The 133,878-nt window shown below is 46.3% G+C and overlaps 19 non-coding genes across 19 annotated transcripts; all 19 read right to left on the bottom strand.

Moving 5' to 3' along the window:
• Positions 1–31,205: 31,205 nt before the first annotated feature.
• Positions 31,206–31,277, bottom strand: TRNAH-GUG (transfer RNA histidin (anticodon GUG)). Its single transcript has one exon. It is a non-coding gene; the product is annotated as a tRNA-His (tRNA).
• Positions 31,278–41,320: 10,043 nt separating this feature from the next.
• TRNAH-GUG (transfer RNA histidin (anticodon GUG)) lies at positions 41,321–41,392 on the bottom strand. Its single transcript has one exon. It is a non-coding gene; the product is annotated as a tRNA-His (tRNA).
• Positions 41,393–48,712: 7,320 nt separating this feature from the next.
• On the bottom strand, positions 48,713–48,784 carry TRNAH-GUG (transfer RNA histidin (anticodon GUG)). Its single transcript has one exon. It is a non-coding gene; the product is annotated as a tRNA-His (tRNA).
• Positions 48,785–51,182: 2,398 nt separating this feature from the next.
• Positions 51,183–51,254, bottom strand: TRNAH-GUG (transfer RNA histidin (anticodon GUG)). Its single transcript has one exon. It is a non-coding gene; the product is annotated as a tRNA-His (tRNA).
• A 2,398-nt stretch (positions 51,255–53,652) lies between these two features.
• Positions 53,653–53,724, bottom strand: TRNAH-GUG (transfer RNA histidin (anticodon GUG)). Its single transcript has one exon. It is a non-coding gene; the product is annotated as a tRNA-His (tRNA).
• Positions 53,725–56,122: 2,398 nt separating this feature from the next.
• On the bottom strand, positions 56,123–56,194 carry TRNAH-GUG (transfer RNA histidin (anticodon GUG)). Its single transcript has one exon. It is a non-coding gene; the product is annotated as a tRNA-His (tRNA).
• Positions 56,195–61,062: 4,868 nt separating this feature from the next.
• TRNAH-GUG (transfer RNA histidin (anticodon GUG)) lies at positions 61,063–61,134 on the bottom strand. Its single transcript has one exon. It is a non-coding gene; the product is annotated as a tRNA-His (tRNA).
• A 2,398-nt stretch (positions 61,135–63,532) lies between these two features.
• TRNAH-GUG (transfer RNA histidin (anticodon GUG)) lies at positions 63,533–63,604 on the bottom strand. Its single transcript has one exon. It is a non-coding gene; the product is annotated as a tRNA-His (tRNA).
• A 2,398-nt stretch (positions 63,605–66,002) lies between these two features.
• TRNAH-GUG (transfer RNA histidin (anticodon GUG)) lies at positions 66,003–66,074 on the bottom strand. Its single transcript has one exon. It is a non-coding gene; the product is annotated as a tRNA-His (tRNA).
• Positions 66,075–68,472: 2,398 nt separating this feature from the next.
• On the bottom strand, positions 68,473–68,544 carry TRNAH-GUG (transfer RNA histidin (anticodon GUG)). The gene has a single exon. It is a non-coding gene; the product is annotated as a tRNA-His (tRNA).
• A 17,169-nt stretch (positions 68,545–85,713) lies between these two features.
• Positions 85,714–85,785, bottom strand: TRNAH-GUG (transfer RNA histidin (anticodon GUG)). Its single transcript has one exon. It is a non-coding gene; the product is annotated as a tRNA-His (tRNA).
• A 2,398-nt stretch (positions 85,786–88,183) lies between these two features.
• TRNAH-GUG (transfer RNA histidin (anticodon GUG)) lies at positions 88,184–88,255 on the bottom strand. The gene has a single exon. It is a non-coding gene; the product is annotated as a tRNA-His (tRNA).
• Positions 88,256–90,653: 2,398 nt separating this feature from the next.
• Positions 90,654–90,725, bottom strand: TRNAH-GUG (transfer RNA histidin (anticodon GUG)). Its single transcript has one exon. It is a non-coding gene; the product is annotated as a tRNA-His (tRNA).
• A 2,398-nt stretch (positions 90,726–93,123) lies between these two features.
• On the bottom strand, positions 93,124–93,195 carry TRNAH-GUG (transfer RNA histidin (anticodon GUG)). The gene has a single exon. It is a non-coding gene; the product is annotated as a tRNA-His (tRNA).
• Positions 93,196–103,273: 10,078 nt separating this feature from the next.
• Positions 103,274–103,345, bottom strand: TRNAH-GUG (transfer RNA histidin (anticodon GUG)). The gene has a single exon. It is a non-coding gene; the product is annotated as a tRNA-His (tRNA).
• Positions 103,346–105,623: 2,278 nt separating this feature from the next.
• Positions 105,624–105,695, bottom strand: TRNAH-GUG (transfer RNA histidin (anticodon GUG)). The gene has a single exon. It is a non-coding gene; the product is annotated as a tRNA-His (tRNA).
• A 2,279-nt stretch (positions 105,696–107,974) lies between these two features.
• Positions 107,975–108,046, bottom strand: TRNAH-GUG (transfer RNA histidin (anticodon GUG)). Its single transcript has one exon. It is a non-coding gene; the product is annotated as a tRNA-His (tRNA).
• A 2,279-nt stretch (positions 108,047–110,325) lies between these two features.
• On the bottom strand, positions 110,326–110,397 carry TRNAH-GUG (transfer RNA histidin (anticodon GUG)). The gene has a single exon. It is a non-coding gene; the product is annotated as a tRNA-His (tRNA).
• Positions 110,398–124,716: 14,319 nt separating this feature from the next.
• On the bottom strand, positions 124,717–124,788 carry TRNAH-GUG (transfer RNA histidin (anticodon GUG)). Its single transcript has one exon. It is a non-coding gene; the product is annotated as a tRNA-His (tRNA).
• Between the last annotated feature and the right edge of the window lie 9,090 nt (positions 124,789–133,878).

Here is a 133,878-nt window from a genome sequence, read left to right as displayed (position 1 = left end):
TGTCTCACCCTCATGCAAGGATGCATGACCAACGCTCCTTCCTGTCTCGCCCGCATACATGGATGCACGTTCACGCCTCCTCCTTCTCTCGGCTTCATACGGGGATCATATCTCCTCCCTGTCTCACCCTCATGCAGGGATGCATGACCAATGCTCCTTCCCTTCTCGCCTGCATACATGGATGCACGTTCACGCCTCCTCCTTCTCTCGGCTTCATACGGGGATCATATCTCCTCAATGTCTCACCCTCACTTCCAACATGTGTAACTTCTTGTTCTCTTTGACGTCTGGGGCATCGGTGGCTACTGCACAGCTCTAGATGTCGCCCACATGCAAGGTGCTATGGAAAGCACTTTTCCACATTGGACGTGCTATATTAACCCCCTCTCCCCAAATACAATAAAAATAAAGAAATATATGTGCTTCCATAATGTCTACCTTCTAATGTTTCATATGTGTAAGCACATTGTCCTCCTCCTGACCACATTCTAAAACTATGTGCAAATTGTTCCTTCCATAAACTGTCACTTCCTTGGCCCTTTATTTATAATGACTGTTATACTCTCTCTCTTTCCGCCACAGTATAAAAAGCCTAGCACACCTCATGATTGGACTAAGAAATTCCTGTCATTTAGTTGGAAATGATTTTCCCATTATCCCCAAAAACTCCTCACTGTGTCTAAGAACGCTTTTTTTCACAGGACAATACAGATCAGATTGACTTGAAAGGTCCTTTCACGCGACTACAGAATGCCTCTCATTCCACTAAAAGATACGCCAGTGCCTACAATAGCCTAGGACTAGACTATGAGTCCCAATGTAGAAAGACCAAAAGTCCACAGATATGCCTGTTTATTTAAACATCTGTATTATCATCAGCGTGTGACTGTAAAGGCGGGACCTCGCGCTCTCTGTAACGCGCTCCATTGGCAACATCAGTTAAATGTCGTTGGTTCAATCCCTCGCGTATGTTGTTTTTATTCCCATTTGTAACTGGGAAATACTGTCGCTGCAATACATATGTCTTAATCAAGCTAGTGGTTATTGACGTAAATGGCAGTGTTACAATGTTTCATGTACTGCAAATGTCACCACATAATGCGCTCTTAATTAGATTTGGTTGAAATACATTACAGTCACCCGATGAAAAAGTGTGCAAAGAGCATTAAAGAAACAAAAGGTTCATAACAGTAACAGGACATATCGAATTGTTTCAGTCCTCCACAGAGATTGCCAATGTATTAATGGAAATTCTAAAATATTTGCCCAACTGCCGTGACATTGCCTCACCACAATGCCGTGCGAACCGAGGTTGCTGCGGCCACAACGCAGAGTACTAACCACTATACGATCACGGCGAGCTACTTGGGCTGCTACAATGTGACGTTCCACCTCTATCATAAGCTGTACTCCATCTGTGATGTCATGACTCATGTTTGAATTAAAGGTTGGTTGTGATGTTATCCATGAGAATAAGTGGACACCTGATCCCCAGTCACTTATTTAAGATCTCAATAATCAAGTCAGAATCCAAATGAAAGTCATCAAAGTGGAGCCAATTAGAAATAATATAGTTACACAAACCTGGCAATGGTGCGGCAGCCATGGCCGATAATGGCCCGCCAGCCTGAGAGCAGGAAAGTGTGAGAGCAGTGATGGTCTTGTGAGAGTTTACAGCTGTTATTGACCCTGTCCCCTTCCATTGCAGAGTTTTCTCCCTATAAGAAGTGCAGAGGCTCCCTCCGGGGTGCTAATAGTACATTTATTTTTTTGCGCAGGAGAAGTGCTCTTCACCAATTGCACGTGCCAAATCACCCGAAGGCCACCACCATAAAATTCAGGCATTCATGTTCATGCGTCCTCCATGTTATGTCCTTATAAAGGGATGCATGTTCATGATGACTCCATGTCACACCTGCATACAAGGATGCATGTTCATGCCGCCTCGTTCTCTTGGCTTCATACAGGGATTTTATCTCCTCCCTGTCTCACCCTCATGCAGGGATGCATGACCAATGCTCCTTCCCTTCTCGCCCGCATACATGGATGCACGTTCATGTCTCCTCGTTCTCTCGGCTTCATACAGGGATTTTATCTCCTCCCTGTCTCACCCTCAGGAAGGGATGCATGACCAATGCTCCTTCCCGTCTCGCCGCATACATGGATGCACATTCACGCCTCCTCCTTCTCTCGGCTTCATACGGGGATCATATCTCCTCCCTGTCTCACCCTCATACAGGGATGCATGACCAATGCTCCTTCCTGTCTCGCCCGCATACATGGATGCACGTTCACGCCTCCTCCTTCTCTCGGCTTCATACGGGGCTCATATCTCCTCCCTGTCTCACCCTCATGCAGGGATGCATGACCAATGCTCCTTCCCTTCTCGCCTGCATACATGGATGCACGTTCACCCCTCCTCCTTCTCTCGGCTTCATACGGGGATCATATCTCCTCCCTGTCTCACCCTCATGCAGGGATGCATGACCAACGCTCCTTCCTGTCTCGCCCGCATACATGGCTGCACGTTCACGCCTCCTCCTTCTCTCGGCTTCATACGGGGATCATATCTCCTCCCTGTCTCACCCTCATGCAGGGATGCATGACCAATGCTCCTTCCCTTCTCGCCTGCATACATGGATGCACGTTCACGCCTCCTCCTTCTCTCGGCTTCATACGGGGATCATATCTCCTCAATGTCTCACCCTCACTTCCAACATGTGTAACTTCTTGTTCTCTTTGACGTCTGGGGCATGGGTGGCTACTGCACAGCTCTAGATGTCGCCCACCTGCAAGGTGCTATTGAAAGCACTTTTCCACATTGGACGTGCTATATTAACCCCCTCTCCCCAAATACAATAAAAATAAAGAAATATATGTGCTTCCATAATGTCTACCTTCTAATGTTTCATATGTGTAAGCACATTGTCCTCCTCCTGACCACATTCTAAAACTATGTGCAAATTGTTCCTTCCATAAACTGTCACTTCCTTGGCCCTTTATTTATAATGACTGTTATACTCTCTCTCTTTCCGCCACAGTATAAAAAAGCCTAGCACACCTCATGATTGGACTAAGAAATTCCTGTCATTTAGTTGGAAATGATTTTCCCATTATCCCCAAAAACTCCTCACTGTGTCTAAGAACGCTTTTTTTCACAGGGCAATACAGATCAGATTGACTTGAAAGGTCCTTTCACGCGACTACAGAATGTCTCTCATTCCACTAAAAGATACGCCAGTGCCTACAATAGCCTAGGACTAGACTATGAGTCCCAATGTAGAAAGACCACAAGTCCACAGATATGCCTGTTTATTTAAACATCTGTATTATCATCAGCGTGTGACTGTAAAGGCGGGACCTTGCGCTCTCTGCAACACGCTCCATTGGCAACATCAGTTAAATGTCGTTGGTTCAATCCCTCGCGGATGTTGTTTTTATTCCCATTTGTAACTGGGAAATACTGTCGCTGCAATACATATGTCTTAATCAAGCTAGTGGTTATTGACGTAAATGGCAGTGTTATAATGTTTCATGTACTGCAAATGTCACCACATAATGCGCTCTTAATTAGATTTGGTTGAAATACATTACAGTCACCCATGAAAAAGTGTGCAAAGAGCATTAAAGAAACAAAAGGTTCATAACAGTAACAGGACATATCGAATTGTTTCAGTCCTCCACAGAGATTGCCAATGTATTAATGGAAATTCTAAAATATCTGCCCAACTGCCGTGACATTGCCTCACCGCAATGCGGTGACTCGGATTCGAACCGAGGTTGCTGCGGCCACAACACAGAGTACTAACCACTATACGATCACGGCGAGCTACTTGGGCTGCTACAATGTGACGTTCCACCTCTATCATAAGCTGTACTCCATCTGTGATGTCATGACTCATGTTTGAATTAAAGGTTGGTTGTGATGTTATCCATGAGAATAAGTGGACACCTGATCCCCAGTCACTTATTTAAGATCTCAATAATCAAGTCAGAATCCAAATGAAAGTCATCAAAGTGGAGCCAATTAGAAATAATATAGTTACACAAACCTGGCAATGGTGCGGCAGCCAGGGCCGATAATGGCCCGCCAGCCTGAGAGCAGGAAAGTGTGAGAGCAGTGATGGTCTTGTGAGAGTTTACAGCTGTTATTGACCCTGTCCCCTTCCATTGCAGAGTTTTCTCCCTATAAGAAGTGCAGAGGCTCCCTCCGGGGTGCTAATAGTACATTTATTTTTTTGCGCAGGAGAAGTGCTCTTCACCAATTGCACGTGCCAAATCACCCGAAGGCCACCACCATAAAATTCAGGCATTCATGTTCATGCGTCCTCCATGTTATGTCCTTATAAAGGGATGCATGTTCATGATGACTCCATGTCACACCTGCATACAAGGATGCATGTTCATGCCGCCTCGTTCTCTTGGCTTCATAGAGGGATTTTATCTCCTCCCTGTCTCACCCTCATGCAGGGATGCATGACCAATGCTCCTTCCCTTCTCGCCAGCATACATGGATGCACGTTCATGTCTCCTCGTTCTCTCGGCTTCATACGGGGATTTTATCTCCTCCTTGTCTCACCCTCAGGAAGGGATGCATGACCAATGCTCCTTCCCGTCTCGCCCGCATACATGGATGCACGTTCACGCCTCCTCCTTCTCTCGGCTTCATACGGGGTTCATATCTCCTCCCAGTCTCACCCTCATGCAGGGATGCATGACCAATGCTCCTTCCTGTCTCGCCCGCATACATGGATGCACGTTCACGCCTCCTCCTTCTCTCGGCTTCATACGGGGATCATATCTCCTCAATGTCTCACCCTCACTTCCAACATGTGTAACTTCTTGTTCTCTTTGACGTCTGGGGCATGGGTGGCTACTGCACAGCTCTAGATGTCGCCCAACTGCAAGGTGCTATGGAAAACACTTTTCCACATTGGACGTGCTATATTAACCCCCTCTCCCCAAATACAATAAAAATAAAGAAATATATGTGCTTCCATAATGTCTACCTTCTAATGTTTCATATGTGTAAGCACATTGTCCTCCTCCTGACCACATTCTAAAACTATGTGCAAATTGTTCCTTCCATAAACTGTCACTTCCTTGGCCCTTTATTTATAATGACTGTTATACTCCCTCTCTTTCCGCCACAGTATAAAAAAGCCTAGCACACTTCATGATTGGACTAAGAAATTCCTGTCATTTAGTTGGAAATTATTTTCCCATTATCCCCAAAAACTCCTCACTGTGTCTAAGAACGCTTTTTTTCACAGGACAAAACAGATCAGATTGACTTGAAAGGTCCTTTCACGCGACTACAGAACGCCTCTCATTCCACTCAAAGATACGCCAGTGCCTACAATAGCCTAGGACTAGACTATGAGTCCCAATGTAGAAAGACCACAAGTCCACAGATATGCCTGTTTATTTAAACATCTGTATTATCATCAGCGTGTGACTGTAAAGGCGGGACCTTGCGCTCTCTGTAACGCGCTCCATTGGCAACATCAGTTAAATGTCGTTGGTTCAATCCCTCGCGGATGTTGTTTTTATTCCCATTTGTAACTGGGAAATACTGTAGCTGCAATACATATGTCTTAATCAAGCTAGTGGTTATTGACGTAAATGGCAGTGTTATAATGTTTCATGTACTGCAAATGTCACCACATAATGCGCTCTTAATTAGATTTGGTTGAAATACATTACAGTCACCCATGAAAAAGTGTGCAAAGAGCATTAAAGAAACAAAAGGTTCATAACTGTAACAGGACATATCGAATTGTTTCAGTCCTCCACAGAGATTGTAAATGTATTAATGGAAATTTTAAAATATCTGCCCAACTGCCGTGACATTGCCTCACCGCAGTCCCGTGACTCGGATTCGAATCGAGGTTGCTGTGGCCACAACGCAGAGTACTAACTACTATATGATCACGGCGAGCTACTTGGGCTGCTACAATGTGACGTTCCACCTCTATCATAAGCTGTACTCCATCTGTGATGTCATGACTCATGTTTGAATTAAAGGTTGGTTGTGATGTTATCCATGAGAATAAGTGGACACCTGATCCCCAGTCACTTATTTAAGATCTCAATAATCAAGTCAGAATCCAAATGAAAGTCATCAAAGTGGAGCCAATTAGAAATAATATAGTTACACAAACCTGGCAATGGTGTGGCAGCCAGGGCCGATAATGGCCCGCCAGCCTGAGAGCAGGAAAGTGTGAGAGCAGTGATGGTCTTGTGAGAGTTTACAGCTGTTATTGACCCTGTCCCCTTCCATTGCAGAGTTTTCTCCCTATAAGAAGTGCAGAGGCTCCCTCCGGGGTGCTAATAGTACATTTATTTTTTTGCACAGGAGAAGTGCTCTTCGCCAATTGCACGTGCCAAATCACCCGAAGGCCACCACCATAAAATTCAGGCATTCATGTTCATGCGTCCTCCATGTTATGTCCTCATAAAGGGATGCATGTTCATGATGACTCCATGTCACACCTGCATACAAGGATGCATGTTCATGCCGCCTCGTTCTCTTGGCTTCATACAGGGATTTTATCTCCTCCCTGTCTCACCCTCATGCAGGGATGCATGACCAATGCTCCTTCCCTTCTCGCCCGCATACAATGATGCACGTTCATGTCTTCTCGTTCTCTCGGCTTCATACGGGGATTTTATCTCCTCCCTGTCTCACCCTCAGGAAGGGATGCATGACCAATGCTCCTTCCCGTCTCGCCCGCATACATGAATGCACGTTCACGCCTCCTCCTTCTCTCGGCTTCATATGGGGATCATATCTCCTCCCTGTCTCACCCTCATGCAGGGATGCATGACCAATGCTCCTTCCTGTCTCGCCCGCATACATGGATGCACGTTCACGCCTCCTCCTTCTCTCGGCTTCATACGGGATCATATCTCCTCCCTGTCTCACCCTCATGCAGGGATGCATGACCAATGCTCCTTCCCTTCTCGCCTGCATACATGGATGCACATTCACGCCTCCTCCTTCTCTCGGCTTCATACGGGGATCATATCTCCTCCCTGTCTCACCCTCATGCAGGGATGCATGACCAACGCTCCTTCCTGTCTCGCCCGCATACATGGATGCACGCTCACGCCTCCTCCTTCTCTCGGCTTCATACGGGGATCATATCTCCTCCCTGTCTCACCCTCATGCAGGGATGCATGACCAATGCTCCTTCCCTTCTCGCCTGCATACATGGATGCACGTTCACGCCTCCTCCTTCTCTCGGCTTCATACGGGGATCATATCTCCTCAATGTCTCACCCTCACTTCCAACATGTGTAACTTCTTGTTCTCTTTGACGTCTGGGGCATGGGTGGCTACTGCACAGCTCTAGATGTCGCCCACCTGCAAGGTGCTATGGAAAGCACTTTTCCACATTGGACGTGCTATATTAACCCCCTCTCCCGAAATACAATAAAAATAAAGAAATATATGTGCTTCCATAATGTCTACCTTCTAATGTTTCATATGTGTAAGCACATTGTCCTCCTCCTGACCACATTCTAAAACTATGTGCAAATTGTTCCTTCCATAAACTGTCACTTCCTTGGCCCTTTATTTATAATGACTGTTATACTCTCTCTCTTTCCGCCAAAGTATAAAAAAGCCTAGCACACCTCATGATTGGACTAAGAAATTCCTGTCATTTAGTTGGAAATGATTTTCCCATTATCCCCAAAAACTCCTCACTGTGTCTAAGAACGCTTTTTTTCACAGGACAATACAGATCAGATTGACTTGAAAGGTCCTTTCACGCGACTACAGAACGCCTCTCATTCCACTCAAAGATACGCCAGTGCCTACAATAGCCTAGGACTAGACTATGAGTCCCAATGTAGAAAGACCACAAGTCCACAGATATGCCTGTTTATTTAAACATCTGTATTATCATCAGCGTGTGACTGTAAAGGAGGGACCTTGCGCTCTCTGTAACGCGCACCATTGGCAACATCAGTTAAATGTCGTTGGTTCAATCCCTCGCGGATGTTGTTTTTATTCCCATTTGTAACTGGGAAATACTGTCGCTGCAATACATATGTCTTAATCAAGCTAGTGGTTATTGACGTAAATGGCAGTGTTATAATGTTTCATGTACTGCAAATGTCACCACATAATGCGCTCTTAATTAGATTTGGTTGAAATACATTACAGTCACCCATGAAAAAGTGTGCAGAGAGCATTAAAGAAACAAAAGGTTCATAACAGTAACAGGACATATCGAATTGTTTCAGTCCTCCACAGAGATTGCCAATGTATTAATGGAAATTCTAAAATATCTGCCCAACTGCCGTGACATTGCCTCACCGCAATCCAGTGACTCGGATTCGAACCGAGGTTGCTGCGGCCACAACGCAGAGTACTAACCACTATACGATCACGGCGAGTTACTTGGGCTGCTACAATGTGACGTTCCACCTCTATCATAAGCTGTACTCCATCTGTGATGTCATGACTCATGTTTGAATTAAAGGTTGGTTGTGATGTTATCCATGAGAATAAGTGGACACCTGATCCCCAGTCACTTATTTAAGATCTCAATAATCAAGTCAGAATCCAAATGAAAGTCATCAAAGTGGAGCCAATTAGAAATAATATAGTTACACAAACCTGGCAATGGTGCGGCAGCCAGGGCCGATAATGGCCCGCCAGCCTGAGAGCAGGAAAGTGTGAGAGCAGTGATGGTCTTGTGAGAGTTTACAGCTGTTATTGACCCTGTCCCCTTCCATTGCAGAGTTTTCTCCCTATAAGAAGTGCAGAGGCTCCCTCCGGGGTGCTAATAGTACATTTATTTTTTTGCGCAGGAGAAGTGCTCTTCACCAATTGCATGTGCCAAATCACCCGAAGGCCACCACCATAAAATTCAGGCATTCATGTTCATGCGTCCTCCATGTTATGTCCTTATAAAGGGATGCATGTTCATGATGACTCCATGTCACACCTGCATAGAAGGATGCATGTTCATGCCGCCTCGTTCTCTTGGCTTCATACAGGGATTTTATCTCCTCCCTGTCTCACCCTCACGCAGGGATGCATGACCAATGCTCCTTCCCTTCTCGCCCGCATACAATGATGCACGTTCATGTCTTCTCGTTCTCTCGGCTTCATACAGGGATTTTATCTCCTCCCTGTCTCACCCTCAGGAAGGGATGCATGACCAATGCTCCTTCCCGTCTCGCCCGCAGACATGGATGCACGTTCACGCCTCCTCCTTCTCTCGGCTTCATACGGGGATCATATCTCCTCCCTGTCTCACCCTCATGCAGGGATGCATGACCAATGCTCCTTCCTGTCTCGCCCGCATACATGGATGCACGTTCACGCCTCCTCCTTCTCTCGGCTTCATACGGGGATCATATCTCCTCCCTGTCTCACCCTCATGCAGGGATGCATGACCAATGCTCCTTCCCTTCTCACCTGCATACATGGATGCACATTCACGCCTCCTCCTTCTCTCGGCTTCATACGCGATCATATCTCCTCCCTGTCTCACCCTCATGCAGGGATGCATGACCAACGCTCCTTCCTGTCTCGCCCGCATACATGGATGCACGTTCACGCCTCCTCCTTCTCTCGGCTTCATACGGGGATCATATCTCCTCCCTGTCTCACCCTCATGCAGGGATGCATGACCAATGCTCCTTCCCTTCTCGCCTGCATACATGGATGCACATTCACGCCTCCTCCTTCTCTCGGCTTCATACGGGGATCATATCTCCTCAATGTCTCACCCTCACTTCCAACATGTGTAACTTCTTGTTCTCTTTGACGTCTGGGGCATGGGTGGCTACTGCACAGCTCTAGATGTCGCCCACCTGCAAGGTGCTATGGAAAGCACTTTTCCACATTGGACGTGCTATATTAACCCCCTCTCCCCAAATACAATAAAAATAAAGAAATATATGTGCTTCCATAATGTCTACCTTCTAATGTTTCATATGTGTAAGCACATTGTCCTCCTCCTGACCACATTCTAAAACTATGTGCAAATTGTTCCTTCCATAAACTGTCACTTCCTTGGCCCTTTATTTATAATGACTGTTATACTCTCTCTCTTTCCGCCAAAGTATAAAAAAGCCTAGCACACCTCATGATTGGACTAAGAAATTCCTGTCATTTAGTTGGAAATGATTTTCCCATTATCCCCAAAAACTCCTCACTGTGTCTAAGAACGCTTTTTTTCACAGGACAATACAGATCAGATTGACTTGAAAGGTCCTTTCACGCGACTACAGAATGCCTCTCATTCCACTCAAAGATACGGCGGTGCCTACAATAGCCTAGGACTAGACTATGAGTCCCAATGTAGAAAGACCACAAGTCCACAGATATGCCTGTTTATTTAAACATCTGTATTATCATCAGCGTGTGACTGTAAAGGCGGGACCTTGCGCTCTCTGTAACGCGCTCCATTGGCAACATCAGTTAAATGTCGTTGGTTCAATCCCTCGCGGATGTTGTTTTTATTCCCATTTGTAACTGGGAAATACTGTCGCTGCAATACATATGTTTTAATCAAGCTAGTGGTTATTGACGTAAATGGAAGTGTTATAATGTTTCATGTACTGCAAATGTCACCACATAATGCGCTCTTAATTAGATTTGGTTGAAATACATTACAGTCACCCCATGAAAAAGTGTGCAAAGAGCATTAAAGAAACAAAAGGTTCATAACAGTAACAGGACATATCGAATTGTTTCAGTCCTCCACAGAGATTGCCAATGTATTAATGGAAATTCTAAAATATCTGCCCAACTGCCGTGACATTGCCTCACCGCAATCCTGTGACTCGGATTCGAACCGAGGTTGCTGTGGCCACAACGCAGAGTACTAACCACTATACGATCACGGCGAGCTACTTGGGCTGCTACAATGTGACGTTCCACCTCTATCATAAGCTGTACTCCATCTGTGATGTCATGACTCATGTTTGAATTAAAGGTTGGTTGTGATGTTATCCATGAGAATAAGTGGACACCTGATCCCCAGTCACTTATTTAAGATCTCAATAATCAAGTCAGAATCCAAATGAAAGTCATCAAAGTGGAGCCAATTAGAAATAATATAGTTACACAAACCTGGCAATGGTGCGGCAGCCAGGGCCGATAATGGCCCGCCAGCCTGAGAGCAGGAAAGTGTGAGAGCAGTGATGGTCTTGTGAGAGTTTACAGCTGTTATTGACCCTGTCCCCTTCCATTGCAGAGTTTTCTCCCTATAAGAAGTGCAGAGGCTCCCTCCGGGGTGCTAATAGTACATTTATTTTTTTGCACAGGAGAAGTGCTCTTCGCCAATTGCACGTGCCAAATCACCCGAAGGCCACCACCATAAAATTCAGGCATTCATGTTCATGCGTCCTCCATGTTATGTCCTTATAAAGGGATGCATGTTCATGATGACTCCATGTCACACCTGCATACAAGGATGCATGTTCATGCCGCCTCGTTCTCTTGGCTTCATACAGGGATTTTATCTCCTCCCTGTCTCACCCTCATGCAGGGATGCAAGACCAATGCTCCTTCCCTTCTCGCCCGCATACAATGATGCACGTTCATGTCTTCTCGTTCTCTCGGCTTCATACGGGGATTTTATCTCCTCCCTGTCTCACCCTCAGGAAGGGATGCATGACCAATGCTCCTTCCCGTCTCGCCCGCATACATGGATGCACGTTCACGCCTCCTCCTTCTCTCGGCTTCACACGGGGATCATATCTCCTCCCTGTCTCACCCTCATGCAGGGATGCATGACCAATAATCCTTCCTGTCTCGCCCGCATACATGGATGCACGTTCACGCCTCCTCCTTCTCTCGGCTTCATACGGGGATCATATCTCCTCCCTGTCTCACCCTCATGCAGGGATGCATGACCAATGCTCCTTCCCTTCTCGCCTGCATACATGGATGCACGTTCACGCCTCCTCCTTCTCTCGGCTTCATACGGGGATCATATCTCCTCCCTGTCTCACCCTCATGCAGGGATGCATGACCAACGCTCCTTCCTGTCTCGCCCGCATACATGGATGCACGTTCACGCCTCCTCCTTCTCTCGGCTTCATACAGGGATCATATCTCCTCCCTGTCTCACCCTCATGCAGGGATGCATGACCAATGCTCCTTCCCTTCTCGCCTGCATACATGGATGCACGTTCACGCCTCCTCCTTCTCTCGGCTTCATACGGGGATCATATCTCCTCAATGTCTCACCCTCACTTCCAACATGTGTAACTTCTTGTTCTCTTTGACGTCTGGGGCATGGGTGGCTACTGCACAGCTCTAGATGTCGCCCACCTGCAAGGTGCTATGGAAAGCACTTTTCCACATTGGACGTGCTATATTAACCCCCTCTCCCCAAATACAATAAAAATAAAGAAATATATGTGCTTCCATAATGTCTACCTTCTAATGTTTCATATGTGTAAGCACATTGTCCTCCTCCTGACCACATTCTAAAACTATGTGCAAATTGTTCCTTCCATAAACTGTCACTTCCTTGGCCCTTTATTTATAATGACTGTTATACTCTCTCTCTTTCCGCCAAAGTATAAAAAAGCCTAGCACACCTCATGATTGGACTAAGAAATTCCTGTCATTTAGTTGGAAATGATTTTCCCATTATCCCCAAAAACTCCTCACTGTGTCTAAGAACGCTTTTTTTCACAGGACAATACAGATCAGATTGACTTGAAAGGTCCTTTCACGCGACTACAGAATGCCTCTCATTCCACTCAAAGATACGGCGGTTCCTACAATAGCCTAGGACTAGACTATGAGTCCCAATGTAGAAAGACCACAAGTCCACAGATATGCCTGTTTATTTAAACATCTGTATTATCATCAGCGTGTGACTGTAAAGGCGGGACCTTGCGCTCTCTGTAACGCGCTCCATTGGCAACATCAGTTAAATGTCGTTGGTTCAATCCCTCGCGGATGTTGTTTTTATTCCCATTTGTAACTGGGAAATACTGTCGCTGCAATACATATGTTTTAATCAAGCTAGTGGTTATTGACGTAAATGGAAGTGTTATAATGTTTCATGTACTGCAAATGTCACCACATAATGCGCTCTTAATTAGATTTGGTTGAAATACATTACAGTCACCCATGAAAAAGTGTGCAGAGAGCATTAAAGAAACAAAAGGTTCATAACTGTAACAGGACATATCGAATTGTTTCAGTCCTCCACAGAGATTGCCAATGTATTAATGGAAATTCTAAAATATCTGCCCAACTGCCGTGACATTGCCTCACCGCAATCCTGTGACTCGGATTCGAACCGAGGTTGCTGCGGCCACAACGCAGAGTACTAACCACTATGCGATCACGGCGAGCTACTTGGGCTGCTACAATGTGACGTTCCACCTCTATCATAAGCTGTACTCCATCTGTGATGTCATGACTCATGTTTGAATTAAAGGTTGGTTGTGATGTTATCCATGAGAATAAGTGGACACCTGATCCCCAGTCACTTATTTAAGATCTCAATAATCAAGTCAGAATCCAAATGAAAGTCATCAAAGTGGAGCCAATTAGAAATAATATAGTTATACAAACCTGGCAATGGTGCGGCAGCCAGGGCCGATAATGGCCCGCCAGCCTGAGAGCAGGAAAGTGTGAGAGCAGTGATGGTCTTGTGAGAGTTTACAGCTGTTATTGACCCTGTCCCCTTCCATTGCAGAGTTTTCTCCCTATAAGAAGTGCAGAGGCTCCCTCCGGGGTGCTAATAGTACATTTATTTTTTTGCGCAGGAGAAGTGCTCTTCACCAATTGCATGTGCCAAATCACCCGAAGGCCACCACCATAAAATTCAGGCATTCATGTTCATGCGTCCTCCATGTTATGTCCTTATAAAGGGATGCATGTTCATGATGACTCCATGTCACACCTGCATAGAAGGATGCATATTCATGCCGCCTCGTTCTCTTGGCTTCATACAGGGATTTTATCTCCTCCCTGTCTCACCCTCACGCAGGGATGCATGACCAATGCTCCTTCCCTTCTCGCCCGCATACAATGATGCACGTTCATGTCTTCTCGTTCTCTCGGCTTCATACAGGGATTTTATCTCCTCCCTGTCTCACCCTCAGGAAGGGATGCATGACCAATGCTCCTTCCCGTCTCGCCCGCATACATGGATGCACGTTCACGCCTCCTCCTTCTCTCGGCTTCATACGGGGATCATATCTCCTCCCTGTCTCACCCTCATGCAGGGATGCATGACCAATGCTCCTTCCTGTCTCGCCCGCATACATGGATGCACGTTCACGCCTCCTCCTTCTCTCGGCTTCATACGGGGATCATATCTCCTCCCTGTCTCACCCTCATGCAGGGATGCATGACCAATGCTCCTTCCCTTCTCACCTGCATACATGGATGCACATTCACGCCTCCTCCTTCTCTCGGCTTCATACGCGATCATATCTTCTCCCTGTCTCACCCTCATGCAGGGATGCATGACCAACGCTCCTTCCTGTCTCGCCCGCATACATGGATGCACGTTCACGCCTCCTCCTTCTCTCGGCTTCATACGGGGATCATATCTCCTCCCTGTCTCACCCTCATGCAGGGATGCATGACCAATGCTCCTTCCCTTCTCGCCTGCATACATGGATGCACATTCACGCCTCCTCCTTCTCTCGGCTTCATACGGGGATCATATCTCCTCAATGTCTCACCCTCACTTCCAACATGTGTAACTTCTTGTTCTCTTTGACGTCTGGGGCATGGGTGGCTACTGCACAGCTCTAGATGTCGCCCACCTGCAAGGTGCTATGGAAAGCACTTTTCCACATTGGACGTGCTATATTAACCCCCTCTCCCCAAATACAATAAAAATAAAGAAATATATGTGCTTCCATAATGTCTACCTTCTAATGTTTCATATGTGTAAGCACATTGTCCTCCTCCTGACCACATTCTAAAACTATGTGCAAATTGTTCCTTCCATAAACTGTCACTTCCTTGGCCCTTTATTTATAATGACTGTTATACTCTCTCTCTTTCCGCCAAAGTATAAAAAAGCCTAGCACACCTCATGATTGGACTAAGAAATTCCTGTCATTTAGTTGGAAATGATTTTCCCATTATCCCCAAAAACTCCTCACTGTGTCTAAGAACGCTTTTTTTCACAGGACAATACAGATCAGATTGACTTGAAAGGTCCTTTCACGCGACTACAGAATGCCTCTCATTCCACTCAAAGATACGGCGGTGCCTACAATAGCCTAGGACTAGACTATGAGTCCCAATGTAGAAAGACCACAAGTCCACAGATATGCCTGTTTATTTAAACATCTGTATTATCATCAGCGTGTGACTGTAAAGGCGGGACCTTGCGCTCTCTGTAACGCGCTCCATTGGCAACATCAGTTAAATGTCGTTGGTTCAATCCCTCGCGGATGTTGTTTTTATTCCCATTTGTAACTGGGAAATACTGTCGCTGCAATACATATGTTTTAATCAAGCTAGTGGTTATTGACGTAAATGGAAGTGTTATAATGTTTCATGTACTGCAAATGTCACCACATAATGCGATCTTAATTAGATTTGGTTGAAATACATTACAGTCACCCCATGAAAAAGTGTGCAAAGAGCATTAAAGAAACAAAAGGTTCATAACAGTAACAGGACATATCGAATTGTTTCAGTCCTCCACAGAGATTGCCAATGTATTAATGGAAATTCTAAAATATCTGCCCAACTGCCGTGACATTGCCTCACCGCAATCCTGTGACTCGGATTCGAACCGAGGTTGCTGTGGCCACAACGCAGAGTACTAACCACTATACGATCACGGCGAGCTACTTGGGCTGCTACAATGTGACGTTCCACCTCTATCATAAGCTGTACTCCATCTGTGATGTCATGACTCATGTTTGAATTAAAGGTTGGTTGTGATGTTATCCATGAGAATAAGTGGACACCTGATCCCCAGTCACTTATTTAAGATCTCAATAATCAAGTCAGAATCCAAATGAAAGTCATCAAAGTGGAGCCAATTAGAAATAATATAGTTACACAAACCTGGCAATGGTGCGGCAGCCAGGGCCGATAATGGCCCGCCAGCCTGAGAGCAGGAAAGTGTGAGAGCAGTGATGGTCTTGTGAGAGTTTACAGCTGTTATTGACCCTGTCCCCTTCCATTGCAGAGTTTTCTCCCTATAAGAAGTGCAGAGGCTCCCTCCGGGGTGCTAATAGTACATTTATTTTTTTGCACAGGAGAAGTGCTCTTCGCCAATTGCACGTGCCAAATCACCCGAAGGCCACCACCATAAAATTCAGGCATTCATGTTCATGCGTCCTCCATGTTATGTCCTTATAAAGGGATGCATGTTCATGATGACTCCATGTCACACCTGCATACAAGGATGCATGTTCATGCCGCCTCGTTCTCTTGGCTTCATACAGGGATTTTATCTCCTCCCTGTCTCACCCTCATGCAGGGATGCAAGACCAATGCTCCTTCCCTTCTCGCCCGCATACAATGATGCACGTTCATGTCTTCTCGTTCTCTCGGCTTCATACGGGGATTTTATCTCCTCCCTGTCTCACCCTCAGGAAGGGATGCATGACCAATGCTCCTTCCCGTCTCGCCCGCATACATGGATGCACGTTCACGCCTCCTCCTTCTCTCGGCTTCACACGGGGATCATATCTCCTCCCTGTCTCACCCTCATGCAGGGATGCATGACCAATAATCCTTCCTGTCTCGCCCGCATACATGGATATACGTTCACGCCTCCTCCTTCTCTCGGCTTCATACGGGGATCATATCTCCTCCCTGTCTCACCCTCATGCAGGGATGCATGACCAATGCTCCTTCCCTTCTCGCCTGCATACATGGATGCACGTTCACACCTCCTCCTTCTCTCGGCTTCATACGGGGATCATATCTCCTCCCTGTCTCACCCTCATGCAGGGATGCATGACCAACGCTCCTTCCTGTCTCGCCCGCATACATGGATGCACGTTCACGCCTCCTCCTTCTCTCGGCTTCATACAGGGATCATATCTCCTCCCTGTCTCACCCTCATGCAGGGATGCATGACCAATGCTCCTTCCCTTCTCGCCTGCATACATGGATGCACGTTCACGCCTCCTCCTTCTCTCGGCTTCATACGGGGATCATATCTCCTCAATGTCTCACCCTCACTTCCAACATGTGTAACTTCTTGTTCTCTTTGACGTCTGGGGCATGGGTGGCTACTGCACAGCTCTAGATGTCGCCCACCTGCAAGGTGCTATGGAAAGCACTTTTCCACATTGGACGTGCTATATTAACCCCCTCTCCCCAAATACAATAAAAATAAAGAAATATATGTGCTTCCATAATGTCTACCTTCTAATGTTTCATATGTGTAAGCACATTGTCCTCCTCCTGACCACATTCTAAAACTATGTGCAAATTGTTCCTTCCATAAACTGTCACTTCCTTGGCCCTTTATTTATAATGACTGTTATACTCTCTCTCTTTCCGCCAAAGTATAAAAAAGCCTAGCACACCTCATGATTGGACTAAGAAATTCCTGTCATTTAGTTGGAAATGATTTTCCCATTATCCCCAAAAACTCCTCACTGTGTCTAAGAACGCTTTTTTTCACAGGACAATACAGATCAGATTTACTTGAAAGGTCCTTTCACGCGACTACAGAATGCCTCTCATTCCACTAAAAGATACGGCGGTGCCTACAATAGCCTAGGACTAGACTATGAGTCCCAATGTAGAAAGACCACAAGTCCACAGATATGCCTGTTTATTTAAACATCTGTATTATCATCAGCGTGTGACTGTAAAGGCGGGACCTTGCGCTCTCTGTAACGCGCTCCATTGGCAACATCAGTTAAATGTCGTTGGTTCAATCCCTCGCGGATGTTGTTTTTATTCCCATTTGTAACTGGGAAATACTGTCGCTGCAATACATATGTTTTAATCAAGCTAGTGGTTATTGACGTAAATGGAAGTGTTATAATGTTTCATGTACTGCAAATGTCACCACATAATGCGCTCTTAATTAGATTTGGTTGAAATACATTACAGTCACCCATGAAAAAGTGTGCAGAGAGCATTAAAGAAACAAAAGGTTCATAACAGTAACAGGACATATCGAATTGTTTCAGTCCTCCACAGAGATTGCCAATGTATTAATGGAAATTCTAAAATATCTGCCCAACTGCCGTGACATTGCCTCACCGCAATCCTGTGACTCGAACCAAGGTTGCTGCGGCCACAACGCAGAGTACTAACCACTATACGATCACGGCGAGCTACTTGGGCTGCTACAATGTGACGTTCCACCTCTATCATAAGCTGTACTCCATCTGTGATGTCATGACTCATGTTTGAATTAAAGGTTGGTTGTGATGTTATCCATGAGAATAAGTGGACACCTGATCCCCAGTCACTTATTTAAGATCTCAATAATCAAGTCAGAATCCAAATGAAAGTCATCAAAGTGGAGCCAATTAGAAATAATATAGTTACACAAACCTGGCAATGGTGCGGCAGCCAGGGCCGATAATGGCCCGCCAGCCTGAGAGCAGGAAAGTGTGAGAGCAGTGATGGTCTTGTGAGAGTTTACAGCTGTTATTGACCCTGTCCCCTTCCATTGCAGAGTTTTCTCCCTATAAGAAGTGCAGAGGCTCCCTCCGGGGTGCTAATAGTACATTTATTTTTTTGCACAGGAGAAGTGCTCTTCGCCAATTGCACGTGCCAAATCACCCGAAGGCCACCACCATAAAATTCAGGCATTCATGTTCATGCGTCCTCCATGTTATGTCCTTATAAAGGGATGCATGTTCATGATGACTCCATGTCACACCTGCATACAAGGATGCATGTTCATGCCGCCTCGTTCTCTTGGCTTCATACAGGGATTTTATCTCCTCCCTGTCTCACCCTCATGCAGGGATGCAAGACCAATGCTCCTTCCCTTCTCGCCCGCATACAATGATGCACGTTCATGTCTTCTCGTTCTCTCGGCTTCATACGGGGATTTTATCTCCTCCCTGTCTCACCCTCAGGAAGGGATGCATGACCAATGCTCCTTCCCGTCCTTCCCGTCTCGCCCGCATACATGGATGCACGTTCACGCCTCCTCCTTCTCTCGGCTTCATACGGGGATCATATCTCCTCCCTGTCTCACCCTCATGCAGGGATGCATGACCAATAATCCTTCCTGTCTCGCCCGCATACATGGATGCACGTTCACGCCTCCTCCTTCTCTCGGCTTCATACGGGGATCATATCTCCTCCCTGTCTCACCCTCATGCAGGGATGCATGACCAATGCTCCTTCCCTTCTCGCCTGCATACATGGATGCACGTTCACGCCTCCTCCTTCTCTCGGCTTCATACGGGGATCATATCTCCTCCCTGTCTCACCCTCACTTGCAACATGTGTAACTTCTTGTTCTCTTTGACGTCTGGGGCATGGGTGGCTACTGCACAGCTCTAGATGTCGCCCACCTGCAAGGTGCTATGGAAAGCACTTTTCCACATTGAACGTGCTCCTTCCCTTCTCGCCCGCATACAATGATGCACGTTCATGTCTTCTCGTTCTCTCGGCTTCATACGGGGATTTTATCTCCTCCCTGTCTCACCCTCAGGAAGGGATGCATGACCAATGCTCCTTCCCGTCTCGCCCGCATACATGGATGCACGTTCACGCCTCCTCCTTCTCTCGGCTTCACACGGGGATCATATCTCCTCCCTGTCTCACCCTCATGCAGGGATGCATGACCAATAATCCTTCCTGTCTCGCCCGCATACATGGATGCACGTTCACGCCTCCTCCTTCTCTCGGCTTCATACGGGGATCATATCTCCTCCCTGTCTCACCCTCATGCAGGGATGCATGACCAATGCTCCTTCCCTTCTCGCCTGCATACATGGATGCACGTTCACGCCTCCTCCTTCTCTCGGCTTCATACGGGGATCATATCTCCTCCCTGTCTCACCCTCATGCAGGGATGCATGACCAACGCTCCTTCCTGTCTCGCCCGCATACATGGATGCACGTTCACGCCTCCTCCTTCTCTCGGCTTCATACAGGGATCATATCTCCTCCCTGTCTCACCCTCATGCAGGGATGCATGACCAATGCTCCTTCCCTTCTCGCCTGCATACATGGATGCACGTTCACGCCTCCTCCTTCTCTCGGCTTCATACGGGGATCATATCTCCTCAATGTCTCACCCTCACTTCCAACATGTGTAACTTCTTGTTCTCTCTAGATGTCGCCCACCTGCAAGGTGCTATGGAAAGCACTTTTCCACATTGGACGTGCTATATTAACCCCCTCTCCCCAAATACAATAAAAATAAAGAAATATATGTGCTTCCATAATGCCTACCTTCTAACGTTTCATATGTGTAAGCACATTGTCCTCCTCCTGACCACATTCTAAAACTATGTGCAAATTGTTCCTTTCATAAACTGTCACTTCCTTGGCCCTTTATTTATAATGACTGTTATACTCTCTCTCTTTCCGCCACAGTATAAAAAAGCCTAGCACACCTCATGATTGGACTAAGAAATTCCTGTCATTTAGTTGGAAATGATTTTCCCATTATCCCCAAAAACTCCTCACTGTGTCTAAGAACGTTTTTTTTCACAGGACAATACAGATCAGATTGACTTGAAAGGTCCTTTTACGCGACTACAGAATGCCTCTCATTCCACTAAAAGATACGCCAGTGCCTACAATAGCCTAGGACTAGACTATGAGTCCCAATGTAGAAAGACCACAAGTCCACAGATATGCCTGTTTATTTAAACATCTGTATTATCATCAGCGTGTGACTGTAAAGGCGGGACCTCGCGCTCTCTGTAACGCGCTCCATTGGCAACATCAGTTAAATGTTGTTGGTTCAATCCCTCGCAGATGTTGTTTTTATTCCCATTTGTAACTGGGAAATACTGTCACTGCAATACATATGTCTTAATCAAGCTAGTGGTTATTGACGTAAATGGCAGTGTTATAATGTTTCATGTACTGCAAATGTCACCACATAATGCGCTCTTAATTAGATTTGGTTGAAATACATTACAGTCACCCATGAAAAAGTGTGCAGAGAGCATTAAAGAAACAAAAGGTTCATAACTGTAACAGGACATATCGAATTGTTTCAGTCCTCCACAGAGATTGCCAATGTATTAATGGAAATTCTAAAATATCTGCCCAACTGCCGTGACATTGCCTCACCGCAATGCCGAGACTCGGATTCGAACCGAGGTTGCTGCGGCCACAACGCAGAGTACTAACCACTATACGATCACAGCGAGCTACTTGGACTGCTACAATGTGACGTTCCACCTCTATCATAAGCTGTACTCCATCTGTGATGTCATGACTCATGTTTGAATTAAAGGTTGGTTGTGATGTTATCCATGAGAATAAGTGGACACCTGATCCCCAGTCACTTATTTAAGATCTCAATAATCAAGTCAGAATCCAAATGAAAGTCATCAAAGTGGAGCCAATTAGAAATAATATAGTTACACAAACCTGGCAATGTTGCGGCAGCCAGGGCCGATAATGGCCCGCCAGCCTGAGAGCAGGAAAGTGTGAGAGCAGTGATGGTCTTGTGAGAGTTTACAGCTGTTATTGACCCTGTCCCCTTCCATTGCAGAGTTTTCTCCCTATAAGAAGTGCAGAGGCTCCCTCCGGGGTGCTAATAGTAAATTTATTTTTTTGCGCAGGAGAAGTGCTCTTCACCAATTGCACGTGCCAAATCACCCGAAGGCCACCACCATAAAATTCAGGCATTCATGTTCATGCGTCCTCCATGTTATGTCCTTATAAAGGGATGCATGTTCATGATGACTCCATGTCACAACTGCATACAAGGATGCATGTTCATGCCGCCTCGTTCTCTCGGCTTCATACGGGGATCATATCTCCTCCCTGTCTCACCCTCATGCAGGGATGCATGACCAATGCTCCTTGCCTTCTCGCCTGCATACATGGATGCACGTTCACGCCTCCTCCTTCTCTCGGCTTCATACGGGGATCATATCTCCTCAATGTCTCACCCTCACTTCCAACATGTGTAACTTCTTGTTCTCTTTGACGTCTGGGGCATGGGTGGCTACTGCACGCTCTAGATGTCGCCCACCTGCAAGGTGCTATGGAAAGCACTTTTCCACATTGGACGTGCTATATTAACCCCCTCTCCCCAAATACAATAAAAATAAAGAAATATATGTGCTTCCATAATGTCTACCTTCTAATGTTTCATATGTGTAAGCACATTGTCCTCCTCCTGACCACATTCTAAAACTATGTGCAAATTGTTCCTTCCATAAACTGTCACTTCCTTGGCCCTTTATTTATAATGACTGTTATACTCTCTCTCTTTCCGCCACAGTATAAAAAAGCCTAGCACACCTCATGATTGGACTAAGAAATTCCTGTCATTTAGTTGGAAATGATTTTCCCATTATCCCCAAAAACTCCTCACTGTGTCTAAGAACGCTTTTTTTCACAGGACAATACAGATCAGATTGACTTGAAAGGTCCTTTCACGCGACTACAGAATGCCTCTCATTCCACTAAAAGATACGCCAGTGCCTACAATAGCCTAGGACTAGACTATGAGTCCCAATGTAGAAAGACCACAAGTCCACAGATATGCCTGTTTATTTAAACATCTGTATTATCATCAGCGTGTGACTGTAAAGGCGGGACCTCACGCTCTCTGTAACGCGCTCCATTGGCAACATCAGTTAAATGTCATTGGTTCAATCCCTCGTGGATGTTGTTTTTATTCCCATTTGTAACTGGGAAATACTGTCGCTGCAATACATATGTCTTAATCAAGCTAGTGGTTATTGACGTAAATGGCAGTGTTATAATGTTTCATGTACTGCAAATGTCACCACATAATGCGCTCTTAGTTAGATTTGGTTGAAATACATTACAGTCACCCGATGAAAAAGTGTGCAAAGAACATTAAAGAAACAAAAGGTTCATAATAGTAACAGGACATATCGAATTGTTTCAGTCCTCCACAGAGATTGCCAATGTATTAATGGAAATTCTAAAAAATCTGCCCAACTGCCGTGGCATTGCCTCACCACAATGCCGTGACTCGAACCAAGGTTGCTGCGGCCACAACGCAGAGTACTAACCACTATACGATCACGGCGAGCTACTTGGGCTGCTACAATGTGACGTTCCACCTCTATCATAAGCTGTACTCCATCTGTGATGTCATGACTCATGTTTGAATTAAAGGTTGGTTGTGATGTTATCCATGAGAATAAGTGGACACCTGATCCCCAGTCACTTATTTAAGATCTCAATAATCAAGTCAGAATCCAAATGAAACTCATCAAAGTGGAGCCAATTAGAAATAATATAGTTACACAAACCTGGCAATGGTGCGGCAGCCAGGGCCGATAATGGCCCGCCAGCCTGAGAGCAGGAAAGTGTGAGAGCAGTGATGGTCTTGTGTGAGTTTACAGCTGTTATTGACCCTGTCCCCTTCCATTGCAGAGTTTTCTCCCTATAAGAAGTGCAGAGGCTCCCTCCGGGGTGCTAATAGTACATTTATTTTTTTGCGCAGGAGAAGTGCTCTTCACCAATTGCACGTGCCAAATCACCCGAAGGCCACCACCATAAAATTCAGGCATTCATGTTCATGCGTCCTCCATGTTATGTCCTTATAAAGGGATGCATGTTCATGATGACTCCATGTCACACCTGCATACAAGGATGCATGTTCATGTCGCCTCGTTCTCTTGGCTTCATACAGGGATTTTATCTCCTCCCTGTCTCACCCTCATGCAGGGATGCATGACCAATGCTCCTTCCCTTCTCGCCCGCATACATGGATGCACGTTCATGTCTCCTCGTTCTCTCGGCTTCATACAGGGATTTTATCTCCTCCCTGTCTCACCCTCAGGAAGGGATGCATGACCAATGCTCCTTCCCGTCTCGCCCGCATACATGGATGCACGTTCACGCCTCCTCCTTCTGTCGGCTTCATACGGGGATCATATCTCCTCCCTGTCTCACCCTCATGCAGGGATGCATGACCAATGCTCCTTCCTGTCTCGCCCGCATACATGGATGCACGTTCACGCCTCCTCCTTCTCTCGGCTTCATACGGGGATCATATCTCCTCCCTGTCTCACCCTCATGCAGGGATGCATGACCAATGCTCCTTCCCTTCTCGCCTGCATACATGGATGCACGTTCACGCCTCCTCCTTCTCTCGGCTTCATACGGGGATCATATCTCCTCCCTGTCTCACCCTCATGCAGGGATGCATGACCAATGCTCCTTCCTGTCTCGCCCGCATACATGGATGCACGTTCACGCCTCCTCCTTCTCTCGGCTTCATACGGGGATCATATCTCCTCCATGTCTCACCCTCATGCAGGGATGCATGACCAATGCTCCTTCCCTTCTCGCCTGCATACATGGATGCACGTTCACGCCTCCTCCTTCTCTCGGCTTCATACGGGGATCATATCTCCTCAATGTCTCACCCTCACTTCCAACATGTGTAACTTCTTGTTCTCTTTGACGTCTGGGGCATGGGTGGCTACTGCACAGCTCTAGATGTCGCCCACCTGCAAGGTGCTATGGAAAGCACTTTTCCACATTGGACGTGCTATATTAACCCCCTCTCCCCAAATACAATAAAAATAAAGAAATATATGTGCTTCCATAATGTCTACCTTCTAATGTTTCATATGTGTAAGCACATTGTCCTCCTCCTGACCACATTCTAAAACTATGTGCAAATTGTTCCTTCCATAAAATTTCACTTCCTTGGCCCTTTATTTATAATGACTGTTATACTCTCTCTCTTTCCGCCACAGTATAAAAAAGCCTAGCACACCTCATGATTGGACTAAGAAATTCCTGTCATTTAGTTGGAAATGATTTTCCCATTATCCCCAAAAACTCCTCACTGTGTCTAAGAACGCTTTTTTTCACAGGACAATACAGATCAGATTGACTTGAAAGGTCCTTTTACGCGACTACAGAATGCCTCTCATTCCACTAAAAGATACGCCAGTGCCTACAATAGCCTAGGACTAGACTATGAGTCCCAATGTAGAAAGACCACAAGTCCACAGATATGCCTGTTTATTTAAACATCTGTATTATCATCAGCGTGTGACTGTAAAGGCGGGACCTCGCGCTCTCTGTAACGCGCTCCATTGGCAACATCAGTTAAATGTTGTTGGTTCAATCCCTCGCAGATGTTGTTTTTATTCCCATTTGTAACTGGGAAATACTGTCACTGCAATACATATGTCTTAATCAAGCTAGTGGTTATTGACGTAAATGGCAGTGTTATAATGTTTCATGTACTGCAAATGTCACCACATAATGCGCTCTTAATTAGATTTGGTTGAAATACATTACAGTCACCCGATGAAAAAGTGTGCAAAGAGCATTAAAGAAACAAAAGGTTCATAACAGTAACAGGACATATCGAATTGTTTCAGTCCTCCACAGAGATTGCCAATGTATTAATGGAAATTCTAAAATATCTGCCCAACTGCCGTGACATTGCCTCACTGCAATGCCGTGACTCGGATTGTTGCTGCGGCCACAACGCAGAGTACTAACCACTATACAATCACGGCGAGCTACTTGGGCTGCTACAATGTGACGTTCCACCTCTATCATAAGCTGTACTCCATCTGTGATGTCATGACTCATGTTTGAATTAAAGGTTGGTTGTGATGTTATCCATGAGAATAAGTGGACACCTGATCCCCAGTCACTTATTTAAGATCTCAATAATCAAGTCAGAATCCAAATGAAAGTCATCAAAGTGGAGCCAATTAGAAATAATATAGTTACACAAACCTGGCAATGGTGCGGCAGCCTGGGCCGATAATGGCCCGCCAGCCTGAGAGCAGGAAAGTGTGAGAGCAGTGATGGTCTTGTGAGAGTTTACAGCTGTTATTGACCCTGTCCCCTTCCATTGCAGAGTTTTCTACCTATAAGAAGTGCAGAGGCTCCCTCCGGGGTGCTAATAGTACATTTATTTTTTTGCACAGGAGAAGTGCTCTTCGCCAATTGCACGTGCCAAATCACCCGAAGGCCACCACCATATAATTCAGGCATTCATGTTCATGCGTCCTCCATGTTATGTCCTTATAAAGGGATGCATGTTCATGATGACTCCATGTCATACCTGCATACAAGGATGCATGTTCATGCCGCCTCGTTCTCTTGGCTTCATACAGGGATTTTATCTCCTCCCTGTCTCACCCTCATGCAGGGATGCATGACCAATGCTCCTTCCCTTCTCGACCGCATACATGGATGCACGTTCATATCTTCTCGTTCTCTCGGCTTCATACGGGGATTTTATCTCCTCCCTGTCTCACCCTCAGGAAGGGATGCATGACCAATGCTCCTTCCCGTCTCGCCCGCATACATGGATGCACGTTCACGCCTCCTCCTTCTCTCGGCTTCATACGGGGATCATATCTCCTCCCTGTCTCACCCTCATGCAGGGATGCATGACCAATGCTCCTTCCCTTCTCGCCCGCATACATGGATGCACGTTCATGTCTCCTCGTTTTCTCGGCTTCATACGGGGATTTTATCTCCTCCCTGTCTCACCCTCAGGAAGGGATGCATGACCAATGCTCCTTCCCGTCTCGCCCGCATACATGGATGCACGTTCACGCCTCCTCCTTCTCTCGGCTTCATACGGGGATCATATCTCCTCCCTGTCTCACCCTCATGCAGGGATGCATGACCAATGCTCCTTCCTGTCTCGCCCACATACATGGATGCACGTTCACGCCTCCTCCTTCTCTCGGCTTCATACGGGGATCATATCTCCTCCCTGTCTCACCCTCATGCAGGGATGCATGACCAATGCTCCTTCCCTTCTCGCCTGCATACATGGATGCACGTTCACGCCTCCTCCTTCTCTCGGCTTCATACGGGGATCATATCTCCTCCCTGTCTCACCCTCATGCAGGGATGCATGACCAATGCTCCTTCCTGTCTCGCCCGCATACATGGATGCACGTTCACGCCTCCTCCTTCTCTCGGCTTCATACGGGGATCATATCTCCTCCCTGTCTCACCCTCATGCAGGGATGCATGACCAATGCTCCTTCCCTTCTCGCCTGCATACATGGATGCACGTTCACGCCTCCTCCTTCTCTCGGCTTCATACGGGGATCATATCTCCTCAATGTCTCACCCTCACTTCCAACATGTGTAACTTCTTGTTCTCTTTGACGTCTGGGGCATGGGTGGCAACTGCACAGCTCTAGATGTCGCCCACCTGCAAGGTGCTATGGAAAGCACTTTTCCACATTGGACGTGCTATATTAACCCCCTCTCCCCAAATACAATAAAAATAAAGAAATATATGTGCTTCCATAATGTCTACCTTCTAATGTTTCATATGTGTAAGCACATTGTCCTCCTCCTGACCACACTCTAAAACTATGTGAAAATTGTTCCTTCCATAAACTGTCACTTCCTTGGCCCTTTATTTATAATGACTGTTATACTCTCTCTCTTTCCGCCACAGTATAAAAAAGCCTAGCACACCTCATGATTGGACTAAGAAATTCCTGTCATTTAGTTGGAAATGATTTTCCCATTATCCCCAAAAACTCCTCACTGTGTCTAAGAACGCTTTTTTTCACAGGACAATACAGATCAGATTGACTTGAAAGGTCCTTTCACGTGACTACAGAATGCCTCTCATTCCACTAAAAGATACGCCAGTGTCTACAATAGCCTAGGACTAGACTATGAGTCCCAATGTAGAAAGACCACAAGTCCACAGATATGCCTGTTTATTTAAACATCTGTATTATCATCAGCGTGTGACTGTAAATGCGGGACCTCGCGCTCTCTGTAACGCGCTCCATTGGCAACATCAGTTAAATGTCGTTGGTTCAATCCCTCGCGGATGTTGTTTTTATTCCCATTTGTAACTGGGAAATACTGTCGCTGCAATACATATGTCTTAATCAAGCTAGTGGTTATTGACGTAAATGGCAGTGTTATAATGTTTCATGTACTGCAAAGGTCACCACATAATGCGCTCTTAATTAGATTTGGTTGAAATACATTACAGTCACCCGATGAAAAAGTGTGCAAAGAGCATTAAAGAAACAAAAGGTTCATAACAGTAACAGGACATATCGAATTGTTTCAGTCCTCCACAGAGATTGCCAATGTATTAATGGAAATTCTAAAATATCTGCCCAACTGCCGTGACATTGCCTCACCGCAATGCCGTGACTCGGATTCGAACCGAGGTTGCTGCGGCCACAACGCAGAGTACTAACCACTATACGATCACAGAGAGTTACTTGGGCTGCTACAATGTGACGTTCCACCTCTATCATAAGCTGTACTCCATCTGTGATGTCATGACTCATGTTTGAATTAAAGGTTGGTTGTGATGTTATCCATGAGAATAAGTGGACACCTGATCCCCAGTCACTTATTTAAGATCTCAATAATCAAGTCAGAATCCAAATGAAAGTCATCAAAGTGGAGCCAATTAGAAATAATATAGTTACACAAACCTGGCAATGGTGCGGCAGCCAGGGCCGATAATGGCCCGCCAGCCTGAGAGCAGGAAAGTGTGAGAGCAGTGATGGTCTTGTGAGAGTTTACAGCTGTTATTGACCCTGTCCCCTTCCATTGCAGAGTTTTCTCCCTATAAGAAGTGCAGAGGCTCCCTCCGGGGTGCTAATAGTACATTTATTTTTTTGCGCAGGAGAAATGCTCTTCACCAATTGCACGTGCCAAATCACCCGAAGGCCACCACCATAAAATTCAGGCATTCATGTTCATGCGTCCTCCATGTTATGTCCTTATAAAGGGATGCATGTTCATGATGACTCCATGTCACACCTGCATACAAGGATGCATGTTCATGCCGCCTCGTTCTCTTGGCTTCATACAGGTATTTTATCTCCTCCCTGTCTCACCCTCATGCAGGGATGCATGACCAATGCTCCTTCCCTTCTCGCCCGCATACATGGATGCACGTTCATGTCTCCTCGTTCTCTCGGCTTCATACAGGGATTTTATCTCCTCCCTGTCTCACCCTCAGGAAGGGATGCATGACCAATGCTCCTTCCCGTCTCGCCCGCATACATGGATGCACGTTCACGCCTCCTCCTTCTCTCGGCTTCATACGAGGATCATATCTCCTCCCTGTCTCACCCTCATGCAGGGATGCATGACCAATGCTCCTTCCTGTCTCGCCCGCATACATGGATGCACGTTCACGCCTCCTCCTTCTCTCGGCTTCATACGGGGATCATATCTCCTCCCTGTCTCACCCTCATGCAGGGATGCATGACCAATGCTCCTTCCCTTCTCGCCTGCATACATGGATGCACGTTCACGCCTCCTCCTTCTCTCGGCTTCATACGGGGATCATATCTCCTCCCTGTCTCACCCTCATGCAGGGATGCATGACCAATGCTCCTTCCTGTCTCGCCCGCATACATGGATGCACGTTCACGCCTCCTCCTTCTCTCGGCTTCATACGAGGATCATATCTCCTCCCTGTCTCACCCTCATGCAGGGATGCATGACCAATGCTCCTTCCTGTCTCGCCCGCATACATGGATGCACGTTCACGCCTCCTCCTTCTCTCGGCTTCATACGGGGATCATACATCCTCCCTGTCTCACCCTCATGCAGGGATGCATGACCAATGCTCCTTCCTGTCTCGCCCGCATACATGGATGCACGTTCACGCCTCCTCCTTCTCTCGGCTTCATACGGGGATCATATCTCCTCCCTGTCTCACCCATATGCAGGGATGCATGACCAATGCTCCTTCCCTTCTCGCCTGCATACATGGATGCACGTTCACGCCTCCTCCTTCTCTCGGCTTCATACGGGGATCATATCTCCTCCCTGTCTCACCCTCATGCAGGGATGCATGACCAATGCTCCTTCCTGTCTCGCCCGCATACATGGATGCACGTTCACGCCTCCTCCTTCTCTCGGCTTCATACGGGGATCATATCTCCTCCCTGTCTCACCCTCATGCAGGGATGCATGACCAATGCTCCTTCCCTTCTCGCCTGCATACATGGCTGCACGTTCACGCCTCCTCCTTCTCTCGGCTTCATACGGGGATCATATCTCCTCAATGTCTCACCCTCACTTCCAACATGTGTAACTTCTTGTTCTCTTTGAGGTCTGGGGCATGGGTGGCTACTGCACAGCTCTAGATGTCGCCCACCTGCAAGGTGCTATTGAAAGCACTTTTCCACATTGGACGAGCTATATTAACCCCCTCTCCCCAAATACAATAAAAATAAAGAAATATATGTGCTTCCATAATGTCTACCTTCTAATGTTTCATATGTGTAAGCACATTGTCCTCCTCCTGACCACATTCTAAAACTATGTGCAAATTGTTCCTTCCATAAACTGTAACTTCCTTGGCCCTTTATTTATAATGACTGTTATACTCTCTCTCTTTCCGCCACAGTATAAAAAAGCCTAGCACAACTCATGATTGGACTAAGAAATTCCTGTCATTTAGTTGGAAATGATTTTCCCATTATCCCCAAAAACTCCTCACTGTGTCTAAGAACGCTTTTTTTTACAGGACAATACAGATCAGATTGACTTGAAAGGTCCTTTCACGCGACTACAGAATGTCTCTCATTCCACTAAAAGATACGCCAGTGCCTACAATAGCCTAGGACTAGACTATGAGTCCCAATGTAGAAAGACCACAAGTCCACAGATATGCCTGTTTATTTAAACATCTGTATTATCATCATCGTGTGACTGTAAAGGCGGGACCTCGCGCTCTCTGTAACGCGCTCCATTGGCAACATCAGTTAAATGTCGTTGGTTCAATCCCTCGCGGATGTTGTTTTTATTCCCATTTGTAACTGGGAAATACTGTCGCTGCAATACATATGTCTTAATCAAGCTAGTGGTTATTGACGTAAATGGCAGTGTTATAATGTTTCATGTACTGCAAATGTCACCACATAATGCGCTCTTAATTAGATTTGGTTGAAATACATTACAGTCACCCGATGAAAAAGTGTGCAAAGAGCATTAAAGAAACAAAAGGTTCATAACAGTAACAGGACATATCGAATTGTTTCAGTCCTCCACAGAGATTGCCAATGTATTAATGGAAATTCTAAAATATCTGCCCAACTGCCGTGACATTGCCTCACCGCAATGCCGTGACTCGGATTCGAACCGAGGTTGCTGCGGCCACAACGCAGAGTACTAACCACTATACGATCACGGCGAGCTACTTGGGCTACTACAATGTGACGTTCCACCTCTATCATAAGCTGTAATCCATCTGTGATGTCATGACTCATGTTTGAATTAAAGGTTGGTTGTGATGTTATCCATGAGAATAAGTGGACACCTGATCCCCAGTCACTTATTTAAGATCTCAATAATCAAGTCAGAATCCAAATGAAAGTCATCAAAGTGGAGCCAATTAGAAATAATATAGTTACACAAACCTGGCAATGGTGCGGCAGCCAGGGCCGATAATGGCCCGCCAGCCTGAGAGCAGGAAAGTGTGAGAGCAGTGATGGTCTTGTGAGAGTTTACAGCTGTTATTGACCCTGTCCCCTTCCATTGCAGAGTTTTCTCCCTATAAGAAGTGCAGAGGCTCCCTCCGGGGTGCTAATAGTACATTTCTTTTTTTGCGCAGGAGAAGTGCTCTTCACCAATTGCACGTGCCAAATCACCCGAAGGCCACCACCATAAAATTCAGGCATTCATGTTCATGCGTCCTCCATGTTATGTCCTTATAAAGGGATGCATGTTCATGATGACTCCATGTCACACCTGCATACAAGGATGCATGTTCATGCCGCCTCGTTCTCTTGGCTTCATACAGGGATTTTATCTCCTCCCTGTCTCACCCTCATGCAGGGATGCATGACCAATGCTCCTTCCCTTCTCGCCCGCATACATGGATGCACGTTCATGTCTCCTCGTTCTCTCGGCTTCATACAGGGATTTTATCTCCTCCCTGTCTCACCCTCAGGAAGGGATGCATGACCAATGCTCCTTCCCGTCTCGCCCGCATACATGGATGCACGTTCACGCCTCCTCCTTCTCTCGGCTTCATACGGGGATCATATCTCCTCCCTGTCTCACCCTCATGCAGGGATGCATGACCAATGCTCCTTCCTGTCTCGCCCGCATACATGGATGCACGTTCACGCCTCCTCCTTCTCTCGGCTTCATACAGGGATCATATCTCCTCCCTGTCTCACCCTCATGCAGGCATGCATGACCAATGCTCCTTCGCTTCTCGCCTGCATACATGGATGCACGTTCACGCCTCCTCCTTCTCTCGGCTTCATACGGGGATCATATCTCCTCCCTGTCTCACCCTCATGCAGGGATGCATGACCAATGCTCCTTCCTGTCTCGCCCGCATACATGGCTGCACGTTCACGCCTCCTCCTTCTCTCGGCTTCATACGGGGATCATAGCTCCTCCCTGTCTCACCCTCATGCAGGGATGCATGACCAATGCTCCTTCCTGTCTCGCCCGCATACATGGATGCACGTTCACGCCTCCTCCTTCTCTCGGCTTCATACGGGGATCATATCTCCTCAATGTCTCACCCTCACTTCCAACATGTGTAACTTCTTGTTCTCTTTGACGTCTGGGGCATGGGTGGCTACTGCACAGCTCTAGATGTCGCCCACCTGCAAGGTGCTATGGAAAGCACTTTTCCACATTGGACGTGCTATATTAACCCCCTCTCCCCAAATACAATAAAAATAAAGAAATATATGTGCTTCCATAATGTCTACCTTCTAATGTTTCATATGTGTAAGCACATTGTCCTCCTCCTGACCACATTCTAAAACTATGTGCAAATTGTTCCTTCCATAAACTGTCACTTCCTTGGCCCTTTATTTATAATGACTGTTATACTCTCTCTCTTTCCGCCACAGTATAAAAAAGCCTAGCACACCTCATGATTGGACTAAGAAATTCCTGCCATTTAGTTGGAAATTATTTTCCCATTATCCCCAAAAACTCCTCACTGTGTCTAAGAACGCTTTTTTTCACAGGACAATACAGATCAGATTGACTTGAAAGGTCCTTTCACGCGACTACAGAACGCCTCTCATTCCACTCAAAGATACGCCAGTGCCTACAATAGCCTAGGACTAGACTATGAGTCCCAATGTAGAAAGACCACAAGTCCACAGATATGCCTGTTTATTTAAACATCTGTATTATTATCAGCGTGTGACTGTAAAGGCGGGACCTTGCGCTCTCTGTAACGCGCTCCATTGGCAACATCAGTTAAATGTCGTTGGTTCAATCCCTCGCGGATGTTGTTTTTATTCCCATTTTTTATTCCCATTTGTAACTGGGAAATACTGTCGCTGCAATACATATGTCTTAATCAAGCTAGTGGTTATTGACGTAAATGGCAGTGTTATAATGTTTCATGTACTGCAAATGTCACCACATAATGCGCTCTTAATTAGATTTGGTTGAAATACATTACAGTCACCCGATGAAAAAGTGTGCAAAGAGCATTAAAGAAACAAAAGGTTCATAACTGTAACAGGACATATCGAATTGTTTCAGTCCTCCACAGAGATTGCCAATGTATTAATGGAAATTCTAAAATATCTGCCCAACTGCCGTGACATTGCCTCACCGCAATATAACCGAGGTTGCTGCGGCCACAATGCAAAGTACTAACCACTATATGATCACGGCGAGCTACTTGGGCTGCTACAATGTGACGTTCCACCTCTATCATAAGCTGTACTCCATCTGTGATGTCATGACTCATGTTTGAATTAAAGGTTGGTTGTGATGTTATCCATGAGAATAAATGGACACCTGATCCCCAGTCACTTATTTAAGATCTCAATAATCAAGTCAGAATCCAAATGAAAGTCATCAAAGTGGAGCCAATTAGAAATAATATAGTTACACAAACCTGGCAATGGTGCGGCAGCCAGGGCCGATAATGGCCCGCCAGCCTGAGAGCAGGAAAGTGTGAGAGCAGTGATGGTCTTGTGAGAGTTTACAGCTGTTATTGACCCTGTCCCCTTCCATTGCAGAGTTTTCTCCCTATAAGAAGTGCAGAGGCTCCCTCCGGGGTGCTAATAGTACATTTATTTTTTTGCGCAGGAGAAGTGCTCTTCACCAATTGCACGTGCCAAATCACCCGAAGGCCACCACCATAAAATTCAGGCATTCATGTTCATGCGTCCTCCATGTTATGTCCTTATAAAGGGATGCATGTTCATGATGACTCCATGTCACACCTGCATACAAGGATGCATGTTCATGCCACCTCGTTCTCTTGGCTTCATACAGGGATTTTATCTCCTCCCTGTCTCACCCTCATGCAGGGATGCATGACCAATGCTCCTTCCCTTCTCGCCCGCATACATGGATGCACGTTCATGTCTCCTCGTTCTCTCGGCTTCATACTGGGATTTTATCTCCTCCCTGTCTCACCCTCAGGAAGGGATGCATGACCAATGCTCCTTCCCGTCTCGCCCGCATACATGGATGCACGTTCACGCCTCCTCCTTCTCTTGGCTTCATACGGGGATCATATCTCCTCCCTGTCTCACCCTCATGCAGGGATGCATGACCAATGCTCCTTCCTGTCTCGCCCGCATACATGGATGCACGTTCACGCCTCCTCCTTCTCTCGGCTTCATACGGGGATCATATCTCCTCCCTGTCTCACCCTCATGCAGGGATGCATGACCAATGCTCCTTCCCTTCTCGCCTGCATACATGGATGCACGTTCACGCCTCCTCCTTCTCTCGGCTTCATACGGGGATCATATCTCCTCCCTGTCTCACCCTCATGCAGGGATGCATGACCAATGCTCCTTCCTGTCTCGCCCGCATACATGGATGCACGTTCACGCCTCCTCCTTCTCTCGGCTTCATACGGGGATCATATCTCCTCCCTGTCTCACCCTCATGCAGGGATGCATGACCAATGCTCCTTCCCTTCTCGCCTGCATACATGGATGCACGTTCACGCCTCCTCCTTCTCTCGGCTTCATACGGGGATCATATCTCCTCAATGTCTCACCCTCACTTCCAACATGTGTAACTTCTTGTTCTCTTTGACGTCTGGGGCATGGGTGGCTACTGCACAGCTCTAGATGTCGCCCACCTGCAAGGTGCTATGGAAAGCACTTTTCCACATTGGACGTGCTATATTAACCCCCTCTCCCAAATACAATAAAAATAAAGAAATATATGTGCTTCCATAATGTCTACCTTCTAATGTTTCATATGTGTAAGCACATTGTCCTCCTCCTGACCACATTCTAAAACTATGTGCAAATTGTTCCTTCCATAAACTGTCACTTCCTTGGCCCTTTATTTATAATGACTGTTATACTCTCTCTCTTTCCGCCACAGTATAAAAAAGCCTAGCACACCTCATGATTGGACTAAGAAATTCCTGTCATTTAGTTGGAAATGATTTTCCCATTATCCCCAAAAACTCCTCACTGTGTCTAAGAATGCTTTTTTTCACAGGACAATACAGATCAGATTGACTTGAAAGGTCCTTTCACGCGACTACAGAATGCCTCTCATTCCACTAAAAGATACGCCAGTGCCTACAATAGCCTAGGACTAGACTATGAGTCCCAATGTAGAAAGACCACAAGTCCACAGATATGCCTGTTTATTTAAACATCTGTATTATCATCAGCGTGTGACTGTAAAGGCGGGACTTAGCGCTCTCTGTAACGCGCTCCATTGGCAACATCAGTTAAATGTTGTTGGCTCAATCCCTCGCGGATGTTGTTTTTATTCCCATTTGTAACTGGGAAATACTGTCGCTGCAATACATATGTCTTAATCAAGCTAGTGGTTATTGACGTAAATGGCAGTGTTATAATGTTTCATGTACTGCAAATGTCACCACATAATGCGCTCTTAATTAGATTTGGTTGAAATACATTACAGTCACCCGATGAAAAAGTGTGCAAAGAGCATTAAAGAGACAAAAGGTTCATAACAGTAACAGGACATATCGAATTGTTTCAGTCCTCCACAGAGATTGCCAATGTATTAATGGAAATTCTAAAATATCTGCCCAACTGCCGTGACATTGCCTCACCGCAATGCCGTGACTCGGATTCCAACCAAGGTTGCTGTGGCCACAACGCAGAGTACTAACCACTATACGATCACAGCGAGCTACTTGGGCTGCTACAATGTGATGTTCCACCTCTATCATAAGCTGTACTCCATCTGTGATGTCATGACTCATGTTTGAATTAAAGGTTGGTTGTGATGTTATCCATGAGAATAAGTGGACACCTGATCCCCAGTCACTTATTTAAGATCTCAATAATCAAGTCAGAATCCAAATGAAAGTCATCAAAGTGGAGCCAATTAGAAATAATATAGTTACACAAACCTGGCAATGGTGCGGCAGCCTGGGCCGATAATGGCCCGCCAGCCTGAGAGCAGGAAAGTGTGAGAGCAGTGATGGTCTTGTGAGAGTTTACAGCTGTTATTGACCCTGTCCCCTTCCATTGCAGAGTTTTCTCCCTATAAGAAGTGCAGAGGCTCCCTCCGGGGTGCTAATAGTACATTTATTTTTTTGCACAGGAGAAGTGCTCTTCGCCAATTGCACGTGCCAAATCACCCGAAGGCCACCACCATATAATTCAGGCATTCATGTTCATGCGTCCTCCATGTTATGTCCTTATAAAGGGATGCATGTTCATGATGACTTCATGTCATACCTGCATACAAGGATGCATGTTCATGCCGCCTCGTTCTCTTGGCTTCATACAGGGATTTTATCTCCTCCCTGTTTCACCCTCATGCAGGGATGCATGACCAATGCTCCTTCCCTTCTCGACCGCATACATGGATGCACGTTCATGTCTTCTCGTTCTCTCGGCTTCATACGGGGATTTTATCTCCTCCCTGTCTCACCCTCAGGAAGGGATGCATGACCAATGCTCCTTCCCGTCTCGCCCGCATACATGGATGCACGTTCACGCCTCCTCCTTCTCTCGGCTTCATACGGGGATCATATCTCCTCCCTGTCTCACCCTCATGCAGGGATGCATGACCAATGCTCCTTCCCTTCTCGCCCGCATACATGGATGCACGTTCATGTCTCCTCGTTTTCTCGGCTTCATACGGGGATTTTATCTCCTCCCTGTCTCACCCTCAGGAAGGGATGCATGACCAATGCTCCTTCCCGTCTCGCCCGCATACATGGATGCACGTTCACGCCTCCTCCTTCTCTCGGCTTCATACGGGGATCATATCTCCTCCCTGTCTCACCCTCATGCAGGGATGCATGACCAATGCTCCTTCCTGTCTCGCCCGCATACATGGATGCACGTTCACGCCTCCTCCTTCTCTCGGCTTCATACGGGGATCATATCTCCTCCCTGTCTCACCCTCATGCAGGGATGCATGACCAATGCTCCTTCCCTTCTCGCCTGCATACATGGATGCACGTTCACGCCTCCTCCTTCTCTCGGCTTCATACGGGGATCATATCTCCTCCCTGTCTCACCCTCATGCAGGGATGCATGACCAATGCTCCTTCCTGTCTCGCCCGCATACATGGATGCACGTTCACGCCTCCTCCTTCTCTCGGCTTCATACGGGGATCATATCTCCTCCCTGTCTCACCCTCATGCAGGGATGCATGACCAATGCTCCTTCCCTTCTCGCCTGCATACATGGATGCACGTTCACGCCTCCTCCTTCTCTTGGCTTCATACGGGGATCATATCTCCTCAATGTCTCACCCTCGCTTCCAACATGTGTAACTTCTTGTTCTCTTTGACGTCTGGGGCATGGGTGGCTACTGCACAGCTCTAGATGTCGCCCACCTGCAAGGTGCTATGGAAAGCACTTTTCCACATTGGACGTGCTATATTAACCCCCTCTCCCCAAATACAATAAAAATAAAGAAATATATGTGCTTCCATAATGTCTACCTTCTAATGTTTCATATGTGTAAGCACATTGTCCTCCTCCTGACCACACTCTAAAACTATGTGAAAATTGTTCCTTCCATAAACTGTCACTTCCTTGGCCCTTTATTTATAATGACTGTTATACTCTCTCTCTTTCCGCCACAGTATAAAAAAGCCTAGCACACCTCATGATTGGACTAAGAAATTCCTGTCATTTAGTTGGAAATGATTTTCCCATTATCCCCAAAAACTCCTCACTGTGTCTAAGAACGCTTTTTTTCACAGGACAATACAGATCAGATTGACTTGAAAGGTCCTTTCACGCGACTACAGAATGCCTCTCATTCCACTAAAAGATACGCCAGTGCCTACAATAGCCTAGGACTAGACTATGAGTCCCAATGTAGAAAGACCACAAGTCCACAGATATGCCTGTTTATTTAAACATCTGTATTATCATCAGCGTGTGACTGTAAATGCGGGACCTTGCGCTCTCTGTAACGCGCTCCATTGGCAACATCAGTTAAATGTCGTTGGTTCAATCCCTCGCGGATGTTGTTTTTATTCCCATTTGTAACTGGGAAATACTGTCGCTGCAATACATATGTCTTAATCAAGCTAGTGGTTATTGACGTAAATGGCAGTGTTATAATGTTTCATGTACTGCAAATGTCACCACATAATGCGCTCTTAATTAGATTTGGTTGAAATACATTACAGTCACCCGATGAAAAAGTGTGCAAAGAGCATTAAAGAAACAAAAGGTTCATAACAGTAACAGGACATATCGAATTGTTTCAGTCCTCCACAGAGATTGCCAATGTATTAATGGAAATTCTAAAATATCTGCCCAACTGCCGTGACATTGCCTCACCGCAATGCCGTGACTCGGATTCGAACCGAGGTTGCTGAGGCCACAATGCAGAGTACTAACCACTATACGATCACGGGGAGCTACTTGGGCTGCTACAATGTGACTTTCCACCTCTATCATAAGCTGTACTCCATCTGTGATGTCATGACTCATGTTTGAATTAAAGGTTGGTTGTGATGTTATCCATGAGAATAAGTGGACAACTGATCCCCAGTCACTTATTTAAGATCTCAATAATCAAGTCAGAATCCAAATGAAAGTCATCAAAGTGGAGCCAATTAGAAATAATATAGTTACACAAACCTGGCAATGGTGCGGCAGCCAGGGCCGATAATGGCCCGCCAGCCTGAGAGCAGGAAAGTGTGAGAGCAGTGATGGTCTTGTGAGAGTTTACAGCTGTTATTGACCCTGTCCCCTTCCATTGCAGAGTTTTCTCCCTATAAGAAGTGCAGAGGCTCCCTCCGGGGTGCTAATAGTACATTTATTTTTTTGCGCAGGAGAAATGCTCTTCACCAATTGCACGTGCCAAATCACCCGAAGGCCACCACCATAAAATTCAGGCATTCACGTTCATGCGTCCTCCATGTTATGTCCTTATAAAGGGATGCGTGTTCATGATGACTCCATGTCACACCTGCATACAAGGATGCATGTTCATGCCGCCTCGTTCTCTTGGCTTCATACAGGGATTTTATCTCCTCCCTGTCTCACCCTCATGCAGGGATGCATGACCAATGCTCCTTCCCTTCTCGCCCGCATACATGGATGCACGTTCATGTCTCCTCGTTCTCTCGGCTTCATACAGGGATTTTATCTCCTCCCTGTCTCACCCTCAGGAAGGGATGCATGACCAATGCTCCTTCCCGTCTCGCCCGCATACATGGATGCACGTTCACGCCTCCTCCTTCTCTCGGCTTCATACGGGGATCATATCTCCTCCCTGTCTCACCCTCATGCAGGGATGCATGATCAATGCTCCTTCCTGTCTCGCCCGCATACATGGATGCACGTTCACGCCTCCTCCTTCTCTCGGCTTCATACGGGGATCATATCTCCTCCCTGTCTCACCCTCATGCAGGGATGCATGACCAATGCTCCTTCCCTTCTCGCCTGCATACATGGATGCACGTTCACGCCTCCTCCTTCTCTCGGCTTCATACGGGGATCATATGTCCTCCCTGTCTCACCCTCATGCAGGGATGCATGACCAATGCTCCTTCCCTTCTCGCCTGCATACATGGATGCACGTTCACGCCTCCTCCTTCTCTCGGCTTCATACGGGGATCATATGTCCTCCCTGTCTCACCCTCATGCAGGGATGCATGACCAATGCTCCTTCCCTTCTCGCCTGCATACATGGATGCACGTTCACGCCTCCTCCTTCTCTCGGCTTCATACGGGGATCATATCTCCTCAATGTCTCACCCTCACTTCCAACATGTGTAACTTCTTGTTCTCTTTGACGTCTGGGGCATGGGTGGCTACTGCACAGCTCTAGATGTCGCCCACCTGCAAGGTGCTATTGAAAGCACTTTTCCACATTGGACGAGCTATATTAACCCCCTCTCCCCAAATACAATAAAAATAAAGAAATATATGTGCTTCCATAATGTCTACCTTCTAATGTTTCATATGTGTAAGCACATTGTCCTCCTCCTGACCACATTCTAAAACTATGTGCAAATTGTTCCTTCCATAAACTGTAACTTCCTTGGCCCTTTATTTATAATGACTGTTATACTCTCTCTCTTTCCGCCACAGTATAAAAAAGCCTAGCACACCTCATGATTGGACTAAGAAATTCCTGTCATTTAGTTGGAAATGATTTTCCCATTATCCCCAAAAACTCCTCACTGTGTCTAAGAACGCTTTTTTTCACAGGACAATACAGATCAGATTGACTTGAAAGGTCCTTTCACGCGACTACAGAATGTCTCTCATTCCACTAAAAGATACGCCAGTGCCTACAATAGCCTAGGACTAGACTATGAGTCCCAATGTAGAAAGACCACAAGTCCACAGATATGCCTGTTTATTTAAACATCTGTATTATCATCATCGTGTGACTGTAAAGGCGGGACCTCGCGCTCTCTGTAACGCGCTCCATTGGCAACATCAGTTAAATGTCGTTGGTTCAATCCCTCGCGGATGTTGTTTTTATTCCCATTTGTAACTGCGAAATACTGTCGCTGCAATACATATGTCTTAATCAAGCTAGTGGTTATTGACGTAAATGGCAGTGTTATAATGTTTCATGTACTGCAAATGTCACCACATAATGCGCTCTTAATTAGATTTGGTTGAAATACATTACAGTCACCCGATGAAAAAGTGTGCAAAGAGCATTAAAGAAACAAAAGGTTCATAACAGTAACAGGACATATCGAATTGTTTCAGTCCTCCACAGAGATTGCCAATGTATTAATGGAAATTCTAAAATATCTGCCCAACTGCCGTGACATTGCCTCACCGCAATGCCGTGACTCGGATTCGAACCGAGGTTGCTGCGGCCACAACGCAGAGTACTAACCACTATACGATCACGGCGAGCTACTTGGGCTACTACAATGTGACGTTCCACCTCTATCATAAGCTGTAACCCATCTGTGATGTCATGACTCATGTTTGAATTAAAGGTTGGTTGTGATGTTATCCATGAGAATAAGTGGACACCTGATCCCCAGTCACTTATTTAAGATCTCAATAATCAAGTCAGAATCCAAATGAAAGTTATCAAAGTGGAGCCAATTAGAAATAATATAGTTACACAAACCTGGCAATGGTGCAGCAGCCAGGGCCGATAATGGCCCGCCAGCCTGAGAGCAGGAAAGTGTGAGAGCAGTGATGGTCTTGTAAGAGTTTACAGCTGTTATTGACCCTGTCCCCTTCCATTGCAGAGTTTTCTCCCTATAAGAAGTGCAGAGGCTCCCTCCGGGGTGCTAATAGTACATTTCTTTTTTTGCGCAGGAGAAGTGCTCTTCACCAATTGCACGTGCCAAATCACCCGAAGGCCACCACCATAAAATTCAGGCATTCATGTTCATGCGTCCTCCATGTTATGTCCTTATAAAGGGATGCATGTTCATGATGACTCCATGTCACACCTGCATACAAGGATGCATGTTCATGCCGCCTCGTTCTCTTGGCTTCATACAGGGATTTTATCTCCTCCCTGTCTCACCCTCATGCAGGGATGCATGACCAATGCTCCTTCCCTTCTCGCCCGCATACATGGATGCACGTTCATGTCTCCTCGTTCTCTCGGCTTCATACAGGGATTTTATCTCCTCCCTGTCTCACCCTCAGGAAGGGATGCATGACCAATGCTCCTTCCCGTCTCGCCCGCATACATGGATGCACGTTCACGCCTCCTCCTTCTCTCGGCTTCATACGGGGATCATATCTCCTCCCTGTCTCACCCTCATGCAGGGATGCATGACCAATGCTCCTTCCTGTCTCGCCCGCATACATGGATGCACGTTCACGCCTCCTCCTTCTCTCGGCTTCATACAGGGATCATATCTCCTCCCTGTCTCACCCTCATGCAGGCATGCATGACCAATGCTCCTTCCCTTCTCGCCTGCATACATGGATGCACGTTCACGCCTCCTCCTTCTCTCGGCTTCATACGGGGATCATATCTCCTCCCTGTCTCACCCTCATGCAGGGATGCATGACCAATGCTCCTTCCTGTCTCGCCCGCATACATGGCTGCACGTTCACGCCTCCTCCTTCTCTCGGCTTCATACGGGGATCATATCTCCTCCCTGTCTCACCCTCATGCAGGGATGCATGACCAATGCTCCTTCCTGTCTCGCCCGCATACATGGATGCACGTTCACGCCTCCTCCTTCTCTCGGCTTCATACGGGGATCATATCTCCTCAATGTCTCACCCTCACTTCCAACATGTGTAACTTCTTGTTCTCTTTGACGTCTGGGGCATGGGTGGCTACTGCACAGCTCTAGATGTCGCCCACCTGCAAGGTGCTATGGAAAGCACTTTTCCACATTGGACGTGCTATATTAACCCCCTCTCCCCAAATACAATAAAAATAAAGAAATATATGTGCTTCCATAATGTCTACCTTCTAATGTTTCATATGTGTAAGCACATTGTCCTCCTCCTGACCACATTCTAAAACTATGTGCAAATTGTTCCTTCCATAAACTGTCACTTCCTTGGCCCTTTATTTATAATGACTGTTATACTCTCTCTCTTTCCGCCACAGTATAAAAAAGCCTAGCACACTTCATGATTGGACTAAGAAATTCCTGTCATTTAGTTGGAAATTATTTTCCCATTATCCACAAAAACTCCTCACTGTGTCTAAGAACGCTTTTTTTCACAGGACAATACAGATCAGATTGACTTGAAAGGTCCTTTCACGCGACTACAGAACGCCTCTCATTCCACTCAAAGATACGCCAGTGCCTACAATAGCCTAGGACTAGACTATGAGTCCCAATGTAGAAAGACCACAAGTCCACAGATATGCCTGTTTATTTAAACATCTGTATTATCATCAGCGTGTGACTGTAAAGGCGGGACCTTGCGCTCTCTGTAACGCGCTCCATTGGCAACATCAGTTAAATGTCGTTGGTTCAATCCCTCGCGGATGTTGTTTTTATTCCCATTTGTAACTGGGAAATACTGTCGCTGCAATACATATGTCTTAATCAAGCTAGTGGTTATTGACGTAAATGGCAGTGTTATAATGTTTCATGTACTGCAAATGTCACCACATAATGCGCTCTTAATTAGATTTGCACCCGATGAAAAAGTGTGCAAAGAGCATTAAAGAAACAAAAGGTTCATAACAGTAACAGGACATATCGAATTGTTTCAGTCCTCCACAGAGATTGCCAATGTATTAATGGAAATTCTAAAATATCTGCCCAAATGCCGTGACATTGCCTCACCGCAATGCCGTGACTCGGATTCAAACCGAGGTTGCTGCGGCCACAACGCAGAGTACTAACCACTATACGATCACGGCGAGCTACTTGGGCTGCTACAATGTGACGTTCCACCTCTATCATAAGCTGTACTCCATCTGTGATGTCATGACTCATGTTTGAATTAAAGGTTGGTTGTGATGTTATCCATGAGAATAAGTGGTCACCTGATCCCCAGTCACTTATTTAAGATCTCAATAATCAAGTCAGAATCCAAATGAAAGTCATCAAAGTGGAGCCAATTAGAAATAATATAGTTACACAAACCTGGCAATGGTGCGGCAGCCAGGGCCGATAATGGCCCGCCAGCCTGAGAGCAGGAAAGTGTGAGAGCAGTGATGGTCTTGTGAGAGTTTACAGCTGTTATTGACCCTGTCCCCTTCCATTGCAGAGTTTTCTCCCTATAAGAAGTGCAGAGGCTCCCTCCGGGGTGCTAATAGTACATTTATTTTTTTGCGCAGGAGAAGTGCTCTTCACCAATTGCACGTGCCAAATCACCCGAAGGCCACCACCATAAAATTCAGGCATTCATGTTCATGCGTCCTCCATGTTATGTCCTTATAAAGGGATGCATGTTCATGATGACTCCATGTCACACCTGCATACAAGGATGCATGTTCATGCCGCCTCGTTCTCTTGGCTTCATACAGGGATTTTATCTCCTCCCTGTCTCACCCTCATGCAGGGATGCATGACCAATGCTCCTTCCCTTCTCGCCCGCATACATGGATGCACGTTCATGTCTCCTCGTTCTCTCGGCTTCATACAGGGATTTTATCTCCTCCCTGTCTCACCCTCAGGAAGGGATGCATGACCAATGCTCCTTCCCGTCTCGCCCGCATACATGGATGCACGTTCACGCCTCCTCCTTCTCTCGGCTTCATACGGGGATCATATCTCCTCCCTGTCTCACCCTCATGCAGGGATGCATGACCAATGCTCCTTCCTGTCTCGCCCGCATACATGGATGCACGTTCACGCCTCCTCCTTCTCTCGGCTTCATACGGGGATCATATCTCCTCCCTGTCTCACCCTCATGCAGGGATGCATGACCAATGCTCCTTCCCTTCTCGCCTGCATACATGGATGCACGTTCACGCCTCCTCCTTCTCTCGGCTTCATACGGGGATCATATCTCCTCCCTGTCTCACCCTCATGCAGGGATGCATGACCAATGCTCCTTCCTGTCTCGCCCGCATACATGGATGCACGTTCACGCCTCCTCCTTCTCTCGGCTTCATACGGGGATCATATCTCCTCCCTGTCTCACCCTCATGCAGGGATGCATGACCAATGCTCCTTCCCTTCTCGCCTGCATACATGGATGCACGTTCACGCCTCCTCCTTCTCTCGGCTTCATACGGGGATCATATCTCCTCAATGTCTCACCCTCACTTCCAACATGTGTAACTTCTTGTTCTCTTTGACGTCTGGGGCATGGGTGGCTACTGCACAGCTCTAGATGTCGCCCACCTGCAAGGTGCTATTGAAAGCACTTTTCCACATTGGACGTGCTATATTAACCCCCTCTCCCCAAATACAATAAAAATAAAGAAATATATGTGCTTCCATAATGTCTACCTTCTAATGTTTCATATGTGTAAGCACATTGTCCTCCTCCTGACCACATTCTAAAACTATGTGCAAATTGTTCCTTCCATAAACTGTCACTTCCTTGGCCCTTTATTTATAATGACTGTTATACTCTCTCTCTTTCCGCCACAGTATAAAAAAGCCTAGCACACCTCATGATTGGACTAAGAAATTCCTGTCATTTAGTTGGAAATGATTTTCCCATTATCCCCAAAAACTCCTCACTGTGTCTAAGAACGCTTTTTTTCACAGGACAATACAGATCAGATTGACTTGAAAGGTCCTTTCACGCGACTACAGAATGCCTCTCATTCCACTAAAAGATACTCCAGTGCCTACAATAGCCTAGGACTAGACTATGAGTCCCAATGTAGAAAGACCACAAGTCCACAGATATGCCTGTTTATTTAAACATCTGTATTATCATCAGCGTGTGACTGTAAAGGCGGGACCTCGCGCTCTCTGTAACGCGCTCCATTGGCAACATCAGTTAAATGTCGTTGGTTCAATCCCTCGCGGATGTTGTTTTTATTCCCATTTGTAACTGGGAAATACTGTCGCTGCAATACATATGTCTTAATCAAGCTAGTGGTTATTGACGTAAATGGCAGTGTTATAATGTTTCATGTACTGCAAATGTCACCACATAATGCGCTCTTAATTAGATTTGGTTGAAATACATTACAGTCACCCGATGAAAAAGTGTGCAAAGAGCATTAAAGAAACAAAAGGTTCATAACAGTAACAGGACATATCGAATTGTTTCAGTCCTCCACAGAGATTGCCAATGTATTAATGGAAATTCTAAAATATCTGCCCAACTGCCGTGACATTGCCTCACCGCAATGCCGTGACTCGGAGTCGAACCGAGGTTGCTGCGGCCACAACGCAGAGTACTAACCACAATACGATCACAGCGAGCTACTTGGGCTACTACAATGTGACGTTCCACCTCTATCATAAGCTGTAATCCATCTGTGATGTCATGACTCATGTTTGAATTAAAGGTTGGTTGTGATGTTATCCATGAGAATAAGTGGACACCTGATCCCCAGTCACTTATTTAAGATCTCAATAATCAAGTCAGAATCCAAATGAAAGTCATCAAAGTGGAGCCAATTAGAAATAATATAGTTACACAAACCTGGCAATGGTGCGGCAGCCAGGGCCGATAATGGCCCGCCAGCCTGAGAGCAGGAAAGTGTGAGAGCAGTGATGGTCTTGTGAGAGTTTACAGCTGTTATTGACCCTGTCCCCTTCCATTGCAGAGTTTTCTCCCTATAAGAAGTGCAGAGGCTCCCTCCGGGGTGCTAATAGTACATTTCTTTTTTTGCGCAGGAGAAGTGCTCTTCACCAATTGCACGTGCCAAATCACCCGAAGGCCACCACCATAAAATTCAGGCATTCATGTTCATGCGTCCTCCATGTTATGTCCTTATAAAGGGATGCATGTTCATGATGACTCCATGTCACACCTGCATACAAGGATGTATGTTCATGCCGCCTCGTTCTCTTGGCTTCATACAGGGATTTTATCTCCTCCCTGTCTCACCCTCATGCAGGGATGCATGACCAATGCTCCTTCCCTTCTCGCCCGCATACATGGATGCACGTTCATGTCTCCTCGTTCTCTCGGCTTCATACAGGGATTTTATCTCCTCCCTGTCTCACCCTCAGGAAGGGATGCATGACCAATGCTCCTTCCCGTCTCGCCCGCATACATGGATGCACGTTCACGCCTCCTCCTTCTCTCGGCTTCATACGGGGATCATATCTCCTCCCTGTCTCACCCTCATGCAGGGATGCATGACCAATGCTCCTTCCTGTCTCGCCCGCATACATGGATGCACGTTCACGCCTCCTCCTTCTCTCGGCTTCATACAGGGATCATATCTCCTCCCTGTCTCACCCTCATGCAGGCATGCATGACCAATGCTCCTTCCCTTCTTGCCTGCATACATGGATGCACGTTCACGCCTCCTCCTTCTCTCGGCTTCATACGGGGATCATATCTCCTCCCTGTCTCACCCTCATGCAGGGATGCATGACCAATGCTCCTTCCTGTCCCGCCCGCATACATGGATGCACGTTCACGCCTCCTCCTTCTCTCGGCTTCATACGGGGATCATATCTCCTCCCTGTCTCACCCTCATGCAGGGATGCATGACCAATGCTCCTTCCCTTCTCGCCTGCATACATGGATGCACGTTCACGCCTCCTCCTTCTCTCGGCTTCATACGGGGATCATATCTCCTCAATGTCTCACCCTCACTTCCAACATGTGTAACTTCTTGTTCTCTTTGACGTCTGGGGCATGGGTGGCTACTGCACAGCTCTAGATGTCGCCCACCTGCAAGGTGCTATTGAAAGCACTTTTCCACATTGGACGTGCTATATTAACCCCCTCTCCCCAAATACAATAAAAATAAAGAAATATATGTGCTTCCATAATGTCTACCTTCTAATGTTTCATATGTGTAAGCACATTGTCCTCCTCCTGACCACATTCTAAAACTATGTGCAAATTGTTCCTTCCATAAACTGTAACTTCCTTGGCCCTTTATTTATAATGACTGTTATACTCTCTCTCTTTCCGCCACAGTATAAAAAAGCCTAGCACACCTCATGATTGGACTAAGAAATTCCTGTCATTTAGTTGGAAATGATTTTCCCATTATCCCCAAAAACTCCTCACTGTGTCTAAGAACGCTTTTTTTCACAGGACAATACAGATCAGATTGACTTGAAAGGTCCTTTCACGCGACTACAGAATGCCTCTCATTCCACTAAAAGATACTCCAGTGCCTACAATAGCCTAGGACTAGACTATGAGTCCCAATGTAGAAAGACCACAAGTCCACAGATATGCCTGTTTATTTAAACATCTGTATTATCATCAGCGTGTGACTGTAAAGGCGGGACCTCGCGCTCTCTGTAACGCGCTCCATTGGCAACATCAGTTAAATGTCGTTGGTTCAATCCCTCGCGGATGTTGTTTTTATTCCCATTTGTAACTGGGAAATACTGTCGCTGCAATACATATGTCTTAATCAAGCTAGTGGTTATTGACGTAAATGGCAGTGTTATAATGTTTCATGTACTGCAAATGTCACCACATAATGCGCTCTTAATTAGATTTGGTTGAAATACATTACAGTCACCCGATGAAAAAGTGTGCAAAGAGCATTAAAGAAACAAAAGGTTCATAACAGTAACAGGACATATCGAATTGTTTCAGTCCTCCACAGAGATTGCCAATGTATTAATGGAAATTCTAAAATATCTGCCCAACTGCCGTGACATTGCCTCACCGCAATGCCGTGACTCGGATTCGAACCGAGGTTGCTGCGGCCACAACGCAGAGTACTAACCACTATACGATCACGGCGAGCTACTTGGGCTACTACAATGTGACGTTCCACCTCTATCATAAGCTGTAATCCATCTGTGATGTCATGACTCATGTTTGAATTAAAGGTTGGTTGTGATGTTATCCATGAGAATAAGTGGACACCTGATCCCCAGTCACTTATTTAAGATCTCAATAATCAAGTCAGAATCCAAATGAAAGTCATCAAAGTGGAGCCAATTAGAAATAATATAGTTACACAAACCTGGCAATGGTGCGGCAGCCAGGGCCGATAATGGCCCGCCAGCCTGAGAGCAGGAAAGTGTGAGAGCAGTGATGGTCTAGTGAGAGTTTACAGCTGTTATTGACCCTGTCCCCTTCCATTGCAGAGTTTTCTCCCTATAAGAAGTGCAGAGGCTCCCTCCGGGGTGCTAATAGTACATTTCTTTTTTTGCGCAGGAGAAGTGCTCTTCACCAATTGCACGTGCCAAATCACCCGAAGGCCACCACCATAAAATTCAGGCATTCATGTTCATGCGTCCTCCATGTTATGTCCTTATAAAGGGATGCATGTTCATGATGACTCCATGTCACACCTGCATACAAGGATGTATGTTCATGCCGCCTCGTTCTCTTGGCTTCATACAGGGATTTTATCTCCTCCCTGTCTCACCCTCATGCAGGGATGCATGACCAATGCTCCTTCCCTTCTCGCCCGCATACATGGATGCACGTTCATGTCTCCTCGTTCTCTCGGCTTCATACAGGGATTTTATCTCCTCCCTGTCTCACCCTCAGGAAGGGATGCATGACCAATGCTCCTTCCCGTCTCGCCCGCATACATGGATGCACGTTCACGCCTCCTCCTTCTCTCGGCTTCATACGGGGATCATATCTCCTCCCTGTCTCACCCTCATGCAGGGATGCATGACCAATGCTCCTTCCTGTCTCGCCCGCATACATGGATGCACGTTCACGCCTCCTCCTTCTCTCGGCTTCATACAGGGATCATATCTCCTCCCTGTCTCACCCTCATGCAGGCATGCATGACCAATGCTCCTTCCCTTCTCGCCTGCATACATGGATGCACGTTCACGCCTCCTCCTTCTCTCGGCTTCATACGGGGATCATATCTCCTCCCTGTCTCACCCTCATGCAGGGATGCATGACCAATGCTCCTTCCTGTCTCGCCCGCATACATGGCTGCACGTTCACGCCTCCTCCTTCTCTCGGCTTCATACGGGGATCATATCTCCTCCCTGTCTCACCCTCATGCAGGGATGCATGACCAATGCTCCTTCCCTTCTCGCCTGCATACATGGATGCACGTTCACGCCTCCTCCTTCTCTCGGCTTCATACGGGGATCATATCTCCTCAATGTCTCACCCTCACTTCCAACATGTGTAACTTCTTGTTCTCTTTGACGTCTGGGGCATGGGTGGCTACTGCACAGCTCTAGATGTCGCCCACCTGCAAGGTGCTATTGAAAGCACTTTTCCACATTGGACGTGCTATATTAACCCCCTCTCCCCAAATACAATAAAAATAAAGAAATATATGTGCTTCCATAATGTCTACCTTCTAGTGTTTCATATGTGTAAGCACATTGTCCTCCTCCTGACCACATTCTAAAACTATGTGCAAATTGTTCCTTCCATAAACTGTAACTTCCTTGGCCCTTTATTTATAATGACTGTTATACTCTCTCTCTTTCCGCCACAGTATAAAAAAGCCTAGCACACCTCATGATTGGACTAAGAAATTCCTGTCATTTAGTTGGAAATGATTTTCCCATTATCCCCAAAAACTCCTCACTGTGTCTAAGAACGCTTTTTTTCACAGGACAATACAGATCAGATTGACTTGAAAGGTCCTTTCACGCGACTACAGAATGCCTTTCATTCCACTAAAAGATACTCCAGTGCCTACAATAGCCTAGGACTAGACTATGAGTCCCAATGTAGAAAGACCACAAGTCCACAGATATGCCTGTTTATTTAAACATCTGTATTATCATCAGCGTGTGACTGTAAAGGCGGGACCTCGCGCTCTCTGTAACGCGCTCCATTGGCAACATCAGTTAAATGTCGTTGGTTCAATCCCTCGCGGATGTTGTTTTTATTCCCATTTGTAACTGGGAAATACTGTCGCTGCAATACATATGTCTTAATCAAGCTAGTGGTTATTGACGTAAATGGCAGTGTTATAATGTTTCATGTACTGCAAATGTCACCACATAATGCGCTCTTAATTAGATTTGGTTGAAATACATTACAGTCACCCGATGAAAAAGTGTGCAAAGAGCATTAAAGAAACAAAAGGTTCATAACAGTAACAGGACATATCGAATTGTTTCAGTCCTCCACAGAGATTGCCAATGTATTAATGGAAATTCTAAAATATCTGCCCAACTGCCGTGACATTGCCTCACCGCAATGCCGTGACTCGGATTCGAACCGAGGTTGCTGCGGCCACAACGCAGAGTACTAACCACTATACGATCACGGCGAGCTACTTGGGCTACTACAATGTGACGTTCCACCTCTATCATAAGCTGTAATCCATCTGTGATGTCATGACTCATGTTTGAATTAAAGGTTGGTTGTGATGTTATCCATGATAATAAGTGGACACCTGATCCCCAGTCACTTATTTAAGATCTCAATAATCAAGTCAGAATCCAAATGAAAGTCATCAAAGTGGAGCCAATTAGAAATAATATAGTTACACAAACCTGGCAATGGTGCGGCAGCCAGGGCCGATAATGGCCCGCCAGCCTGAGAGCAGGAAAGTGTGAGAGCAGTGATGGTCTTGTGAGAGTTTACAGCTGTTATTGACCCTGTCCCCTTCCATTGCAGAGTTTTCTCCCTATAAGAAGTGCAGAGGCTCCCTCCGGGGTGCTAATAGTACATTTCTTTTTTTGCGCAGGAGAAGTGCTCTTCACCAATTGCACGTGCCAAATCACCCGAAGGCCACCACCATAAAATTCAGGCATTCATGTTCATGCGTCCTCCATGTTATGTCCTTATAAAGGGATGCATGTTCATGATGACTCCATGTCACACCTGCATACAAGGATGTATGTTCATGCCGCCTCGTTCTCTTGGCTTCATACAGGGATTTTATCTCCTCCCTGTCTCACCCTCATGCAGGGATGCATGACCAATGCTCCTTCCCTTCTCGCCCGCATACATGGATGCACGTTCATGTCTCCTCGTTCTCTCGGCTTCATACAGGGATTTTATCTCCTCCCTGTCTCACCCTCAGGAAGGGATGCATGACCAATGCTCCTTCCCGTCTCGCCCGCATACATGGATGCACGTTCACGCCTCCTCCTTCTCTCGGCTTCATACGGGGATCATATCTCCTCCCTGTCTCACCCTCATGCAGGGATGCATGACCAATGCTCCTTCCTGTCTCGCCCGCATACATGGATGCACGTTCACGCCTCCTCCTTCTCTCGGCTTCATACAGGGATCATATCTCCTCCCTGTCTCACCCTCATGCAGGCATGCATGACCAATGCTCCTTCCCTTCTCGCCTGCATACATGGATGCACGTTCACGCCTCCTCCTTCTCTCGGCTTCATACGGGGATCATATCTCCTCCCTGTCTCACCCTCATGCAGGGATGCATGACCAATGCTCCTTCCTGTCTCGCCCGCATACATGGCTGCACGTTCACGCCTCCTCCTTCTCTCGGCTTCATACGGGGATCATATCTCCTCCCTGTCTCACCCTCATGCAGGGATGCATGACCAATGCTCCTTCCCTTCTCGCCTGCATACATGGATGCACGTTCACGCCTCCTCCTTCTCTCGGCTTCATACGGGGATCATATCTCCTCAATGTCTCACCCTCACTTCCAACATGTGTAACTTCTTGTTCTCTTTGACGTCTGGGGCATGGGTGGCTACTGCACAGCTCTAGATGTCGCCCACCTGCAAGGTGCTATTGAAAGCACTTTTCCACATTGGACGTGCTATATTAACCCCCTCTCCCCAAATACAATAAAAATAAAGAAATATATGTGCTTCCATAATGTCTACCTTCTAATGTTTCATATGTGTAAGCACATTGTCCTCCTCCTGACCACATTCTAAAACTATGTGCAAATTGTTCCTTCCATAAACTGTAACTTCCTTGGCCCTTTATTTATAATGACTGTTATACTCTCTCTCTTTCCGCCACAGTATAAAAAAGCCTAGCACACCTCATGATTGGACTAAGAAATTCCTGTCATTTAGTTGGAAATGATTTTCCCATTATCCCCAAAAACTCCTCACTGTGTCTAAGAACGCTTTTTTTCACAGGACAATACAGATCAGATTGACTTGAAAGGTCCTTTCACGCGACTACAGAATGCCTCTCATTCCACTAAAAGATACTCCAGTGCCTACAATAGCCTAGGACTAGACTATGAGTCCCAATGTAGAAAGACCACAAGTCCACAGATATGCCTGTTTATTTAAACATCTGTATTATCATCAGCGTGTGACTGTAAAGGCGGGACCTCGCGCTCTCTGTAACGCGCTCCATTGGCAACATCAGTTAAATGTCGTTGGTTCAATCCCTCGCGGATGTTGTTTTTATTCCCATTTGTAACTGGGAAATACTGTCGCTGCAATACATATGTCTTAATCAAGCTAGTGGTTATTGACGTAAATGGCAGTGTTATAATGTTTCATGTACTGCAAATGTCACCACATAATGCGCTCTTAATTAGATTTGGTTGAAATACATTACAGTCACCCGATGAAAAAGTGTGCAAAGAGCATTAAAGAAACAAAAGGTTCATAACAGTAACAGGACATATCGAATTGTTTCAGTCCTCCACAGAGATTGCCAATGTATTAATGGAAATTCTAAAATATCTGCCCAACTGCCGTGACATTGCCACACCGCAATGCCGTGACTCGGATTCGAACCGAGGTTGCTGCGGCCACAACGCAGAGTACTAACCACTATACGATCACGGCGAGCTACTTGGGCTACTACAATGTGACGTTCCACCTCTATCATAAGCTGTAATCCATCTGTGATGTCATGACTCATGTTTGAATTAAAGGTTGGTTGTGATGTTATCCATGAGAATAAGTGGACACCTGATCCCCAGTCACTTATTTAAGATCTCAATAATCAAGTCAGAATCCAAATGAAAGTCATCAAAGTGGAGCCAATTAGAAATAATATAGTTACACAAACCTGGCAATGGTGCGGCAGCCAGGGCCGATAATGGCCCGCCAGCCTGAGAGCAGGAAAGTGTGAGAGCAGTGATGGTCTTGTGAGAGTTTACAGCTGTTATTGACCCTGTCCCCTTCCATTGCAGAGTTTTCTCCCTATAAGAAGTGCAGAGGCTCCCTCCGGGGTGCTAATAGTACATTTCTTTTTTTGCGCAGGAGAAGTGCTCTTCACCAATTGCACGTGCCAAATCACCCGAAGGCCACCACCATAAAATTCAGGCATTCATGTTCATGCGTCCTCCATGTTATGTCCTTATAAAGGGATGCATGTTCATGATGACTCCATGTCACACCTGCATACAAGGATGTATGTTCATGCCGCCTCGTTCTCTTGGCTTCATACAGGGATTTTATCTCCTCCCTGTCTCACCCTCATGCAGGGATGCATGACCAATGCTCCTTCCCTTCTCGCCCGCATACATGGATGCACGTTCATGTCTCCTCGTTCTCTCGGCTTCATACAGGGATTTTATCTCCTCCCTGTCTCACCCTCAGGAAGGGATGCATGACCAATGCTCCTTCCCGTCTCGCCCGCATACATGGATGCACGTTCACGCCTCCTCCTTCTCTCGGCTTCATACGGGGATCATATCTCCTCCCTGTCTCACCCTCATGCAGGGATGCATGACCAATGCTCCTTCCTGTCTCGCCCGCATACATGGATGCACGTTCACGCCTCCTCCTTCTCTCGGCTTCATACAGGGATCATATCTCCTCCCTGTCTCACCCTCATGCAGGCATGCATGACCAATGCTCCTTCCCTTCTCGCCTGCATACATGGATGCACGTTCACGCCTCCTCCTTCTCTCGGCTTCATACGGGGATCATATCTCCTCCCTGTCTCACCCTCATGCAGGGATGCATGACCAATGCTCCTTCCTGTCTCGCCCGCATACATGGCTGCACGTTCACGCCTCCTCCTTCTCTCGGCTTCATACGGGGATCATATCTCCTCCCTGTCTCACCCTCATGCAGGGATGCATGACCAATGCTCCTTCCCTTCTCGCCTGCATACATGGATGCACGTTCACGCCTCCTCCTTCTCTCGGCTTCATACGGGGATCATATCTCCTCAATGTCTCACCCTCACTTCCAACATGTGTAACTTCTTGTTCTCTTTGACGTCTGGGGCATGGGTGGCTACTGCACAGCTCTAGATGTCGCCCACCTGCAAGGTGCTATTGAAAGCACTTTTCCACATTGGACGTGCTATATTAACCCCCTCTCCCCAAATACAATAAAAATAAAGAAATATATGTGCTTCCATAATGTCTACCTTCTAATGTTTCATATGTGTAAGCACATTGTCCTCCTCCTGACCACATTCTAAAACTATGTGCAAATTGTTCCTTCCATAAACTGTAACTTCCTTGGCCCTTTATTTATAATGACTGTTATACTCTCTCTCTTTCCGCCACAGTATAAAAAAGCCTAGCACACCTCATGATTGGACTAAGAAATTCCTGTCATTTAGTTGGAAATGATTTTCCCATTATCCCCAAAAACTCCTCACTGTGTCTAAGAACGCTTTTTTTCACAGGACAATACAGATCAGATTGACTTGAAAGGTCCTTTCACGCGACTACAGAATGCCTCTCATTCCACTAAAAGATACTCCAGTGCCTACAATAGCCTAGGACTAGACTATGAGTCCCAATGTAGAAAGACCACAAGTCCACAGATATGCCTGTTTATTTAAACATCTGTATTATCATCAGCGTGTGACTGTAAAGGCGGGACCTCGCGCTCTCTGTAACGCGCTCCATTGGCAACATCAGTTAAATGTCGTTGGTTCAATCCCTCGCGGATGTTGTTTTTATTCCCATTTGTAACTGGGAAATACTGTCGCTGCAATACATATGTCTTAATCAAGCTAGTGGTTATTGACGTAAATGGCAGTGTTATAATGTTTCATGTACTGCAAATGTCACCACATAATGCGCTCTTAATTAGATTTGGTTGAAATACATTACAGTCACCCGATGAAAAAGTGTGCAAAGAGCATTAAAGAAACAAAAGGTTCATAACAGTAACAGGACATATCGAATTGTTTCAGTCCTCCACAGAGATTGCCAATGTATTAATGGAAATTCTAAAATATCTGCCCAACTGCCGTGACATTGCCTCACCGCAATGCCGTGACTCGGATTTGAACCGAGGTTGCTGCGGCCACAACGCAGAGTACTAACCACTATACGATCACGGCGAGCTACTTGGGCTACTACAATGTGACGTTCCACCTCTATCATAAGCTGTAATCCATCTGTGATGTCATGATTCATGTTTGAATTAAAGGTTGGTTGTGATGTTATCCATGAGAATAAGTGGACACCTGATCCCCAGTCACTTATTTAAGATCTCAATAATCAAGTCAGAATCCAAATGAAAGTCATCAAAGTGGAGCCAATTAGAAATAATATAGTTACACAAACCTGGCAATGGTGCGGCAGCCAGGGCCGATAATGGCCCGCCAGCCTGAGAGCAGGAAAGTGTGAGAGCAGTGATGGTCTTGTGAGAGTTTACAGCTGTTATTGACCCTGTCCCCTTCCATTGCAGAGTTTTCTCCCTATAAGAAGTGCAGAGGCTCCCTCCGGGGTGCTAATAGTACATTTCTTTTTTTGCGCAGGAGAAGTGCTCTTCACCAATTGCACGTGCCAAATCACCCGAAGGCCACCACCATAAAATTCAGGCATTCATGTTCATGCGTCCTCCATGTTATGTCCTTATAAAGGGATGCATGTTCATGATGACTCCATGTCACACCTGCATACAAGGATGTATGTTCATGCCGCCTCGTTCTCTTGGCTTCATACAGGGATTTTATCTCCTCCCTGTCTCACCCTCATGCAGGGATGCATGACCAATGCTCCTTCCCTTCTCGCCCGCATACATGGATGCACGTTCATGTCTCCTCGTTCTCTCGGCTTCATACAGGGATTTTATCTCCTCCCTGTCTCACCCTCAGGAAGGGATGCATGACCAATGCTCCTTCCAGTCTCGCCCGCATACATGGATGCACGTTCACGCCTCCTCCTTCTCTCGGCTTCATACGGGGATCATATCTCCTCCCTGTCTCACCCTCATGCAGGGATGCATGACCAATGCTCCTTCCTGTCTCGCCCGCATACATGGATGCACGTTCACGCCTCCTCCTTCTCTCGGCTTCATACAGGGATCATATCTCCTCCCTGTCTCACCCTCATGCAGGCATGCATGACCAATGCTCCTTCCCTTCTCGCCTGCATACATGGATGCACGTTCACGCCTCCTCCTTCTCTCGGCTTCATACGGGGATCATATCTCCTCCCTGTCTCACCCTCATGCAGGGATGCATGACCAATGCTCCTTCCTGTCTCGCCCGCATACATGGCTGCACGTTCACGCCTCCTCCTTCTCTCGGCTTCATACGGGGATCATATCTCCTCCCTGTCTCACCCTCATGCAGGGATGCATGACCAATGCTCCTTCCCTTCTCGCCTGCATACATGGATGCACGTTCACGCCTCCTCCTTCTCTCGGCTTCATACGGGGATCATATCTCCTCAATGTCTCACCCTCACTTCCAACATGTGTAACTTCTTGTTCTCTTTGACGTCTGGGGCATGGGTGGCTACTGCACAGCTCTAGATGTCGCCCACCTGCAAGGTGCTATTGAAAGCACTTTTCCACATTGGACGTGCTATATTAACCCCCTCTCCCCAAATACAATAAAAATAAAGAAATATATGTGCTTCCATAATGTCTACCTTCTAATGTTTCATATGTGTAAGCACATTGTCCTCCTCCTGACCACATTCTAAAACTATGTGCAAATTGTTCCTTCCATAAACTGTAACTTCCTTGGCCCTTTATTTATAATGACTGTTATACTCTCTCTCTTTCCGCCACAGTATAAAAAAGCCTAGCACACCTCATGATTGGACTAAGAAATTCCTGTCATTTAGTTGGAAATGATTTTCCCATTATCCCCAAAAACTCCTCACTGTGTCTCAGAACGCTTTTTTTCACAGGACAATACAGATCAGATTGACTTGAAAGGTCCTTTCACGCGACTACAGAATGCCTCTCATTCCACTAAAAGATACTCCAGTGCCTACAATAGCCTAGGACTAGACTATGAGTCCCAATGTAGAAAGACCACAAGTCCACAGATATGCCTGTTTATTTAAACATCTGTATTATCATCAGCGTGTGACTGTAAAGGCGGGACCTCGCGCTCTCTGTAACGCGCTCCATTGGCAACATCAGTTAAATGTCGTTGGTTCAATCCCTCGCGGATGTTGTTTTTATTCCCATTTGTAACTGGGAAATACTGTCGCTGCAATACATATGTCTTAATCAAGCTAGTGGTTATTGACGTAAATGGCAGTGTTATAATGTTTCATGTACTGCAAATGTCACCACATAATGCGCTCTTAATTAGATTTGGTTGAAATACATTACAGTCACCCGATGAAAAAGTGTGCAAAGAGCATTAAAGAAACAAAAGGTTCATAACAGTAACAGGACATATCGAATTGTTTCAGTCCTCCACAGAGATTGCCAATGTATTAATGGAAATTCTAAAATATCTGCCCAACTGCCGTGACATTGCCTCACCGCAATGCCGTGACTCGGATCCGAACCGAGGTTGCTGCGGCCACAACGCAGAGTACTAACCACTATACAATCACGGCAAGCTACTTGGGCTGCTACAATGTGTCGTTCCACCTCTATCATAAGCTGTACTCCATCTGTGATGTCATGACTCATGTTTGAATTAAAGGTTGGTTGTGATGTTATCCATGAGAATAAGTGGACACCTGATCCCCAGTCACTTATTTAAGATCTCAATAATCAAGTCAGAATCCAAATGAAAGTCATCAAAGTGGAGCCAATTAGAAATAATATAGTTACACAAACCTGGCAATGGTGCGGCAGCCAGGGCCGATAATGGCCCGCCAGCCTGAGAGCAGGAAAGTGTGAGAGCAGTGATGGTCTTGTGAGAGTTTACAGCTGTTATTGACCCTGTCCCCTTCCATTGCAGAGTTTTCTCCCTATAAGAAGTGCAGAGGCTCCCTCCGGGGTGCTAATAGTACATTTATTTTTTTGCGCAGGAGAAGTGCTCTTCACCAATTGCACGTGCCAAATCACCCGAAGGCCACCACCATAAAATTCAGGCATTCATGTTCATGCGTCCTCCATGTTATGTCCTTATAAAGGGATGCATGTTCATGATGACTTCATGTCACACCTGCATACAAGGATGCATGTTCATGCCGCCTCGTTCTCTTGGCTTCATACAGGGATTTTATCTCCTCCCTGTCTCACCCTCATGCAGGGATGCATGACCAATGCTCCTTCCCTTCTCGCCCGCATACATGGATGCACGTTCATGTCTCCTCGTTCTCTCGGCTTCATACAGGGATTTTATCTCCTCCCTGTCTCACCCTCAGGAAGGGATGCATGACCAATGCTCCTTCCCGTCTCGCCCGCATACATGGATGCACGTTCACGCCTCCTCCTTCTCTCGGCTTCATACGGGGATCATATCTCCTCCCTGTCTCACCCTCATGCAGGGATGCATGACCAATGCTCCTTCCTGTCTCGCCCGCATACATGGATGCACGTTCACGCCTCCTCCTTCTCTCGGCTTCATACGGGGATCATATCTCCTCCCTGTCTCACCCTCATGCAGGGATGCATGACCAATGCTCCTTCCCTTCTCGCCTGCATACATGGATGCACGTTCACGCCTCCTCCTTCTCTCGGCTTCATACGGGGATCATATCTCCTCCCTGTCTCACCCTCATGCAGGGATGCATGACCAATGCTCCTTCCTGTCTCGCCCGCATACATGGATGCACGTTCACGCCTCCTCCTTCTCTCGGCTTCATACGGGGATCATATCTCCTCCCTGTCTCACCCTCATGCAGGGATGCATGACCAATGCTCCTTCCCTTCTCGCCTGCATACATGGATGCACGTTCACGCCTCCTCCTTCTCTCGGCTTCATACGGGGATCATATCTCCTCAATGTCTCACCCTCACTTCCAACATGTGCAACTTCTTGTTCTCTTTGACGTCTGGGGCATGGGTGGCTACTGCACAGCTCTAGATGTCGCCCACCTGCAAGGTGCTATTGAAAGCACTTTTCCACATTGGACGTGCTATATTAACCCCCTCTCCCCAAATACAATAAAAATAAAGAAATATATGTGCTTCCATAATGTCTACCTTCTAATGTTTCATATGTGTAAGCACATTGTCCTCCTCCTGACCACATTCTAAAACTATGTGCAAATTGTTCCTTCCATAAACTGTAACTTCCTTGGCCCTTTATTTATAATGACTGTTATACTCTCTCTCTTTCCGCCACAGTATAAAAAAGCCTAGCACACCTCATGATTGGACTAAGAAATTCCTGTCATTTAGTTGGAAATGATTTTCCCATTATCCCCAAAAACTCCTCACTGTGTCTAAGAACGCTTTTTTTCACAGGACAATACAGATCAGATTGACTTGAAAGGTCCTTTCACGCGACTACAGAATGCCTCTCATTCCACTAAAAGATACTCCAGTGCCTACAATAGCCTAGGACTAGACTATGAGTCCCAATGTAGAAAGACCACAAGTCCACAGATATGCCTGTTTATTTAAACATCTGTATTATCATCAGCGTGTGACTGTAAAGGCGGGACCTCGCGCTCTCTGTAACGCGCTCCATTGGCAACATCAGTTAAATGTCGTTGGTTCAATCCCTCGCGGATGTTGTTTTTATTCCCATTTGTAACTGGGAAATACTGTCGCTGCAATACATATGTCTTAATCAAGCTAGTGGTTATTGACGTAAATGGCAGTGTTATAATGTTTCATGTACTGCAAATGTCACCACATAATGCGCTCTTAATTAGATTTGGTTGAAATACATTACAGTCACCCGATGAAAAAGTGTGCAAAGAGCATTAAAGAAACAAAAGGTTCATAACAGTAACAGGACATATCGAATTGTTTCAGTCCTCCACAGAGATTGCCAATGTATTAATGGAAATTCTAAAATATCTGCCCAACTGCCGTGACATTGCCTCACCGCAATGCCGTGACTCGGATTCGAACCGAGGTTGCTGCGGCCACAACGCAGAGTACTAACCACTATACGATCACGGCGAGCTACTTGGGCTACTACAATGTGACGTTCCACCTCTATCATAAGCTGTAATCCATCTGTGATGTCATGACTCATGTTTGAATTAAAGGTTGGTTGTGATGTTATCCATGAGAATAAGTGGACACCTGATCCCCAGTCACTTATTTAAGATCTCAATAATCAAGTCAGAATCCAAATGAAAGTCATCAAAGTGGAGCCAATTAGAAATAATATAGTTACACAAACCTGGCAATGGTGCGGCAGCCAGGGCCGATAATGGCCCGCCAGCCTGAGAGCAGGAAAGTGTGAGAGCAGTGATGGTCTAGTGAGAGTTTACAGCTGTTATTGACCCTGTCCCCTTCCATTGCAGAGTTTTCTCCCTATAAGAAGTGCAGAGGCTCCCTCCGGGGTGCTAATAGTACATTTCTTTTTTTGCGCAGGAGAAGTGCTCTTCACCAATTGCACGTGCCAAATCACCCGAAGGCCACCACCATAAAATTCAGGCATTCATGTTCATGCGTCCTCCATGTTATGTCCTTATAAAGGGATGCATGTTCATGATGACTCCATGTCACACCTGCATACAAGGATGTATGTTCATGCCGCCTCGTTCTCTTGGCTTCATACAGGGATTTTATCTCCTCCCTGTCTCACCCTCATGCAGGGATGCATGACCAATGCTCCTTCCCTTCTCGCCCGCATACATGGATGCACGTTCATGTCTCCTCGTTCTCTCGGCTTCATACAGGGATTTTATCTCCTCCCTGTCTCACCCTCAGGAAGGGATGCATGACCAATGCTCCTTCCCGTCTCGCCCGCATACATGGATGCACGTTCACGCCTCCTCCTTCTCTCGGCTTCATACGGGGATCATATCTCCTCCCTGTCTCACCCTCATGCAGGGATGCATGACCAATGCTCCTTCCTGTCTCGCCCGCATACATGGATGCACGTTCACGCCTCCTCCTTCTCTCGGCTTCATACAGGGATCATATCTCCTCCCTGTCTCACCCTCATGCAGGCATGCATGACCAATGCTCCTTCCCTTCTCGCCTGCATACATGGATGCACGTTCACGCCTCCTCCTTCTCTCGGCTTCATACGGGGATCATATCTCCTCCCTGTCTCACCCTCATGCAGGGATGCATGACCAATGCTCCTTCCTGTCTCGCCCGCATACATGGCTGCACGTTCACGCCTCCTCCTTCTCTCGGCTTCATACGGGGATCATATCTCCTCCCTGTCTCACCCTCATGCAGGGATGCATGACCAATGCTCCTTCCCTTCTCGCCTGCATACATGGATGCACGTTCACGCCTCCTCCTTCTCTCGGCTTCATACGGGGATCATATCTCCTCAATGTCTCACCCTCACTTCCAACATGTGTAACTTCTTGTTCTCTTTGACGTCTGGGGCATGGGTGGCTACTGCACAGCTCTAGATGTCGCCCACCTGCAAGGTGCTATTGAAAGCACTTTTCCACATTGGACGTGCTATATTAACCCCCTCTCCCCAAATACAATAAAAATAAAGAAATATATGTGCTTCCATAATGTCTACCTTCTAGTGTTTCATATGTGTAAGCACATTGTCCTCCTCCTGACCACATTCTAAAACTATGTGCAAATTGTTCCTTCCATAAACTGTAACTTCCTTGGCCCTTTATTTATAATGACTGTTATACTCTCTCTCTTTCCGCCACAGTATAAAAAAGCCTAGCACACCTCATGATTGGACTAAGAAATTCCTGTCATTTAGTTGGAAATGATTTTCCCATTATCCCCAAAAACTCCTCACTGTGTCTAAGAACGCTTTTTTTCACAGGACAATACAGATCAGATTGACTTGAAAGGTCCTTTCACGCGACTACAGAATGCCTTTCATTCCACTAAAAGATACTCCAGTGCCTACAATAGCCTAGGACTAGACTATGAGTCCCAATGTAGAAAGACCACAAGTCCACAGATATGCCTGTTTATTTAAACATCTGTATTATCATCAGCGTGTGACTGTAAAGGCGGGACCTCGCGCTCTCTGTAACGCGCTCCATTGGCAACATCAGTTAAATGTCGTTGGTTCAATCCCTCGCGGATGTTGTTTTTATTCCCATTTGTAACTGGGAAATACTGTCGCTGCAATACATATGTCTTAATCAAGCTAGTGGTTATTGACGTAAATGGCAGTGTTATAATGTTTCATGTACTGCAAATGTCACCACATAATGCGCTCTTAATTAGATTTGGTTGAAATACATTACAGTCACCCGATGAAAAAGTGTGCAAAGAGCATTAAAGAAACAAAAGGTTCATAACAGTAACAGGACATATCGAATTGTTTCAGTCCTCCACAGAGATTGCCAATGTATTAATGGAAATTCTAAAATATCTGCCCAACTGCCGTGACATTGCCTCACCGCAATGCCGTGACTCGGATTCGAACCGAGGTTGCTGCGGCCACAACGCAGAGTACTAACCACTATACGATCACGGCGAGCTACTTGGGCTACTACAATGTGACGTTCCACCTCTATCATAAGCTGTAATCCATCTGTGATGTCATGACTCATGTTTGAATTAAAGGTTGGTTGTGATGTTATCCATGATAATAAGTGGACACCTGATCCCCAGTCACTTATTTAAGATCTCAATAATCAAGTCAGAATCCAAATGAAAGTCATCAAAGTGGAGCCAATTAGAAATAATATAGTTACACAAACCTGGCAATGGTGCGGCAGCCAGGGCCGATAATGGCCCGCCAGCCTGAGAGCAGGAAAGTGTGAGAGCAGTGATGGTCTTGTGAGAGTTTACAGCTGTTATTGACCCTGTCCCCTTCCATTGCAGAGTTTTCTCCCTATAAGAAGTGCAGAGGCTCCCTCCGGGGTGCTAATAGTACATTTCTTTTTTTGCGCAGGAGAAGTGCTCTTCACCAATTGCACGTGCCAAATCACCCGAAGGCCACCACCATAAAATTCAGGCATTCATGTTCATGCGTCCTCCATGTTATGTCCTTATAAAGGGATGCATGTTCATGATGACTCCATGTCACACCTGCATACAAGGATGTATGTTCATGCCGCCTCGTTCTCTTGGCTTCATACAGGGATTTTATCTCCTCCCTGTCTCACCCTCATGCAGGGATGCATGACCAATGCTCCTTCCCTTCTCGCCCGCATACATGGATGCACGTTCATGTCTCCTCGTTCTCTCGGCTTCATACAGGGATTTTATCTCCTCCCTGTCTCACCCTCAGGAAGGGATGCATGACCAATGCTCCTTCCCGTCTCGCCCGCATACATGGATGCACGTTCACGCCTCCTCCTTCTCTCGGCTTCATACGGGGATCATATCTCCTCCCTGTCTCACCCTCATGCAGGGATGCATGACCAATGCTCCTTCCTGTCTCGCCCGCATACATGGATGCACGTTCACGCCTCCTCCTTCTCTCGGCTTCATACAGGGATCATATCTCCTCCCTGTCTCACCCTCATGCAGGCATGCATGACCAATGCTCCTTCCCTTCTCGCCTGCATACATGGATGCACGTTCACGCCTCCTCCTTCTCTCGGCTTCATACGGGGATCATATCTCCTCCCTGTCTCACCCTCATGCAGGGATGCATGACCAATGCTCCTTCCTGTCTCGCCCGCATACATGGCTGCACGTTCACGCCTCCTCCTTCTCTCGGCTTCATACGGGGATCATATCTCCTCCCTGTCTCACCCTCATGCAGGGATGCATGACCAATGCTCCTTCCCTTCTCGCCTGCATACATGGATGCACGTTCACGCCTCCTCCTTCTCTCGGCTTCATACGGGGATCATATCTCCTCAATGTCTCACCCTCACTTCCAACATGTGTAACTTCTTGTTCTCTTTGACGTCTGGGGCATGGGTGGCTACTGCACAGCTCTAGATGTCGCCCACCTGCAAGGTGCTATTGAAAGCACTTTTCCACATTGGACGTGCTATATTAACCCCCTCTCCCCAAATACAATAAAAATAAAGAAATATATGTGCTTCCATAATGTCTACCTTCTAATGTTTCATATGTGTAAGCACATTGTCCTCCTCCTGACCACATTCTAAAACTATGTGCAAATTGTTCCTTCCATAAACTGTAACTTCCTTGGCCCTTTATTTATAATGACTGTTATACTCTCTCTCTTTCCGCCACAGTATAAAAAAGCCTAGCACACCTCATGATTGGACTAAGAAATTCCTGTCATTTAGTTGGAAATGATTTTCCCATTATCCCCAAAAACTCCTCACTGTGTCTAAGAACGCTTTTTTTCACAGGACAATACAGATCAGATTGACTTGAAAGGTCCTTTCACGCGACTACAGAATGCCTCTCATTCCACTAAAAGATACTCCAGTGCCTACAATAGCCTAGGACTAGACTATGAGTCCCAATGTAGAAAGACCACAAGTCCACAGATATGCCTGTTTATTTAAACATCTGTATTATCATCAGCGTGTGACTGTAAAGGCGGGACCTCGCGCTCTCTGTAACGCGCTCCATTGGCAACATCAGTTAAATGTCGTTGGTTCAATCCCTCGCGGATGTTGTTTTTATTCCCATTTGTAACTGGGAAATACTGTCGCTGCAATACATATGTCTTAATCAAGCTAGTGGTTATTGACGTAAATGGCAGTGTTATAATGTTTCATGTACTGCAAATGTCACCACATAATGCGCTCTTAATTAGATTTGGTTGAAATACATTACAGTCACCCGATGAAAAAGTGTGCAAAGAGCATTAAAGAAACAAAAGGTTCATAACAGTAACAGGACATATCGAATTGTTTCAGTCCTCCACAGAGATTGCCAATGTATTAATGGAAATTCTAAAATATCTGCCCAACTGCCGTGACATTGCCACACCGCAATGCCGTGACTCGGATTCGAACCGAGGTTGCTGCGGCCACAACGCAGAGTACTAACCACTATACGATCACGGCGAGCTACTTGGGCTACTACAATGTGACGTTCCACCTCTATCATAAGCTGTAATCCATCTGTGATGTCATGACTCATGTTTGAATTAAAGGTTGGTTGTGATGTTATCCATGAGAATAAGTGGACACCTGATCCCCAGTCACTTATTTAAGATCTCAATAATCAAGTCAGAATCCAAATGAAAGTCATCAAAGTGGAGCCAATTAGAAATAATATAGTTACACAAACCTGGCAATGGTGCGGCAGCCAGGGCCGATAATGGCCCGCCAGCCTGAGAGCAGGAAAGTGTGAGAGCAGTGATGGTCTTGTGAGAGTTTACAGCTGTTATTGACCCTGTCCCCTTCCATTGCAGAGTTTTCTCCCTATAAGAAGTGCAGAGGCTCCCTCCGGGGTGCTAATAGTACATTTCTTTTTTTGCGCAGGAGAAGTGCTCTTCACCAATTGCACGTGCCAAATCACCCGAAGGCCACCACCATAAAATTCAGGCATTCATGTTCATGCGTCCTCCATGTTATGTCCTTATAAAGGGATGCATGTTCATGATGACTCCATGTCACACCTGCATACAAGGATGTATGTTCATGCCGCCTCGTTCTCTTGGCTTCATACAGGGATTTTATCTCCTCCCTGTCTAACCCTCATGCAGGGATGCATGACCAATGCTCCTTCCCTTCTCGCCCGCATACATGGATGCACGTTCATGTCTCCTCGTTCTCTCGGCTTCATACAGGGATTTTATCTCCTCCCTGTCTCACCCTCAGGAAGGGATGCATGACCAATGCTCCTTCCCGTCTCGCCCGCATACATGGATGCACGTTCACGCCTCCTCCTTCTCTCGGCTTCATACGGGGATCATATCTCCTCCCTGTCTCACCCTCATGCAGGGATGCATGACCAATGCTCCTTCCTGTCTCGCCCGCATACATGGATGCACGTTCACGCCTCCTCCTTCTCTCGGCTTCATACAGGGATCATATCTCCTCCCTGTCTCACCCTCATGCAGGCATGCATGACCAATGCTCCTTCCCTTCTCGCCTGCATACATGGATGCACGTTCACGCCTCCTCCTTCTCTCGGCTTCATACGGGGATCATATCTCCTCCCTGTCTCACCCTCATGCAGGGATGCATGACCAATGCTCCTTCCTGTCTCGCCCGCATACATGGCTGCACGTTCACGCCTCCTCCTTCTCTCGGCTTCATACGGGGATCATATCTCCTCCCTGTCTCACCCTCATGCAGGGATGCATGACCAATGCTCCTTCCCTTCTCGCCTGCATACATGGATGCACGTTCACGCCTCCTCCTTCTCTCGGCTTCATACGGGGATCATATCTCCTCAATGTCTCACCCTCACTTCCAACATGTGTAACTTCTTGTTCTCTTTGACGTCTGGGGCATGGGTGGCTACTGCACAGCTCTAGATGTCGCCCACCTGCAAGGTGCTATTGAAAGCACTTTTCCACATTGGACGTGCTATATTAACCCCCTCTCCCCAAATACAATAAAAATAAAGAAATATATGTGCTTCCATAATGTCTACCTTCTAATGTTTCATATGTGTAAGCACATTGTCCTCCTCCTGACCACATTCTAAAACTATGTGCAAATTGTTCCTTCCATAAACTGTAACTTCCTTGGCCCTTTATTTATAATGACTGTTATACTCTCTCTCTTTCCGCCACAGTATAAAAAAGCCTAGCACACCTCATGATTGGACTAAGAAATTCCTGTCATTTAGTTGGAAATGATTTTCCCATTATCCCCAAAAACTCCTCACTGTGTCTAAGAACGCTTTTTTTCACAGGACAATACAGATCAGATTGACTTGAAAGGTCCTTTCACGCGACTACAGAATGCCTCTCATTCCACTAAAAGATACTCCAGTGCCTACAATAGCCTAGGACTAGACTATGAGTCCCAATGTAGAAAGACCACAAGTCCACAGATATGCCTGTTTATTTAAACATCTGTATTATCATCAGCGTGTGACTGTAAAGGCGGGACCTCGCGCTCTCTGTAACGCGCTCCATTGGCAACATCAGTTAAATGTCGTTGGTTCAATCCCTCGCGGATGTTGTTTTTATTCCCATTTGTAACTGGGAAATACTGTCGCTGCAATACATATGTCTTAATCAAGCTAGTGGTTATTGACGTAAATGGCAGTGTTATAATGTTTCATGTACTGCAAATGTCACCACATAATGCGCTCTTAATTAGATTTGGTTGAAATACATTACAGTCACCCGATGAAAAAGTGTGCAAAGAGCATTAAAGAAACAAAAGGTTCATAACAGTAACAGGACATATCGAATTGTTTCAGTCCTCCACAGAGATTGCCAATGTATTAATGGAAATTCTAAAATATCTGCCCAACTGCCGTGACATTGCCTCACCGCAATGCCGTGACTCGGATTTGAACCGAGGTTGCTGCGGCCACAACGCAGAGTACTAACCACTATACGATCACGGCGAGCTACTTGGGCTACTACAATGTGACGTTCCACCTCTATCATAAACTGTAATCCATCTGTGATGTCATGATTCATGTTTGAATTAAAGGTTGGTTGTGATGTTATCCATGAGAATAAGTGGACACCTGATCCCCAGTCACTTATTTAAGATCTCAATAATCAAGTCAGAATCCAAATGAAAGTCATCAAAGTGGAGCCAATTAGAAATAATATAGTTACACAAACCTGGCAATGGTGCGGCAGCCAGGGCCGATAATGGCCCGCCAGCCTGAGAGCAGGAAAGTGTGAGAGCAGTGATGGTCTTGTGAGAGTTTACAGCTGTTATTGACCCTGTCCCCTTCCATTGCAGAGTTTTCTCCCTATAAGAAGTGCAGAGGCTCCCTCCGGGGTGCTAATAGTACATTTCTTTTTTTGCGCAGGAGAAGTGCTCTTCACCAATTGCACGTGCCAAATCACCCGAAGGCCACCACCATAAAATTCAGGCATTCATGTTCATGCGTCCTCCATGTTATGTCCTTATAAAGGGATGCATGTTCATGATGACTCCATGTCACACCTGCATACAAGGATGTATGTTCATGCCGCCTCGTTCTCTTGGCTTCATACAGGGATTTTATCTCCTCCCTGTCTCACCCTCATGCAGGGATGCATGACCAATGCTCCTTCCCTTCTCGCCCGCATACATGGATGCACGTTCATGTCTCCTCGTTCTCTCGGCTTCATACAGGGATTTTATCTCCTCCCTGTCTCACCCTCAGGAAGGGATGCATGACCAATGCTCCTTCCAGTCTCGCCCGCATACATGGATGCACGTTCACGCCTCCTCCTTCTCTCGGCTTCATACGGGGATCATATCTCCTCCCTGTCTCACCCTCATGCAGGGATGCATGACCAATGCTCCTTCCTGTCTCGCCCGCATACATGGATGCACGTTCACGCCTCCTCCTTCTCTCGGCTTCATACAGGGATCATATCTCCTCCCTGTCTCACCCTCATGCAGGCATGCATGACCAATGCTCCTTCCCTTCTCGCCTGCATACATGGATGCACGTTCACGCCTCCTCCTTCTCTCGGCTTCATACGGGGATCATATCTCCTCCCTGTCTCACCCTCATGCAGGGATGCATGACCAATGCTCCTTCCTGTCTCGCCCGCATACATGGCTGCACGTTCACGCCTCCTCCTTCTCTCGGCTTCATACGGGGATCATATCTCCTCCCTGTCTCACCCTCATGCAGGGATGCATGACCAATGCTCCTTCCCTTCTCGCCTGCATACATGGATGCACGTTCACGCCTCCTCCTTCTCTCGGCTTCATACGGGGATCATATCTCCTCAATGTCTCACCCTCACTTCCAACATGTGTAACTTCTTGTTCTCTTTGACGTCTGGGGCATGGGTGGCTACTGCACAGCTCTAGATGTCGCCCACCTGCAAGGTGCTATTGAAAGCACTTTTCCACATTGGACGTGCTATATTAACCCCCTCTCCCCAAATACAATAAAAATAAAGAAATATATGTGCTTCCATAATGTCTACCTTCTAATGTTTCATATGTGTAAGCACATTGTCCTCCTCCTGACCACATTCTAAAACTATGTGCAAATTGTTCCTTCCATAAACTGTAACTTCCTTGGCCCTTTATTTATAATGACTGTTATACTCTCTCTCTTTCCGCCACAGTATAAAAAAGCCTAGCACACCTCATGATTGGACTAAGAAATTCCTGTCATTTAGTTGGAAATGATTTTCCCATTATCCCCAAAAACTCCTCACTGTGTCTCAGAACGCTTTTTTTCACAGGACAATACAGATCAGATTGACTTGAAAGGTCCTTTCACGCGACTACAGAATGCCTCTCATTCCACTAAAAGATACTCCAGTGCCTACAATAGCCTAGGACTAGACTATGAGTCCCAATGTAGAAAGACCACAAGTCCACAGATATGCCTGTTTATTTAAACATCTGTATTATCATCAGCGTGTGACTGTAAAGGCGGGACCTCGCGCTCTCTGTAACGCGCTCCATTGGCAACATCAGTTAAATGTCGTTGGTTCAATCCCTCGCGGATGTTGTTTTTATTCCCATTTGTAACTGGGAAATACTGTCGCTGCAATACATATGTCTTAATCAAGCTAGTGGTTATTGACGTAAATGGCAGTGTTATAATGTTTCATGTACTGCAAATGTCACCACATAATGCGCTCTTAATTAGATTTGGTTGAAATACATTACAGTCACCCGATGAAAAAGTGTGCAAAGAGCATTAAAGAAACAAAAGGTTCATAACAGTAACAGGACATATCGAATTGTTTCAGTCCTCCACAGAGATTGCCAATGTATTAATGGAAATTCTAAAATATCTGCCCAACTGCCGTGACATTGCCTCACCGCAATGCCGTGACTCGGATCCGAACCGAGGTTGCTGCGGCCACAACGCAGAGTACTAACCACTATACAATCACGGCAAGCTACTTGGGCTGCTACAATGTGTCGTTCCACCTCTATCATAAGCTGTACTCCATCTGTGATGTCATGACTCATGTTTGAATTAAAGGTTGGTTGTGATGTTATCCATGAGAATAAGTGGACACCTGATCCCCAGTCACTTATTTAAGATCTCAATAATCAAGTCAGAATCCAAATGAAAGTCATCAAAGTGGAGCCAATTAGAAATAATATAGTTACACAAACCTGGCAATGGTGCGGCAGCCAGGGCCGATAATGGCCCGCCAGCCTGAGAGCAGGAAAGTGTGAGAGCAGTGATGGTCTTGTGAGAGTTTACAGCTGTTATTGACCCTGTCCCCTTCCATTGCAGAGTTTTCTCCCTATAAGAAGTGCAGAGGCTCCCTCCGGGGTGCTAATAGTACATTTATTTTTTTGCGCAGGAGAAGTGCTCTTCACCAATTGCACGTGCCAAATCACCCGAAGGCCACCACCATAAAATTCAGGCATTCATGTTCATGCGTCCTCCATGTTATGTCCTTATAAAGGGATGCATGTTCATGATGACTTCATGTCACACCTGCATACAAGGATGCATGTTCATGCCGCCTCGTTCTCTTGGCTTCATACAGGGATTTTATCTCCTCCCTGTCTCACCCTCATGCAGGGATGCATGACCAATGCTCCTTCCCTTCTCGCCCGCATACATGGATGCACGTTCATGTCTCCTCGTTCTCTCGGCTTCATACAGGGATTTTATCTCCTCCCTGTCTCACCCTCAGGAAGGGATGCATGACCAATGCTCCTTCCCGTCTCGCCCGCATACATGGATGCACGTTCACGCCTCCTCCTTCTCTCGGCTTCATACGGGGATCATATCTCCTCCCTGTCTCACCCTCATGCAGGGATGCATGACCAATGCTCCTTCCTGTCTCGCCCGCATACATGGATGCACGTTCACGCCTCCTCCTTCTCTCGGCTTCATACGGGGATCATATCTCCTCCCTGTCTCACCCTCATGCAGGGATGCATGACCAATGCTCCTTCCCTTCTCGCCTGCATACATGGATGCACGTTCACGCCTCCTCCTTCTCTCGGCTTCATACGGGGATCATATCTCCTCCCTGTCTCACCCTCATGCAGGGATGCATGACCAATGCTCCTTCCTGTCTCGCCCGCATACATGGATGCACGTTCACGCCTCCTCCTTCTCTCGGCTTCATACGGGGATCATATCTCCTCCCTGTCTCACCCTCATGCAGGGATGCATGACCAATGCTCCTTCCCTTCTCGCCTGCATACATGGATGCACGTTCACGCCTCCTCCTTCTCTCGGCTTCATACGGGGATCATATCTCCTCAATGTCTCACCCTCACTTCCAACATGTGCAACTTCTTGTTCTCTTTGACGTCTGGGGCATGGGTGGCTACTGCACAGCTCTAGATGTCGCCCACCTGCAAGGTGCTATTGAAAGCACTTTTCCACATTGGACGTGCTATATTAACCCCCTCTCCCCAAATACAATAAAAATAAAGAAATATATGTGCTTCCATAATGTCTACCTTCTAATGTTTCATATGTGTAAGCACATTGTCCTCCTCCTGACCACATTCTAAAACTATGTGCAAATTGTTCCTTCCATAAACTGTAACTTCCTTGGCCCTTTATTTATAATGACTGTTATACTCTCTCTCTTTCCGCCACAGTATAAAAAAGCCTAGCACACCTCATGATTGGACTAAGAAATTCCTGTCATTTAGTTGGAAATGATTTTCCCATTATCCCCAAAAACTCCTCACTGTGTCTAAGAACGCTTTTTTTCACAGGACAATACAGATCAGATTGACTTGAAAGGTCCTTTCACGCGACTACAGAATGCCTCTCATTCCACTAAAAGATACTCCAGTGCCTACAATAGCCTAGGACTAGACTATGAGTCCCAATGTAGAAAGACCACAAGTCCACAGATATGCCTGTTTATTTAAACATCTGTATTATCATCAGCGTGTGACTGTAAAGGCGGGACCTCGCGCTCTCTGTAACGCGCTCCATTGGCAACATCAGTTAAATGTCGTTGGTTCAATCCCTCGCGGATGTTGTTTTTATTCCCATTTGTAACTGGGAAATACTGTCGCTGCAATACATATGTCTTAATCAAGCTAGTGGTTATTGACGTAAATGGCAGTGTTATAATGTTTCATGTACTGCAAATGTCACCACATAATGCGCTCTTAATTAGATTTGGTTGAAATACATTACAGTCACCCGATGAAAAAGTGTGCAAAGAGCATTAAAGAAACAAAAGGTTCATAACAGTAACAGGACATATCGAATTGTTTCAGTCCTCCACAGAGATTGCCAATGTATTAATGGAAATTCTAAAATATCTGCCCAACTGCCGTGACATTGCCTCACCGCAATGCCGTGACTCGGAGTCGAACCGAGGTTGCTGCGGCCACAACGCAGAGTACTAACCACTATACGATCACAGCGAGCTACTTGGGCTACTACAATGTGACGTTCCACCTCTATCATAAGCTGTAATCCATCTGTGATGTCATGACTCATGTTTGAATTAAAGGTTGGTTGTGATGTTATCCATGAGAATAAGTGGACACCTGATCCCCAGTCACTTATTTAAGATCTCAATAATCAAGTCAGAATCCAAATGAAAGTCATCAAAGTGGAGCCAATTAGAAATAATATAGTTACACAAACCTGGCAATGGTGCGGCAGCCAGGGCCGATAATGGCCCGCCAGCCTGAGAGCAGGAAAGTGTGAGAGCAGTGATGGTCTTGTGAGAGTTTACAGCTGTTATTGACCCTGTCCCCTTCCATTGCAGAGTTTTCTCCCTATAAGAAGTGCAGAGGCTCCCTCCGGGGTGCTAATAGTACATTTCTTTTTTTGCGCAGGAGAAGTGCTCTTCACCAATTGCACGTGCCAAATCACCTGAAGGCCACCACCATAAAATTCAGGCATTCATGTTCATGCGTCCTCCATGTTATGTCCTTATAAAGGGATGCATGTTCATGATGACTCCATGTCACACCTGCATACAAGGATGTATGTTCATGCCGCCTCGTTCTCTTGGCTTCATACAGGGATTTTATCTCCTCCCTGTCTCACCCTCATGCAGGGATGCATGACCAATGCTCCTTCCCTTCTCGCCCGCATACATGGATGCACGTTCATGTCTCCTCGTTCTCTCGGCTTCATACAGGGATTTTATCTCCTCCCTGTCTCACCCTCAGGAAGGGATGCATGACCAATGCTCCTTCCTGTCTCGCCCGCATACATGGATGCACGTTCACGCCTCCTCCTTCTCTCGGCTTCATACGGGGATCATATCTCCTCCCTGTCTCACCCTCATGCAGGGATGCATGACCAATGCTCCTTCCTGTCTCGCCCGCATACATGGATGCACGTTCACGCCTCCCCCTTCTCTCGGCTTCATACAGGGATCATATCTCCTCCCTGTCTCACCCTCATGCAGGCATGCATGACCAATGCTCCTTCCCTTCTCGCCTGCATACATGGATGCACGTTCACGCCTCCTCCTTCTCTCGGCTTCATACGGGGATCATATCTCCTCCCTGTCTCACCCTCATGCAGGGATGCATGACCAATGCTCCTTCCTGTCCCGCCCGCATACATGGATGCACGTTCACGCCTCCTCCTTCTCTCGGCTTCATACGGGGATCATATCTCCTCCCTGTCTCACCCTCATGCAGGGATGCATGACCAATGCTCCTTCCCTTCTCGCCTGCATACATGGATGCACGTTCACGCCTCCTCCTTCTCTCGGCTTCATACGGGGATCATATCTCCTCAATGTCTCACCCTCACTTCCAACATGTGTAACTTCTTGTTCTCTTTGACGTCTGGGGCATGGGTGGCTACTGCACAGCTCTAGATGTCGCCCACCTGCAAGGTGCTATTGAAAGCACTTTTCCACATTGGACGTGCTATATTAACCCCCTCTCCCCAAATACAATAAAAATAAAGAAATATATGTGCTTCCATAATGTCTACCTTCTAATGTTTCATATGTGTAAGCACATTGTCCTCCTCCTGACCACATTCTAAAACTATGTGCAAATTGTTCCTTCCATAAACTGTAACTTCCTTGGCCCTTTATTTATAATGACTGTTATACTCTCTCTCTTTCCGCCACAGTATAAAAAAGCCTAGCACACCTCATGATTGGACTAAGAAATTCCTGTCATTTAGTTGGAAATGATTTTCCCATTATCCCCAAAAACTCCTCACTGTGTCTAAGAACGCTTTTTTTCACAGGACAATACAGATCAGATTGACTTGAAAGGTCCTTTCACGCGACTACAGAATGCCTCTCATTCCACTAAAAGATACTCCAGTGCCTACAATAGCCTAGGACTAGACTATGAGTCCCAATGTAGAAAGACCACAAGTCCACAGATATGCCTGTTTATTTAAACATCTGTATTATCATCAGCGTGTGACTGTAAAGGCGGGACCTCGCGCTCTCTGTAACGCGCTCCATTGGCAACATCAGTTAAATGTCGTTGGTTCAATCCCTCGCGGATGTTGTTTTTATTCCCATTTGTAACTGGGAAATACTGTCGCTGCAATACATATGTCTTAATCAAGCTAGTGGTTATTGACGTAAATGGCAGTGTTATAATGTTTCATGTACTGCAAATGTCACCACATAATGCGCTCTTAATTAGATTTGGTTGAAATACATTACAGTCACCCGATGAAAAAGTGTGCAAAGAGCATTAAAGAAACAAAAGGTTCATAACAGTAACAGGACATATCGAATTGTTTCAGTCCTCCACAGAGATTGCCAATGTATTAATGGAAATTCTAAAATATCTGCCCAACTCGGATTCGAACCGAGGTTGCTGCGGCCACAACGCAGAGTACTAACCACTATACGATCACGGCGAGCTACTTGGGCTACTACAATGTGACGTTCCACCTCTATCATAAGCTGTAATCCATCTGTGATGTCATGACTCATGTTTGAATTAAAGGTTGGTTGTGATGTTATCCATGATAATAAGTGGACACCTGATCCCCAGTCACTTATTTAAGATCTCAATAATCAAGTCAGAATCCAAATGAAAGTCATCAAAGTGGAGCCAATTAGAAATAATATAGTTACACAAACCTGGCAATGGTGCGGCAGCCAGGGCCGATAATGGCCCGCCAGCCTGAGAGCAGGAAAGTGTGAGAGCAGTGATGGTCTTGTGAGAGTTTACAGCTGTTATTGACCCTGTCCCCTTCCATTGCAGAGTTTTCTCCCTATAATAAGTGCAGAGGCTCCCTCCGGGGTGCTAATAGTACATTTCTTTTTTTGCGCAGGAGAAGTGCTCTTCACCAATTGCACGTGCCAAATCACCCGAAGGCCACCACCATAAAATTCAGGCATTCATGTTCATGCGTCCTCCATGTTATGTCCTTATAAAGGGATGCATGTTCATGATGACTCCATGTCACACCTGCATACAAGGATGTATGTTCATGCCGCCTCGTTCTCTTGGCTTCATACAGGGATTTTATCTCCTCCCTGTCTCACCCTCATGCAGGGAGACATGACCAATGCTCCTTCCCTTCTCGCCCGCATACATGGATGCACGTTCATGTCTCCTCGTTCTCTCGGCTTCATACAGGGATTTTATCTCCTCCCTGTCTCACCCTCAGGAAGGGATGCATGACCAATGCTCCTTCCCGTCTCGCCCGCATACATGGATGCACGTTCACGCCTCCTCCTTCTCTCGGCTTCATACGGGGATCATATCTCCTCCCTGTCTCACCCTCATGCAGGGATGCATGACCAATGCTCCTTCCTGTCTCGCCCGCATACATGGATGCACGTTCACGCCTCCTCCTTCTCTCGGCTTCATACAGGGATCATATCTCCTCCCTGTCTCACCCTCATGCAGGCATGCATGACCAATGCTCCTTCCCTTCTCGCCTGCATACATGGATGCACGTTCACGCCTCCTCCTTCTCTCGGCTTCATACGGGGATCATATCTCCTCCCTGTCTCACCCTCATGCAGGGATGCATGACCAATGCTCCTTCCTGTCTCGCCCGCATACATGGCTGCACGTTCACGCCTCCTCCTTCTCTCTGCTTCATACGGGGATCATATCTCCTCCCTGTCTCACCCTCATGCAGGGATGCATGACCAATGCTCCTTCCCTTCTCGCCTGCATACATGGATGCACGTTCACGCCTCCTCCTTCTCTCGGCTTCATACGGGGATCATATCTCCTTAATGTCTCACCCTCACTTCCAACATGTGTAACTTCTTGTTCTCTTTGACGTCTGGGGCATGGGTGGCTACTGCACAGCTCTAGATGTCGCCCACCTGCAAGGTGCTATTGAAAGCACTTTTCCACATTGGACGTGCTATATTAACCCCCTCTCCCCAAATACAATAAAAATAAAGAAATATATGTGCTTCCATAATGTCTACCTTCTAATGTTTCATATGTGTAAGCACATTGTCCTCCTCCTGACCACATTCTAAAACTATGTGCAAATTGTTCCTTCCATAAACTGTAACTTCCTTGGCCCTTTATTTATAATGACTGTTATACTCTCTCTCTTTCCGCCACAGTATAAAAAAGCCTAGCACACCTCATGATTGGACTAAGAAATTCCTGTCATTTAGTTGGAAATGATTTTCCCATTATCCCCAAAAACTCCTCACTGTGTCTAAGAACGCTTTTTTTCACAGGACAATACAGATCAGATTGACTTGAAAGGTCCTTTCACGCGACTACAGAATGCCTCTCATTCCACTAAAAGATACTCCAGTGCCTACAATAGCCTAGGACTAGACTATGAGTCCCAATGTAGAAAGACCACAAGTCCACAGATATGCCTGTTTATTTAAACATCTGTATTATCATCAGCGTGTGACTGTAAAGGCGGGACCTCGCGCTCTCTGTAACGCGCTCCATTGGCAACATCAGTTAAATGTCGTTGGTTCAATCCCTCGCGGATGTTGTTTTTATTCCCATTTGTAACTGGGAAATACTGTCGCTGCAATACATATGTCTTAATCAAGCTAGTGGTTATTGACGTAAATGGCAGTGTTATAATGTTTCATGTACTGCAAATGTCACCACATAATGCGCTCTTAATTAGATTTGGTTGAAATACATTACAGTCACCCGATGAAAAAGTGTGCAAAGAGCATTAAAGAAACAAAAGGTTCATAACAGTAACAGGACATATCGAATTGTTTCAGTCCTCCACAGAGATTGCCAATGTATTAATGGAAATTCTAAAATATCTGCCCAACTGCCGTGACATTGCCTCACCGCAATGCCGTGACTCGGACCGAGGTTGCTGCGGCCACAACGCAGAGTACTAACCACTATACGATCACGGCGAGCTACTTGGGCTACTACAATGTGACGTTCCACCTCTATCATAAGCTGTAATCCATCTGTGATGTCATGACTCATGTTTGAATTAAAGGTTGGTTGTGATGTTATCCATGAGAATAAGTGGACACCTGATCCCCAGTCACTTATTTAAGATCTCAATAATCAAGTCAGAATCCAAATGAAAGTCATCAAAGTGGAGCCAATTAGAAATAATATAGTTACACAAACCTGGCAATGGTGCGGCAGCCAGGGCCGATAATGGCCCGCCAGCCTGAGAGCAGGAAAGTGTGAGAGCAGTGATGGTCTTGTGAGAGTTTACAGCTGTTATTGACCCTGTCCCCTTCCATTGCAGAGTTTTCTCCCTATAAGAAGTGCAGAGGCTCCCTCCGGGGTGCTAATAGTACATTTCTTTTTTTGCGCAGGAGAAGTGCTCTTCACCAATTGCACGTGCCAAATCACCCGAAGGCCACCACCATAAAATTCAGGCATTCATGTTCATGCGTCCTCCATGTTATGTCCTTATAAAGGGATGCATGTTCATGATGACTCCATGTCACACCTGCATACAAGGATGTATGTTCATGCCGCCTCGTTCTCTTGGCTTCATACAGGGATTTTATCTCCTCCCTGTCTCACCCTCATGCAGGGATGCATGACCAATGCTCCTTCCCTTCTCGCCCGCATACATGGATGCACGTTCATGTCTCCTCGTTCTCTCGGCTTCATACAGGGATTTTATCTCCTCCCTGTCTCACCCTCAGGAAGGGATGCATGACCAATGCTCCTTCCCGTCTCGCCCGCATATATGGATGCACGTTCACGCCTCCTCCTTCTCTCGGCTTCATACGGGGATCATATCTCCTCCCTGTCTCACCCTCATGCAGGGATGCATGACCAATGCTCCTTCCTGTCTCGCCCGCATACATGGATGCACGTTCACGCCTCCTCCTTCTCTCGGCTTCATACAGGGATCATATCTCCTCCCTGTCTCACCCTCATGCAGGCATGCATGACCAATGCTCCTTCCCTTCTCGCCTGCATACATGGATGCACGTTCACGCCTCCTCCTTCTCTCGGCTTCATACGGGGATCATATCTCCTCCCTGTCTCACCCTCATGCAGGGATGCATGACCAATGCTCCTTCCTGTCTCGCCCGCATACATGGCTGCACGTTCACGCCTCCTCCTTCTCTCGGCTTCATACGGGGATCATATCTCCTCCCTGTCTCACCCTCATGCAGGGATGCATGACCAATGCTCCTTCCCTTCTCGCCTGCATACATGGATGCACGTTCACGCCTCCTCCTTCTCTCGGCTTCATACGGGGATCATATCTCCTCAATGTCTCACCCTCACTTCCAACATGTGTAACTTCTTGTTCTCTTTGACGTCTGGGGCATGGGTGGCTACTGCACAGCTCTAGATGTCGCCGACCTGCAAGGTGCTATTGAAAGCACTTTTCCACATTGGACGTGCTATATTAACCCCCTCTCCCCAAATACAATAAAAATAAAGAAATATATGTGCTTCCATAATGTCTACCTTCTAATGTTTCATATGTGTAAGCACATTGTCCTCCTCCTGACCACATTCTAAAACTATGTGCAAATTGTTCCTTCCATAAACTGTAACTTCCTTGGCCCTTTATTTATAATGACTGTTATACTCTCTCTCTTTCCGCCACAGTATAAAAAAGCCTAGCACACCTCATGATTGGACGAAGAAATTCCTGTCATTTAGTTGGAAATGATTTTCCCATTATCCCCAAAAACTCCTCACTGTGTCTAAGAACGCTTTTTTTCACAGGACAATACAGATCAGATTGACTTGAAAGGTCCTTTCACGCGACTACAGAATGCCTCTCATTCCACTAAAAGATACTCCAGTGCCTACAATAGCCTAGGACTAGACTATGAGTCCCAATGTAGAAAGACCACAAGTCCACAGATATGCCTGTTTATTTAAACATCTGTATTATCATCAGCGTGTGACTGTAAAGGCGGGACCTCGCGCTCTCTGTAACGCGCTCCATTGGCAACATCAGTTAAATGTCGTTGGTTCAATCCCTCGCGGATGTTGTTTTTATTCCCATTTGTAACTGGGAAATACTGTCGCTGCAATACATATGTCTTAATCAAGCTAGTGGTTATTGACGTAAATGGCAGTGTTATAATGTTTCATGTACTGCAAATGTCACCACATAATGCGCTCTTAATTAGATTTGGTTGAAATACATTACAGTCACCCGATGAAAAAGTGTGCAAAGAGCATTAAAGAAACAAAAGGTTCATAACAGTAACAGGACATATCGAATTGTTTCAGTCCTCCACAGAGATTGCCAATGTATTAATGGAAATTCTAAAATATCTGCCCAACTGCCGTGACATTGCCACACCGCAATGCCGTGACTCGGATTCGAACCGAGGTTGCTGCGGCCACAACGCAGAGTACTAACTCACGGCGAGCTACTTGGGCTACTACAATGTGACGTTCCACCTCTATCATAAGCTGTAATCCATCTGTGATGTCATGACTCATGTTTGAATTAAAGGTTGGTTGTGATGTTATCCATGAGAATAAGTGGACACCTGATCCCCAGTCACTTATTTAAGATCTCAATAATCAAGTCAGAATCCAAATGAAAGTCATCAAAGTGGAGCCAATTAGAAATAATATAGTTACACAAACCTGGCAATGGTGCGGCAGCCAGGGCCGATAATGGCCCGCCAGCCTGAGAGCAGGAAAGTGTGAGAGCAGTGATGGTCTTGTGAGAGTTTACAGCTGTTATTGACCCTGTCCCCTTCCATTGCAGAGTTTTCTCCCTATAAGAAGTGCAGAGGCTCCCTCCGGGGTGCTAATAGTACATTTCTTTTTTTGCGCAGGAGAAGTGCTCTTCACCAATTGCACGTGCCAAATCACCCGAAGGCCACCACCATAAAATTCAGGCATTCATGTTCATGCGTCCTCCATGTTATGTCCTTATAAAGGGATGCATGTTCATGATGACTCCATGTCACACCTGCATACAAGGATGTATGTTCATGCCGCCTCGTTCTCTTGGCTTCATACAGGGATTTTATCTCCTCCCTGTCTCACCCTCATGCAGGGATGCATGACCAATGCTCCTTCCCTTCTCGCCCGCATACATGGATGCACGTTCATGTCTCCTCGTTCTCTCGGCTTCATACAGGGATTTTATCTCCTCCCTGTCTCACCCTCAGGAAGGGATGCATGACCAATGCTCCTTCCCGTCTCGCCCGCATACATGGATGCACGTTCACGCCTCCTCCTTCTCTCGGCTTCATACGGGGATCATATCTCCTCCCTGTCTCACCCTCATGCAGGGATGCATGACCAATGCTCCTTCCTGTCTCGCCCGCATACATGGATGCACGTTCACGCCTCCTCCTTCTCTCGGCTTCATACAGGGATCATATCTCCTCCCTGTCTCACCCTCATGCAGGCATGCATGACCAATGCTCCTTCCCTTCTCGCCTGCATACATGGATGCACGTTCACGCCTCCTCCTTCTCTCGGCTTCATACGGGGATCATATCTCCTCCCTGTCTCACCCTCATGCAGGGATGCATGACCAATGCTCCTTCCTGTCTCGCCCGCATACATGGCTGCACGTTCACGCCTCCTCCTTCTCTCGGCTTCATACGGGGATCATATCTCCTCCCTGTCTCACCCTCATGCAGGGATGCATGACCAATGCTCCTTCCCTTCTCGCCTGCATACATGGATGCACGTTCACGCCTCCTCCTTCTCTCGGCTTCATACGGGGATCATATCTCCTCAATGTCTCACCCTCACTTCCAACATGTGTAACTTCTTGTTCTCTTTGACGTCTGGGGCATGGGTGGCTACTGCACAGCTCTAGATGTCGCCCACCTGCAAGGTGCTATTGAAAGCACTTTTCCACATTGGACGTGCTATATTAACCCCCTCTCCCCAAATACAATAAAAATAAAGAAATATATGTGCTTCCATAATGTCTACCTTCTAATGTTTCATATGTGTAAGCACATTGTCCTCCTCCTGACCACATTCTAAAACTATGTGCAAATTGTTCCTTCCATAAACTGTAACTTCCTTGGCCCTTTATTTATAATGACTGTTATACTCTCTCTCTTTCCGCCACAGTATAAAAAAGCCTAGCACACCTCATGATTGGACTAAGAAATTCCTGTCATTTAGTTGGAAATGATTTTCCCATTATCCCCAAAAACTCCTCACTGTGTCTAAGAACGCTTTTTTTCGCAGGACAATACAGATCAGATTGACTTGAAAGGTCCTTTCACGCGACTACAGAATGCCTCTCATTCCACTAAAAGATACTCCATTGCCTACAATAGCCTAGGACTAGACTATGAGTCCCAATGTAGAAAGACCACAAGTCCACAGATATGCCTGTTTATTTAAACATCTGTATTATCATCAGCGTGTGACTGTAAAGACGGGACCTCGCGCTCTCTGTAACGCGCTCCATTGGCAACATCAGTTAAATGTCGTTGGTTCAATCCCTCGCGGATGTTGTTTTTATTCCCATTTGTAACTGGGAAATACTGTCGCTGCAATACATATGTCTTAATCAAGCTAGTGGTTATTGACGTAAATGGCAGTGTTATAATGTTTCATGTACTGCAAATGTCACCACATAATGCGCTCTTAATTAGATTTGGTTGAAATACATTACAGTCACCCGATGAAAAAGTGTGCAAAGAGCATTAAAGAAACAAAAGGTTCATAACAGTAACAGGACATATCGAATTGTTTCAGTCCTCCACAGAGATTGCCAATGTATTAATGGAAATTCTAAAATATCTGCCCAACTGCCGTGACATTGCCTCACCGCAATGCCGTGACTCAGATTCGAACCGAGGTTGTTGCGGGCACAACGCAGAGTACTAACCACTATACGATCACGGCGAGCTACTTGGGCTACTACAATGTGACGTTCCACCTCTATCATAAGCTGTAATCCATCTGTGATGTCATGACTCATGTTTGAATTAAAGGTTGGTTGTGATGTTATCCATGAGAATAAGTGGACACCTGATCCCCAGTCACTTATTTAAGATCTCAATAATCAAGTCAGAATCCAAATGAAAGTCATCAAAGTGGAGCCAATTAGAAATAATATAGTTACACAAACCTGGCAATGGTGCGGCAGCCAGGGCCGATAATGGCCCGCCAGCCTGAGAGCAGGAAAGTGTGAGAGCAGTGATGGTCTTGTGAGAGTTTACAGCTGTTATTGACCCTGTCCCCTTCCATTGCAGAGTTTTCTCCCTATAAGAAGTGCAGAGGCTCCCTCCGGGGTGCTAATAGTACATTTCTTTTTTTGCGCAGGAGAAGTGCTCTTCACCAATTGCACGTGCCAAATCACCCGAAGGCCACCACCATAAAATTCAGGCATTCATGTTCATGCGTCCTCCATGTTATGTCCTTATAAAGGGATGCATGTTCATGATGACTCCATGTCACACCTGCATACAAGGATGTATGTTCATGCCGCCTCGTTCTCTTGGCTTCATACAGGGATTTTATCTCCTCCCTGTCTCACCCTCATGCAGGGATGCATGACCAATGCTCCTTCCCTTCTCGCCCGCATACATGGATGCACGTTCATGTCTCCTCGTTCTCTCGGCTTCATACAGGGATTTTATCTCCTCCCTGTCTCACCCTCAGGAAGGGATGCATGACCAATGCTCCTTCCCGTCTCGCCCGCATACATGGATGCACGTTCACGCCTCCTCCTTCTCTCGGCTTCATACGGGGATCATATCTCCTCCCTGTCTCACCCTCATGCAGGGATGCATGACCAATGCTCCTTCCTGTCTCGCCCGCATACATGGATGCACGTTCACGCCTCCTCCTTCTCTCGGCTTCATACAGGGATCATATCTCCTCCCTGTCTCACCCTCATGCAGGCATGCATGACCAATGCTCCTTCCCTTCTCGCCTGCATACATGGATGCACGTTCACGCCTCCTCCTTCTCTCGGCTTCATACGGGGATCATATCTCCTCCCTGTCTCACCCTCATGCAGGGATGCATGACCAATGCTCCTTCCTGTCTCGCCCGCATACATGGCTGCACGTTCACGCCTCCTCCTTCTCTCGGCTTCATACGGGGATCATATCTCCTCCCTGTCTCACCCTCATGCAGGGATGCATGACCAATGCTCCTTCCCTTCTCGCCTGCATACATGGATGCACGTTCACGCCTCCTCCTTCTCTCGGCTTCATACGGGGATCATATCTCCTCAATGTCTCACCCTCACTTCCAACATGTGTAACTTCTTGTTCTCTTTGACGTCTGGGGCATGGGTGGCTACTGCACAGCTCTAGATGTCGCCCACCTGCAAGGTGCTATTGAAAGCACTTTTCCACATTGGACGTGCTATATTAACCCCCTCTCCCCAAATACAATAAAAATAAAGAAATATATGTGCTTCCATAATGTCTACCTTCTAATGTTTCATATGTGTAAGCACATTGTCCTCCTCCTGACCACATTCTAAAACTATGTGCAAATTGTTCCTTCCATAAACTGTAACTTCCTTGGCCCTTTATTTATAATGACTGTTATACTCTCTCTCTTTCCGCCACAGTATAAAAAAGCCTAGCACACCTCATGATTGGACTAAGAAATTCCTGTCATTTAGTTGGAAATGATTTTCCCATTATCCCCAAAAACTCCTCACTGTGTCTCAGAACGCTTTTTTTCACAGGACAATACAGATCAGATTGACTTGAAAGGTCCTTTCACGCGACTACAGAATGCCTCTCATTCCACTAAAAGATACTCCAGTGCCTACAATAGCCTAGGACTAGACTATGAGTCCCAATGTAGAAAGACCACAAGTCCACAGATATGCCTGTTTATTTAAACATCTGTATTATCATCAGCGTGTGACTGTAAAGGCGGGACCTCGCGCTCTCTGTAACGCGCTCCATTGGCAACATCAGTTAAATGTCGTTGGTTCAATCCCTCGCGGATGTTGTTTTTATTCCCATTTGTAACTGGGAAATACTGTCGCTGCAATACATATGTCTTAATCAAGCTAGTGGTTATTGACGTAAATGGCAGTGTTATAATGTTTCATGTACTGCAAATGTCACCACATAATGCGCTCTTAATTAGATTTGGTTGAAATACATTACAGTCACCCGATGAAAAAGTGTGCAAAGAGCATTAAAGAAACAAAAGGTTCATAACAGTAACAGGACATATCGAATTGTTTCAGTCCTCCACAGAGATTGCCAATGTATTAATGGAAATTCTAAAATATCTGCCCAACTGCCGTGACATTGCCTCACCGCAATGCCGTGACTCGGATTCGAACCGAGGTTGCTGCGGCCACAACGCAGAGTACTAACCACTATACGATCACGGCGAGCTACTTGGGCTACTACAATGTGACGTTCCACCTCTATCATAAGCTGTAATCCATCTGTGATGTCATGACTCATGTTTGAATTAAAGGTTGGTTGTGATGTTATCCATGAGAATAAGTGGACACCTGATCCCCAGTCACTTATTTAAGATCTCAATAATCAAGTCAGAATCCAAATGAAAGTCATCAAAGTGGAGCCAATTAGAAATAATATAGTTACACAAACCTGGCAATGGTGCGGCAGCCAGGGCCGATAATGGCCCGCCAGCCTGAGAGCAGGAAAGTGTGAGAGCAGTGATGGTCTTGTGAGAGTTTACAGCTGTTATTGACCCTGTCCCCTTCCATTGCAGAGTTTTCTCCCTATAAGAAGTGCAGAGGCTCCCTCCGGGGTGCTAATAGTACATTTCTTTTTTTGCGCAGGAGAAGTGCTCTTCACCAATTGCACGTGCCAAATCACCCGAAGGCCACCACCATAAAATTCAGGCATTCATGTTCATGCGTCCTCCATGTTATGTCCTTATAAAGGGATGCATGTTCATGATGACTCCATGTCACACCTGCATACAAGGATGCATGTTCATGCCGCCTCGTTCTCTTGGCTTCATACAGGGATTTTATCTCCTCCCTGTCTCACCCTCATGCAGGGATGCATGACCAATGCTCCTTCCCTTCTCGCCCGCATACATGGATGCACGTTCATGTCTCCTCGTTCTCTCGGCTTCATACAGGGATTTTATCTCCTCCCTGTCTCACCCTCAGGAAGGGATGCATGACCAATGCTCCTTCCCATCTCGCCCGCATACATGGATGCACGTTCACGCCTCCTCCTTCTCTCGGCTTCATACGGGGATCATATCTCCTCCCTGTCTCACCCTCATGCAGGGATGCATGACCAATGCTCCTTCCTGTCTCGCCCGCATACATGGATGCACGTTCACGCCTCCTCCTTCTCTCGGCTTCATACAGGGATCATATCTCCTCCCTGTCTCACCCTCATGCAGGCATGCATGACCAATGCTCCTTCCCTTCTCGCCTGCATACATGGATGCACGTTCACGCCTCCTCCTTCTCTCGGCTTCATACGGGGATCATATCTCCTCCCTGTCTCACCCTCATGCAGGGATGCATGACCAATGCTCCTTCTTGTCTCGCCCGCATACATGGCTGCACGTTCACGCCTCCTCCTTCTCTCGGCTTCATACGGGGATCATATCTCCTCCCTGTCTCACCCTCATGCAGGGATGCATGACCAATGCTCCTTCCCTTCTCGCCTGCATACATGGATGCACGTTCACGCCTCCTCCTTCTCTCGGCTTCATACGGGGATCATATCTCCTCAATGTCTCACCCTCACTTCCAACATGTGTAACTTCTTGTTCTCTTTGACGTCTGGGGCATGGGTGGCTACTGCACAGCTCTAGATGTCGCCCACCTGCAAGGTGCTATTGAAAGCACTTTTCCACATTGGACGTGCTATATTAACCCCCTCTCCCCAAATACAATAAAAATAAAGAAATATATGTGCTTCCATAATGTCTACCTTCTAATGTTTCATATGTGTAAGCACATTGTCCTCCTCCTGACCACATTCTAAAACTATGTGCAAATTGTTCCTTCCATAAACTGTAACTTCCTTGGCCCTTTATTTATAATGACTGTTATACTCTCTCTCTTTCCGCCACAGTATAAAAAAGCCTAGCACACCTCATGATTGGACTAAGAAATTCCTGTCATTTAGTTGGAAATGATTTTCCCATTATCCCCAAAAACTCCTCACTGTGTCTAAGAACGCTTTTTTTCGCAGGACAATACAGATCAGATTGACTTGAAAGGTCCTTTCACGCGACTACAGAATGCCTCTCATTCCACTAAAAGATACTCCAGTGCCTACAATAGCCTAGGACTAGACTATGAGTCCCAATGTAGAAAGACCACAAGTCCACAGATATGCCTGTTTATTTAAACATCTGTATTATCATCAGCGTGTGACTGTAAAGGCGGGACCTCGCGCTCTCTGTAACGCGCTCCATTGGCAACATCAGTTAAATGTCGTTGGTTCAATCCCTCGCGGATGTTGTTTTTATTCCCATTTGTAACTGGGAAATACTGTCGCTGCAATACATATGTCTTAATCAAGCTAGTGGTTATTGACGTAAATGGCAGTGTTATAATGTTTCATGTACTGCAAATGTCACCACATAATGCGCTCTTAATTAGATTTGGTTGAAATACATTACAGTCACCCGATGAAAAAGTGTGCAAAGAGCATTAAAGAAACAAAAGGTTCATAACAGTAACAGGACATATCGAATTGTTTCAGTCCTCCACAGAGATTGCCAATGTATTAATGGAAATTCTAAAATATCTGCCCAACTGCCGTGACATTGCCTCACCGCAATGCCGTGACTCGGATTCGAACCGAGGTTGCTGCGGCCACAACGCAGAGTACTAACCACTATACGATCACGGCGAGCTACTTGGGCTACTACAATGTGACGTTCCACCTCTATCATAAGCTGTAATCCATCTGTGATGTCATGACTCATGTTTGAATTAAAGGTTGGTTGTGATGTTATCCATGAGAATAAGTGGACACCTGATCCCCAGTCACTTATTTAAGATCTCAATAATCAAGTCAGAATCCAAATGAAAGTCATCAAAGTGGAGCCAATTAGAAATAATATAGTTACACAAACCTGGCAATGGTGCGGCAGCCAGGGCCGATAATGGCCCGCCAGCCTGAGAGCAGGAAAGTGTGAGAGCAGTGATGGTCTTGTGAGAGTTTACAGCTGTTATTGACCCTGTCCCCTTCCATTGCAGAGTTTTCTCCCTATAAGAAGTGCAGAGGCTCCCTCCGGGGTGCTAATAGTACATTTCTTTTTTTGCGCAGGAGAAGTGCTCTTCACCAATTGCACGTGCCAAATCACCCGAAGGCCACCACCATAAAATTCAGGCATTCATGTTCATGCGTCCTCCATGTTATGTCCTTATAAAGGGATGCATGTTCATGATGACTCCATGTCACACCTGCATACAAGGATGTATGTTCATGCCGCCTCGTTCTCTTGGCTTCATACAGGGATTTTATCTCCTCCCTGTCTCACCCTCATGCAGGGATGCATGACCAATGCTCCTTCCCTTCTCGCCCGCATACATGGATGCACGTTCATGTCTCCTCGTTCTCTCGGCTTCATACAGGGATTTTATCTCCTCCCTGTCTCACCCTCAGGAAGGGATGCATGACCAATGCTCCTTCCCGTCTCGCCCGCATACATGGATGCACGTTCACGCCTCCTCCTTCTCTCGGCTTCATACGGGGATCATATCTCCTCCCTGTCTCACCCTCATGCAGGGATGCATGACCAATGCTCCTTCCTGTCTCGCCCGCATACATGGATGCACGTTCACGCCTCCTCCTTCTCTCGGCTTCATACAGGGATCATATCTCCTCCCTGTCTCACCCTCATGCAGGCATGCATGACCAATGCTCCTTCCCTTCTCGCCTGCATACATGGATGCACGTTCACGCCTCCTCCTTCTCTCGGCTTCATACGGGGATCATATCTCCTCCCTCTCTCACCCTCATGCAGGGATGCATGACTAATGCTCCTTCCTGTCTCGCCCGCATACATGGCTGCACGTTCACGCCTCCTCCTTCTCTCGGCTTCATACGGGGATCATATCTCCTCCCTGTCTCACCCTCATGCAGGGATGCATGACCAATGCTCCTTCCCTTCTCGCCTGCATACATGGATGCACGTTCACGCCTCCTCCTTCTCTCGGCTTCATACGGGGATCATATCTCCTCAATGTCTCACCCTCACTTCCAACATGTGTAACTTCTTGTTCTCTTTGACGTCTGGGGCATGGGTGGCTACTGCACAGCTCTAGATGTCGCCCACCTGCAAGGTGCTATTGAAAGCACTTTTCCACATTGGACGTGCTATATTAACCCCCTCTCCCCAAATACAATAAAAATAAAGAAATATATGTGCTTCCATAATGTCTACCTTCTAATGTTTCATATGTGTAAGCACATTGTCCTCCTCCTGACCACATTCTAAAACTATGTGCAAATTGTTCCTTCCATAAACTGTAACTTCCTTGGCCCTTTATTTATAATGACTGTTATACTCTCTCTCTTTCCGCCACAGTATAAAAAAGCCTAGCACACCTCATGATTGGACTAAGAAATTCCTGTCATTTAGTTGGAAATGATTTTCCCATTATCCCCAAAAACTCCTCACTGTGTCTCAGAACGCTTTTTTTCACAGGACAATACAGATCAGATTGACTTGAAAGGTCCTTTCACGCGACTACAGAATGCCTCTCATTCCACTAAAAGATACTCCAGTGCCTACAATAGCCTAGGACTAGACTATGAGTCCCAATGTAGAAAGACCACAAGTCCACAGATATGCCTGTTTATTTAAACATCTGTATTATCATCAGCGTGTGACTGTAAAGGCGGGACCTCGCGCTCTCTGTAACGCGCTCCATTGGCAACATCAGTTAAATGTCGTTGGTTCAATCCCTCGCGGATGTTGTTTTTATTCCCATTTGTAACTGGGAAATACTGTCGCTGCAATACATATGTCTTAATCAAGCTAGTGGTTATTGACGTAAATGGCAGTGTTATAATGTTTCATGTACTGCAAATGTCACCACATAATGCGCTCTTAATTAGATTTGGTTGAAATACATTACAGTCACCCGATGAAAAAGTGTGCAAAGAGCATTAAAGAAACAAAAGGTTCATAACAGTAACAGGACATATCGAATTGTTTCAGTCCTCCACAGAGATTGCCAATGTATTAATGGAAATTCTAAAATATCTGCCCAACTGCCGTGACATTGCCTCACCGCAATGCCGTGACTCGGATTCGAACCGAGGTTGCTGCGGCCACAACGCAGAGTACTAACCACTATACGATCACGGCGAGCTACTTGGGCTACTACAATGTGACGTTCCACCTCTATCATAAGCTGTAATCCATCTGTGATGTCATGACTCATGTTTGAATTAAAGGTTGGTTGTGATGTTATCCATGAGAATAAGTGGACACCTGATCCCCAGTCACTTATTTAAGATCTCAATAATCAAGTCAGAATCCAAATGAAAGTCATCAAAGTGGAGCCAATTAGAAATAATATAGTTACACAAACCTGGCAATGGTGCGGCAGCCAGGGCCGATAATGGCCCGCCAGCCTGAGAGCAGGAAAGTGTGAGAGCAGTGATGGTCTTGTGAGAGTTTACAGCTGTTATTGACCCTGTCCCCTTCCATTGCAGAGTTTTCTCCCTATAAGAAGTGCAGAGGCTCCCTCCGGGGTGCTAATAGTACATTTCTTTTTTTGCGCAGGAGAAGTGCTCTTCACCAATTGCACGTGCCAAATCACCCGAAGGCCACCACCATAAAATTCAGGCATTCATGTTCATGCGTCCTCCATGTTATGTCCTTATAAAGGGATGCATGTTCATGATGACTCCATGTCACACCTGCATACAAGGATGCATGTTCATGCCGCCTCGTTCTCTTGGCTTCATACAGGGATTTTATCTCCTCCCTGTCTCACCCTCATGCAGGGATGCATGACCAATGCTCCTTCCCTTCTCGCCCGCATACATGGATGCACGTTCATGTCTCCTCGTTCTCTCGGCTTCATACAGGGATTTTATCTCCTCCCTGTCTCACCCTCAGGAAGGGATGCATGACCAATGCTCCTTCCCGTCTCGCCCGCATACATGGATGCACGTTCACGCCTCCTCCTTCTCTCGGCTTCATACGGGGATCATATCTCCTCCCTGTCTCACCCTCATGCAGGGATGCATGACCAATGCTCCTTCCTGTCTCGCCCGCATACATGGATGCACGTTCACGCCTCCTCCTTCTCTCGGCTTCATACAGGGATCATATCTCCTCCCTGTCTCACCCTCATGCAGGCATGCATGACCAATGCTCCTTCCCTTCTCGCCTGCATACATGGATGCACGTTCACGCCTCCTCCTTCTCTCGGCTTCATACGGGGATCATATCTCCTCCCTGTCTCACCCTCATGCAGGGATGCATGACCAATGCTCCTTCCTGTCTCGCCCGCATACATGGCTGCACGTTCACGCCTCCTCCTTCTCTCGGCTTCATACGGGGATCATATCTCCTCCCTGTCTCACCCTCATGCAGGGATGCATGACCAATGCTCCTTCCCTTCTCGCCTGCATACATGGATGCACGTTCACGCCTCCTCCTTCTCTCGGCTTCATACGGGGATCATATCTCCTCAATGTCTCACCCTCACTTCCAACATGTGTAACTTCTTGTTCTCTTTGACGTCTGGGGCATGGGTGGCTACTGCACAGCTCTAGATGTCGCCCACCTGCAAGGTGCTATTGAAAGCACTTTTCCACATTGGACGTGCTATATTAACCCCCTCTCCCCAAATACAATAAAAATAAAGAAATATATGTGCTTCCATAATGTCTACCTTCTAATGTTTCATATGTGTAAGCACATTGTCCTCCTCCTGACCACATTCTAAAACTATGTGCAAATTGTTCCTTCCATAAACTGTAACTTCCTTGGCCCTTTATTTATAATGACTGTTATACTCTCTCTCTTTCCGCCACAGTATAAAAAAGCCTAGCACACCTCATGATTGGACTAAGAAATTCCTGTCATTTAGTTGGAAATGATTTTCCCATTATCCCCAAAAACTCCTCACTGTGTCTAAGAACGCTTTTTTTCACAGGACAATACAGATCAGATTGACTTGAAAGGTCCTTTCACGCGACTACAGAATGCCTCTCATTCCACTAAAAGATACTCCAGTGCCTACAATAGCCTAGGACTAGACTATGAGTCCCAATGTAGAAAGACCACAAGTCCACAGATATGCCTGTTTATTTAAACATCTGTATTATCATCAGCGTGTGACTGTAAAGGCGGGACCTCGCGCTCTCTGTAACGCGCTCCATTGGCAACATCAGTTAAATGTCGTTGGTTCAATCCCTCGCGGATGTTGTTTTTATTCCCATTTGTAACTGGGAAATACTGTCGCTGCAATACATATGTCTTAATCAAGCTAGTGGTTATTGACGTAAATGGCAGTGTTATAATGTTTCATGTACTGCAAATGTCACCACATAATGCGCTCTTAATTAGATTTGGTTGAAATACATTACAGTCACCCGATGAAAAAGTGTGCAAAGAGCATTAAAGAAACAAAAGGTTCATAACAGTAACAGGACATATCGAATTGTTTCAGTCCTCCACAGAGATTGCCAATGTATTAATGGAAATTCTAAAATATCTGCCCAACTGCCGTGACATTGCCTCACCGCAATGCCGTGACTCGGATTCGAACCGAGGTTGCTGCGGCCACAACGCAGAGTACTAACCACTATACGATCACGGCGAGCTACTTGGGCTACTACAATGTGACGTTCCACCTCTATCATAAGCTGTAATCCATCTGTGATGTCATGACTCATGTTTGAATTAAAGGTTGGTTGTGATGTTATCCATGAGAATAAGTGGACACCTGATCCCCAGTCACTTATTTAAGATCTCAATAATCAAGTCAGAATCCAAATGAAAGTCATCAAAGTGGAGCCAATTAGAAATAATATAGTTACACAAACCTGGCAATGGTGCGGCAGCCAGGGCCGATAATGGCCCGCCAGCCTGAGAGCAGGAAAGTGTGAGAGCAGTGATGGTCTTGTGAGAGTTTACAGCTGTTATTGACCCTGTCCCCTTCCATTGCAGAGTTTTCTCCCTATAAGAAGTGCAGAGGCTCCCTCCGGGGTGCTAATAGTACATTTCTTTTTTTGCGCAGGAGAAGTGCTCTTCACCAATTGCACGTGCCAAATCACCCGAAGGCCACCACCATAAAATTCAGGCATTCATGTTCATGCGTCCTCCATGTTATGTCCTTATAAAGGGATGCATGTTCATGATGACTCCATGTCACACCTGCATACAAGGATGTATGTTCATGCCGCCTCGTTCTCTTGGCTTCATACAGGGATTTTATCTCCTCCCTGTCTCACCCTCATGCAGGGATGCATGACCAATGCTCCTTCCCTTCTCGCCCGCATACATGGATGCACGTTCATGTCTCCTCGTTCTCTCGGCTTCATACAGGGATTTTATCTCCTCCCTGTCTCACCCTCAGGAAGGGATGCATGACCAATGCTCCTTCCCGTCTCGCCCGCATACATGGATGCACGTTCACGCCTCCTCCTTCTCTCGGCTTCATACGGGGATCATATCTCCTCCCTGTCTCACCCTCATGCAGGGATGCATGACCAATGCTCCTTCCTGTCTCACCCTCATGCAGGCATGCATGACCAATGCTCCTTCCCTTCTCGCCTGCATACATGGATGCACGTTCACGCCTCCTCCTTCTCTCGGCTTCATACGGGGATCATATCTCCTCCCTGTCTCACCCTCATGCAGGGATGCATGACCAATGCTCCTTCCTGTCTCGCCCGCATACATGGCTGCACGTTCACGCCTCCTCCTTCTCTCGGCTTCATACGGGGATCATATCTCCTCCCTGTCTCACCCTCATGCAGGGATGCATGACCAATGCTCCTTCCTGTCTCGCCCGCATACATGGATGCACGTTCACGCCTCCTCCTTCTCTCGGCTTCATACGGGGATCATATCTCCTCAATGTCTCACCCTCACTTCCAACATGTGTAACTTCTTGTTCTCTTTGACGTCTGGGGCATGGGTGGCTACTGCACAGCTCTAGATGTCGCCCACCTGCAAGGTGCTATGGAAAGCACTTTTCCACATTGGACGTGCTATATTAACCCCCTCTCCCCAAATACACTAAAAATAAAGAAATATATGTGCTTCCATAATGTCTACCTTCTAATGTTTCATATGTGTAAGCACATTGTCCTCCTCCTGACCACATTCTAAAACTATGTGCAAATTGTTCCTTCCATAAACTGTCACTTCCTTGGCCCTTTATTTATAATGACTGTTATACTCTCTCTCTTTCCGCCACAGTATAAAAAAGCCTAGCACACTTCATGATTGGACTAAGAAATTCCTGTCATTTAGTTGGAAATGATTTTCCCATTATCCCCAAAAACTCCTCACTGTGTCTAAGAACGCTTTTTTTCACAGGACAATACAGATCAGATTGACTTGAAAGGTCCTTTCACGCGACTACAGAATGCCTCTCATTCCACTAAAAGATACTCCAGTGCCTACAATAGCCTAGGACTAGACTATGAGTCCCAATGTAGAAAGACCACAAGTCCACAGATATGCCTGTTTATTTAAACATCTGTATTATCATCAGCGTGTGACTGTAAAGGCGGGACCTCGCGCTCTCTGTAACGCGCTCCATTGGCAACATCAGTTAAATGTCGCTGGTTCAATCCCTCGCGGATGTTGTTTTTATTCCCATTTGTAACTGGGAAATACTGTCGCTGCAATACATATGTCTTAATCAAGCTAGTGGTTATTGACGTAAATGGCAGTGTTATAATGTTTCATGTACTGCAAATGTCACCACATAATGCGCTCTTAATTAGATTTGGTTGAAATACATTACAGTCACCCGATGAAAAAGTGTGCAAAGAGCATTAAAGAAACAAAAGGTTCATAACAGTAACAGGACATATCGAATTGTTTCAGTCCTCCACAGAGATTGCCAATGTATTAATGGAAATTCTAAAATATCTGCCCAACTGCCGTGACATTGCCTCACCGCAATGCCGTGACTCGGATACGAACCGAGGTTGCTGCGGCCACAACGCAGAGTACTAACCACTATACGATCACGGCGAGCTACTTGGGCTACTACAATGTGACGTTCCACCTCTATCATAAGCTGTAATCCATCTGTGATGTCATGACTCATGTTTGAATTAAAGGTTGGTTGTGATGTTATCCATGAGAATAAGTGGACACCTGATCCCCAGTCACTTATTTAAGATCTCAATAATCAAGTCAGAATCCAAATGAAAGTCATCAAAGTGGAGCCAATTAGAAATAATATAGTTACACAAACCTGGCAATGGTGCGGCAGCCAGGGCCGATAATGGCCCGCCAGCCTGAGAGCAGGAAAGTGTGAGAGCAGTGATGGTCTTGTGAGAGTTTACAGCTGTTATTGACCCTGTCCCCTTCCATTGCAGAGTTTTCTCCCTATAGGAAATGCAGAGGCTCCCTCCGGGGTGCTAATAGTACATTTCTTTTTTTGCGCAGGAGAAGTGCTCTTCACCAATTGCACGTGCCAAATCACCCGAAGGCCACCACCATAAAATTCAGGCATTCATGTTCATGCGTCCTCCATGTTATGTCCTTATAAAGGGATGCATGTTCATGATGACTCCATGTCACACCTGCATACAAGGATGTATGTTCATGCCGCCTCGTTCTCTTGGCTTCATACAGGGATTTTATCTCCTCCCTGTCTCACCCTCATGCAGGGATGCATGACCAATGCTCCTTCCCTTCTCGCCCGCATACATGGATGCACGTTCATGTCTCCTCGTTCTCTCGGCTTCATACAGGGATTTTATCTCCTCCCTGTCTCACCCTCAGGAAGGGATGCATGACCAATGCTCCTTCCCGTCTCGCCCGCATACATGGATGCACGTTCACGCCTCCTCCTTCTCTCGGCTTCATACGGGGATCATATCTCCTCCCTGTCTCACCCTCATGCAGGGATGCATGACCAATGCTCCTTCCTGTCTCGCCCGCATACATGGCTGCACGTTCACGCCTCCTCCTTCTCTCGGCTTCATACGGGGATCATATCTCCTCCCTGTCTCACCCTCATGCAGGGATGCATGACCAATGCTCCTTCCTGTCTCGCCCGCATACATGGATGCACGTTCACGCCTCCTCCTTCTCTCGGCTTCATACGGGGATCATATCTCCTCAATGTCTCACCCTCACTTCCAACATGTGTAACTTCTTGTTCTCTTTGACGTCTGGGGCATGGGTGGCTACTGCACAGCTCTAGATGTCGCCCACCTGCAAGGTGCTATGGAAAGCACTTTTCCACATTGGACGTGCTATATTAACCCCCTCTCCCCAAATACACTAAAAATAAAGAAATATATGTGCTTCCATAATGTCTACCTTCTAATGTTTCATATGTGTAAGCACATTGTCCTCCTCCTGACCACATTCTAAAACTATGTGCAAATTGTTCCTTCCATAAACTGTCACTTCCTTGGCCCTTTATTTATAATGACTGTTATACTCTCTCTCTTTCCGCCACAGTATAAAAAAGCCTAGCACACCTCATGATTGGACTAAGAAATTCCTGTCATTTAGTTGGAAATTATTTTCCCATTATCCCCAAAAACTCCTCACTGTGTCTAAGAACGCTTTTTTTCACAGGACAATACAGATCAGATTGACTTGAAAGGTCCTTTCACGCGACTACAGAACGCCTCTCATTCCACTCAAAGATACGCCAGTGCCTACAATAGCCTAGGACTAGACTATGAGTCCCAATGTAGAAAGACCACAAGTCCACAGATATGCCTGTTTATTTAAACATCTGTATTATCATCAGCGTGTGACTGTAAAGGCGGGACCTTGCGCTCTCTGTAACGCGCTCCATTGGCAACATCAGTTAAATGTCGTTGGTTCAATCCCTCGCGGATGTTGTTTTTATTCCCATTTGTAACTGGGAAATACTGTCGCTGCAATACATATGTCTTAATCAAGCTAGTGGTTATTGACGTAAATGGCAGTGTTATAATGTTTCATGTACTGCAAATGTCGCCACATAATGCGCTCTTAATTAGATTTGGTTGAAATACATTACAGTCACCCGATGAAAAAGTGTGCAAAGAGCATTAAAGAAACAAAAGGTTCATAATAGTAACAGGACATATCGAATTGTTTCAGTCCTCCACAGAGATTGCCAATGTATTAATGGAAATTCTAAAATATCCGGCCAACTGCAGTGACATTGCCTCACCGCAGTCCCGTGACTCGGATTCCAACCAAGGTTGCTGTGGCCACAACGCAGAGTACTAACCACTATACGATCACAGCGAGCTACTTGGGCTGCTACAATGTGACGTTCCACCTCTATCATAATCTGTACTCCATCTGTGATGTCATGACTCATGTTTGAATTAAAGGTTGGTTGTGATGTTATCCATGAGAATAAGTGGACACCTGATCCCCAGTCACTTATTTAAGATCTCAATAATCAAGTCAGAATCCAAATGAAAGTCATCAAAGTGGAGCCAATTAGAAATAATATAGTTACACAAACCTGGCAATGGTGCGGCAGCCAGGGCCGATAATGGCCCGCCAGCCTGAGAGCAGGAAAGTGTGAGAGCAGTGATGGTCTTGTGAGAGTTTACAGCTGTTATTGACCCTGTCCCCTTCCATTGCAGAGTTTTCTCCCTATAAGAAGTGCAGAGGCTCCCTCCGGGGTGCTAATAGTACATTTCTTTTTTTGCTCAGGAGAAGTGCTCTTCGCCAATTGCACGTGCCAAATCACCCGAAGGCCACCACCATAAAATTCAGGCATTCATGTTCATGCGTCCTCCATGTTATGTCCTTATAAAGGGATGCATGTTCATGATGACTCCATGTCACACCTGCATACAAGGATGCATGTTCATGCCGCCTCGTTCTCTTGGCTTCATACAGGGATTTTATCTCCTCCCTGTCTCACCCTGATGCAGGGATGCATGACCAATGCTCCTTCCCTTCTCGCCCGCATACAATGATGCACGTTCATGTCTTCTCGTTCTCTTGGCTTCATAAGGGGATTTTATCTCCTCCCTGTCTCACCCTCAGGAAGGGATGCATGACCAATGCTCCTTCCCGTCTCGCCCGCATACATGGATGCACGTTCACGCCTCCTCCTTCTCTCGGCTTCATACGGGGATCATATCTCCTCCCTGTCTCACCCTCATGCAGGGATGCATGACCAATGCTCCTTCCTGTCTCGCCCGCATACATGGATGCACGTTCACGCCTCCTCCTTCTCTCGGCTTCATACGGGATCATATCTCCTCCCTGTCTCACCCTCATGCAGGGATGCATGACCAACGCTCCTTCCTGTCTCGCCCGCATACATGGATGCACGTTCACGCCTCCTCCTTCTCTCGGCTTCATACGGGGATCATATCTCCTCCCTGTCTCACCCTCATGCAGGGATGCATGACCAATGCTCCTTCCCTTCTCGCCTGCATACATGGATGCACATTCACGCCTCCTCCTTCTCTCGGCTTCATACGGGGATCATATCTCCTCCCTGTCTCACCCTCATGCAGGGATGCATGACCAACGCTCCTTCCTGTCTCGCCCGCATACATGGATGCACGTTCACGCCTCCTCCTTCTCTCGGCTTCATACGGGGATCATATCTCCTCCCTGTCTCACCCTCATGCAGGGATGCATGACCAATGCTCCTTCCCTTCTCGCCTGCATACATGGATGCACGTTCACGCCTCCTCCTTCTCTCGGCTTCATACGGGGATCATATCTCCTCAATGTCTCACCCTCACTTCCAACATGTGTAACTTCTTGTTCTCTTTGACGTCTGGGGCATGGGTGGCTACTGCACAGCTCTAGATGTCGCCCACCTGCAAGGTGCTATGGAAAGCACTTTTCCACATTGGACGTGCTATATTAACCCCCTCTCCCCAAATACAATAAAAATAAAGAAATATATGTGCTTCCATAATGTCTACCTTCTAATGTTTCATATGTGTAAGCACATTGTCCTCCTCCTGACCACATTCTAAAACTATGTGCAAATTGTTCCTTCCATAAACTGTAACTTCCTTGGCCCTTTATTTATAATGACTGTTATACTCTCTCTCTTTCCGCCACAGTATAAAAAAGCCTAGCACACCTCATGATTGGACTAAGAAATTCCTGTCATTTAGTTGGAAATGATTTTCCCATTATCCCCAAAAACTCCTCACTGTGTCTAAGAACGCTTTTTTTCACAGGACAATACAGATCAGATTGACTTGAAAGGTCCTTTCACGCGACTACAGAATGCCTCTCATTCCACTAAAAGATACTCCAGTGCCTACAATAGCCTAGGACTAGACTATGAGTCCCAATGTAGAAAGACCACAAGTCCACAGATATGCCTGTTTATTTAAACATCTGTATTATCATCAGCGTGTGACTGTAAAGGCGGGACCTCGCGCTCTCTGTAACGCGCTCCATTGGCAACATCAGTTAAATGTCGTTGGTTCAATCCCTCGCGGATGTTGTTTTTATTCCCATTTGTAACTGGGAAATACTGTCGCTGCAATACATATGTCTTAATCAAGCTAGTGGTTATTGACGTAAATGGCAGTGTTATAATGTTTCATGTACTGCAAATGTCACCACATAATGCGCTCTTAATTAGATTTGGTTGAAATACATTACAGTCACCCGATGAAAAAGTGTGCAAAGAGCATTAAAGAAACAAAAGGTTCATAACAGTAACAGGACACATCGAATTGTTTCAGTCCTCCACAGAGATTGCCAATGTATTAATGGAAATTCTAAAATATCTGCCCAACTGCCGTGACATTGCCTCACCGCAATGCCGTGACTCGGATTCGATCCGAGGTTGCTGCGGCCACAACGCAGAGTACTAACCACTATACGATCACGGCGAGCTACTTGGGCTACTACAATGTGAAGTTCCACCTCTATCATAAGCTGTAATCCATCTGTGATGTCATGACTCATGTTTGAATTAAAGGTTGGTTGTGATGTTATCCATGAGAATAAGTGGACACCTGATCCCCAGTCACTTATTTAAGATCTCAATAATCAAGTCAGAATCCAAATGAAAGTCATCAAAGTGGAGCCAATTAGAAATAATATAGTTACACAAACCTGGCAATGGTGCGGCAGCCAGGGCCGATAATGGCCCGCCAGCCTGAGAGCAGGAAAGTGTGAGAGCAGTGATGGTCTTGTGAGAGTTTACAGCTGTTATTGACCCTGTCCCCTTCCATTGCAGAGTTTTCTCCCTATAAGAAGTGCAGAGGCTCCCTCCGGGGTGCTAATAGTACATTTCTTTTTTTGCGCAGGAGAAGTGCTCTTCACCAATTGCACGTGCCAAATCACCCGAAGGCCACCACCATAAAATTCAGGCATTCATGTTCATGCGTCCTCCATGTTATGTCCTTATAAAGGGATGCATGTTCATGATGACTCCATGTCACACCTGCATACAAGGATGTATGTTCATGCCGCCTCGTTCTCTTGGCTTCATACAGGGATTTTATCTCCTCCCTGTCTCACCCTCATGCAGGGATGCATGACCAATGCTCCTTCCCTTCTCGTCCGCATACATGGATGCACGTTCATGTCTCCTCGTTCTCTCGGCTTCATACAGGGATTTTATCTCCTCCCTGTCTCACCCTCAGGAAGGGATGCATGACCAATGCTCCTTCCCGTCTCGCCCGCATACATGGATGCACGTTCACGCCTCCTCCTTCTCTCGGCTTCATACGGGGATCATATCTCCTCCCTGTCTCACCCTCATGCAGGGATGCATGACCAATGCTCCTTCCTGTCTCGCCCGCATACATGGATGCACGTTCACGCCTCCTCCTTCTCTCGGCTTCATACGGGATCATATCTCCTCCCTGTCTCACCCTCATGCAGGGATGCATGACCAACGCTCCTTCCTGTCTCGCCCGCATACATGGATGCACGTTCACGCCTCCTCCTTCTCTCGGCTTCATACGGGGATCATATCTCCTCCCTGTCTCACCCTCATGCAGGGATGCATGACCAATGCTCCTTCCCTTCTCGCCTGCATACATGGATGCACATTCACGCCTCCTCCTTCTCTCGGCTTCATACGGGGATCATATCTCCTCCCTGTCTCACCCTCATGCAGGGATGCATGACCAACGCTCCTTCCTGTCTCGCCCGCATACATGGATGCACGTTCACGCCTCCTCCTTCTCTCGGCTTCATACGGGGATCATATCTCCTCCCTGTCTCACCCTCATGCAGGGATGCATGACCAATGCTCCTTCCCTTCTCGCCTGCATACATGGATGCACGTTCACGCCTCCTCCTTCTCTCGGCTTCATACGGGGATCATATCTCCTCGCTGTCTCACCCTCATGCAGGGATGCATGACCAATGCTCCTTCCCTTCTCGCCTGCATACATGGATGCACGTTCACGCCTCCTCCTTCTCTCGGCTCCATACGGGATCATATCTCCTCCCTGTCTCACCCTCATGCAGGGATGCATGAACAACGCTCCTTCCTGTCTCGCCCGCATACATGGATGCACGTTCACGCCTCCTCCTTCTCTCGGCTTCATACGGGGATCATATCTCCTCCCTGTCTCACCCTCATGCAGGGATGCATGACCAATGCTCCTTCCCTTCTCGCCTGCATACATGGATGCACGTTCACGCCTCCTCCTTCTCTCGGCTTCATACGGGGATCATATCTCCTCAATGTCTCACCCTCACTTCCAACATGTGTAACTTCTTGTTCTCTTTGACGTCTGGGGCATGGGTGGCTACTGCACAGCTCTAGATGTCGCCCACCTGCAAGGTGCTATGGAAAGCACTTTTCCACATTGGACGTGCTATATTAACCCCCTCTCCCCAAATACAATAGAAATAAAGAAATATATGTGCTTCCATAATGTCTACCTTCTAATGTTTCATATGTGTAAGCACATTGTCCTCCTCCTGACCACATTCTAAAACTATGTGCAAATTGTTCCTTCCATAAACTGTCACTTCCTTGGCCCTTTATTTATAATGACTGTTATACTCTCTCTCTTTCCGCCACAGTATAAAAAGCCTAGCACACCTCATGATTGGACTAAGAAATTCCTGTCATTTAGTTGGAAATGATTTTCCCATTATCCCCAAAAACTCCTCACTGTGTCTAAGAACGCTTTTTTTCACAGGACAATACAGATCAGATTGACTTGAAAGGTCCTTTCATGCGACTACAGAATGCCTCTCATTCCACTAAAAGATAAGCCAGTGCCTACAATAGCCTAGGACTAGACTATGAGTCCCAATGTAGAAAGACCACAAGTCCACAGATATGCCTGTGTATTTAAACATCTGTATTATCATCAGCGTGTGACTGTAAAGGTGGGACTTCGCGCTCTCTGTAACGCGCTCCATTGGCAACATCAGTTAAATGTCGTTGGTTCAATCCCTCGCGGATGTTGTTTTTATTCCCATTTGTAACTGGGAAATACTGTCGCTGCAATACATATGTCTTAATCAAGCTAGTGGTTATTGACGTAAATGGCAGTGTTATAATGTTTCATGTACTGCAAATGTCACCACATAATGTGCTCTTAATTAGATTTGGTTGAAATACATTACAGTCACCCGATGAAAAAGTGTGCAAAGAGCATTAAAGAAACAAAAGGTTCATAACAGTAACAGGACATATCGAATTGTTTCAGTCCTCCACAGAGATTGCCAATGTATTAATGGAAATTGTAAAATATCTGCCCAACTGCCTTGCCTCACCGCAATGCCGTGACTCGGATTCGAACCGAGGTTGCTGCGGCCACAACGCAGAGTACTAACCACTATACGATCACGGCGAGCTACTTGGGCTGCTACAATGTGACGTTCCACCTCTATCATAAGCTGTACTCCATCTGTGATGTCATGACTCATGTTTGAATTAAAGGTTGGCTGTGATGTTATCCATGAGAATAAGTGGACACCTGATCCCCAGTCACTTATTTAAGATCTCAATAATCAAGTCAGAATCCAAATGAAAGTCATCAAAGTGGAGCCAATTAGAAATAATATAGTTACACAAACCTGGCAATAGTGCGGCAGCCAGGGCCGATAATGGCCCGCCAGCCTGAGAGCAGGAAAGTGTGAGAGCAGTGATGGTCTTGTGAGAGTTTACAGCTGTTATTGACCCTGTCCCCTTCCATTGCAGAGTTTTCTCCCTATAAGAAGTGCAGAGGCTCCCTCCGGGGTGCTAATAGTACATTTATTTTTTTGCGCAGGAGAAGTGCTCTTCACCAATTGCACGTGCCAAATCACCCGAAGGCCACCACCATAAAATTCAGGCATTCATGTTCATGCGTCCTCCATGTTATGTCCTTATAAAGGGATGCATGTTCATGATGACTCCATGTCACACCTGCATACAAGGATGCATGTTCATGCCGCCTCGTTCTCTTGGCTTCATACAGGGATTTTATCTCCTCCCTGTCTCACCCTCATGCAGGGATGCATGACCAATGCTCAATCCCTTCTCGCCCGCATACAATGATGCACGTTCATGTCTTCTCGTTCTCTCGGCTTCATACGGGGATTTTATCTCCTCCCTGTCTCACCCTCAGGAAGGGATGCATGACCAATGCTCCTTCCCGTCTCGCCCGCATACATGGATGCACGTTCACGCCTCCTCCTTCTCTCGGCTTCATACGGGGATCATATCTCCTCCCTGTCTCACCCTCATGCAGGGATGCATGACCAATGCTCCTTCCCTTCTCGCCTGCATACATGGATGCACATTCACGCCTCCTCCTTCTCTCGGCTTCATACGCGATCATATCTCCTCCCTGTCTCACCCTCATGCAGGGATGCATGACCAACGCTCCTTCCTGTCTCGCCCGCATACATGAATGCACGTTCACGCCTCCTCCTTCTCTCGGCTTCATACGGGGATCATATCTCCTCCCTGTCTCACCCTCATGCAGGGATGCATGTCCAATGCTCCTTCCCTTCTCGCCTGCATACATGGATTCACGTTCACGCCTCCTCCTTCTCTCGGCTTCATACGGGGATCATATCTCCTCAATGTCTTACCCTCACTTCCAACATGTGTAACTTCTTGTTCTCTTTGACGTCTGGGGCATGGGTGGCTACTGCACAGCTCTAGATGTCGCCCACCTGCAAGGTGCTATGGAAAGCACTTTTCCACATTGGACGTGCTATATTAACCCCCTCTCCCCAAATACAATAAAAATAAAGAAATATATGTGCTTCCATAATGTCTACCTTCTAATGTTTCATATGTGTAAGCACATTGTCCTCCTCCTGACCACATTCTAAAACTATGTGCAAATTGTTCCTTCCATAAACTGTCACTTCCTTGGCCCTTTATTTATAATGACTGTTATACTCTCTCTCTTTCCGCCAAAGTATAAAAAAGCCTAGCACACCTCATGATTGGACTAAGAAATTCCTGTCATTTAGTTGGAAATGATTTTCCCATTATCCCCAAAAACTCCTCACTGTGTCTAAGAACGCTTTTTTTCACAGGACAATACAGATCAGATTGACTTGAAAGGTCCTTTCACGCGACTACAGAACGCCTCTCATTCCACTCAAAGATACGCCAGTGCCTACAATAGCCTAGGACTAGACTATGAGTCCCAATGTAGAAAGACCACAAGTCCACAGATATGCCTGTTTATTTAAACATCTGTATTATCATCAGCGTGTGACTGTAAAGGCGGGACCTTGCGCTCTCTGTAACGCGCTCCATTGGCAACATCAGTTAAATGTCGTTGGTTCAATCCCTCGCGGATGTTGTTTTTATTCCCATTTGTAACTGGGAAATACTGTCGCTGCAATACATATGTCTTAATCAAGCTAGTGGTTATTGACGTAAATGGCAGTGTTATAATGTTTCATGTACTGCAAATGTCACCACATAATGTGCTCTTAATTAGATTTGGTTGAAATACATTACAGTCACCCGATGAAAAAGTGTGCAAAGAGCATTAAAGAAACAAAAGGTTCATAACAGTAACAGGACATATCGAATTGTTTCAGTCCTCCACAGAGATTGCCAATGTATTAATGGAAATTCTAAAATATCTGCCCAACTGCCGTGACATTGCCTCACCGCAATGCCGTGACTCGGATTCGAACCGAGGTTGCTGCGGCCACAACGCAGAGTACTAACCACTATACAATCACGGCAAGCTACTTGGGCTGCTACAATGTGTCGTTCCACCTCTATCATAAGCTGTACTCCATCTGTGATGTCATGACTCATGTTTGAATTAAAGGTTGGCTGTGATGTTATCCATGAGAATAAGTGGACACCTGATCCCCAGTCACTTATTTAAGATCTCAATAATCAAGTCAGAATCCAAATGAAAGTCATCAAAGTGGAGCCAATTAGAAATAATATAGTTACACAAACCTGGCAATGGTGCGGCAGCCAGGGCCGATAATGGCCCGCCAGCCTGAGAGCAGGAAAGTGTGAGAGCAGTGATGGTCTTGTGAGAGTTTACAGCTGTTATTGACTCTGTCCCCTTCCATTGCAGAGTTTTCTCCCTATAAGAAGTGCAGAGGCTCCCTCCGGGGTGCTAATAGTACATTTATTTTTTTGCGCAGGAGAAGTGCTCTTCACCAATTGCACGTGCCAAATCACCCGAAGGCCACCACCATAAAATTCAGGCATTCATGTTCATGCGTCCTCCATGTTATGTCCTTATAAAGGGATGCATGTTCATGATGACTCCATGTCACACCTGCATACAAGGATGCATGTTCATGCCGCCTCGTTCTCTTGGCTTCATACAGGGATTTTATCTCCTCCCTGTCTCACCCTCATGCAGGGATGCATGACCAATGCTCCTTCCCTTCTCGCCCGCATACATGGATGCACGTTCATGTCTCCTCGATCTCTCGGCTTCATACGGGGATTTTATCTCCTCCCTGTCTCTCCCTCGGGAAGGGATGCATGACCAATGCTCCTTCCCGTCTCGCCCGCATACATGGATGCACGTTCACGCCTCCTCCTTCTCTCGGCTTCATACGGGGATCATATCTCCTCCCTGTCTCACCCTCATGCAGGGATGCATGACCAATGCTCCTTCCTGTCTCGCCCGCATACATGGATGCACGTTCACGCCTCCTCCTTCTCTCGGCTTCATACGGGGATCATATCTCCTCCCTGTCTCACCCTCATGCAGGAATGAATGACCAGTGCTCCTTCCTGTCTCGCCCGCATACATGGATGCACGTTCACGCCTCCTCCTTCTCTCGGCTTCATACGGGGATCATATCTCCTCCCTGTCTCACCCTCATGCAGGGATGCATGACCAATGCTCCTTCCCTTCTCGCCTGCATACATGGATGCACGTTCACGCCTCCTCCTTTTCTCGGCTTCATACGGGGATCATATCTCCTCAATGTCTCACCCTCACTTCCAACATGTGTAACTTTTTGTTCTCTTTGACGTCTGGGGCATGGGTGGCTACTGCACAGCTCTAGATGTCCCCCACCTGCAAGGTGCTATGGAAAGCACTTTTCCACATTGTACGTGCTATATTAACCCCCTCTCCCCAAATACAATAAAAATAAAGAAATATATGTGCTTCCATAATGTCTACCTTCTAATGTTTCATATGTGTAAGCACATTGTCCTTCTTCTGACCACATTCTAAAACTATGTGCAAATTGTTCCTTCCATAAACTGTCACTTCCTTGGCCCTTTATTTATAATGACTGTTATACTCTCTCTCTTTCCGCCACAGTATAAAAATGCCTAGCACACCTCATGATTGGACTAAGAAATTCCTGTCATTTAGTTGGAAATGATTTTCCCATTATCCCCAAAAACTCCTCACTGTGTCTAAGAACGCTTTTTTTCACAGGACAATACAGATCAGATTGACTTGAAAGGTCCTTTCACGCGACTACAGAATGCCTCTCATTCCACTAAAAGATACGCCAGTGCCTACAATAGCCTAGGACTAGACTATGAGTCCCAATGTAGAAAGACCACAAGTCCACAGATATGCCTGTTTATTTAAACATCTGTATTATCATCAGCGTGTGACTGTAAAGGCGGGACCTCGCTCTCTCTGTAACGCGCTCCATTGGCAACATCAGTTAAATGTCGTTGGTTCAATCCCTCGCGGATGTTGTTTTTATTCCCATTTGTAACTGGGAAATACTGTCGCTGCAATACATATGTCTTAATCAAGCTAGTGGTTATTGACGTAAATGGCAGTGTTATAATGTTTCATGTACTGCAAATGTCACCACATAATGCGCTCTTAATTAGATTTGGTTGAAATACATTACAGTCACCCGATGAAAAAGTGTGCAAAGAGCATTAAAGAAACAAAAGGTTCATAACAGTAACAGGACATATCGAATTGTTTCAGTCCTCCACAGAGATTGCCAATGTATTAATGGAAATTCTAAAATATCTGCCCAACTGCCGTGACATTGCCTCACCGCAATGTCGTGACTCGGATTCGAACCGAGGTTGCTGCGGCCACAACGCAGAGTACTAACCACTATACGATCACGGCGAGCTACTTGGGCTGCTACAATGTGACGTTCCACCTCTATCATAAGCTGTACTCCATCTGTGATGTCATGACTCATGTTTGAATTAAAGGTTGGTTGTGATGTTATCCATGAGAATAAGTGGACACCTGATCCCCAGTCACTTATTTAAGATCTCAATAATCAAGTCAGAATCCAAATGAAAGTCATCAAAGTGGAGCCAATTAGAAATAATATAGTTACACAAACCTGGCAATGGTGCGGCAGCCAGGGCTGATAATGGCCCGCCAGCCTGAGAGCAGGAAAGTGTGAGAGCAGTGATGGTCTTGTGAGAGTTTACAGCTGTTATTGACCCTGTCCCCTTCCATTGCAGAGTTTTCTCCCTATAAGAAGTGCAGAGGCTCCCTCCGGGGTGCTAATAGTAAATTTATTTTTTTGCGCAGGAGAAGTGCTCTTCACCAATTGCACGTGCCAAATCACCCGAAGGCCACCACCATAAAATTCAGGCATTCATGTTCATGCGTCCTCCATGTTATGTCCTTATAAAGGGATGCATGTTCATGATGACTCCATGTCACACCTGCATACAAGGATGCATGTTCATGCCGCCTCGTTCTCTTGGCTTCATACAGGGATTTTATCTCCTCCCTGTCTCACCCTCATGCAGGGATGCATGACCAATGCTCCTTCCCTTCTCGCCCGCATACATGGATGCACGTTCATGTCTCCTCGATCTCTCGGCTTCATACGGGGATTTTATCTCCTCCCTGTCTCTCCCTCGGGAAGGGATGCATGACCAATGCTCCTTCCCGTCTCGCCCGCATACATGGATGCACGTTCACGCCTCCTCGTTCTCTCAGCTTCATACGGGGATCATATCTCCTCCCTGTCTCACCCTCATGCAGGGATGCATGACCAATGCTCCTTCCTGTCTCGCCCGCATACATGGATGCACGTTCACGCCTCCTCCTTCTCTCGGCTTCATACGGGGATCATATCTCCTCCCTGTCTCACCCTCATGCAGGAATGAATGACCAGTGCTCCTTCCTGTCTCGCCCGCATACATGGATGCACGTTCACGCCTCCTCCTTCTCTCGGCTTCATACGGGGATCATATCTCCTCCCTGTCTCACCCTCATGCAGGGATGCATGACCAATGCTCCTTCCCTTCTCGCCTGCATACATGGATGCACGTTCACGCCTCCTCCTTTTCTCGGCTTCATACGGGGATCATATCTCCTCAATGTCTCACCCTCACTTCCAACATGTGTAACTTTTTGTTCTCTTTGACGTCTGGGGCATGGGTGGCTACTGCACAGCTCTAGATGTCCCCCACCTGCAAGGTGCTATGGAAAGCACTTTTCCACATTGTACGTGCTATATTAACCCCCTCTCCCCAAATACAATAAAAATAAAGAAATATATGTGCTTCCATAATGTCTACCTTCTAATGTTTCATATGTGTAAGCACATTGTCCTTCTTCTGACCACATTCTAAAACTATGTGCAAATTGTTCCTTCCATAAACTGTCACTTCCTTGGCCCTTTATTTATAATGACTGTTATACTCTCTCTCTTTCCGCCACAGTATAAAAATGCCTAGCACACCTCATGATTGGACTAAGAAATTCCTGTCATTTAGTTGGAAATGATTTTCCCATTATCCCCAAAAACTCCTCACTGTGTCTAAGAACGCTTTTTTTCACAGGACAATACAGATCAGATTGACTTGAAAGGTCCTTTCACGCGACTACAGAATGCCTCTCATTCCACTAAAAGATACGCCAGTGCCTACAATAGCCTAGGACTAGACTATGAGTCCCAATGTAGAAAGACCACAAGTCCACAGATATGCCTGTTTATTTAAACATCTGTATTATCATCAGCGTGTGACTGTAAAGGCGGGACCTCGCTCTCTCTGTAACGCGCTCCATTGGCAACATCAGTTAAATGTCGTTGGTTCAATCCCTCGCGGATGTTGTTTTTATTCCCATTTGTAACTGGGAAATACTGTCGCTGCAATACATATGTCTTAATCAAGCTAGTGGTTATTGACGTAAATGGCAGTGTTATAATGTTTCATGTACTGCAAATGTCACCACATAATGCGCTCTTAATTAGATTTGGTTGAAATACATTACAGTCACCCGATGAAAAAGTGTTGAAAGAGCATTAAAGAAACAAAAGGTTCATAACAGTAACAGGACATATCGAATTGTTTCAGTCCTCCACAGAGATTGCCAATGTATTAATGGAAATTCTAAAATATCTGCCCAACTGCCGTGACATTGCCTCACCGCAATGTCGTGACTCGGATTCGAACCGAGGTTGCTGCGGCCACAACGCAGAGTACTAACCACTATACGATCACGGCGAGCTACTTGGGCTGCTACAATGTGACGTTCCACCTCTATCATAAGCTGTACTCCATCTGTGATGTCATGACTCATGTTTGAATTAAAGGTTGGTTGTGATGTTATCCATGAGAATAAGTGGACACCTGATCCCCAGTCACTTATTTAAGATCTCAATAATCAAGTCAGAATCCAAATGAAAGTCATCAAAGTGGAGCCAATTAGAAATAATATAGTTACACAAACCTGGCAATGGTGCGGCAGCCAGGGCTGATAATGGCCCGCCAGCCTGAGAGCAGGAAAGTGTGAGAGCAGTGATGGTCTTGTGAGAGTTTACAGCTGTTATTGACCCTGTCCCCTTCCATTGCAGAGTTTTCTCCCTATAAGAAGTGCAGAGGCTCCCTCCGGGGTGCTAATAGTAAATTTATTTTTTTGCGCAGGAGAAGTGCTCTTCACCAATTGCACGTGCCAAATCACCCGAAGGCCACCACCATAAAATTCAGGCATTCATGTTCATGCGTCCTCCATGTTATGTCCTTATAAAGGGATGCATGTTCATGATGACTCCATGTCACACCTGCATACAAGGATGCATGTTCATGCCGCCTCGTTCTCTTGGCTTCATACAGGGATTTTATCTCCTCCCTGTCTCACCCTCATGCAGGGATGCATGACCAATGCTCCTTCCCTTCTCGCCCACATACATGGATGCACGTTCATGTCTCCTCGTTCTCTCAGCTTCATACGGGGATTTTATCTCCTCCCTGTCTCACCCTCAGGAAGGGATGCATGACCAATGCTCCTTCCCGTCTCGCCCGCATACATGGATGCACGTTCACGCCTCCTCCTTCTCTCGGCTTCATACGGGGATCATATCTCCTCCCTGTCTCACCCTCATGCAGGGATGCATGACCAATGCTCCTTCCTGTCTCGCCCGCATACATGGATGCACGTTCACGCCTCCTCCTTCTCTCCGCTTCATACGGGGATCATATCTCCTCCCTGTCTCACCCTCATGCAGGGATGCATGACCAATGCTCCTTCCCTTCTCGCCTGCATACATGAATGCACGTTCACGCCTCCTCCTTCTCTCGGCTTCATACGGGGATCATATCTCCTCCCTGTCTCACCCTCATGCAGGGATGCATGACCAACGCTCCTTCCTGTCTCGCCCGCATACATGGATGCACGTTCACGCCTCCTCCTTCTCTCGGCTTCATACGGGGATCATATCTCCTCAATGTCTCACCCTCACTTCCAACATGTGTAACTTCTTGTTCTCTTTGACGTCTGGGGCATGGGTGGCTACTGCACAGCTCTAGATGTCGCCCACCTGCAAGGTGCTATGGAAAGTACTTTTCCACATTGTACGTGCTATATTAACCCCCTCTCCCCAAATACAATAAAAATAAAGAAATATATGTGCTTCCATAATGTCTACCTTCTAATGTTTCATATGTGTAAGCACATTGTCCTCCTCCTGACCACATTCTAAAACTATGTGCAAATTGTTCCTTCCATTAACTGTCACTTCCTTGGCCCTTTATTTATAATGACTGTTATACTCTCTCTCTTTCCGCCACAGTATAAAAAAGCCTAGCACACCTCATGATTGGACTAAGAAATTCCTGTCATTTAGTTGGAAATGATTTTCCCATTATCCCCAAAAACTCCTCACTGTGTCTAAGAACGCTTTTTTTCACAGGACAATACAGATCAGATTGACTTGAAAGGTCCTTTCACGCGACTACAGAATGCCTCTCATTCCACTAAAAGATACGCCAGTGCCTACAATAGCCTAGGACTAGACTATGAGTCCCAATGTAGAAAGACCACAAGTCCACAGATATGCCTGTTTATTTAAACATCTGTATTATCATCAGCGTGTGACTGTAAAGGCGGGACTTCGCGCTCTCTGTAACGCGCTCCATTGGCAACATCAGTTAAATGTCGTTGGCTCAATCCCTCGCGGATGTTGTTTTTATTCCCATTTGTAACTGGGAAATACTGTCGCTGCAATACATATGTCTTAATCAAGCTAGTGGTTATTGACGTAAATGGCAGTGTTATAATGTTTCATGTACTGCAAATGTCACCACATAATGCGCTCTTAATTAGATTTGGTTGAAATACATTACAGTCACCCGATGAAAAAGTGTGCAAAGAGCATTAAAGAGACAAAAGGTTCATAACAGTAACAGGACATATCGAATTGTTTCAGTCCTCCACAGAGATTGCCAATGTATTAATGGAAATTCTAAAATATCTGCCCAACTGCCGTGACATTGCCTCACCGCAATGCCGTGACTCAGATTCGAACCGAGGTTGCTGCGGCCACAATGCAAAGTACTAACCACTATATGATCACGGCGAGCTACTTGGGCTGCTACAATGTGATGTTCCACCTCTATCATAAGCTGTACTCCATCTGTGATGTCATGACTCATGTTTGAATTAAAGGTTGGTTGTGATGTTATCCATGAGAATAAGTGGACACCTGATCCCCAGTCACTTATTTAAGATCTCAATAATCAAGTCAGAATCCAAATGAAAGTCATCAAAGTGGAGCCAATTAGAAATAATATAGTTACACAAACCTGGCAATGGTGCGGCTGCCAGGGCCGATAATGGCCCGCCAGCCTGAGAGCAGGAAAGTGTGAGAGCAGTGATGGTCTTGTGAGAGTTTACAGCTGTTATTGACCCTGTCCCCTTCCATTGCAGAGTTTTCTCCCTATAAGAAGTGCAGAGGCTCCCTCCGGGGTGCTAATAGTAAATTTATTTTTTTGCGCAGGAGAAGTGCTCTTCACCAATTGCACGTGCCAAATCACCCGAAGGCCACCACCATAAAATTCAGGCATTCATGTTCATGCGTCCTCAATGTTATGTCCTTATAAAGGGATGCATGTTCATGCCGCCTCGTTCTCTTGGCTTCATACAGGGATTTTATCTCCTCCCTGTCTCACCCTCATGCAGGGATGCATGACCAATGCTCCTTCCCTTCTCGCCCGCATACATGGATGCACGTTCATGTCTCCTCGATCTCTCGGCTTCATATGGGGATTTTATCTCCTCCCTGTCTCTCCCTCGGGAAGGGATGCATGACCAATGCTCCTTCCCGTCTCGCCCGCATACATGGATGCACGTTCACGCCTCCTCCTTCTCTCGGCTTCATACGGGGATCATATCTCCTCCCTGTCTCACCCTCATGCAGGGATGCATGACCAATGCTCCTTCCTGTCTCGCCCGCATACATGGATGCACGTTCACGCCTCCTCCTTCTCTCGGCTTCATACGGGGATCATATCTCCTCCCTGTCTCACCCTCATGCAGGGATGAATGACCAATGCTCCTTCCTGTCTCGCCCGCATACATGGATGCACGTTCACGCCTCCTCCTTCTCTCGGCTTCATACGGGGATCATATCTCCTCCCTGTCTCACCCTCATGCAGGGATGAATGACCAATGCTCCTTCCTGTCTCGCCCGCATACATGGATGCACGTTCACGCCTCCTCCTTCTCTCGGCTTCATACGGGGATCATATCTCCTCCCTGTCTCACCCTCATGCAGGGATGCATGACCAATGCTCCTTCCCTTCTCGCCTGCATACATGGATGCACGTTCACGCCTCCTCCTTCTCTCGGCTTCATACGGGGATCATATCTCCTCCCTGTCTCACCCTCATGCAGGGATGCATGACCAATGCTCCTTCCCTTCTCGCCTGCATACATGGATGCACGTTCACGCCTCCTCCTTTTCTCGGCTTCATACGGGGATCATATCTCCTCAATGTCTCACCCTCACTTCCAACATGTGTAACTTTTTGTTCTCTTTGACGTCTGGGGCATGGGTGGCTACTGCACAGCTCTAGATGTCGCCCACCTGCAAGGTGCTATGGAAAGCACTTTTCCACATTGTACGTGCTATATTAACCCCCTCTCCCCAAATACAATAAAAATAAAGAAATATATGTGCTTCCATAATGTCTACCTTCTAATGTTTCATATGTGTAAGCACATTGTCCTTCTTCTGACCACATTCTAAAACTATGTGCAAATTGTTCCTTCCATAAACTGTCACTTCCTTGGCCCTTTATTTATAATGACTGTTATACTCTCTCTCTTTCCGCCACAGTATAAAAAAGCCTAGCACACCTCATGATTGGACTAAGAAATTCCTGTCATTTAGTTGGAAATGATTTTCCCATTATCCCCAAAAACTCCTCACTGTGTCTAAGAACGCTTTTTTTCACAGGACAATACAGATCAGATTGACTTGAAAGGTCCTTTCACGCGACTACAGAACGCCTCTCATTCCACTCAAAGATACGCCAGTGCCTACAATAGCCTAGGACTAGACTATGAGTCCCAATGTAGAAAGACCACAAGTCCACAGATATGCCTGTTTATTTAAACATCTGTATTATCATCAGCGTGTGACTGTAAAGGCGGGACCTTGCGCTCTCTGTAACGCGCTCCATTGGCAACATCAGTTAAATGTCGTTGGTTCAATCCCTCGCGGATGTTGTTTTTATTCCCATTTGTAACTGGGAAATACTGTCGCTGCAATACATATGTCTTAATCAAGCTAGTGGTTATTGACGTAAATGGCAGTGTTATAATGTTTCATGTACTGCAAATGTCACCACATAATGCACTCTTAATTAGATTTGGTTGAAATACATTACAGTCACCCATGAAAAAGTGTGCAGAGAGCATTAAAGAAACAAAAGGTTCATAACTGTAACAGGACATCGAATTGTTTCAGTCCTCCACAGAGATTGCCAATGTATTAATGGAAATTCTAAAATATCTGCCCAACTGCCGTGACGTGACATTGCCTCACCGCAATGCTGTGACTCGGATTCGAACCGAGGTTGCTGCGGCCACAACACAGAGTACTAACCACTATACGATCACGGCGAGCTACTTGGGCTGCTACAATGTGACGTTCCACCTCTATCATAAGCTGTACTCCATCTGTGATGTCATGACTCATGTTTGAATTAAAGGTTGGTTGTGATGTTATCCATGAGAATAAGTGGACACCTGATCCCCAGTCACTTATTTAAGATCTCAATAATCAAGTCAGAATCCAAATGAAAGTCATCAAAGTGGAGCCAATTAGAAATAATATAGTTACACAAACCTGGCAATGGTGCGGCAGCCAGGGCCGATAATGGCCCGCCAGCCTGAGAGCAGGAAAGTGTGAGAGCAGTGATGGTCTTGTGAGAGTTTACAGCTGTTATTGACCCTGTCCCCTTCCATTGCAGAGTTTTCTCCCTATAAGAAGTGCAGAGGCTCCCTCCGGGGTGCTAATAGTAAATTTATTTTTTTGCGCAGGAGAAGTGCTCTTCACCAATTGCAAGTGCCAAATCACCCGAAGGCCACCACCATAAAATTCAGGCATTCATGTTCATGCGTCCTCCATGTTATGTCCTTATAAAGGTATGCATGTTCATGATGACTCCATGTCACACCTGCATACAAGGATGCATGTTCATGCCGCCTCGTTCTCTTGGCTTCATACGGGGATCATATCTCCTCCCTGTCTCACCCTCATGCAGGGATGCATGACCAATGCTCCTTCCCTTCTCGCCCGCATACATGGATGCACGTTCATGTCTCCTCGTTCTATCGGCTTCATACAGGGATTTTATCTCCTCCCTGTCTCACCCTCGGGAAGGGATGCATGACCAATGCTCCTTCCCGTCTCGCCCGCATACATGGATGCACGTTCATGCCTCCTCCTTCTCTCGGCTTCATACGGGGATCATATCTCCTCCCTGTCTCACCCTCATGCAGGGATGCATGACCAATGCTCCTTCCTGTCTCGCCCGCATACATGGATGCACGTTCACGCCTCCTCCTTCTCTGGGCTTCATACGGGGATCATATCTCCTCCCTGTCTCACCCTCATGCAGGGACGCATGACCAATGCTCCTTCCCTTCTCGCCTGCATACATGGATGCACGTTCACGCCTCCTCCTTTTCTCGGCTTCATACGGGGATCATATCTCCTCAATGTCTCACCCTCACTTCCAACATGTGTAACTTCTTGTTCTCTTTGACGTCTGGGGCATGGGTGGCTACTGCACAGCTCTAGATGTCGCCCACCTGCAAGGTGCTATGGAAAGCACTTTTCCACATTGGACGTGCTATATTAACCCCCTCTCCCCAAATACAATAAAAATAAAGAAATATATGTGCTTCCATAATTTCTACCTTCTAATGTTTCATATGTGTAAGCACATTGTCCTCCTCCTGACCACATTCTAAAACTATGTGCAAATTGTTCCTTCCATAAACTGTCACTTCCTTGGCCTTTTATTTATAATGACTGTTATACTCTCTCTCTTTCCGCCACAGTATAAAAAAGCCTAGCACACCTCATGATTGGACTAAGAAATTCCTGTCATTTAGTTGGAAATGATTTTCCCATTATCCCCAAAAACTCCTCACTGTGTCTAAGAACGCTTTTTTTCACAGGACAATACAGATCAGATTGACTTGAAAGGTCCTTTCACGCGACTACAGAATGCCTCTCATTCCACTAAAAGATACGCCAGTGCCTACAATAGCCTAGGACTAGACTATGAGTCCCAATGTAGAAAGACCACAAGTCCACAGATATGCCTGTTTATTTAAACATCTGTATTATCATCAGCGTGTGACTGTAAAGGCGGGACCTCGCGCTCTCTGTAACGCGCTCCATTGGCAACATCAGTTAAATGTCGTTGGTTCAATCCCTCGCGGATGTTGTTTTTATTCCCATTTGTAACTGGGAAATACTGTCGCTGCAATACATATATCTTAATCAAGCTAGTGGTTATTGACGTAAATGGCAGTGTTATAATGTTTCATGTACTGCAAATGTCACCACATAATGTGCTCTTAATTACATTTGGTTGAAATACATTACAGTCACCCGATGAAAAAGTGTGCAAAGAGCATTAAAGAAACAAAAGGTTCATAACAGTAACAGGACATATCGAATTGTTTCAGTCCTCCACAGAGATTGCCAATGTATTAATGGAAATTCTAAAATATCTGCCCAACTGCCGGATTCGAACCGAGGTTGCTGCGGCCACAACACAGAGTACTAACCACTATATGATCACGGCGAGCTACTTGGGCTGCTACAATGTGACGTTCCACCTCTATCATAAGCTGTACTCCATCTGTGATGTCATGACTCATGTTTGAATTAAAGGTTGGTTGTGATGTTATCCATGAGAATAAGTGGACACCTGATCCCCAGTCACTTATTTAAGATCTCAATAATCAAGTCAGAATCCAAATGAAAGTCATCAAAGTGGAGCCAATTAGAAATAATATAGTTACACAAAACTGGCAATGGTGCGGCAGCCAGGGCTGATAATGGCCCGCCAGCCTGAGAGCAGGAAAGTGTGAGAGCAGTGATGGTCTTGTGAGAGTTTACAGCTGTTATTGAACCTGTCCCCTTCCATTGCAGAGTTTTCTCCCTATAAGAAGTGCAGAGGCTCCCTCCGGGGTGCTAATAGTACATTTATTTTTTTGCGCAGGAGAAGTGCTCTTCACCAATTGCACGTGCCAAATCACCCAAAGGCCACCACCATAAAATTCAGGCATTCATGTTCATGCGTCCTCCATGTTATGTCCTTATAAAGGGATGCATGTTCATGATGACTCCATGTCACATCTGCATACAAGGATGCATGTTCATGCCGCCTCGTTCTCTTGGCTTCATAAAGGGATTTTATCTCCTCCCTGTCTCACCCTCATGCAGGGATGCATGACCAATGCTCCTTCCCTTCTCGCCCGCATACATGGATGCACGTTCATGTCTTCTCGTTCTCTCGGCTTCATACGGGGATTTTATCTCCTCCCTGTCTCACCCTCAGGAAGGGATGCATGACCAATGCTCCTTCCCGTCTCGCCCGCATACATGGATGCACGTTCACGCATCCTCCTTCTCTCGGCTTCATACGGGGATCATATCTCCTCCCTGTCTCACCCTCATGCAGGGATGCATGACCAATGCTCCTTCCTGTCTCGCCCGCATACATGGATGCACGTTCACGCCTCCTCCTTCTCTCGGCTTCATACGGGGATCATATCTCCTCCCTGTCTCACCCTCATGCAGGGATGCATGACCAATGCTCCTTCCCTTCTCGCCTGCATACATGGATGCACGTTCACGCCTCCTCCTTCTCTCGGCTTTATACGGGGATCATATCTCCTCCCTGTCTCACCCTCATGCAGGGATGCATGACTAACGCTCCTTCCTGTCTCGCCCGCATACATGGATGCACGTTCAAGCCTCCTCCTTCTCTCGGCTTCATACGGGGATCATATCTCCTCCCTGTCTCATCCTCATGCAGGGATGCATGACCAATGCTCCTTCCCTTCTCGCCTGCATACATGGATGCACGTTCACGCCTCCTCCTTCTCTCGGCTTCATACGGGGATCATATCTCCTCAATGTCTCACCCTCACTTCCAACATGTGTAACTTCTTGTTCTCTTTGACATCTGGGGCATGGGTGGCTACTGCACAGATCTAGATGTCGCCCACCTGCAAGTTGCTATGGAAAGCACTTTTCCACATTGGACGTGCTATATTAACCCCCTCACCCCAAATACAATAAAAATAAAGAAATATATGTGCTTCCATAATGTCTACCTTCTAATGTTTCATATGTGTAAGCACATTGTCCTCCTCCTGACCACATTCTAAAACTATGTGCAAATTGTTCCTTCCATAAACTGTCACTTCCTTGGCCCTTTATTTATAATGACTGTTATACTCTCTCTCTTTCCGCCACAGTATAAAAAAGCCTAGCACACCTCATGATTGGACTAAGAAATTCCTGTCATTTAGTTGGAAATGATTTTCCCATTATCCCCAAAAACTCCTCACTGTGTCTAAGAACGCTTTTTTTCACAGGACAATACAGATCAGATTGACTTGAAAGGTCCTTTCACGCGACTACAGAATGCCTCTCATTCCACTAAAAGATACGCCAGTGCCTACAATAGCCTAGGACTAGACTATGAGTCCCAATGTAGAAAGACCACAAGTCCACAGATATGCCTGTTTATTTAAACATCTGTATTATCATCAGCGTGTGACTGTAAAGGCGGGACCTCGCGCTCTCTGTAACGCGCTCCATTGGCAACATCAGTTAAATGTCGTTGGTTCAATCCCTCGCGGATGTTGTTTTTATTCCCATTTGTAACTGGGAAATACTGTCGCTGCAATACATATGTCTTAATAAAGCTAGTGGTTATTGACGTAAATGGCAGTGTTATAATGTTTCATGTACTGCAAATGTCACCATATAATGCGCTCTTAATTAGATTTGGTTGAAATACATTACAGTCACCCGATGAAAAAGTGTGCAAAGAGCATTAAAGAAACAAAAGGTTCATAACAGTAACAGGACATATCGAATTGTTTCAGTCCTCCACAGAGATTGCCAATGTATTAATGGAAATTCTAAAATATCTGCCCAACTGCCGTGACATTGCCTCACCGCAATGCCGTGACTCTGATTCGAACAGAGGTTGCTGCAGCCACAACGCAGAGTACTAACCACTATACGATCACAGCGAGCTACTTGGGCTGCTACAATGTGACGTTCCACCTCTATCATAAGCTGTACTCCATCTGTGATGTCATGACTCATGTTTGAATTAAAGGTTGGTTGTGATGTTATCCATGAGAATAAGAGGACACCTGATCCCCAGTCACTTATTTAAGATCTCAATAATCAAGTCAGAATCCAAATGAAAGTCATCAAAGTGGAGCCAATTAGAAATAATATAGTTACACAAACCTGGCAATGGTGCGGCAGCCAGGGCCGATAATGGCCCGCCAGCCTGAGAGCAGGAAAGTGTGAGAGCAGTGATGGTCTTGTGAGAGTTTACAGCTGTTATTGACCCTGTCCCCTTCCATTGCAGAGTTTTCTCCCTATAAGAAGTGCAGAGGCTCCCTCCGGGGTGCTAATAGTAAATTTATTTTTTTGCGCAGGAGAAGTGCTCTTCACCAATTGCACGTGCCAAATCACCCGAAGGCCACCACCATAAAATTCAGGCATTCATGTTCATGCGTCCTCCATGTTATGTCCTTATAAAGGGATGCATGTTCATGATGACTCCATGTCACACCTGCATACAAGGATGCATGTTCATGCCGCCTCGTTCTCTTGGCTTCATACAGGGATTTTATCTCCTCCCTGTCTCACCCTCATGCAGGTATGCATGACCAATGCTCCTTCCCTTCTCGCCCGCATACATGGATGCACGTTCATGTCTCCTCGTTCTCTCGGCTTCATACGGGGATTTTATCTCCTCCCTGTCTCACCCTCAGGAAGGGATGCATGACCAATGCTCCTTCCCGTCTCGCCCGCATACATGGATGCACGTTCACGCCTCCTCCTTCTCTCGGCTTCATACGGGGATCATATCTCCTCCCTGTCTCACCCTCATGCAGGGATGCATGACCAATGCTCCTTCCTGTCTCGCCCGCATACATGGATGCACGTTCACGCCTCCTCCTTCTCTCGGCTTCGTACGGGGATCATATCTCCTCGCTGTCTCACCCTCATGCAGGGATGCATGACCAATGCTCCTTCCCTTCTCGCCTAAATACATGGATGCACGTTCACGCCTCCTCCTTCTCTCGGCTCCATACGGGGATCATATCTCCTCCCTGTCTCACCCTCATGCAGGGATGCATGAACAACGCTCCTTCCTGTCTCGCCCGCATACATGGATGCACGTTCACGCCTCCTCCTTCTCTCGGCTTCATACGGGGATCATATCTCCTCCCTGTCTCACCCTCATGCAGGGATGCATGACCAATGCTCCTTCCCTTCTCGCCTGCATACATGGATGCACGTTCACGCCTCCTCCTTCTCTCGGCTTCATACGGGGATCATATCTCCTCAATGTCTCACCCTCACTTCCAACATGTGTAACTTCTTGTTCTCTTTGACGTCTGGGGCATGGGTGGCTACTGCACAGCTCTAGATGTCGCCCACCTGCAAGGTGCTATGGAAAGCACTTTTCCACATTGGACGTGCTATATTAACCCCCTCTCCCCAAATACAATAAAAATAAAGAAATATATGTGCTTCCATAATGTCTACCTTCTAATGTTTCATATGTGTAAGCACATTGTCCTCCTCCTGACCACATTCTAAAACTATGTGCAAATTGTTCCTTCCATAAACTGTCACTTCCTTGGCCCTTTATTTATAATGACTGTTATACTCTCTCTCTTTCCGCCACAGTATAAAAAAGCCTAGCAGACCTCATGATTGGACTAAGAAATTCCTGTCATTTAGTTGGAAATGATTTTCCCATTATCCCCAAAAACTCCTCACTGTGTCTAAGAACGCTTTTTTTCACAGGACAATACAGATCAGATTGACTTGAAAGGTCCTTTCATGCGACTACAGAATGCCTCTCATTCCACTAAAAGATACGCCAGTGCCTACAATAGCCTAGGACTAGACTATGAGTCCCAATGTAGAAAGACCACAAGTCCACAGATATGCCTGTTTATTTAAACATCTGTATTATCATCAGCGTGTGACTGTAAAGGTGGGATTCGCGCTCTCTGTAACGCGCTCCATTGGCAACATCAGTTAAATGTCGTTGGTTCAATCCCTCGCGGATGTTGTTTTTATTCCCATTTGTAACTGGGAAATACTGTCGCTGCAATACATATGTCTTAATCAAGCTAGTGGTTATTGACGTAAATGGCAGTGTTATAATGTTTCATGTACTGCAAATGTCACCACATAATACGCTCTTAATTAGATTTGGTTGAAATACATTACAGTCACCCGATGAAAAAGTGTGCAAAGAGCATTAAAGAAACAAAAGGTTCATAACAGTAACAGGACATATCGAATTGTTTCAGTCCTCCACAGAGATTGCCAATGTATTAATGGAAATTGTAAAATATCTGCCCAACTGCAGTGACATTGCCTCACCGCAATGCCGTGACTCGGATTCGAACCGAGGTTGCTGCGGCCACAACGCAGAGTACTAACCACTATGCGATCACGGCGAGCTACTTGGGCTGCTACAATGTGACGTTCCACCTCTATCATAAGCTGTACTCCATCTGTGATGTCATGACTCATGTTTGAATTAAAGGTTGGCTGTGATGTTATCCATGAGAATAAGTGGACACCTGATCCCCAGTCACTTATTTAAGATCTCAATAATCAAGTCAGAATCCAAATGAAAGTCATCAAAGTGGAGCCAATTAGAAATAATATAGTTACACAAACCTGGCAATGGTGCGGCAGCCAGGGCCGATAATGGCCCGCCAGCCTGAGAGCAGGAAAGTGTGAGAGCAGTGATGGTCTTGTGAGAGTTTACAGCTGTTATTGACCCTGTCCCCTTCCATTGCAGAGTTTTCTCCCTATAAGAAGTGCAGAGGCTCCCTCCGGGGTGATAATAGTACATTTATTTTTTTGCGCAGGAGAAGTGCTCTTCACCAATTGCACGTGCCAAATCACCCGAAGGCCACCACCATAAAATTCAGACATTCATGTTCATGCGTCCTCCATGTTATGTCCTTATAAAGGGATGCATGTTCATGATGACTCCATGTCACACCTGCATACAAGGATGCATGTTCATGCCGCCTCGTTCTCTTGGCTTCATACAGGGATTTTATCTCCTCCCTGTCTCACCCTCATGCAGGGATGCATGACCAATGCTCCTTCCCTTCTCGCCCGCATACATGGATGCACGTTCATGTCTCCTCGATCTCTCGGCTTCATACGGGGATTTTATCTCCTCCCTGTCTCTCCCTCGGGAAGGGATGCATGACCAATGCTCCTTCCCGTCTCGCCCGCATACATGGATGCACGTTCACGCCTCCTCCTTCTCTCGGCTTCATACGGGGATCATATCTCCTCCCTGTCTCACCCTCATGCAGGGATGCATGACCAATGCTCCTTCCTGTCTCGCCCGCATACATGGATGCACGTTCACGCCTCCTCCTTCTCTCGGCTTCATACGGGGATCATATCTCCTCCCTGTCTCACCCTCATGCAGGAATGAATGACCAGTGCTCCTTCCTGTCTCGCCCGCATACATGGATGCACGTTCACGCCTCCTCCTTCTCTCGGCTTCATACGGGGATCATATCTCCTCCCTGTCTCACCCTCATGCAGGGATGCATGACCAATGCTCCTTCCCTTCTCGCCTGCATACATGGATGCACGTTCACGCCTCCTCCTTTTCTCGGCTTCATACGGGGATCATATCTCCTCAATGTCTCACCCTCACTTCCAACATGTGTAACTTTTTGTTCTCTTTGACGTCTGGGGCATGGGTGGCTACTGCACAGCTCTAGATGTCCCCCACCTGCAAGGTGCTATGGAAAGCACTTTTCCACATTGTACGTGCTATATTAACCCCCTCTCCCCAAATACAATAAAAATAAAGAAATATATGTGCTTCCATAATGTCTACCTTCTAATGTTTCATATGTGTAAGCACATTGTCCTTCTTCTGACCACATTCTAAAACTATGTGCAAATTGTTCCTTCCATAAACTGTCACTTCCTTGGCCCTTTATTTATAATGACTGTTATACTCTCTCTCTTTCCGCCACAGTATAAAAATGCCTAGCACACCTCATGATTGGACTAAGAAATTCCTGTCATTTAGTTGGAAATGATTTTCCCATTATCCCCAAAAACTCCTCACTGTGTCTAAGAACGCTTTTTTTCACAGGACAATACAGATCAGATTGACTTGAAAGGTCCTTTCACGCGACTACAGAATGCCTCTCATTCCACTAAAAGATACGCCAGTGCCTACAATAGCCTAGGACTAGACTATGAGTCCCAATGTAGAAAGACCACAAGTCCACAGATATGCCTGTTTATTTAAACATCTGTATTATCATCAGCGTGTGACTGTAAAGGCGGGACCTCGCTCTCTCTGTAACGCGCTCCATTGGCAACATCAGTTAAATGTCGTTGGTTCAATCCCTCGCGGATGTTGTTTTTATTCCCATTTGTAACTGGGAAATACTGTCGCTGCAATACATATGTCTTAATCAAGCTAGTGGTTATTGACGTAAATGGCAGTGTTATAATGTTTCATGTACTGCAAATGTCACCACATAATGCGCTCTTAATTAGATTTGGTTGAAATACATTACAGTCACCCGATGAAAAAGTGTGCAAAGAGCATTAAAGAAACAAAAGGTTCATAACAGTAACAGGACATATCGAATTGTTTCAGTCCTCCACAGAGATTGCCAATGTATTAATGGAAATTCTAAAATATCTGCCCAACTGCCGTGACATTGCCTCACCGCAATGTCGTGACTCGGATTCGAACCGAGGTTGCTGCGGCCACAACGCAGAGTACTAACCACTATACGATCACGGCGAGCTACTTGGGCTGCTACAATGTGACGTTCCACCTCTATCATAAGCTGTACTCCATCTGTGATGTCATGACTCATGTTTGAATTAAAGGTTGGTTGTGATGTTATCCATGAGAATAAGTGGACACCTGATCCCCAGTCACTTATTTAAGATCTCAATAATCAAGTCAGAATCCAAATGAAAGTCATCAAAGTGGAGCCAATTAGAAATAATATAGTTACACAAACCTGGCAATGGTGCGGCAGCCAGGGCTGATAATGGCCCGCCAGCCTGAGAGCAGGAAAGTGTGAGAGCAGTGATGGTCTTGTGAGAGTTTACAGCTGTTATTGACCCTGTCCCCTTCCATTGCAGAGTTTTCTCCCTATAAGAAGTGCAGAGGCTCCCTCCGGGGTGCTAATAGTAAATTTATTTTTTTGCGCAGGAGAAGTGCTCTTCACCAATTGCACGTGCCAAATCACCCGAAGGCCACCACCATAAAATTCAGGCATTCATGTTCATGCGTCCTCCATGTTATGTCCTTATAAAGGGATGCATGTTCATGATGACTCCATGTCACACCTGCATACAAGGATGCATGTTCATGCCGCCTCGTTCTCTTGGCTTCATACAGGGATTTTATCTCCTCCCTGTCTCACCCTCATGCAGGGATGCATGACCAATGCTCCTTCCCTTCTCGCCCGCATACATGGATGCACGTTCATGTCTCCTCGTTCTCTCGGCTTCATACGGGGATTTTATCTCCTCCCTGTCTCACCCTCAGGAAGGGATGCATGACCAATGCTCCTTCCCGTCTCGCCCGCATACATGGATGCACGTTCACGCCTCCTCCTTCTCTCGGCTTCATACGGGGATCATATCTCCTCCCTGTCTCACCCTCATGCAGGGATGCATGACCAATGCTCCTTCCTGTCTCGCCCGCATACATGGATGCACGTTCACGCCTCCTCCTTCTCTCCGCTTCATACGGGGATCATATCTCCTCCCTGTCTCACCCTCATGCAGGGATGCATGACCAATGCTCCTTCCCTTCTCGCCTGCATACATGAATGCACGTTCACGCCTCCTCCTTCTCTCGGCTTCATACGGGGATCATATCTCCTCCCTGTCTCACCCTCATGCAGGGATGCATGACCAACGCTCCTTCCTGTCTCGCCCGCATACATGGATGCACGTTCACGCCTCCTCCTTCTCTCGGCTTCATACGGGGATCATATCTCCTCAATGTCTCACCCTCACTTCCAACATGTGTAACTTCTTGTTCTCTTTGACGTCTGGGGCATGGGTGGCTACTGCACAGCTCTAGATGTCGCCCACCTGCAAGGTGCTATGGAAAGCACTTTTCCACATTGTACGTGCTATATTAACCCCCTCTCCCCAAATACAATAAAAATAAAGAAATATATGTGCTTCCATAATGTCTACCTTCTAATGTTTCATATGTGTAAGCACATTGTCCTCCTCCTGACCACATTCTAAAACTATGTGCAAATTGTTCCTTCCATTAACTGTCACTTCCTTGGCCCTTTATTTATAATGACTGTTATACTCTCTCTCTTTCCGCCACAGTATAAAAAAGCCTAGCACACCTCATGATTGGACTAAGAAATTCCTGTCATTTAGTTGGAAATGATTTTCCCATTATCCCCAAAAACTCCTCACTGTGTCTAAGAACGCTTTTTTTCACAGGACAATACAGATCAGATTGACTTGAAAGGTCCTTTCACGCGACTACAGAATGCCTCTCATTCCACTAAAAGATACGCCAGTGCCTACAATAGCCTAGGACTAGACTATGAGTCCCAATGTAGAAAGACCACAAGTCCACAGATATGCCTGTTTATTTAAACATCTGTATTATCATCAGCGTGTGACTGTAAAGGCGGGACTTCGCGCTCTCTGTAACGCGCTCCATTGGCAACATCAGTTAAATGTCGTTGGCTCAATCCCTCGCGGATGTTGTTTTTATTCCCATTTGTAACTGGGAAATACTGTCGCTGCAATACATATGTCTTAATCAAGCTAGTGGTTATTGACGTAAATGGCAGTGTTATAATGTTTCATGTACTGCAAATGTCACCACATAATGCGCTCTTAATTAGATTTGGTTGAAATACATTACAGTCACCCGATGAAAAAGTGTGCAAAGAGCATTAAAGAGACAAAAGGTTCATAACAGTAACAGGACATATCGAATTGTTTCAGTCCTCCACAGAGATTGCCAATGTATTAATGGAAATTCTAAAAAATCTGCCCAACTGCCGTGACATTGCCTCACCGCAATGCCGTGACTCAGATTCGAACCGAGGTTGCTGCGGCCACAATGCAAAGTACTAACCACTATATGATCACGGCGAGCTACTTGGGCTGCTACAATGTGATGTTCCACCTCTATCATAAGCTGTACTCCATCTGTGATGTCATGACTCATGTTTGAATTAAAGGTTGGTTGTGATGTTATCCATGAGAATAAGTGGACACCTGATCCCCAGTCACTTATTTAAGATCTCAATAATCAAGTCAGAATCCAAATGAAAGTCATCAAAGTGGAGCCAATTAGAAATAATATAGTTACACAAACCTGGCAATGGTGCGGCAGCCAGGGCCGATAATGGCCCGCCAGCCTGAGAGCAGGAAAGTGTGAGAGCAGTGATGGTCTTGTGAGAGTTTACAGCTGTTATTGACCCTGTCCCCTTCCATTGCAGAGTTTTCTCCCTATAAGAAGTGCAGAGGCTCCCTCCGGGGTGCTAATAGTAAATTTATTTTTTTGCGCAGGAGAAGTGCTCTTCACCAATTGCACGTGCCAAATCACCCGAAGGCCACCACCATAAAATTCAGGCAGTCATGTTCATGCGTCCTCAATGTTATGTCCTTATAAAGGGATGCATGTTCATGCCGCCTCGTTCTCTTGGCTTCATACAGGGATTTTATCTCCTCCCTGTCTCACCCTCATGCAGGGATGCATGACCAATGCTCCTTCCCTTCTCGCCCGCATACATGGATGCACGTTCATGTCTCCTCGATCTCTCGGCTTCATATGGGGATTTTATCTCCTCCCTGTCTCTCCCTCGGGAAGGGATGCATGACCAATGCTCCTTCCCGTCTCGCCCGCATACATGGATGCACGTTCACGCCTCCTCCTTCTCTCGGCTTCATACGGGGATCATATCTCCTCCCTGTCTCACCCTCATGCAGGGATGCATGACCAATGCTCCTTCCTGTCTCGCCCGCATACATGGATGCACGTTCACGCCTCCTCCTTCTCTCGGCTTCATACGGGGATCATATCTCCTCCCTGTCTCACCCTCATGCAGGGATGAATGACCAATGCTCCTTCCTGTCTCGCCCGCATACATGGATGCACGTTCACGCCTCCTCCTTCTCTCGGCTTCATACGGGGATCATATCTCCTCCCTGTCTCACCCTCATGCAGGGATGAATGACCAATGCTCCTTCCTGTCTCGCCCGCATACATGGATGCACGTTCACGCCTCCTCCTTCTCTCGGCTTCATACGGGGATCATATCTCCTCCCTGTCTCACCCTCATGCAGGGATGCATGACCAATGCTCCTTCCCTTCTCGCCTGCATACATGGATGCACGTTCACGCCTCCTCCTTCTCTCGGCTTCATACGGGGATCATATCTCCTCCCTGTCTCACCCTCATGCAGGGATGCATGACCAATGCTCCTTCCCTTCTCGCCTGCATACATGGATGCACGTTCACGCCTCCTCCTTTTCTCGGCTTCATACGGGGATCATATCTCCTCAATGTCTCACCCTCACTTCCAACATGTGTAACTTTTTGTTCTCTTTGACGTCTGGGGCATGGGTGGCTACTGCACAGCTCTAGATGTCGCCCACCTGCAAGGTGCTATGGAAAGCACTTTTCCACATTGTACGTGCTATATTAACCCCCTCTCCCCAAATACAATAAAAATAAAGAAATATATGTGCTTCCATAATGTCTACCTTCTAATGTTTCATATGTGTAAGCACATTGTCCTTCTTCTGACCACATTCTAAAACTATGTGCAAATTGTTCCTTCCATAAACTGTCACTTCCTTGGCCCTTTATTTATAATGACTGTTATACTCTCTCTCTTTCCGCCACAGTATAAAAAAGCCTAGCACACCTCATGATTGGACTAAGAAATTCCTGTCATTTAGTTGGAAATGATTTTCCCATTATCCCCAAAAACTCCTCACTGTGTCTAAGAACGCTTTTTTTCACAGGACAATACAGATCAGATTGACTTGAAAGGTCCTTTCACGCGACTACAGAACGCCTCTCATTCCACTCAAAGATACGCCAGTGCCTACAATAGCCTAGGACTAGACTATGAGTCCCAATGTAGAAAGACCACAAGTCCACAGATATGCCTGTTTATTTAAACATCTGTATTATCATCAGCGTGTGACTGTAAAGGCGGGACCTTGCGCTCTCTGTAACGCGCTCCATTGGCAACATCAGTTAAATGTCGTTGGTTCAATCCCTCGCGGATGTTGTTTTTATTCCCATTTGTAACTGGGAAATACTGTCGCTGCAATACATATGTCTTAATCAAGCTAGTGGTTATTGACGTAAATGGCAGTGTTATAATGTTTCATGTACTGCAAATGTCACCACATAATGCACTCTTAATTAGATTTGGTTGAAATACATTACAGTCACCCATGAAAAAGTGTGCAGAGAGCATTAAAGAAACAAAAGGTTCATAACTGTAACAGGACATCGAATTGTTTCAGTCCTCCACAGAGATTGCCAATGTATTAATGGAAATTCTAAAATATCTGCCCAACTGCCGTGACGTGACATTGCCTCACCGCAATGCTGTGACTCGGATTCGAACCGAGGTTGCTGCGGCCACAACACAGAGTACTAACCACTATACGATCACGGCGAGCTACTTGGGCTGCTACAATGTGACGTTCCACCTCTATCATAAGCTGTACTCCATCTGTGATGTCATGACTCATGTTTGAATTAAAGGTTGGTTGTGATGTTATCCATGAGAATAAGTGGACACCTGATCCCCAGTCACTTATTTAAGATCTCAATAATCAAGTCAGAATCCAAATGAAAGTCATCAAAGTGGAGCCAATTAGAAATAATATAGTTACACAAACCTGGCAATGGTGCGGCAGCCAGGGCCGATAATGGCCCGCCAGCCTGAGAGCAGGAAAGTGTGAGAGCAGTGATGGTCTTGTGAGAGTTTACAGCTGTTATTGACCCTGTCCCCTTCCATTGCAGAGTTTTCTCCCTATAAGAAGTGCAGAGGCTCCCTCCGGGGTGCTAATAGTAAATTTATTTTTTTGCGCAGGAGAAGTGCTCTTCACCAATTGCAAGTGCCAAATCACCCGAAGGCCACCACCATAAAATTCAGGCATTCATGTTCATGCGTCCTCCATGTTATGTCCTTATAAAGGTATGCATGTTCATGATGACTCCATGTCACACCTGCATACAAGGATGCATGTTCATGCCGCCTCGTTCTCTTGGCTTCATACGGAGATCATATCTCCTCCCTGTCTCACCCTCATGCAGGGATGCATGACCAATGCTCCTTCCCTTCTCGCCCGCATACATGGATGCACGTTCATGTCTCCTCGTTCTATCGGCTTCATACAGGGATTTTATCTCCTCCCTGTCTCACCCTCGGGAAGGGATGCATGACCAATGCTCCTTCCCGTCTCGCCCGCATACATGGATGCACGTTCATGCCTCCTCCTTCTCTCGGCTTCATACGGGGATCATATCTCCTCCCTGTCTCACCCTCATGCAGGGATGCATGACCAATGCTCCTTCCTGTCTCGCCCGCATACATGGATGCACGTTCACGCCTCCTCCTTCTCTGGGCTTCATACGGGGATCATATCTCCTCCCTGTCTCACCCTCATGCAGGGACGCATGACCAATGCTCCTTCCCTTCTCGCCTGCATACATGGATGCACGTTCACGCCTCCTCCTTTTCTCGGCTTCATACGGGGATCATATCTCCTCAATGTCTCACCCTCACTTCCAACATGTGTAACTTCTTGTTCTCTTTGACGTCTGGGGCATGGGTGGCTACTGCACAGCTCTAGATGTCGCCCACCTGCAAGGTGCTATGGAAAGCACTTTTCCACATTGGACGTGCTATATTAACCCCCTCTCCCCAAATACAATAAAAATAAAGAAATATATGTGCTTCCATAATTTCTACCTTCTAATGTTTCATATGTGTAAGCACATTGTCCTCCTCCTGACCACATTCTAAAACTATGTGCAAATTGTTCCTTCCATAAACTGTCACTTCCTTGGCCTTTTATTTATAATGACTGTTATACTCTCTCTCTTTCCGCCACAGTATAAAAAAGCCTAGCACACCTCATGATTGGACTAAGAAATTCCTGTCATTTAGTTGGAAATGATTTTCCCATTATCCCCAAAAACTCCTCACTGTGTCTAAGAACGCTTTTTTTCACAGGACAATACAGATCAGATTGACTTGAAAGGTCCTTTCACGCGACTACAGAATGCCTCTCATTCCACTAAAAGATACGCCAGTGCCTACAATAGCCTAGGACTAGACTATGAGTCCCAATGTAGAAAGACCACAAGTCCACAGATATGCCTGTTTATTTAAACATCTGTATTATCATCAGCGTGTGACTGTAAAGGCGGGACCTCGCGCTCTCTGTAACGCGCTCCATTGGCAACATCAGTTAAATGTCGTTGGTTCAATCCCTCGCGGATGTTGTTTTTATTCCCATTTGTAACTGGGAAATACTGTCGCTGCAATACATATATCTTAATCAAGCTAGTGGTTATTGACGTAAATGGCAGTGTTATAATGTTTCATGTACTGCAAATGTCACCACATAATGTGCTCTTAATTACATTTGGTTGAAATACATTACAGTCACCCGATGAAAAAGTGTGCAAAGAGCATTAAAGAAACAAAAGGTTCATAACAGTAACAGGACATATCGAATTGTTTCAGTCCTCCACAGAGATTGCCAATGTATTAATGGAAATTCTAAAATATCTGCCCAACTGCCGGATTCGAACCGAGGTTGCTGCGGCCACAACACAGAGTACTAACCACTATATGATCACGGCGAGCTACTTGGGCTGCTACAATGTGACGTTCCACCTCTATCATAAGCTGTACTCCATCTGTGATGTCATGACTCATGTTTGAATTAAAGGTTGGTTGTGATGTTATCCATGAGAATAAGTGGACACCTGATCCCCAGTCACTTATTTAAGATCTCAATAATCAAGTCAGAATCCAAATGAAAGTCATCAAAGTGGAGCCAATTAGAAATAATATAGTTACACAAAACTGGCAATGGTGCGGCAGCCAGGGCTGATAATGGCCCGCCAGCCTGAGAGCAGGAAAGTGTGAGAGCAGTGATGGTCTTGTGAGAGTTTACAGCTGTTATTGAACCTGTCCCCTTCCATTGCAGAGTTTTCTCCCTATAAGAAGTGCAGAGGCGCCCTCCGGGGTGCTAATAGTACATTTATTTTTTTGCGCAGGAGAAGTGCTCTTCACCAATTGCACGTGCCAAATCACCCGAAGGCCACCACCATAAAATTCAGGCATTCATGTTCATGCGTCCTCCATGTTATGTCCTTATAAAGGGATGCATGTTCATGATGACTCCATGTCACATCTGCATACAAGGATGCATGTTCATGCCGCCTCGTTCTCTTGGCTTCATAAAGGGATTTTATCTCCTCCCTGTCTCACCCTCATGCAGGGATGCATGACCAATGCTCCTTCCCTTCTCGCCCGCATACATGGATGCACGTTCATGTCTTCTCGTTCTCTCGGCTTCATACGGGGATTTTATCTCCTCCCTGTCTCACCCTCAGGAAGGGATGCATGACCAATGCTCCTTCCCGTCTCGCCCGCATACATGGATGCACGTTCACGCATCCTCCTTCTCTCGGCTTCATACGGGGATCATATCTCCTCCCTGTCTCACCCTCATGCAGGGATGCATGACCAATGCTCCTTCCTGTCTCGCCCGCATACATGGATGCACGTTCACGCCTCCTCCTTCTCTCGGCTTCATACGGGGATCATATCTCCTCCCTGTCTCACCCTCATGCAGGGATGCATGACCAATGCTCCTTCCCTTCTCGCCTGCATACATGGATGCACGTTCACGCCTCCTCCTTCTCTCGGCTTTATACGGGGATCATATCTCCTCCCTGTCTCACCCTCATGCAGGGATGCATGACTAACGCTCCTTCCTGTCTCGCCCGCATACATGGATGCACGTTCAAGCCTCCTCCTTCTCTCGGCTTCATACGGGGATCATATCTCCTCCCTGTCTCATCCTCATGCAGGGATGCATGACCAATGCTCCTTCCCTTCTCGCCTGCATACATGGATGCACGTTCACGCCTCCTCCTTCTCTCGGCTTCATACGGGGATCATATCTCCTCAATGTCTCACCCTCACTTCCAACATGTGTAACTTCTTGTTCTTTTTGACATCTGGGGCATGGGTGGCTACTGCACAGATCTAGATGTCGCCCACCTGCAAGTTGCTATGGAAAGCACTTTTCCACATTGGACGTGCTATATTAACCCCCTCACCCCAAATACAATAAAAATAAAGAAATATATGTGCTTCCATAATGTCTACCTTCTAATGTTTCATATGTGTAAGCACATTGTCCTCCTCCTGACCACATTCTAAAACTATGTGCAAATTGTTCCTTCCATAAACTGTCACTTCCTTGGCCCTTTATTTATAATGACTGTTATACTCTCTCTCTTTCCGCCACAGTATAAAAAAGCCTAGCACACCTCATGATTGGACTAAGAAATTCCTGTCATTTAGTTGGAAATGATTTTCCCATTATCCCCAAAAACTCCTCACTGTGTCTAAGAACGCTTTTTTTCACAGGACAATACAGATCAGATTGACTTGAAAGGTCCTTTCACGCGACTACAGAATGCCTCTCATTCCACTAAAAGATACGCCAGTGCCTACAATAGCCTAGGACTAGACTATGAGTCCCAATGTAGAAAGACCACAAGTCCACAGATATGCCTGTTTATTTAAACATCTGTATTATCATCAGCGTGTGA

The sequence above is a fragment of the Ambystoma mexicanum genome, assembly GCF_040938575.1.
Source record: "Ambystoma mexicanum isolate Mex_15411 chromosome 12 unlocalized genomic scaffold, UKY_AmexF1_1 Mex_chr12_unloc.1, whole genome shotgun sequence".
NCBI classification, from domain to species: Eukaryota; Metazoa; Chordata; class Amphibia; order Caudata; family Ambystomatidae; genus Ambystoma; species Ambystoma mexicanum.
Note: the sequence above shows the minus strand (reverse complement) of the source record. Positions and strands in the feature narration are given on the sequence as shown.